This window comes from Apodemus sylvaticus, chromosome 4 (genome assembly GCF_947179515.1).
Source record: "Apodemus sylvaticus chromosome 4, mApoSyl1.1, whole genome shotgun sequence".
Lineage (NCBI taxonomy): Eukaryota > Metazoa > Chordata > Mammalia > Rodentia > Muridae > Apodemus > Apodemus sylvaticus.
Window position 1 is genome coordinate 78,411,704 of NC_067475.1, and position 133,953 is coordinate 78,545,656.

At 51.6% G+C, this 133,953-nt stretch overlaps 11 protein-coding genes across 25 annotated transcripts; 3 read left to right on the top strand and 8 right to left on the bottom strand.

Moving 5' to 3' along the window:
* Positions 1 to 3,579: 3,579 nt before the first annotated feature.
* On the bottom strand, positions 3,580 to 7,059 carry Krtcap2 (keratinocyte associated protein 2). 3 transcript variants are annotated; one of them, XM_052180055.1, is made up of 5 exons: positions 6,942 to 7,059; positions 6,512 to 6,666; positions 6,307 to 6,370; positions 3,985 to 4,051; positions 3,580 to 3,732 (listed from the first exon to the last, which is right to left on the bottom strand). In XM_052180055.1, exons 1-5 carry the CDS (start codon positions 6,946 to 6,948, stop codon positions 3,612 to 3,614), a joined length of 414 nt encoding a protein of 137 aa, XP_052036015.1. In that variant the 5' UTR covers positions 6,949 to 7,059; the 3' UTR covers positions 3,580 to 3,611. The 3 variants fall into 3 exon arrangements, with proteins under 3 accessions (XP_052036015.1, XP_052036016.1, XP_052036017.1); XM_052180056.1 differs by having other exon boundaries at positions 6,512 to 6,663; positions 6,942 to 7,054; XM_052180057.1 differs by lacking the exon at positions 6,942 to 7,059 and adding an exon at positions 6,794 to 6,899.
* Positions 7,060 to 7,673: 614 nt separating this feature from the next.
* Trim46 (tripartite motif containing 46) lies at positions 7,674 to 19,354 on the top strand. 3 transcript variants are annotated; one of them, XM_052180052.1, is made up of 10 exons: positions 8,268 to 8,321; positions 9,018 to 9,279; positions 9,548 to 9,891; positions 10,903 to 11,046; positions 11,157 to 11,252; positions 14,177 to 14,430; positions 14,684 to 14,805; positions 15,789 to 16,091; positions 16,942 to 17,239; positions 18,248 to 19,354. In XM_052180052.1, exons 1-10 carry the CDS (start codon positions 8,298 to 8,300, stop codon positions 18,639 to 18,641), a joined length of 2,241 nt encoding a protein of 746 aa, XP_052036012.1. In that variant the 5' UTR covers positions 8,268 to 8,297; the 3' UTR covers positions 18,642 to 19,354. The 3 variants fall into 3 exon arrangements, with proteins under 3 accessions (XP_052036014.1, XP_052036012.1, XP_052036013.1); XM_052180054.1 differs by lacking the exons at positions 8,268 to 8,321; positions 16,942 to 17,239 and adding an exon at positions 7,674 to 7,743 and having other exon boundaries at positions 18,248 to 18,424; XM_052180053.1 differs by lacking the exon at positions 16,942 to 17,239 and having other exon boundaries at positions 18,248 to 18,424.
* Positions 19,355 to 20,155: 801 nt separating this feature from the next.
* Muc1 (mucin 1, cell surface associated) lies at positions 20,156 to 24,623 on the bottom strand. The gene is made up of 7 exons (XM_052180058.1): positions 24,454 to 24,623; positions 22,276 to 23,810; positions 22,132 to 22,184; positions 21,846 to 21,979; positions 21,610 to 21,731; positions 21,382 to 21,531; positions 20,156 to 20,502 (listed from the first exon to the last, which is right to left on the bottom strand). Exons 1-7 carry the CDS (start codon positions 24,509 to 24,511, stop codon positions 20,428 to 20,430), a joined length of 2,127 nt encoding a protein of 708 aa, XP_052036018.1. The 5' UTR covers positions 24,512 to 24,623; the 3' UTR covers positions 20,156 to 20,427.
* Positions 24,624 to 26,773: 2,150 nt separating this feature from the next.
* On the bottom strand, positions 26,774 to 38,230 carry Thbs3 (thrombospondin 3). The gene is made up of 23 exons (XM_052180060.1): positions 38,123 to 38,230; positions 36,718 to 36,924; positions 35,525 to 35,781; positions 35,340 to 35,442; positions 34,653 to 34,679; positions 34,407 to 34,489; positions 34,259 to 34,310; positions 33,987 to 34,135; positions 33,522 to 33,662; positions 33,304 to 33,381; positions 32,091 to 32,243; positions 31,757 to 31,867; positions 31,565 to 31,672; positions 30,450 to 30,609; positions 30,106 to 30,224; positions 29,946 to 29,998; positions 29,463 to 29,656; positions 29,127 to 29,305; positions 28,956 to 29,004; positions 28,575 to 28,771; positions 28,153 to 28,325; positions 27,145 to 27,284; positions 26,774 to 27,064 (listed from the first exon to the last, which is right to left on the bottom strand). Exons 1-23 carry the CDS (start codon positions 38,199 to 38,201, stop codon positions 27,006 to 27,008), a joined length of 2,871 nt encoding a protein of 956 aa, XP_052036020.1. The 5' UTR covers positions 38,202 to 38,230; the 3' UTR covers positions 26,774 to 27,005.
* Positions 38,231 to 39,101: 871 nt separating this feature from the next.
* Mtx1 (metaxin 1) lies at positions 39,102 to 44,473 on the top strand. The gene is made up of 8 exons (XM_052180062.1): positions 39,102 to 39,629; positions 40,532 to 40,601; positions 40,722 to 40,801; positions 42,790 to 42,882; positions 43,067 to 43,249; positions 43,368 to 43,444; positions 43,912 to 44,066; positions 44,142 to 44,473. Exons 1-8 carry the CDS (start codon positions 39,117 to 39,119, stop codon positions 44,354 to 44,356), a joined length of 1,386 nt encoding a protein of 461 aa, XP_052036022.1. The 5' UTR covers positions 39,102 to 39,116; the 3' UTR covers positions 44,357 to 44,473.
* A 392-nt stretch (positions 44,474 to 44,865) lies between these two features.
* Gba1 (glucosylceramidase beta 1) lies at positions 44,866 to 51,265 on the bottom strand. Its single transcript, XM_052180061.1, has 11 exons — positions 51,086 to 51,265; positions 50,597 to 50,670; positions 50,153 to 50,344; positions 49,909 to 50,055; positions 48,509 to 48,642; positions 48,125 to 48,297; positions 47,678 to 47,912; positions 46,094 to 46,318; positions 45,553 to 45,716; positions 45,119 to 45,235; positions 44,866 to 45,030 (listed from the first exon to the last, which is right to left on the bottom strand). The coding sequence occupies exons 2-11, from the start codon at positions 50,649 to 50,651 to the stop codon at positions 44,925 to 44,927; spliced, it is 1,548 nt and encodes a 515-aa protein (XP_052036021.1). The 5' UTR covers positions 50,652 to 50,670; positions 51,086 to 51,265; the 3' UTR covers positions 44,866 to 44,924.
* Positions 51,266 to 63,747: 12,482 nt separating this feature from the next.
* On the bottom strand, positions 63,748 to 69,802 carry Entrep3 (endosomal transmembrane epsin interactor 3). 4 transcript variants are annotated; one of them, XM_052180064.1, is made up of 12 exons: positions 68,814 to 69,802; positions 68,555 to 68,611; positions 68,250 to 68,360; positions 68,023 to 68,142; positions 67,785 to 67,892; positions 67,174 to 67,346; positions 66,966 to 67,065; positions 66,146 to 66,215; positions 65,399 to 65,944; positions 64,868 to 64,936; positions 64,537 to 64,790; positions 63,748 to 64,452 (listed from the first exon to the last, which is right to left on the bottom strand). In XM_052180064.1, exons 1-12 carry the CDS (start codon positions 69,036 to 69,038, stop codon positions 64,279 to 64,281), a joined length of 2,007 nt encoding a protein of 668 aa, XP_052036024.1. In that variant the 5' UTR covers positions 69,039 to 69,802; the 3' UTR covers positions 63,748 to 64,278. The 4 variants fall into 4 exon arrangements, with proteins under 4 accessions (XP_052036024.1, XP_052036025.1, XP_052036023.1 ...); XM_052180065.1 differs by having other exon boundaries at positions 64,537 to 64,757; positions 68,238 to 68,360; XM_052180063.1 differs by having other exon boundaries at positions 68,238 to 68,360.
* Positions 69,803 to 70,007: 205 nt separating this feature from the next.
* Positions 70,008 to 76,107, bottom strand: Scamp3 (secretory carrier membrane protein 3). Of its 2 annotated transcripts, none has more exons than XM_052180076.1 (9): positions 75,481 to 76,107; positions 75,070 to 75,147; positions 73,867 to 73,995; positions 73,670 to 73,790; positions 72,718 to 72,846; positions 72,254 to 72,413; positions 71,314 to 71,415; positions 70,741 to 70,858; positions 70,008 to 70,474 (listed from the first exon to the last, which is right to left on the bottom strand). In XM_052180076.1, the coding sequence occupies exons 1-9, from the start codon at positions 75,544 to 75,546 to the stop codon at positions 70,328 to 70,330; spliced, it is 1,050 nt and encodes a 349-aa protein (XP_052036036.1). In that variant the 5' UTR covers positions 75,547 to 76,107; the 3' UTR covers positions 70,008 to 70,327. The 2 variants fall into 2 exon arrangements, with proteins under 2 accessions (XP_052036036.1, XP_052036035.1); XM_052180075.1 differs by having other exon boundaries at positions 73,867 to 73,998.
* Positions 76,108 to 76,208: 101 nt separating this feature from the next.
* Clk2 (CDC like kinase 2) lies at positions 76,209 to 88,043 on the bottom strand. Of its 7 annotated transcripts, none has more exons than XM_052180069.1 (14): positions 87,783 to 88,043; positions 86,077 to 86,209; positions 85,691 to 85,860; positions 84,078 to 84,324; positions 83,314 to 83,398; positions 82,900 to 82,966; positions 82,626 to 82,742; positions 79,563 to 79,729; positions 78,781 to 78,875; positions 78,053 to 78,182; positions 77,887 to 77,969; positions 77,654 to 77,733; positions 77,398 to 77,488; positions 76,209 to 76,735 (listed from the first exon to the last, which is right to left on the bottom strand). In XM_052180069.1, the coding sequence occupies exons 2-14, from the start codon at positions 86,083 to 86,085 to the stop codon at positions 76,550 to 76,552; spliced, it is 1,527 nt and encodes a 508-aa protein (XP_052036029.1). In that variant the 5' UTR covers positions 86,086 to 86,209; positions 87,783 to 88,043; the 3' UTR covers positions 76,209 to 76,549. The 7 variants fall into 7 exon arrangements, with proteins under 7 accessions (XP_052036029.1, XP_052036034.1, XP_052036027.1 ...); XM_052180074.1 differs by having other exon boundaries at positions 84,078 to 84,303; positions 87,783 to 88,042; XM_052180067.1 differs by having other exon boundaries at positions 83,314 to 83,401; positions 87,783 to 88,042.
* A 4,675-nt stretch (positions 88,044 to 92,718) lies between these two features.
* Hcn3 (hyperpolarization activated cyclic nucleotide gated potassium channel 3) lies at positions 92,719 to 105,266 on the top strand. Its single transcript, XM_052180077.1, has 8 exons — positions 92,719 to 93,098; positions 98,721 to 99,150; positions 100,302 to 100,463; positions 100,863 to 101,081; positions 101,436 to 101,582; positions 101,934 to 102,174; positions 103,175 to 103,339; positions 103,742 to 105,266. The coding sequence occupies exons 1-8, from the start codon at positions 92,824 to 92,826 to the stop codon at positions 104,440 to 104,442; spliced, it is 2,340 nt and encodes a 779-aa protein (XP_052036037.1). The 5' UTR covers positions 92,719 to 92,823; the 3' UTR covers positions 104,443 to 105,266.
* Positions 105,267 to 105,698: 432 nt separating this feature from the next.
* Positions 105,699 to 115,480, bottom strand: Pklr (pyruvate kinase L/R). The gene is made up of 11 exons (XM_052180079.1): positions 115,301 to 115,480; positions 114,190 to 114,372; positions 110,480 to 110,571; positions 110,231 to 110,362; positions 109,902 to 110,088; positions 109,316 to 109,586; positions 109,013 to 109,163; positions 108,662 to 108,814; positions 108,410 to 108,576; positions 107,187 to 107,368; positions 105,699 to 106,567 (listed from the first exon to the last, which is right to left on the bottom strand). Exons 1-11 carry the CDS (start codon positions 115,398 to 115,400, stop codon positions 106,461 to 106,463), a joined length of 1,725 nt encoding a protein of 574 aa, XP_052036039.1. The 5' UTR covers positions 115,401 to 115,480; the 3' UTR covers positions 105,699 to 106,460.
* Positions 115,481 to 133,953: the final 18,473 nt, after the last annotated feature.

A 133,953-nucleotide genomic window follows, 5' to 3' on the forward strand; every position in this document is an offset into this window, starting at 1 on the left:
CCTTAGTTTATCATCAGAATTTCTATGAATCCTCTAGAGACTGTATGGCTAGCACACTTGTCACCCCAGGCTAACTGTTCCTGTTGGGCTGGGGGAGACAGATCAGGGGAGAAAGGGCTGGATGGACAGGTGCTCATAACCCAGTCAAAATCCAGGTGGACATGGCAACCTCCTGTGGTCCCAGCACCCAGGAGGCAGAGACAGGGGGTGGGCAGGGCACGATGGCTACCTTGACTTACTGGAGCCTGGGAACTTCACAGTCAGTGACCCTATGCCAACAAATAAGGAGGGGCTGGGGAAGACACTAGACTTCAATTTTGGGCTTCCAACTTTGCACTCGTGCGTGTGTATACCTACCCATCCTTGTACATGTGAATACTCATACATGCGTGTATACTGTACACACTCTACATGTGCAAAAAAATACTTTAAGTAGATGCATGTCTGTTTTTTTCTGAGTGGAGCTGGAACCTCTATAGATATAGGGACCTGGATCTCTCTCTCTCCAGCTGGCAAAAGATCTGAGTCCCAGGAGGAGCTGCTGAGACCGCGGGGCCCAGGATTCCCTCCCTGCATGGCCTAGTGCTGGAGAGACTGGCTGGGTGTGGCTGCCCCTTGGGGCCTAAGGAGAAGCTTTGAAGTCTTCCTGCCAGTAGCTGGCCTAAAGCTGTTTGAGAATGCCTAACTCTAGAGCCAATTAGGGGCTTCTCTCTGCTTCTGCAGGAACTCAACTAGGCAGCAGTTATGGTACAGCGTTTATATGTACAGTTGGCTCTCGGCCTAGAAGGAGTGGATTGGGGAGACAGATCCTGGCTCTGGCCCTTGAGCCCCCAAGAACTTCAATTTCCCTAGAAGGGAAGCAAAGAAATGCACCTAAAGGAAACAACTAAGTTCCTGGGCTGTCTGCCTTAGGGCTCTGGCCATTGTGTTTGCTTAGGAGGTAGCACTATTTGTAACCTGTCAAGGACTGTAGACTCCAGCAGTTCCCCCCAAGAAGGCAGGGCTGCCAACTTCCCATCCTGAGAGGGTTCCCACAGAGCCCACCACCCAAAGACTTCACAATGGATCTCAGTGTATCCTTCCCTTTGTGCCTCTGTCTCTGTGTCTCTCAGCATCTCTGTCTCTATGGGTCTCTGGCTCTCTCTTGTTTCCCAACATCCTTCCCGAGGCCCTGGGGAGCAGAGCTGTGGAGGCAGGGGGCAGTGGGAACAGGACAGTGTCCGGTTCTCACCAAGGACAATAAGGGCCGGAAAAGGGTTGGAGCCAAGGCCTGGCGCAGACTGGCCCTCCCGCCTGCCCCGGGCGCCCCCAGGTCCCGCCCTGTCCCATTGGTATGCCCTAAATGCCAGGCGCTCTTCATGCTAGTGCCTGTCCCCGGGAGGGAGGCCAACCCGCCTCAGTCTGTGTCCTGCTGCCTTCTTGAAGGGTGGTATCACCTCTGACTCCGAGGAGCATGTCAGGTCAGGGGCCAGAAGCCTCCTCTGGCCAGACTACACTGACCGACTCCGCCCACATATTATTTACTCCTGTTTCCGGAGTTGGGGGCGGGTGCCTGCGGGTGTCGCGGCCACGTGTGAGTGAACAGGAGGAAACATCTGGCTCCCTCTGTCCTCCAGGGGCATGACACTCTCTCCTGTAGGTCTACTGCCACAGGAGTGGAGCAGAGTCCCAGGAACCCCAAGTTCCTTTGTCTCTTTCACCTCCAAGTCTTGGAAGCCACCATGTCCTCGGGCCCCTTTACCTAATGATGGTGATTAGAGGCTGTGATATCTCTGTCAGGGTTAATTGGCAGGTCAGGTGTGTATAGCCTACAACTAGACACCACAGATAGGCTGAGTATAAAGCTGCTATTGGCGCCGACCTGCCTTGTAAATCCACCCATTCCTGAGGCACATACTGCCCCTGGTCCTACACGGTAGGTGGTAGCAGGTGCCATGATCCCTTAGCCCTTGCTAGGTCACCGGCTGGTCTTCCCCTCACAGACCCAGCCTTAGAAGTGACGTTATCTGCCTAGCCCCACCCAAGCCAGCCTTCTGAAAGCCTCTGCCACTCAGGTGGCCTTATCTAAGGGCTATATGTGCCCAACCCAGTGCTCCCACTGCAGGCAAGGAGAAAATCACGGTTTGACGGTCACATCTAGATCCAATCACCTTCCCACAGCCCCAGGACCAATTTTGGACACCCCCCACCCCTTCTTCACTAGATGAACCTGGACCTACCACGCTTAGAAAGACTGCGATCTCTACTGAAATCCTGCCCAGTATCTTGCCCAAGGATAGGAAGTGATGTTTCTACCCTTCCAGTAAGGTGTCTGGCCCCTTTGGGTCTCTAGATTGCCTTCCAAAGAACTAGAGCACCGCCTAGTCCTTTAGGACCAACGTGCAGGGAAAGGTCGGCCGGAGTGTCCAGGGTAGATGAGCCCACAGCGCCCTCTGTAGGCGCTTTGTGCAAACTGTGCAGTTCTCCCTCCTGGGCCAGAGCTTGGCCTCTTACAACCCTTGGCCAGAGCTCCTTAGACTCTTGGCTTCACCTTTACTGAGCCTTATTCCTTAACCTTTAGGTGCCTCTAAATGTGTAGGGTTTTGTTCTAGAAGGGTTGAAATATACGCTTTTTCTTTTTTGGATTTGGTTTTTTCGAGACAGGGTTTCTCTGTGTAGCCCTGGCTGTCCTGGAATAAACTCTAGACCAGGCTGGCCTCGAACTCAGAAATCCGCCTGCCTCTGCCTCCCAGAGTGCTGGGGTTACAGCCACCAACGCCCAGCAGAAATATACGCTTTTTCATTCAACCAACCTACTTCCCACTATCAAGCACTACTGAGTATTCAAAAGTGACCAAAATGGGTGGTCCCAAAATTTGGAGCATCAACCAGGAGGGGAACCTCTCTAAGGACAAGCACACTGGACAGAGCTGTTTCTCATGACAGCACAAGCAGGACCTGGGGCCACTTGCCTCCCTTCCATCAGGACTGGTTCCTCTTGGCTCTACTCTGATAAGCTTAGGGATTTCCTCTTATCTTGAATACAAGATAAAGGGGGGGGGGGAAACAAAACTGCCAGAGCAAAGAGGCAAGGGCTGGTGATCAACCCAGGATCCTTACACGCACAGGCATTTTGTTCGTGCTGAGGAGGGACAGAGAGATGAGGAGGGTAATGTCGGTAGGGAGTGCGGCCAAAGGCTCCTTGGCTCCGGTAAAGACAAAAGTTCATTCTCAGGAAGCTGTAGTACCAACCCCATGCAGAACTGCACAGACTAGGAGTTAGGGGTCCTCCTCCGCTGCAGGATCTTCTCTAGCTTAGGAGAATGATAAAGGACACCTCCTATAGCACCTGTATGATGGGCACCCCCACTTTTACACACACACACACACACCTTTAAAACATCGACTGTGGTTCTGACAGGCAGGCCTTCCTGTATTACACCGTTCAACCTCTCTCCCACAGGTTGCGCCCCCCCCCCCACCCCATCACTGTTGCATTCTCCTCCCGCAATGACTCTCTTGTAAGTGTCGGGCGCTGCAGGGCCTGCCCAGCCCAGACAGTGGCAGATGAGGTCTACTATGGTAGCCCACAGACACAGCTACAAAGAAGCGACTTTATTACTCATTCAAGGTTAGTTTCTCTTCTTGCCCTTGCCAGTGATTTTGGCCGGTGTGAGGACTGGAGCTGTCGCCTGGTACAGAGTGGAGGAGATCTTGTTGATGTAGTACAGACCGACCATGGAGAAGATGAAGCTAGGGGTGAAATAAGTCATCAGACCAACAGGCATAGGGCTCTCAGCGCAGAGCCCAGCTTCCCGTAAGGAATCCAGAGCTAGGCCTGGGGAATTAAGGACCAAAAAAAAAAAGGAAAGAAAATGGGGGTGGGGGTGGGGGGGTGAGGAGGCACATGGTGGGAAGGGAGGGAGGGGCTGGCAACACCAGAGGAGGATCTGGCACCACAAGGCGTGGTGTTGTGGTGCCACTTGCCGGATCTCAGATACGTACCAAGTGGTGACACAGACTCGGTGGATGAGGCCCGACGCGAAGAGGGCCAACACCAGGCAGAGGAGGGCTGAGGAGGCGAGAACGGGCAGTGTCAGGAGGCGTTCAGAACGGAAACGGAAAATAGGAGCAGTCTAGCGCCCCGTGAGGAACACGCTGGAAAACGTGTGTCCCGCCAGGCATGGGGACGCACGCCTTTAACCCCAGCACCAGAGGCACAGGCAGGCAAATGTCTGTGAGCTGGAGGCCTGCGTCCTCTACAGAGGGAGTTCCAGGACAGCCAGGGCCACAGAGAAACCCTCTCTAGAAAAACAACACAAACAAAATAGGTGTGTCTTGACAAAAGCAAATGCCATAACACTTGCCCAGGCCATGAGGGGAAGACATGAATGCGGTTTTGTTTTACTAGCTTGTCTCCACGCCTCGTTTAACTCCCTGGCCTCCCCACCCCACATATACACAAGTATGCCTATACAGCAAGGTAGTGCGGACCCTAAGGCAGGGAGGATCACTTAAGCCCAAGAATTCAAAGGAAGGCCAGCCTGCGCAACACAGTGAGATCCTGCCTCAAAAGCAAATTAATAAATAAAATGCAATAAAATACAACGTTCTAGAAGGGTGGAGAGCAGGCTTGTTCCTGATATTCAGGAAGGAGGAATATGGCCTGTCTAACAGTGCAGGACAGGGGTGAGAGGGTGGAAGGGCAGAGAGGTTTGTTTGTCCAGCCAGAAAGGAAGGCAAAGAGGGGTTTTTTGTTTTTCCCCCAACTTCAAGACAGGGTTTCACTGTGTAGCTCTGGCTGTCCTAGAACTCACTCTGTAGATCAGACTAGCCTTGAACTCACAGAGACCTGCCTCCCTCTGCCTCTAGTACTGGGATTAAGAGCCTGTGCCGCCGCTGTCTGGCTAAAAGACAAGGCTTTCGTCTCCCAACAATTTCTTTCAGAATATGAGAAACACACGGGACAGAGTGGAAGACACGCAAGTTGTGGGCATGCTGGGCAGAAGCTCTAGAAACCTGCAACAGGCCTGGGAAGATGCAGCCTGGAGGAGGGCAAGGAGACGGAGGGCAATGGGCGGGCTTGGGTGTTACCGGGTGAGTCTTCCACAGGGCGACACTGCTTGAGTTTCCCAGCATGTGGCTTTCCAAGTGGCTGGGTCCGGATGCTGGCTTTGCTTTTTGAATTTAAGTCTCCATCAGATCTCTACATGAGCCATCTAATACAGATCATCACACACAGAACCTATCAGGGCTGGAGATGGGCCTCAGTGGGTAGAGAGCTTGCCTAGCGCGCTCGAAGACCTGGGTTCAATCCCTGGCACCTCATAAACGCCATGAGGTAGTGCTAATCTCAGGACTTGGGAAGTGGAGGCAGGAATTCAAGGGTTTAAAGTCATCCTTGGCTACACAGGAAGTTCAAGGCCAGGGTGGGCTACAGAAGGGAGGAGAGGAGAGGAAAACAAAGGGGGGAGGGAGGGAGGGAAGAAGAGAGAGAGAGGGAGGGAGAGAGAAAGAGAGGGAGAGGGGGAGAGAGAGCGCTCTAACACTTATTCTCTATTCTCCTTCCGTCAGGGGTCCTGCTATGGTAACATCCCAGTAAACATAGACTTCACAATCTCCTCAAGCAGAACGCAATAGCACAGGGTCATTCCACATCAAAATCCTTCAGTGGACTTGGTCTTGCTTTCTTTTCTCACACGGACAAAGAACACCTTCCCCAGGATATTCTCAGACATCAGCCCAGACTTGACTGTTCACTTGAAACCTTTCCTTTTTCTTTCTTTTCCTCCCCCTTTCCTCTCCTTTTTGTGTTTCTCTTCCAGCTCTGATAAAATGCTTAATCTGGAAATGTATTTTCTGTCTTCAAGACAGTTTTTTTTAAAAGATTTATTTATTGTTATATGTAAGTACACTGTAGCTGTCTTCAGACAAACCAGAAGAGGGTGTCAGATCTCATTACGGATGGTTGTGAGTCACCATGTGGTTGCTGGGATTTGAACCCAGGTCCTCTGGAAGAGTAGTCAGTGCCCTTAACCACGGAGCCAACTCTCCAGTCCCTTCAAGATAGTTTTAAGCAAATGTATTTCTCCTTTATCATCTAAGCACTGGGAAATCCAGCATCATGTTTGGGGGAGGTTTAAAAAAGCGTAGAGTTGTGGCCAGGCGGTGGTGCACTTGGGAGGCAGAGGCAGGTGAATTTCTGAGTTCGAGGCCAGCCTGGCCTACAGAGTGAGTTCCAGGGCAGCCAGGGCTACAGAGAAACCCTGTCTCGAACAAACAAACAAACAAACAAACAAAGCATCGAGTCAACTGAGTTTCACTTACTCTCGGGGAAGATTTTTGCTTGGAAGCCTTTACCAAAGACCAGATTCTCCAGATTATTGAAGGCCTGGGTTGAAGGAATTAAGGGAAAAAAACTCATGCTACAAGACAGGGCTGGGAAGTAGAGGAAATGCAAGGCCCTTGCCGCCCACCCCGCCCATCTTCTGTTCACACACCACCACCTCCCCTTCCAGCGCGTGGAAGATACAGTCAGCGAGAAGACGAAAAGGCCGGATCCCAGCAGGCCGCCCTGAATGGTGAGCCACTCGGTGGAGGCCAGCTGGCGGCTGTATATCTGCATGCCAGCGAAGAGCAGCAGGGACAGGAGGGAGGACAGCGCCAAGGAGGTTCCGGTACCGACTACTGGAAACGAGAAAAAGAGTCAGGCTAAGATTCAGGCAGATCCACTCCGGAGCTTGGCTCACCGATCACTTCCAAGTGACCCCCCCCCCCCCACGGCGACCTCCAGGCACCACCCAGCCCTGCACACCCAAGTTCCCGCCTGTCCGGAGGAAATGCTAGTTCCCTGGAAACCAGGACACGTCAGCTTTACCGGAGCTACCGGGGGGTGGGGGGGGAAGGTCACCCCAAAGCCCACCCCCGCTAGAGCAGCCCGGGCATCCCGCCGGTGCAGTTACCCATCATGCCCCGTCCGTGGGTCCAATCCGTGCCTCTGGAGAAAGAGGGGAGCCGAAGCCGGCGCGGTTGTCTGTACGCAGGCGTCGGGGCCAACGTGGACTTGCTTTACTTCTTCCTCTACGCGCCTTGGATGCAGCGCCCTCTTGCGGCAAGGAGGAAACACTGCTTCGAAGAGCATTCTAGGCCACCGCCCTGCTCGGTCTCCAGCCTTCTGTAGCCAGGGCATCTGCTGCCTCTCTGGACAAGCTGCGCTCACGTCTTTCAGTCATGATCTCATGGCCAAGAGTCACCTGTGCCTTCATTGCTATTCCTGTCATCTCCCGTACAACTCCCTCAGACCCTCCCTGACCCGCTCTGCTTCATCAACTCCCGAAGCCATATGCCACCCAAGATGTAGCACTCTCCACCTGAAGTTCTTCCTCTGAAACCAGCTTCTTGCTTTATGTGAGCGGTATGACTAGCAATCGATGCAAGGTTCCAATAGAAGTAATGGTTCCTACCTCAAATACTCTCCCATGTTACCCACCCCCTAGACCGCCTTTGGAGAACCACGTGGGAAGAACTATTTCCCACCCCCTACCTCGACGGACGCAGTTCGAAGCTAGTCCCTGGAGCATGCGCAGTGATGTCTCGCCCTCCCCACCCCTCCCTACACCCCACCCGGCTCCTGCATTAAGCCCCGGGTTCGCAGCAGCTGCCAGGATCGGGCACCCGGGGGCGGGCGGGCACAGTAGGGCCATGGCTGAGGGTGAGGATATGCAGACCTTCACTTCCATCATGGATGCACTAGTCCGCATCAGTGTGAGTTAAGGTGGGGTCAAGGGGAAGGGAGGGGAGGGGAGGGGGTGTAGAGGGTTGGGGCAAGCCAGGTCCTTGAACAGGTGGGGGGTCCAGGAAGACTATGGAATGTAGAGAAGGGATTAGTTAACACAGAAATGACTGGGAGGGCGGAGATGCAGGTGTGCAGGGATCCTGGGGACAGCCGAGTGCTTTAAAGACTTGCGTTTGCTGGGGTGACGGACCCAGCGGGTAGGCTTGGGGTAGCTGCCAGGCGTGCCCCAGGGCTATGAGAAGGGGCATGTGTGAGCTTGGATGTTTTCCAAGAAACTGAGGACAGGTATGGAGGGGTGATGAAAAAGCCACTTCTGGGTGCAGTTCCCAATTTGGACCCCTCCCGACCCCCCCTCTACCGCCCCCACCCCACCCCCCAGCGAGCTGCCGTGCAGCCTGCGGTTGCCATGGTAACCCGTGCCCGTCTCTCCCAGAGGCGGTGCCAACCCTGCTCCCCCCCACCACTTCCTTCCCCCTCCCTCCCTGTCCCTCCCTCCTTTGTGTCAGCTGCGCCCCTGACCGGGATGGCTGCGAAGAGAGGGACCAAGGTGAGGTGTGGGGGTGGGGAATAGCCAGAAGACCCCTCACCAAAAGGGGGAGGGATACTTCCGGTGGGGAGGGGGCAGGTAGGCGGGGCGCTCCCTCCCCCCCCAAGATTGGGCAAAGGGTTGAAGCAGGCCGAATTTCTCCACCAGACTGGGCCTGATAGCTCTAGTATAGGAGGCGAAGAGGATTGGGTTATTTGGGGAGATTGGACGAAATAGAATTGAAGGATGGAGGATGGGTGCTGGGGCGGGTTCAGAGAGCTCGCGCACCCTGGCCGCGGGGAGCAGTCATGCGTCTGAGGGTTGCTAGAGAAAGGGGCGGGGGACAACACCCGGCTGTAGAATGGGTGGTGCCCTTGAAATAAATGCCAGGAGCAGGCGGGTAAGCCGGAGATGGAGATCTGGGGACAGGTGAGGCTGGAGGACCGGCTGCCGGCACTGCTGCAGCGGGAATGATGGGGGTGGGGCGCGATGCTGGGGGAGGCCAGAGCTCCAACCGCACCTTCTTGTTGGACCTTAAACTCCCGAAGAGGGGAGCAGCAGCCGGAGACAGAGACTGGGAAGGAGTGTGAACCAACCAAGGCGGGTACTGGGCCAAAGCAGTAGGTAGCTTGTGCTGCCCTTCCTGGCAGCCAAGGGACCGGGCTGAGGTTTGCCCAAGTGTCCTAGCTCTCACACAACCTCCTGGTCCCTCCACAGACAAGCATGAAGAACATGGAGAAGGAACTGCTGTGCCCAGTGTGCCAAGAGATGTACAAGCAGCCTCTAGTGCTGCCTTGTACCCACAACGTGTGCCAGGCCTGTGCCCGGGAGGTTTTGGGCCAGCAGGGGTACATAGGCCATGGTGGGGATCCGAGTTCGGAGCCCACTTCTCCTGCTTCCACGCCTTCTACCCGCAGCCCCCGCCTCTCTCGGAGAACTCTCCCCAAGCCAGATCGCTTGGACCGGCTCCTTAAGTCAGGTGGGACTGGGGCCTGTGGGATGGGGTGGGAATGCAGAAAGATGGAAGAGGGTCAGGGGCGTGTCTGTCATTCTGGGGCGGAGCTACTTACCGCTTATCTGAATTCTAACGAGAGCGATCTCTGGCGCAATGAAATTCCACTTTTTTTTTTCATTTCCCTGCCCCAAAATTCCACTTTTTAGCTGAACAGATGTCTCACACACACACACACACACACCCCAGCCAGCTGTAATTCTCTCTCACCTCTTCCTCCTGGGTCCATCTACAGGCTTTGGGACGTACCCTGGGCGGAAGCGTGGTGCCTTGCACCCCCAGACGATCGTATTCCCGTGCCCGGCCTGCCAGGGCGATGTGGAGCTGGGGGAGAGGGGTCTTTCCGGGCTTTTCCGCAACCTGACCCTAGAGCGAGTGGTGGAGAGGTACCGACAGAGTGTGAGCGTGGGAGGGGCCATCCTGTGCCAGCTGTGCAAGCCCCCACCACTAGAGGCCACCAAGGGCTGCACAGAGTGCCGAGCTACCTTCTGTAATGAATGCTTCAAGCTCTTCCACCCCTGGGGCACTCAGAAGGCCCAGCACGAGCCCACGCTACCCACCCTCTCATTCCGCCCCAAGGTGAGCCAGTTCTCGCAGGGTCTGAAGTGGGAGGGGTGCTGAGCCAGGGGCTGGGGGTGGCTGACATGTGGGCTTCTAAAGAGGGCTAGGCAGGGTTGTGTGTGTGTGTGTGTGTGTGTGTGTATGTGGTTGCGCACGCGTGCGTGTGAGACAGGGTCTTAGAGCTGGAAAGAGGGAGCTCTTTGACTAAGAGCTCTTCCGGAGAATCGCCTTTGTTTCCCTGTAATTCCAGCTCCAGGGGGTTCATCACCTCTGGCCTCTTCTATCTCCTGCGCTTACATGCACATTTCTACACATAGACACATACACATAACTCAAATAAAATATTATGAAAACAGATGGGACAGCGCCTTGCCATATAGCCCAGGCTAGCCTTGAACTCATGGAAACTTCTCAGTTCCCTGAGCACTAGAATTACGGACACACACCACATCTGGCTGTCTCGCAGCCCGTGTCTCTAACACTCAAATGAGTCAACGTCTCTGGGTCTCTCATCTCGCCAGCTGCGTGGAGATGAGAATCTACTCTGCAGTAACTACACCTGCGGGCTGCTGATGGGCTCACAGGAGATGTTTGTTGCCTACAAAGTGTTACCTGGCTAAGTATGCCCGAGTTCCAACACTCGGAAGGCTGAATAGAGAGACTTGGAAGTTGAAGGCCAGCCTGGGTACACAGGAAAACTCTGCCACAGAAAAGCTGTTGCTATGTAGGACGCTTTTCTAGGAATCGGGCACAGTGGTGACAAAGCTGAACTATATCATGGTTGTTATTACTGTGTACTTATGAAGTGGGTGGAGGGACGGAGGAGAATGCTAGGCCGTGGCATGGTCGGTTCACAGATGCTTTAATTCCTGGTGTTCACCATCGGGTGGCGCTAGGGAGCACCATCAGCTATTTCCACTTCCTTCTCATCTCACTGCTGGAGAGGGGCAAGCAATTGCTGGTAGGTCAGCATCCTTACACACACACACACACACACGCTGACTATTTCATTATCCTTTGTATCCCTAGGGTCTGATGTGTCCAGACCACAAGGAAGAGGTGACCCACTACTGTAAGACATGTCAACGGCTGGTGTGCCAACTCTGTAGAGTACGGCGTACCCACAGTGGGCACAAGATCACACCAGTGCTCAGTGCCTACCAAGCCCTCAAGGTAAAGACCCTACTTCCTCGGCTCTACTGCTAACACACACCACCACACACCTCCTAATTACGTGCTTCTTACAGAGCCAGGATGATGCCCACCTCTTTCTTTGCCCTTAGGATAAGCTAACGAAGAGCCTGGCATACATCTTGGGAAACCAGGACACAGTGCAGAGCCAGATTTGTGAGCTGGAAGAGACCATCAGGCACACTGAGGTGAGGAAGGGCACGGACGTGCGCCTGGGATCCCACTTCCGTGGGCGTGTCTCATCCTGCTTTGGTGGGCGTGTCTCATCGCCTTGCTGCCAGTTCAGAGCCCACAGGAGGAGGATGCCTGTGGGTGGAGCCTCTGGTTATACTTCATTGGCAAGAACACCAGTACCCTGGGTTAGGTTGGAGCTGGGGCTGCAGGCAGCGTAGAAGGGCTATAGTTGGGGCTGAGGAGCTCAAATGTCCTTAGATTCAGCATGAACACGACCATGAAGCAGGAAACGAAACAAGCGCCTTCTGTGGTCTGAATTAAGCTGCAGTGGCAGTGGGTGATAGGGAAGGCACAGCCACCAGTGTGCCGTAGCTAATGGTCCACATGTGGACGTTGGTGCAGCCGCAGTCGTAGCCTTTCTTATTTGGGAGAGATACAAAACGATTAAGACTATGAAAGAGCTACGGTCAAATATGACCAGTTAGTGTACTGGTATTTCATGTCGCAGTCGCTGGAGGAACCGTAGGTTCAGAAAGGGCATTTACTGCATTTTCTGACATGCATCCAGACAGAAGGATATTTTGGAAAAGGCTCTCCTTCGCACACTGAGGTCCCAGAACCAGCTTGTTTGCCCTGGAATTGACAGGGGCCAGTGATGGAGCGTGCATACCTCCATCACGAGGAGCACGTGAGTGCTGGAGAGACAGTCAGTGGTTCGGAGCACTTCCGGCCTTTGCAGAGACCCAGCCTCAGTTCCCTGCAGAAACCTGGCAGCTTGCCATCTCCTGGAATCTGCTCCAGGGCATCTGATTCCTTCCTCTGGTCTTCAGGGGCTTCTGCACCCGTGGTGTGCATAAACACACAATCTCTCTCACACACAGACACACACACACACAAATGAAATATATATATATATATATATATATATATATATATATATATATATATATATATATAGGTTTTTTTTCAAGACAGGGTTTCTCTGTGTAGCCCTGGCTGTCCTGGAACTCACTCTGTAGACCAGGCTGGCCTCGAACTCAGAAATCCGCCTGCCTCTGCCTCCCAAGTGCTGGGATTACAGGCGTGCGCCACCACCGCCTGGCCTGAAATAAATATTTTTTTTTAAGATTTATTTATTATATGTAAGTACACTGTAGCTGTCTTCAGACACACCAGAAGAGGGCATCAGATCTCTTTAAGGATGGTTGTGAGCCACCACGTGGGTGCTGGGATTTGAACTCATAACCTTTGGAAGAACAGTCGGTGCTCTTACCCACTGAGCCATCTCTCCAGCCCCTGAAATAAATATTTTAAAGTAAAAAAAAAAAACTATGTTGAAAGAGTAGGCACACCTTCTGCTGCCTTAGTACATGGTCAGGGTCCAAAGTCCCCATAAAACACAAAAACGGCTCACCAAATTAAATTTTAAAAAAAAGTTAAAAACGTAAGTGCAGTGGTCTGGAGAGATGGCTCAGAGGGTAAGAGCACTGGCTGCTCTTTCAGAGGTCCTGAGTCCAACTCCCAGCAGCCACATGGTGGCTCAAGACCATCCACAAATGGATCTGGCGCCCTCTTCTGGCATGCAGGTGTACGTGCAGACAGAGCACTACTCAATTATACATACATATATAAGTACATAAATACTTAAAATGTAACTGTACTGTTCTTAAATGAACTAATCAGGTGTTGTGCATGTGTGTATCTGAGTGTACCCCATGTGCAGGGGGTGCCCACGGAGTCCAGAGGTGTTGGAACCCCCCTGGAGCTGTCATTAGGTACCTTTGATAGATGCTACGAAATGAACTCAGTCCTTCCTCAGTGGCTACTTGCTCTTATCCCTGAGCTATCTCTCCAGCACCTAAATTATTCTTTTAGAAATTTAATTAGCCAGACAGTGGTGGCGCACGCCTTTAATCCCAGCACTTAGGAGACAGAGGCAGGCGGATTTCTGAGTTTGAGACTAGCCTGGTCTACAGAGTGAGTTCCAGGACAGCCAGGGCTACACAGAGAAACCCTGTCTCCAAAACCAAACAAACAAAACAAAGCAAAACAAAACAAATTCATAAATAGGGGATCAGGGATTAAGAGCGTGGGTTCAATTCCCAGCACCACGGGGCAGCTCATGACTGTCCGTAACTCCGGCTTCAGGGTTTCTGACATCCTCCACAGACATACATGCAGGCATAACACCAGTGCACAAAAAATATTAAAAAATATATATTTAACAAATTATAAAGACTAATTAATTAATTAAACTTTTAAGTGGGTCACTGTATTTCATGCCAGGATTCCAAGGCTGGATAAACTGAAGCAGAGGCATCTCTCTTCAGTACACAGCGAGTACAAGGTCAGCCTGGGCTACACGAAACCCTGTCTCTTATAGAGATCCCCAGATAAAGGCTGGAGAGATAAATTAGTAGGGTAGGAGCACTGGCTGCTCTTCAGAGGACCCAGATTCAAGTCCCAGCACCCACATGGTGGCTCCAGGGTGCCCTCTTCTGGTCTTCCCAGATACCAGGCACACACCTGGGCCCCATACATACATACAGACAAACCCCCTATACAGATAAAAAGACTTTTTAGGAGATCCCAAGTAGGTATAAAATTAATAGGACTTTTGTATTTTTGTCCTGTATTCATTTTTGGTTTCCTAGATTAAGCCAAAAATCTAGGAAATAGAAGGGAAGGGGCTTGCTTCTCTTCAGCCTACAGAGTTACAACGTGAGCATTCAGAAAGTTAGTACAAAGGGTCAGGAGGTGATCATATCTGTGGACCCATATCTGTGGTCTTTGCCAGTCATGATCCTGGCCCCATTGAGACGGATGGGTGAAATGAACTGAATCCCTAGGATAGTATGATAGTCTTGGGGGTGGGTGCAAGTGATTCCTTCATGACAATAGTAAACCTCTTATCCTTTGGGTGTTCCTCCTTGGACAGGTGAGCGGTCAGCAGGCGAAGGAGGAGGTGTCCCAGCTGGTTCGGGGACTAGGGGCTGTGCTGGAAGAGAAGCGGGCCTCACTGCTTCAGGCCATCGAAGAGTGCCAGCAAGAGCGTTTGTCCCGGCTCAGCGCCCAGGTCCACGAGCACCAGAGCCTCCTGGATGGCTCGGGTCTGGTGGGTTATGCCCAGGAAGTCCTTAAGGAAACAGACCAGCCTTGCTTTGTGCAAGCCGCCAAACAGCTGCATAACAGGTACCGAGGGGCGTGGCACAAGGGCGTGGCTCCAGGGAGGTGGGCACCACGGGTGTTGCTAACTCCTAGGACAGTAGTTAGAATAAACGGATGGAGAGCTGGAGCCTCGAGGAGGTTCATTTGGTCAGACTGATATTAGCGTTTCAAGAATGAGGTAGACCTGAAGCAGTGGCTCTCGGGATAGGTAGGGCGGGCTACCGGGAGGGGCTGCTGCCCACCTGGCAATGCCTGACCCTTGCCTACCCCGTTCTAGGATTGCCCGAGCCACTGAGGCCCTCCAGACATTCCGGCCAGCTGCCAGCTCCTCCTTCCGCCATTGCCAGCTGGATGTGGGGCGTGAGATGAAGCTGCTGACAGAGCTAAGCTTCCTGAGAGGTAAGGAGCTAGCCAGGCCCGTGTCCAACCAGAGCCTTCTTCCCTTCCCCCACCCCTGCAGCGGACCCGGGGGGCAGCGCCCACCAGGGACCTCCTGGCCTCCGGCCTGGCCCGGCCAGCCAGCCCCACCCAGCCAACCCCGCCACACCATAGCATCCTACCGCGCTCAGCGCTGCTTCTCCCTCTCTCTTTGTAGGCTGTGGCCACCGCGGACTCTGCTCCGGAGCACCCCAGGCAAGTCAGCAGCCCTGCCCTGGGGGCCCTGCCACCCGCTGGGCCCCTCCCTATTCCTCTCCCCGTGCTCCCACACAGCCTGGCCACCCACGTATTGCTTCCTTCTCTCCTAATGTACCCTGAATTCTTGGTCCTTCCACCTCCCTTCCTTAGGCCGTCGCATAATCCTGGTCCTTCTGACCTTTCATTATCTTGACCCTTGCCCTCTGAACTCTCATTCTCTTCCTCTTGACCTACATGCACCGCTCTGCTAGCAAGCTTGCTCCCCTCTGCTACCTCCCTGCTTTCCATCTTGCTGACCCTGTCACCACCCTCCCCACCTTTATACACCCTTCCTGCTCAGGGCTCTCTTGCCTGGGTTTCAGTGGCCTTTGCCTGCCCCGTCCTGGGGCTCCTCCTTACCTCTAAGAATCTCGGCTGTAAGGGCCCTCAGAACTCACTTGGTCTGATGCTGCCATTTGACTGAAGAGAAAACTGAGGCCCAAAGAGGGAAAGTGGCTCGCTCAAAGCTAGATTAGGGTAGTAGCAGACTAGGGCCAGAGTTCAGGCTCCTGCCCCCGCCCGGCACTCCCCAACTTCTTTCTCCTTTGGGCCCCGCCTTGCCCACCCAGTGCCTAGAAAGTTCCTTTCCCCCAGTTCCCTCACCTCCACTCACCCCCCGGCTCCCGCTGCTTCCTCTCCTGCCTGCCCTTCTCCCCATGCCAGGCCAGTGGCCAGGCCCTGATTGACCCCATTGTCTCTTCCAACAGTGCCCGAGGCGCCCGTCATCGACACCCAGCGTACCTTTGCCTATGATCAAATATTCCTGTGCTGGCGGCTGCCCCCTCACTCACCACCTGCCTGGCATTACACCGTTGAGTTCCGGCGTACAGATGTCCCCGCCCAGCCAGGCCCTACACGCTGGCAGCGACGGGAGGAGGTGAGGGGTACCAGTGCCCTTCTTGAGAACCCCGACACGGGCTCTGTGTATGTGCTGCGTGTCCGTGGCTGCAACAAGGCTGGCTACGGGGAGTACAGTGAGGACGTGCATCTGCACACACCCCCAGCACCTGGTGAGTCCGCAGACCGGAAGGAGGCTTTGTATGCTGAATGCAGATGTTCACGCAGAGGGTACAGGATGGCCTAAGTACTCAGCTCAGTCGCAGCGGACACCGGAAACGCAGTGCAATACAATTTAATTTATATAATTTGTACAATTTAATGTGTGAGTTGTACTCACTTCCTCTAGAGCTAGACTAGAGGGTGCCTGGGTTCAAAACCCACTTTTGCCCCTTGACAACTCTGTGTCCTGAGGCACATTTTTCAACTTCTCTGAACTTCAGAGTCCCCTCCTACAGAAGTCATAATAAGATTTAATAGAGTGGCTTGGTAATGAAACCATTATTAAATGGTACGTGCAAAGACTTATAGCTTCTGACTTATAGCAAGGACTCAGTCAATGTGCTCAGCACTTAGGGAAGGGGCAAACGAGTCAGGACTGGGCTGAGGGGTCAGATACGGGCAGCAGAGTGTGGGACGGAAGGTTCAGGTCAGCGGTGTTCGGAATGGGACGAATGGGACGAGGTGAAACAGGACCATCGTGGAGATGGTCCCCGGGGCACTTCATGGAGAATGGGTTACAGAGACATCGAGTTGGCTAGAGCTGGGACACTTTTCTCTGCCCGCCAGTCCACCGCGGCTATTCCTGGCTTCCCATGTCTGTTTGGGATGCCTCTCTTCCCTATGTCTCTATTTCAGTTTCCCATGCCCTATTCCCCTGGGCCCCTGCCAGCTCCTGGTGACTGAACTTCTTGACAACTTGTTCCCTGTGCCCAAAATTCCCAGTGTGTGTGCTGACACCCCGCAGTCCCCAGTGCCGGTGTCCCTGAAATCCTCCCTTCTGTCTCAACCTCCTGCTTCCAGTCCTGCACTTCTTCCTTGACGGCCGCTGGGGTGCAAGCCGAGAACGGCTAGCCATCAGCAAGGACCAGCGAGCGGTGCGGAGTGTCCCTGGGCTTCCCTTGCTGCTGGCTGCTGACCGGCTGCTCACGGGTTGCCACCTGAGTGTGGACGTGGTCCTGGGTGATGTGGCCGTGACCCAGGGCCGCAGCTACTGGGCCTGTGCCGTAGACCCTGCCTCCTACTTGGTCAAGGTGGGCGTCGGGCTGGAGAGCAAGCTTCAGGAAAGTTTCCAGGGTGCCCCGGATGTGATCAGCCCCAGGTCAGGCCCTTCTGCAGGGGGTGGGGGGGAGTGAAGCCCTGGGGAAGGAGCTGGGGTTGGCGAGGGTGGTGACGGGCGGCCTAGGTGGGACTGGGGCTGGGGAAGAGCAGGGAACACGGAACGCCAGCCTGAGAGGCCTGTGGACGGAAGAGAGGCGGGCTCAGCAGCAGGGACGTGGAGGACTGGTTTTCAGCGTATGGTTGGGAAAAGGTTGATAGAAGGCAGAGCCGTCACCTCTCCCTTCCATCCGTCACTCGGGACCACAACACCACCCATCTAAGGTCCCATGTCCTGGCTCCCCGCATTTATTTCCATGAAAAGTTTCCTCCCTGAGACCTCCTTCACCTGCCTCTTTCTCAGCATCTTCTTAAACAACTCTCCACAGCCATTCTTGCCTCCCACCGTCACAGTAACATCGCCCCCACATTTCCCTCCTGAGCCCTCTCTCCCGAGCCCAGCTCTCTTATCCCTCAGTCAGCATCCCATTTCCTCAAGATGTCTTCTCCCCAACACAAATTTCGTTTGGACTTCTGTCAGCCCCACCCCGGACTTCTGTCGGCCCCACCCCCGTGTCCCTTTCACATCCCGATACCAATGACTCTTCATCTCTGTTCCAGCACCATCTTCCTGGCCCTGCTCCTGCTCTCACCGCATTGCGTCTTAATCGCAGTGATCTCATCCCGCCTGCATCCCCAGTATCCTAACCTCATTTCCCTAGCACCACGAGTCTCGGCACCTTCTAGCCTGACAGGGCCCACATGTCTCTAGTGTGCTGTAGCAACGTCCCCTCTCTTCCTGCCCATGACACCTTTCCCACACACACATACCTGTCCTACACAGACTAAAGCCTTGAGCCTTACAATCTAACGCCCTCCACACGTATTCACCTTGATACGTCAACCTCTTGTCCCCCAGCATCCCGTCCTTCCAACATCTCAGCTCCTTGATTCCACCCATTCCCTTCCTCCTCCTTCCAGCATCTTTTCTCCTGCATCCCCGCCGCTACAGATACGACCCGGACAGCGGGCACGACAGCGGTGCTGAAGATGCTGCAGTGGAGGCGCTGCCGGCTTTTGCTTTCCTGACCATCGGCATGGGCAAGATCCTGCTGGGTTCCGGAGCGAGCTCCAGTGCAGGCCTGACCGGGAGGGACGGCCCAGCAGCCAGCTGCACGGTGCCCCTGCCACCGCGCCTAGGCATCTGTTTGGACTATGAGCGGGGGCGGGTTTCCTTCCTGGATGCCGTATCTTTCCGCGGGCTGCTGGAGTGTCCCCTGGACTGCTCGGGGCCTGTATGCCCTGCCTTCTGCTTCATCGGGGGCGGCGCTGTTCAGCTGCAGGAGCCCGTGGGCACCAAGCCTGAGAGGAAAGTCACCATTGGGGGCTTCGCCAAGCTGGACTGAGCCTTTTGGGCCCCCCTTTCAGACCTAGGCTCGGCTCTCCAAGCCTCTGGGCATCGGGTTTGTTTACCCAGCAGCTTCCTCCCCAAACTTTTCCTAACCACGTGCTCCTGCCCCATCCCTTGCCAGCTGTCTCTTCCCAGGGCTTCCCTGGACTAAGGGATCCTCCGCTTATCTCTGGATGTCCATCATTCTCTGTGTTACCTGTGGCATAGCTAGGCCTCAGGCCCATCAAGTCTCTGCCCCAGGACCTGCCCTTGGCATCTTAACCAAGGCATAGAAAGCCCTATCCCATCCCTGTCCCGTCTTCCCGAGGCTTACTGGGAGGGAGGGCACCTGGAACAGTGGGTATGATCGACAGCTCTGCCCTTGCCTTGCCAAGCCCCCTTGCCCCATCGATGCTGACTACAACCTTGGCAACCAGGCTCTGAGCCTCCCGGGGAGAGGGAGGAGAACCTATCCTGTTCTATTTGGGTCCCTATACCCTCCATCTGCATGTCCCTTCTGTCCTTCTTCTCCTCTTGCATGCTTTATCTATCCAGCACCCATGCCAACGTGCCAAGTCTCCCTTGGGAACTCAGTTAAGGCTGGTGTCCCCATTGGGTTGGGCCAAGCTAGGTCTCTGGTGCCTGCTACTGCCTCCCTGCAGTGGGCATTACTAGGCCTGTGCTGAACAACAGCTGTAATTTTCATGGTTTATAAACAATAAACTGTGACACCAGGCACATTTCTGTTTGCCCGGAGTGAGACCATTCCTGGTAATTTCCGGTCCGATTGACACCTAAGGGTAGGAGGTCCTAACTCCAAAGGCCCAGAGCCCAACCGGCTCTCACCGCCAGGGGGCGCAGCACTGACTGTTAGCCTAGAACTTCACCTTGGGCATCTGGACCACAGCCCTGGACCCTGAGGGGATGTGGCTGAGGGCGTGGCATGCTGTTGGGACCTAAAGGGGTCAGGGAACTAGAACCACTTCCTCATTCCGAGGGTGCCAGAGAGCCCACCCAGAGGCAGTGGCGGGTGGGGTGGCTGAGGGCCGGGCCTGGTGCCAACAGCACCCGGATCTGTCCCAGCCCTGACTTATCACCACTGTGTTGACTCTGCTACTGTTATCTGTGGTCCAAGGATTTGCTTCACACCTGGACAGCTAAGAATAGAGCTGCCTTAAGGGCTCCGTGCCAGTCGGAGAGGGGCATGGGCTGGCCTCAGAAGAGACAGTCATGAGCTCGAGTTGAGGCCAGGCCTGGGGCAGGCTCACTGGAGCCAGCATAGGTTTCGTTTCCTCCTTCCTTCAGGGCCGCCAGGCATAGGAGAGAGGCAATTCCTGGGTTCTTTCTCAGGCCACCTCTGTGTCCCTGTGTCACCTCTTCCCTGTATCCCTGTTTTTGAATGCACCCAGCCCTCCACCCCTCCGTGTCTCCTTGCCTTGGGGAGTCCTCCCCAAAAGCCCCTTCCAGGCCACACAGCCGCGTTCTAACCGCTCTGATCCAAGAGTTTCAGATGAAGAAGCACAGCTGGCATATAACTAATGGGAGGCCATCTTTTATTTAGCCATGTTTGCGTTCCTGTCTCGTCTCCAGGTTTTCTAGGCCAGTCCTTCTGAGAGCCACCACTACCCCAGTGTCTCCCAGGGCAGGGCTGGGCTTCACCAGGCTGACATGGTTGAGGAAGGCCGTGAACAGCCTACCAGAAGTCCTGGCTCACCAGCCCAGGTCAGAGTGCAGGGGTCTGGCAGTGACCACGGAGGGAGCGGACTGGCACAGCTGCCCTGAGTGGGTGGGGTGACTTGTTCCTACAAGTTGGCAGAAGTGGTCGCCAGAGCCGGGTTGGTGTAGGAGAGACCGCTACTGCCATTACCTGCAGAAACCTGAGTGGAGGGGAAATAAACTCAGGGAAAAAGATTCTTCCAGGTAGAACCCGGATGGCACCTGGGCCTAGGGGCCTGGCAAGCGCTCAAAGGGTTAATTCAGAGTGTGCACCTGCTGGCCCCAGAGCCGCCAGGTGACTGTAAACACACAACTCCACGGGCCCCCTCCCCCGCCCTTGGCTCTAAGTCCCTAGCCCTCTCCTAGGCCCCGCCCTCTCCTAAGCCCCGCCCATCTTTCCTTTTATTTTTTTTTTTTGATCCTCTGGCCCAAAGAACTGTGTGTGTGTGTGTGTGTGTGTGTGTGTGTGTGTGTGTGTGTCTGTATCTGGAGGAGGAGGAAAGTGGGGTGATAAGAGGAGGTTCTTGTCTCCTTTCACACACACTGGCCTTTGGTCTCAGGTGGCCACAGTAATTATTTACTAGGTTCTGTAGGGACCGGCCTGAGGGAGGGAAAAGAGAGGGACCTGTGCTTTCCCAGAACTCCCTCAGCACACTCTAGCTAGAAGAAACTTCTTTTTCACCGGAACCCTCCCCACCCCACCCCAGCCTTCTGTATCTACCCTCAGACCAGTGGGAATGCTGTGGGCGGGGCTCCCAGGGGGCACAGTATCTCCTAACCTCACCCCCGGGCATCCTAATGAGTACAAATTGGTACAGGTAGACTGCAAGGAATTGTTTTGGGAAGACTGGTAGTATAGATACTTTTTTTTTCTGTAGTCTTCCAAGGACTGACCCCCCAGAACTCTACCTCCATTCCCAACCTTGCCGGGTGCTCCAGTGCTCACCTCTCTAAAGCTCCTTGGGTTTCCCGAGTACCCCTTCAGAAGCCCCCACCCTGCCCAGGTCTCTGGCCCAACCTGTGGGATGGACACACTTTACCTCCTCGTAGGGACTACGTTTGGTACTGCCAGGGGGCACATAGCGTCCGTGAGTGTGGTAGGTGGGGTATTCACTCATAGGGTGGTAGGTGTCCTGGGTTGGAAAGATGTCCAACTGCCCATAGCTCTTCCGGCGGCACTGGCACACGGCCTGGGGAGACAGGAGATTGTACTGCCTAGTGGGGTTCCATTTACCAGGGCACGCCGCCGCTGGAGGCCTGAGACTTACCAGGGCAATGAAATAGACGATAGTCAAAGCAACCAAAATACAGACCAGCACCAGCAAGGCAATGCCCCAGCCTGGTACTCCAGGCCAAGGCTGGGCCGAGGAAGGGAGCGGCATCTCATTCACTAGAAGGGAAAACAGCGGTCAGGAAAGTCCCCAAAGGAGGTAGATTTCCCGCTCCTACAGGCGGCAGAGTCCAACACTACGGTACCAGGCTACAGCTGGGGCTATCACCTCACCATTGACTTCTGAAATAGTCAGATTATAGTCCTCTGCCTCCTTCTTATGCTGTATAAGCTGTGACTTCACGTCAGAGGCACTGAAAGTGCCCTCCCGGAAAATCACAGTCGATTCTACCACCACCGAGCCTGACCTGGTCACAGGAAATAGGAAACTTAGCCAGACTCTCTGCTTTAGAGCTCAGCATCCCCCACCCCACCCCATCGCACCCCACCCCATTCATCCCCAACATCACAAAGTCATGAGACTGTCCATCCGTCCCACAAGTCAAATCCAGAACTATACCTGAACTTGATAGTAGAGATCCCCAGAAAATCTTGGTTAAAAATCTGGAGAAACTGGGAGAAGAGGAGAAGACTCAGGATTGAGATGAAAGATTCCTGCAGAGCTACGTCAGGGGAGCATGGCAGAGACCAGGCAGATACCCACCAATTCAGAAATGTTCCTCTTCAGTTCTTGGTAGTAGTTGGAACTGGGGTCTTCCAAGGAAGAATTAAACTGGTGGTTCCAAATGTAAAAAGACAAGAAGAAGAAGGAGACCCCAACAGACAACTGGGGTGAACTGTTACTGGAGAAGGTCGGGAGGGGTACTGTGCTATAGTGAGAGCTGCTGGCGGCAACAGAGCTGTCGCTGGAGGTGGCAGGGACGGTGGGAGAGGCAGGGTGCTGACTCGGTGGCACTGAGGGCTGAGGGCCACTGCTGGCTGGAGTTGTAGCCACTGCAGAGGTATTATGGATTGGACCCACAGTTGAGCCCAACACAGGACTGGTAGGTAGCACTGAGGAGCCACTGTGGTCTGGGGTGACTCCTGAGCCTGATGTAGCCTTGGCAGTGGAGAACGGGGTGCCACTGTAAACTGGAGTGGTGGCCAAGTGTGATTCAGAGCTATTAGTCGTAGTTGAGGCACCACTGTGGACTGCACTGGTGGCTGAACCCAGTGCAGAGCTAGTACTTGGAACCAAGATGCCATTGTGGGTTGGAGTGCTAGCTAAGTCTGATATCGCCATGGTGGTTTGGATAGAAGCGCCACTGTGGACTGGAGAGCCGGTGGAGTTCCCTGGAGGGCTGGTGGCTGGGGACACGGTGCCACTGTGGACTGGAGAGCTAGTGGAGTCTCCTGGAGGGCTGGTGGCTGGGGACACGGTGCCACTGTGGACTGGAGAGCTAGTGGAGTCTCCCGGAGGGCTGGTGGCTGGGGACACGGTGCCACTGTGGACTGGAGAGCTAGTGGAGTCTCCTGGAGGGCTGGTGGCTGGGGACACGGTGCCACTGTGGACTGGAGAGCTAGTGGAGTCTCCTGGAGGGCTGGTGGCTGGGGACACGGTGCCACTGTGGACTGGAGAGCTAGTGGAGTCTCCCGGAGGGCTGGTGGCTGAGTCTGAGTCACCACTGTGGACTGTAGTACTGATAGAGTCCTCTGGAGGTCTGGTGGCTGGAGCCGATGAGGTGCTACTGTGGATGTCAGTCTTGGTAGAGTCCCCTGGAGGGCTGATGGCTGGGGATGAGGTGACACCGTGGACTGGAGAGCTGGTAGAGTCCCCTGGAGGGCTGGTGGCTGGGTCTGAGTCACCACTGTGGACTGGAGTGCTGGTTGAGTCCCCTGGAGGTGTGGTGATTGGGGACGAGGTGCTACTGTGGACTGCAGTGCTGGTGAAGTCCCCTGGAGGACTGGTGGCTGGGTCTGAGTCGCTGCTGTGGACTGGAGAGCTGGTAGAGTCCCCTGGAGAGCTGGTGGCTGGGTCTGAGTCGCCGCTGTGGACTGGAGTGCTGGTTGAGTCCCCTGGAGGTGTGGTGACTGGGGACGAGGTGCTACTGTGGACTGCAGTGCTGGTGAAGTCCCCTGGGGGGCTGGGGGCTGGGTCTGAGTTGCCGCTGTGGACTGGAGTGGTGGTCGATGTTAAGGAACTGCTTGAGTCCTGAGATGAGGTGACACTATCTTCCTGACTTGGAAGGGCGAGATAACCTGAAGCAGAGTGGAAGGTGAGGGGTGAACTGCTTCTATACCCATGGCCAACAGCTGGACACTGGGTTACCTTGGAGAACATGTGGGATGTTTTAGTCCAGCTAGAGCAAGAAGTTGTAAAAACCTACTGGGTTGGTGAATAAAATCAGAGCAAGAAGAAAAATATAAACTCTGAAAGCAAAGTAACCCCGGAAGGAAGGGGGATCAGGTTAACATCAGGTAGCTCCTAGTTTGCCTCCATCCTGACAGCCTGCCTCCCTAAAGGCCTCACCTCCGCCTCTGGCTCATTCATTCCTCTACCTGAGACAAGCTTTCACACTGTAGCCTAGCCTGGCCTTGAACTCTCTGTGAACCGGAGCGACCCGAGTGTGGGAAGCATAGACTGGAGCCACTGCACACAGCCCCATTCTTCCACTCCGGAGCTACTTCTCCTGACAGCCTCTCTTCTCTGCTCCCCACAGAGAATATTTGCCGACTCTGGTGCCCACTCTCCTGGGGGTCAGTCTGCTGCTCCCTTAGTCTCTTTCCCGCCGGCAGGCACGTTCTGGGACTCACACAGTGCCATCTCCCAGTAAGCACACTCCACAGAGAGCCAGGAGTCTCACCTGAACAGCCCAGCCCCTCCCCACCTTTCCCCTCTTACCTTTTAGGCTTGCTAGAAGTAGTAGCAGGAAGAAAGGAGCCCGTATGCCCGGGGTCATGGTGGTCAACAGGCGGGAAGGGGTAAAAACACTCAAGGCTGGCGCAGGTGTGTGAGCTGGATCAGTGCTGGTGCCCGCTGCTTTATACCAGTCCCCCTCCCGCCCTAGGCACAGTCAGAGCAGGTGACAGGTAACAAAACTCCGCCCCCTCCCCTATTCTTTCCTCCTCCTCCTCCTCCCCAGTCATGCCTGAGGGGGGTACCTGGGCTCCAATCACCCACCCTGATGGCAACCTGTTTATTCTGCATTTGGCCTCCCTCTTTTACCAACCGCTCCTTGACCAACCCAGGTGTGTATGTGGAGGAAACCTGGGGCCCCCTGGCTCTGGTTTTAGTCCCCAAAGCAATGGCCAAGAAGAGGAAAGGGAACACAGAAAAGTCCCGGACAAGGGACAAGGGAAGCCCATCCCTCCGGCCCCCTTTCCTATTCTCTCTGCGGGTCCTTGAAAACCACTTCTCATTAGTTGAGAGGACATAAGGGGGCTGGATAATAGGGGACAGGTCGCTAGTTTTAGTCTCCCCCCCCCCGCCCCTCCCCCCGGCACTTCCCGGAACAGCCCCACCCTTCTAACTGCTCCTGGTACTCTGAAAACCACAGTCCCCGCCCCTGCTAGACTTTCCAGTAGCCTGGGTCGCTCTGACTTTCTCCCGAGAAAAGCGGTGGGGGAAATTTCCACTTAAAAAGGACGAAACTTGGGCTCCACTGAAGCCTAAGGTCCTTCCTACCCAACCTTGAGTGGCAGGTTGACCGGTTCTTCGACCCGGAAACGCCTGCCCTCTAGTGGTCACCGCGAGCGACGCGCGGCGTACTCGCACCGGCCGAAGGTTTGGCAGCAAAGCCCAGGTTGAGACAGACACCTTAGGCGAAGTTCATTGTGCCTTGGCGAAAGTAATCAATGCCTCGGACAGATAGGAAGGAATGCAGTGTGGGGGAGAAGCAAGAGCCATTACTGCGCTACTTAGACTTCTGGGGATGGTGTTTGGGGGCAGGGTGTAAGTGGTTGGAGCCCCAAGGTATGTTGGCATCAAGTTGTGTGATGACACTGAATTGGGAAGGGAGGATGGGGCAGGTTATGTACAGCTAGATATTTAGGAGGCAGAGAGTAAGCAGGTGGGCCGATCATGGAATCTGGGAACATTGCGCTGTATCTGGGAAAGGAATATTTGGGGCGAACAAGCACATGAAACAAGGCAAGCCCGCGCGCGCGCGCGCGCGCGTGTGTGTGTGTGTGTGTTTAGGGAGAACCGAAAGGTATTCTGAAGGGCAGAAATAGTTGGACAACTACTGGGGAGGGCTTTGGGTTCACAGCAGCACGGACTGAGGATGCCCGGCCAGATCCCGCAAGCATAGTTTGCGGTGTAAACCAGCAGGAGCAGTTACAACTGTAGTAGGCAAACAGTTCTTAGTCCCAACGAATACAAAACGGAAACTAATTTTAAAAACATTTCGGAGGTGCAGGAACGGAGGCGTGTGTCCCACGCTCCCGCCGTGTGTCCCGCCTCTGAGCGGCTTTGTCAGGCCAGCTCCGGGCGGAGTGGGGACGCCCTACGTCAGCTCGCCCACAAGTATTTAGGTGGGCGGCACCAAACCCAACTCCCAGGATTGCCAGGCAACAGCCATTCAATTCGGTTGCTGGGACACCCGTTACCATGGCAATGGCTCCGCGCCTCTCAGTCTGAGTATTTAAAGAGCAAGCGCGCGCACTGCTTTGGCGTTGGAAAGTGGCCTTCCGGGGCGCCAGAAGCTCCCCTTCTCTCCTCACCCTTTCCCTTTCGCCACCTCCTTCACTCTTGGGTGTCCGGGCTCTGGCGCACCTCTAAGGTCAGCAAACTCCCCAGAGCACCCCTGTCCCTGGGCTCCAGCGGCCCCGGTGGTAGGGAGCGGGATTCCAGAGCCCCGGGTGGGCGGGAGGGGCGGGACGCGGTGCAGTGTTGTTCTTTGCCCTGCCAATATTGCACTCGTCCCGGCCTCCGGCCCCCTCGGCCCCCCGGCGCCCCCTCACCCGGAGTGGGGCAGCCCCGGCCACCGGGCTTTCGATCTCTACCGAGCTTAGACTGAAGTGTCGCCGCTACCACTGTGGGTGAGTAAGTGGGGCTGGAAGGACCTTAGCCACCCTCCAACCTCATCCTTCGTTTGGTACTTTTCCCACCCACACCTCAACTCAAACTTTCCCTAGCTCTCTAACCTGCGACTGCCAGCCTTTCTTTCCCCTCAGGTTCCTTTCTGTGCCGGAAGAGGCCTAAAATAAACGATTGCACTGACTTAGAAAATAACTGAAACTTTATGGCAATGTGCTGTTGTCTTTCCTGGGGTTAGAACCTGAGTAATAACACCCCTTGAAAGTCTCCCAACCCCTGCACGATGGGGTCGCTACCCGTCTGGGGCTGAGCTCCCCGATGGGCGCCAGAGAACCATCTGTTAGGTTGAGGGGTTGTAGGTTAGACCCCAGGGTTTCCAGAACAGAGTCCAGGATCGGAATCCCGCGGCCACCTCCTCACACCCTTCCCTGGAGCAGTTGCCTCCGGAAGGGCTCAAAGTCCTCAGGCACTGTGTCTGAAGAGGGAAATAAGTCAGGTCAGAGGACGTGGTTTTCCCAGGGCACAGGTCAAGTTGACCCCAGTCTAGAGTCTCACCATTGCATCGGTACTGGAGATTGGACCAAATGATGTTTTCTTGGGAGAAGCAGAATACACCGAGACGCCCCCCTCGCATGGACGTATCAATAATCACCCCAGAATCCGCCACTAGCTGGGGACCCTCATAGAGCTTCACCCTGTTGGGAATGGAGGTGTCATGGGTGCCAAGGTGCCAGTGAGCACTGTGCCACTGTCCTGGGGTCTTAGGCACCCCTCCCCTCAGGGCTCACTAGTCCTGAGGGGAGGGAGGGAAGGCTGGGAAGGGGAGGGGGAGGTGCTTTTTCTCAGGCCTTGGGCCCCTAGCTCTTTGTCCGGCCCCTTTTGCATCTCAAAGCACCAGCACATTCCTAGCAAGGATTGGGTTGCTATGGCAATGAGCACAAAAGGCTGGGGGTGAAGTCACCCGCTTCCCAGGCTCTAGTCCACCACCCCTCATTTATCCTCTGCCCTGGCGCCCCACTGCTCTAGGTACCTTAAAGAGGAACCAACTCAGGCCCCGGCTTAGAGGCTGCTGGCCACAGAAGACCCGCTTCTAAGCAGACCCTTTCCCTTCCCTTCTTCAGGCATTTTTACCAACTGGGGACACTTGGAGGGAAAAGTCAAACCCAGAGGCCTGTAAACTCTGGGCCTCGATTTGCTCTCTCTTTTGTAAATCATGGCCCCTTTCCAAAGTCGGATGCTGCTGGAGCAGATTCTGGACACTTTAGGGGCTGGAAGGGACAGGCTGTAACACAGACTGCCCTCGTCTAGAGGCTCCCGGGGACCTGAAGGGCATCTAACTCAACACCCTGGATTTACAGGAGAAACCGGATGCAAAGGAATAATGTGCCTGATACCACCTGCTCTGTGTCGAGAAGGGAAACCGGAAGGAACTGGCTGCATGCCCCACCAAAGACAGCTAGGAACTGAGCAGAGGGAAGGCCACTGTCCCCAAGTCCCCGTGCTAGACGGCACGGAGCCTGAATCCTGCCCCACCCCTCACCAGGGCTCAAGCCTCTTCCTTACCGAATGTAGCCAACTTGGGGCCGGTGGAGCAGCCGCCATCTATAGGATGTCTTGTCTCGCCAACCCACATTCCGTGGATCGGTCCACAGCAGGCGTACCTGATCAGGGGTGTGGCCCGTATGCCACAGAGCATTCCGGAGGTGCTCGCCTGGGCCAGACACTGATGTCACTGCCTGGGAGCCATTGACAAAGACAGTGTGTCAATCACAGGACCAGGGTGAAGGGAGACAAAAGATGGGAGGCGCTGGTGAGAGAGAAGCCAAAGGGAACAGGAAGAATCCTCTGGAATCCCATACGCTCGAACTCCAGAGCAGATGTCTGGCTAGGAAAGCTCACCGCTGGCAGTGGGGACTCTGAGGCGGGACAAGAACAGCTTTGGGAAAGTCACTGAGCTAGGGAACGTGGGCACCTGGGGTAGATACCTTGAGCTGCAGTCCTGGTTGGGCCACTGCGCGGAAAGGCGTGGCCTGCCAGTAGGTCTGCTCGGTCTGTTTCCACATGACCACATAGAAGCGGCCACTGTCCTGGTAACTGAAGAGGAAGCCAGCGTAGTCGTCGTCCGTGACTGTGTTCACGTGGAAAGTGCCTTCAAAGTCCACACCATTAAAGGCCGTGTATCCTGGAGTGGGAATGGGCTAGGTGTTGGGGGGGCAGTCTGGCTGGTTGGCAGCCTGTTGTGGGGTGGGTACGGGTGCGGAGATGCCCGTTGCATAGAGGACTAGTGAGCCCCTGTGAGTCCTCCCATCGGCCCTCTGTAGGAGCCATCCCTTTGGGAATGAGCGAACTGGGTGTCCTTCACATACCGACGGCAAGACCTGGGTCACTGTTCATAGTCTGAACAATCTCCATGCCCTGGGGTTGATAAAGGAAGAAAGAGAAAAGGCCCTGATCCAGGTGCACAATGACCCCCCGGGTCCCAACAAGCGGCCAGGTCTGACACTGACAGCGCCTGCCCGGCCCACGGCCCTGCACACCTGGTTGAGCACCACCCAGTTTGGATCGATCTGGGCGTCACCCTCAGGATCCAGAATCACGGTCTGATAGGCCCGGAAGTCTGTAAGGGTAACTTCTGCACTTTCCGGGCACACATCCAGAGGGTCAACCACTGCATCATTGTCAAAGTCGTCCTCACAGACATCACCAACACCGTTGCCTGAAGAGAGCAAGGCTAGGCACTTAGGCCCTGACAGCTCTCTCATCCGGGTTCTTCCTGAGTCCTCCCTAGCCCTACATCCTTCCGTCCCTTCAGTAGGCCTGCCTCCAGAGCACAGCCTGGATCAGTTCCACCACCTCCCGGACTCCAGCCTCACCATCTGAGTCCTTCTGATTAGGATTGGGTATCAGGCGACAGTTATCAGGCCCGGGAGGCACGTAATCTGGGACGCCATCATTGTCATCGTCCCCGTCACACTCATCTCCAAGCCCGTCATTGTCCGAGTCCAGCTGAGAGCTATTCGGCAGCTGAGGACAGTTGTCCTTGGTGTCCTGGTGCCCGTCTCCATCGCTGCTCAGAAGAAAATGAAGAGATTCCCAGCTGAGCCGGTGCACTCCATCTTTTCCTTATCTTCTGTGTGCTCTCTGGGGCCTGCCTACCCTCCAACCCAGTTCCCTTGTCATCAAGGAGATAGAAATCCAGCAGTGGGAATGGAGGGAGGACGGCGAGAATGATTTCCTGCTTAGTAGGGGGGTGAGTTAAGCTTACATCACAGAGGCAACTGAGAAAGAAGATAGGGAAAAAAAATATCCCTGGGAGATTCCCTGGGAGACCCTGGATCTCTCAGCCCAGACCCTACCTGTCCTCATTGGTGTCACAGACATCCCCCACCAGGTCGTTGTCTGCATCTGTCTGAGAGAGAGGGGTCTGATGTCACCGTTTCCTGATAACTGAGAGGGTGAAGGACTGGGCCTCACCCACCAGTCCCCACCCTCCTCACCCTTGACACTCCCCTGTACCTGGGTAGGATTGCTCATTTCAGGGCAGCTGTCACAAGCATCTCCCACTCCGTCCTCATCCCGGTCTGTCTGCAGTGGGTTGGGTACTTTGGGGCAATTGTCCAACCCATTGGGGATGCCTAGGAGACATGAGGGACAGTGTCGTTGCTGCTTGCGGCACACGCTCTGCTCAGTTGGCGAGAGGCCTGAGCTTTGTCAGGAAACCCGCTTGTACCTTGTGTGACTTGCCTACATCTGGTCTGACTGCTTCATGTTCTTGGGCCAGTGACTCTGAGCCTACGTTCCCCCACTGGACTGCCTCTCCCCTGAGGTCTCCCAGCCATCCCCCAGCCCCAGGCTTGCACCATCCCCATCCACATCGTTGTCACAGGCGTCTCCTTCTCCATTGCCATCCGTGTCCTTCTGGTCATTGTTGGGAACATTGGGACAGTTGTCGCAGGCATCACCAAATGAATCTGTGTCTGAATTCTGCTGGTCCTTGTTGGGGAACAGTCTGCAATTGTCCTGGATAAAAGGGTGGGGACAGAAGGGTCAGAAGTCCCTGTCCTTGTATTTGTCCACTGCTTGGTGCTGTCCCACCCACTCCACCAGGTACAGATCTCCACAGTTCATTTCATAGGTGTGTTGCTAGAGAACTGCCAGGGGCCGAGAAGAGGCAAGAGAGAGGGGCTCACAGGAGAGATCGCGGCACAGAGAGAGCACAGGAGCCGAGAGGCGCAGAACATCTTTTCGTTATTTAGAACATCTTTAGAACATCTTTTAGGAGGTCAGAGGACAATTTGCAACAAGATTCTCTCCTCCCACCATATGAGTTCCAGGGATTAAACTCAAGTCACTAGGCTTGGTGGCAAGTGCCTTTACTTGCTCTGAGCCATCTCACTGGCTTTGTTTGGTTTTGAGAGACAGACCTCCACTTTGCAGTGAGTGAGCCTTCTGCCTCTATCCCCTAAGTGCTGGGATTACAAGCATAAGCCAGCATTGCAACTCTACCTCAAAGTTCTTGTTATTATGTACGTGAGTACACTGTTACTTCAGACACACCAGAAAAGAGCATCAGGACCTCTGGAAGAGCAGTCAGCTCTCTTAACTGCTGGGCCCCTTGTTTTGTTTTGTTTTGTTTTTTGGTTTTTCCAGTCAGGGTTTCTCTGTATAGCCCTCATTGTCCTGGAACTCACTCTGTAGATCAGACTGGCCTCGAACTTAGAAATCCGCCTGCCTCTGCCTCCCAAGTACTAGGATTAAAGGCGTCTGCCACCACCGCCTGGCTTGTTTTGTTAAGATTCTTTTTTTTTTTCTGTCTGGGTGTTTGGCCTGTGCCTCGCATGAGTGCAGTGCCCAGAGAGGCCAGAGATGGAACTAGAGTTGCAGATGTCTGTAAGCCACCAGGTTGGTGCTTTGCAAGAGCTGCAAGTGTCTTTACCCGTGGAACCATCTCTCTGTCTCTGTCTCTCACCCCTACCTCAACATTTTTGATGCCATCCCCATCAGCATCGTCATCACATTGGTCCCCAACACCATCATTATCAGCATCTTCTTGCCCAGAGTTGGGTGTCAAAAGGCAATTGTCCTGAGGTTCAGGAGGAAGAGCATGGGTGAGTTCTGGGGAGCCAGCCTGCCCTTCTCCGCCCCCCTCCAGCCCCTGGCCCTGCACCTGCTTGCAGTGCTTGTTGTTATCCATGCAGGGAAGTGCCTGGTCCGGATAGCCATCTATGTCTGTGTCAGGCCCGCACACGTTCCCGTTCCCTGCCCAGCCCACGTTACACTAGGGAAAAACGTGGTAGGTATTAGCTATGGGGCCGTGTACTCCTGTGCCCTGCCCCACTGCTCTCCCTGCTCTGGCCTCTGGCCTCCCCAGTAGGAAGGCCCCAGCCTGTGCTTTCCTCTTTCCCATGAAGGCACTGAGGTCAGTCCCTAAATGTTTTCACCAGCTTTACACATTTCTCCAGAGCCCTCCCTTTTTCCTCCTCCTCTTAGGTCTAGGTTACCTGGCATGACACGGCACCATTGCGTTCAAAGAGACAGTGGGCATGGACGTGGCAGGGGCTGTGGGCAGGGCTGTGGCAGGTCCTTGCTGGAATGCAGCCCTGGCTCTGGTTCCCCAGGAAACCCAGGCGGCAAGGACCACATTTGAAAGATCCCTAAGAGCAGGGAGGTGGAGTTAAGGAAGGATGAACTCAGATGGGCAGTGGTGGCGCACGACTGTAATCCCAGCACTCTGGGAGGCAGAGGTAGGCGGATTTCTGGGTTCGAGGCCAGCCTGGTCTACAAAGTGAGTTACAGGACAGCTAAGCTATACAGAGAAACCCTGTCTCAAAAAAACAAACAAAAAAAAAAAAAAAAAAAGGAAAGAAAAGATAAATTTACCAGGAGCCCTGGACTGACCTCATTCTACCTGTGGGATCTAAGACAGCCACTCAGAACCAGGACCCAAATGATTATCTCAGGACAATTTTTTTTTTAATTTTATGTTTTGCCTGCATGGATGACTGTGTGAGGGTATCAGATATTGGAGATACAGACAGTGATGAGTTGCCATGTGGGTGTTGGGAATTGAATCCAGGTTGTCTGTAAGCTCTTAACCACTGTGCTATCTCTCCAGCCCCAGAACAACTTTTGAACAACTTTTTTTTTTTTTGGTTTTTTTGGTTTTTGGTTTTTGGAGACAGGGTTTCTCTGTTTAGCCCTGGCTGTCCTGGAACTCACTCTGTACACTCTGTAGACCAGGCTGGCCTCAAACTCAGAAATCTGACTGCCTCTGCCTCCCAAGTGCTGGGATTAAAGGCGTGCGATTTTTATGTATATGAGTATACCATTGCTCTCTTCAGACACTCCAGAAGAGGCATGTCTCACTCCTCATTACATGTAGATCCCATTACAGATGGTTGTGAGCCACCATGTGATTGCTGGGAATTGAACTCAGGGCCTCTGGAAGAGCAGTCAGTGTTCCTAACTGCTGAGCCATCTCTCCAGCCCTGACAACTTTCTTTTAAGGTAGCCCCATTTTTCAAATGAGGAAGCTGAGGGTCAAATGATTAAAAAAATAATTTGCTAACTAGTAAAAGGCAGAGTCACTTGGCCAGGTTCATGGGAACGCTGGAGTGGTGCCCAGGAGGAACAGGAAGAAGTAGGAGATTTGAAGAGGGTTATTACAGTCTCCCTTCCCAGTCACAAGCAGAGCAGGGAGGGCGTTCAGCTCACCACCGTGTTGGTGCAGATGGAATTTGGGTCACAGCCTCCATTGTTACCATCATTACATTCGTCAATATCACTGCAGACCTAAAAGGGCAGAGTTGGGGGGGGGGCGGTCTCACCGAGACAGAAGTCATTAATGACAGGGCCTGTGGGTGAGCACTGGCGTGTTTAGACCCAAAGCCAGAGCTGACATCGGGGAGTCTCATCAGACTTTACCATCTGACCTGTTTGCTGGCTCGAGCATAGTCGATGCCCACACCAGACACGCGGGTGCCCTTGTACCCTGGAGGGCAGGCCTCACAGTGGAAGCCAGGCATGGTGTTGATGCAGTTGGAGCCCGGGAAACAGGGGTCAGCGTGAGCACACTGGGGACCAAAGGAGAAGGCAGCAGTTGAGCTTCTTCCCGGGGAAGTGAGGCAGAGGCAGCTGTGTGTGACCCTAAGAGCCCCCCTCACTCCTGTCCCTGGGCTGCACTCTCTCTCTCTCAGCCCAACTTCCTGGTGCTCCTTTTCCCCTGGCGGCCATCTCCAGCTTCCCCCTCTCCCCCAGCCCCTTCCCTGTGCAGCCCTCTAGCTGACCCTCTCTTTCTCTTCCTGTCTTTGCTGTCTCTGACGTCTCCTGAATTCCACTACTTCTGAACGACTTTGGCCCAGTTGTTTCGTACCCTTGAGAGCCCTGCCATCCCTCACCTCATTGATGTCACCACAGTGGGTGCCGTTGCCCTGCAGGCCGGGTGGACAGGGCCCACAGCGGTAGCCCGGGTACTCATACACCTCCATGCAGTCCACGCCTCTGAAGCAGGGGCTGGGGCTGCAGTGTGAACGCTGCTCGTGGAAACCTGGGAGGTGGGCACAGTCAGAGCCACCCTCTAGGGTCACTCTTCAGATGGCTAGGAAGGAGGAGCTGAAGCCACGCAGTGGGATGCACAGCAGTGCTCTCTGGACCCTCCTCCCCCACTCACCGCACACCTGACACTCCATGATGGTGTTCCGGATCAGGGACATTTCCTTCACCTGACGGATGAGGAGAAGTCACCTCTCTGCCACTGCCACCACGCCCCACCCCAGTGCCCCACCCCAGCATCGCATCCTTGGCCTGCCCACGCAAACCTGGTCTCGGATGTCATCCCGAAGCTCCACTAGGATCTGGTTGAAGAGGGTGAGCTGGGTGACCAGCGCCTTGGTCTGCTCCCCTGTCAAGGTCCAGGGTATGGAGAAACTTGGAATCGGGGAGCCACTCTGGGCCCTCTTTGGACTGTAGGTCAGCTCTTGTCCCCAAAGCCCATACCATACCTTAGACCCCTCCCGTGACAGAGGACAAACCTTGCCTCCACCACCTCTTCATAACTGACTCACCTAGAATGGATTGTAGCGCGCTGGTCACTGGAGGAGGAGAAATAGCAGTCAGGAGGAGACAGATGCTAAGGAAGTGGGAAGGAAGGGGGCCTAGAATAGGGAGAGCCCTGGACCCTCAGTAAAGATGACGCGCTGCAGAGTATCAGGACATACTACACACTACAGAGCCTCGCGGTGGTGGACAAGCACTCTTCCCACAGCCCCCTACTCAGTCGCAGCTGCCCCTTCCATTGAGTGAAATGCTCTCTGGGCCTCATAGGAACTCAAAAAAACCTCAAATCTTAGTTCCCAGGCATAGTGGTACCAGGAGGACTCCAAGAGAGAGGCAGCCCAAGCCATTTCAAACCCTTCTCCCAGCTGCCCCTTCAAGAACCCTTTGAAGTCTCTAGGAGAAGCGGGTGTTTCCTTAGGTAAGAGTCTCTAAGCATCCTTGTCATAGAGCAGGATGAGAGACCTTGGCTAGAGGTGCGACAGCTGCCAAGAGGAACTACAAAAACTTGAGACTAAGTCATCACCTCACCTCCTAACACCCCAGACTTGCAGTCCTACTAGATGATTTTATTTTTCTGATCTACATGAAGTCAAGGATAAAAGATTTGGAGTTGGGGAGTCTAAAACCTCAGGAGTGGTCAAGCTAAAGGAGAGGGTGTTAACTGGGCCGGAAGTCAGGAGGACGGGACCTATTACCTGTGTTGTGAATGGACTCGTCTCCTTGGAACGGACACTCACTCAGGGCTCCGACTCGAGCCATGGATCCACCCAGAATAATCTTCATGGATTCCACAAAGCCCTAGGGGTCAGCAAATAGGCAGGCGGATGGAGCAGCTCCTCTCGTGCAAATCACTGTCCCCACACCAGAGGGGCCTTCTCACCTGCATCCTCAGATAAGCCTTCTGTCCAGTTCTGATCTCCAGTCCGCTGACCTCTGCTGGAGGGATGGGGGCCAGTGCTGGAAGGCCAGCGTGTTGGTCACCCAGTTTACAGTCCACATACAGCTGCAGGCCAGGGCTGGGTCGAGAAGGTCCTCGGAGCCGCAGGAGAGCCGTGTGTGTGCGCCCGTCAGCCAGGCCTGCCTGCTGCAGGTTCACTGCGTGGACTTTGCCGTCTTCCCGCTGGTACCGCACCAGCACTGCCCAGGATTGCAGGTCAGTATGTGCACTAGCCCCACCCCACGCGCAAGCTGACTCCCATTACCTCTTCTATATACCAACACGCCACCCCACGGCTGGCTGGCTTCTTGGTGTTTTGGTTTTGTGTAGCTCTGAGCAGACTGGAACTCATTCTGAGGACCAAGCTGGCCTCAAATGCAGGGATCTGCCTGCCACTGCCTCCAACTGCCTGGGATTAAAGTTATGTGGCACAACAGTTCAGAGAGATGCCACAAATTAGGTTAATTCCTAATTTGTATCTCTCAACACCACGTAAATAACAGGTCTACACTACATGTTTTTCAGCCTGGCATTGATGTTACAAGCACTTAGGAGGTGAGGCAGGTGGATCTCTGAGTTGGGAGCCAGGGCTACATGGAGAAATCCTGTCTTGAAAAATAAATATATAAATAATAAAAATAGTAAATGAATGTTTTTCTTTCTTTCTTTTTTTTGGATTTTTGTTTTGTTTTGTTTTGTTTTTTCTGAGACCGGGTTTCTCTGTGTAGCCCTGGCTTTCCTGGAACTTACTCTGTAGACCAGGCTAGCCTCGAATTCAGAAATCTGCCTGCCTCTGCCTCCAGAGTGCTGGGATTACAGGCGTGCGCTACCACCACCCGGCTATCGAATGTTTTTCAAATTGGCCTTAGATAAGGACCTTATTGTCAATGTCTGGGATAACTATCCTCTCCCGAGGTGGCAACTAGATCTGTACCTACTGAAGATCTGAGTGGGGCTACCATTGCTGGGACACAGAGCTTCCCAACATACAACCTGCCATCCATCCCCGTGAACACCAGGCCTTACCCAACTGTCTGAGCATCTCCACACCAGTATCCCTAGTAGAGGTGATGGAGAATAAAGAGGCACCCGGGAGTGGGGATGAGGGAGACTGGACAGGGGTGCCCACCAGTCACCTTTGTTGATTTTGCCCACGACAGAGGCCTCCAGCCATCGTGTGTTGTCTTGGCGAGAGTAGAGGCCAAAGAGCACACCGCCTTGCTTTGGAGGGAGGCGGAAAGTGGACAAGAGGTAGATGTCCCCAGCGGTGAGTAAAGCCGTCCGGATCTTCTCAGCCACAGCTACCATCTGCCGGGACTCGCCCACCGTCAGCAGGTCAATTACTGGCCAGATGGGGATGATCAAAGTTTGAGGAAGCGGCTGGAGTCAGAGGAAGGCCTGCTCTCTCTCCTGAGCCCTCAGAGGGGAGGCAGCCCTGCTTATCATCCACCCATCAGCATAAGCTGCCTCCTCAAAACTCCAGCTCCTTAGGGGTGGTGGTCCATGCCTGTGGTCTCAGGCTGACAGGACTGCCCAGGACCGCCCCAAGCAAGCAGGCTGCCTCTGCTGCATCAGACCAGGCTACAAGACCCCATCTCCAAAACAAACCCCTCGGCCCTTTTGTTGTGGTTGTTGTTGTTTTTGTTGTTGTTAACAAGGCAATTCTTCCCTCTCAGCACCTTCTATTGCTTCCAAAGCCTTGGAAACCTACAGGCTTAGAGCCCACTTACAAATACCAAAGCCACCCCGCAAACTTCCTATGTCCCACCAGGTGGCGCAAGGGAGACACTGCTGACTGGAGTCTGGAGTGGCACCTGGTGCCCACGGCTCAGGAACCAGAGGTAGCTTCTCTCCATGGCTGAGTTTAGCTCACCCCAAACCTGGTGCCAGTCCTCCCGACTCAGGGGCTCATCCCAGTCGTCGGTCAGCGTCCACTAAGGGTTCTGACCCTCCCACCACTGTTAAGCCTTTCCCCACTGGGAACGTAGGACCCAGCGTCTCTGCCTCCTGTGTCCTGGCCAATCTGTGGTTTCCCCTTCAGCCAGTAAAGAATCTTTGCTTGTGTCATCTGCTCCAGCTACCTCTCCTACACCACCCATGGGCCCATCCCACCACCAGACCTCCGGGAGAGCTCAGGCTGCCCAGTCCCCAACCCCGCCCTATCTTTTAGACACCAAGAGCCAGAGTAAAGGGGGGACCAAGCCCAGGGTCCCCCACCGTGCAATCACCATCAATCACGCTGTTTTCTTAGACTATCCTGTTGATGCTCTGACACTAACTCAGTCGTGCAGTCCTGGCATCCAGTTCCTGGGTCCATCCTAGTCTCAATGCCTGACACTGGACCAATTTGCACTCACCCACCACTCTGGTGCCCACCCCTCCTACATTATCACCAAAGGCTTACTCTTCGGATCGTAACTTTTCTCTCCAACCCACTTCAGGACTCTTCCCTCTCTCTCAAACTCACATGTGGTCTGTTATTTGCCTGGGGGCAAAAGAAAGGAGACAAAGAGGTGGCAAAGGGGGTGAATGCAGGCTTACCCTGAAGGTCCTGACTGCCACATGTGTAAGAGCAAAGGAGGAGTAGAGCCAGGGCACCCCAAAGTTCCGGCTTCTCCATGCCGCTTAGCCGGTTCACTACCCCTGGCAGGCAAGGCGACTGGGAGGGAAAAAGACTAGGCGGAGAGCAGGAGTGGGGCGGAGGGACTGAGGAGCGAGCTGGGGGGGGGGGGGAACAGGCGGGTAGGGGGGGCTGAAACAAAGAGCTGCCAATCACCTCGGAGGCATCACCAGCTCCAGAAATCAGGGGCACTGGGAAAGAGTCCTAGAGCTTCCCTAGTCTCTGGCTCCTTCATAGCGGTCCTCAAAGATGCTTCCCTTTGCCCTGGCATCTGGTTCTTGGGAGCTTTGAAGCTACAACAGCGCTACCAAATGCTACTGTTCTCTGCAAGCAGCGGCTGGAAAAGGCAGAATCAATCCCCTGCCCTGGGCAATTTTAGGTTCTAGGCATTATTTCACGGCTGGTGGAAATGGATGGCAGTGGATCATCTTTGACCAAAAACTAGTTTGCTGCAGTGCCTAGAGGATCACGACACGAGGCTTATTGAGGTGGCGTAGAGAATAGATTTTATTACGGTGTGTTGCATCCCTGACATGTGTCCATTCCCCTCCATTTTCCCTTCCTCTTGGGAAAAATGCAAGTCTGAAAGCGCCCGACGAGAACTGGACGAGGAAATCTAAACCATCAGAAAAAGGGAAACCATCACCAGAGGCTGGAGCAGAAAAATAGAGGACAGGATCGAGGGTGGGACTGGTGCTGGTACGGCGGGAAGGCCTGGTCCGGAGCGACCCCGAGGGGAGCCTGGGACCAACCAGGAGTTCCCGTTACGGAGGCAACAGCCCGCGAGCCGCACCTCCCCTCCCCCCGCTCAGGCCCCAGCCGGGCCTCAGCTCCGGCGCCGCCACCGCCCCTGTTTTGTTTCCATGGCGACAGGCAGCGCGGGGCCCGCTCCAAACATAACGCGCTGTGGAAAACATGCGGCTCGGGGGACCCCCCCGCAGCGCCCGCTCGGGGCAGAGACCTGAGAGGGCCCGGGGTTGTCGAGGCCATGTGCAGTTTGGCAAGTGCCCCCAGAGGCCGCTAAGCCGCACCAGATGCCCCTCTCCCAAGCCCTCCGTGTCGCCGGCGGTTCGCGGCTACGCTCGGCAGAGGCGCCGCGAATCTCCCAAGCGCATCTGGACGGCAGCCCTGCTCCCTTACGGGGGCTGCTTCAGGGCGAGCCGTCAGCGCTCCTCGGAAGGCCGATGCCCCACCTCTTACAGCCCCGCCGCGGCTCCGGCCGCGAAGAGCCACGCCCCCCCAGACCCCAAACCCCCAGTGGCCCGAGAGTCAGGCACCGGGGGCGGTTCCTGGCGAGAGAAGGCGGACGCTTATGAGAAGGTGCTTCCGGGTCAGAGAGTGTGCAAGATGGCGGCGCCCATGGAGCTATTCTGCTGGTCAGGGGGCTGGGGATTGCCGTCGGTGGACCTGGATAGTCTGGCCGTGCTGGTGAGGGGTTATGCATGCGTCCTCTGATCTCTGGAGAGCTGGAGTGGGTGCTCCAGCTTTGCCGAGAACCCACACGCGAGCGTATTAAGAGAAACTGAGGCAGTCAGAGGCCTATGTGAGCTCCGTGCTTTACACTAGGATAGATTTGTGTAGCAGTGGAAGTAGGCTTGGTCAGGGCTTCAGAAGAGGGGTTTTAGACCTTGCCTATCCATTTATTGGCTTGTGTGACCTTGGGGTAACCCCTTCTGGACAGACCTCAGTAAACTTAGACTTGGCATTTCTGCTCTCGCAGTCGCCTTCACCCTCTTTTTCCGCTAAGAATTCGAGTTTAGTTTTCGTAGATCAGAGAGCCCCACAGCCAGAATGTAGGAAGAGGTTTAGAATTAGGCAGACTTGCTTCACTTCATTCAACGTCTTCGGGATTATAAAAACCATTATGCTTCTTACAGTAAAAAAACATTGCCTTGCAATACAATTTTACCCCCCATATTGAAATTGTTTACAGAAAGACGAACATGTAAGCAAATAATAAAATGATCAGGTGTATGATGTAAAGTAGGAACAGAATACAGAGACTGCCAAAGTAAGTCAGTACTTCCAGGAAGAAGGATATTAATTAGGAAAAGCTGTTGTGAATAGGTTTTACAATGTAGATGGCAGAAGGGTAGAAATGTTTTCCTAATATGTCGTCTTGGAAATGGACATATAGACGTGTCCATAAACTGTCTGGTCCGGTTTACCCATTTGCAAATGGGAATGGCACCCTCTTCCCACCTCTCCTTTTGGCATACAAGTGCTAAGTATAGATCATAGAACATAATTTACCGAGTCACTGATTGTTTTCTTGGTTTCTTTGTGAAGCCATACCCTGGCCTCTCTGCCTTCTGCTTCCTTCCCTGCAGACCTATACCAGATTTACAGGTGCTCCGCTGACGGTACACAAGATCAGCAATCCCTGGCAGAGCCCTTCAGGTATACAGTACCCCTGTCTGTTGGGGAGGGAGGCAAGGGGAGGAGGAGACAGGAATGGAATGCAAATCAGCATGACCGGGCGAGCTAGGCCTTGTGAGTATACTTCTTCCTCAATATCAGGAACTCTGCCTGCTCTTCGAACCAGTAATGGGAAAGTCATCACAGCACCACACAAGATCATCACCCATCTTCGGAAAGAGGTAGGTGGCTTGAGTGGGGCAAGAAACCCAGTCCGTGCAGTGCAATGTTTATTTATTGGGCACCAGACACATGCCAGGCAGGAGACGCATGGTGGTCCAGAGCAGCGGCAGGATACAGTGTTACTGTGATAAGCAGTTGGCCAGATAGTAAACTTAAGGGGTTGGGGGGATGGGATAAATGGAGAAATCAAATGGACAGGGAGGGAGAGACATACACAGCCTGATGACACATGGAAAATGGAGTAGAGAACTGCAGCTGGCTTTGGGGTGGACTGGAAAGGAATTTCTAATATAAATGGGCATGATGGTACATGCCTATAATCCTAGCACTTGGTGGAAGCGGGATGATCAGAAATTTAGAATCATCTTTGGCTATATAGTGTGTTTGGGGCCAGCCTGTAATACATAAGACCTCTCAAAACAGAGAAACGTCACTGGGCAGGGTGGCACACACCTTTAATCTCAGCATTTGGAAGGCAGAGGCAGGCAGATCTCTGTAGTTGAAAGTCAGCCTGGTCTATAGAGTGAGTTCCTGTCCAGCCTGGGCTACATAGTGAGACCCTATCAAAGAAAGGAATAAAAGTCAGGAGTGGAGGGGGTGGGAGGGGGGAACACAAAGATTTCTAAGGACCATTTATCTTCTCAAGTGCTAAGTTATGCTAGATATAGGACTCAGGATGGACAAAAAGCTTAGTGCTAGGTTGGGATGTGTAAAAGAGAATTACAAGAAAGTAGGGGCTTAGCTCTGCTATTCTGTTATTGACTGTGATGTTAGACAGGTGATTTAACTTCTCAAAGCAATAAACTCTATTTTTGTTTTGTAAACATTTCTCTTGTTTTGGGGGTGTATGTGCACACATGCTGTGGCACACTTGGGGAGGTCATTGGACAACTCGGTAGAATAAATCCTTTCCTTCTGCTATGTGGGCTTTTGGAATGGAACTAATGTCACTGAGCCTGATGGAAGGACATCAGCCTGCTAAGCCTGCTCACCAACTCAGGTTCTTTACGTGTAAACTAGGGCGCTTAGGCAGGATGCTTTAAGAGGTCTGGCATTCACAGTGTTCCGAGAGGGAACAGTCAGTCAGAATAGAATAGAATCCTCGTTCTCATTTCTACTTTCCAGGGAGCTGGGAAAGTAATGGAAGCTTAGAGGTCTGGAGAAACAGGATCCAGATAACAACCAGTGTCCCTGGCGGGACCTGGGTTACTTGCCCGTAAACACAGCCTCTTCCATTTTCAGATGGGTGTTTTTTCCTAAAATATTTCCAAACCCAGCCACATTGAGAGAGAGAAAAAAAATTACTGTCTCGCTCCATAAAGGAGACACTGAGGTTCAGGGAAATTTCAGAGTCATCTTCAAGAGGGTGTGCAGGTACAAAGCCTTCTTAGTCTGTGGAGGGGGGCACTAAGGAACAGACTGGAGCCGCCGGGAAAGACAGGCCACACTAAAAGATGGAAATACCGGTGGGATAAATATACAGTAATGGTGCATAAGAGTTTGGAGTGGAGTATAAGACATAATCAAATGCTTGACCCTGAGAGACAAGCTGGGGGTTGGGGTGGCTGGTGTAAACTGACTGCGTGCAAGAAGGGGAAGGATGGTGCCCCGATGGCTGAGGCCCGGCCTGCAGTTGAGCTCCTTGCGTCTCTGTGGTGTCTGGATCAGGAAATTACTGTTAGAAAGTTGCTGTCAGCGGGCACACCGCCAGCTTTCCGTGGAAACTCTGGGAGCTGCTCCCACTTTGCGGCCAGGCCTTCTTCCCTCCCCCCAGTGGGTGCGGGACCTTGACAGTGGGCTCCAAAGCCCAGGCTTTCTGCCAACAGCAACAGGCTACTGGCTGGGCCGAGGCAAGGAGACCTCAGCAGGAAAGACTCCTTCTGCCTCTACTATGCTTGAGGCTAGTGTGGGGCTACTGTTCCTTCCCTACTGAAGAGAAGTGTCCCTGCAATCCTTCAGTATTCACCTCATGAACATTCTTCCACAGAAGTATAACGCCGACTATGACCTGTCAGCTCGGCAAGGAGCAGATACCCTAGCCTTCATGTCTCTGCTGGAGGAGAAGCTACTCCCTGTGCTGGTGAGTACGCCCAGACCGAGCACCCACAGCCTGCACAAAGGGCGCAGACACACACACACACACACACACACACACACACAGACACAGACACACACCCCTCAGGGCACCGTGAGACCTAGAAGCCCGCCCTGTGACAGGCAGGTGCACTGGCTTGGACCTCCTCCTTTCTGTCTGCCCAATCCAGATCCATACTTTTTGGATAGATGCCAAGAACTATGTGGAAGTGACCCGAAAGTGGTATGCAGAGGCTATGCCCTTTCCCCTCAACTTCTTCCTGCCTGGCCGCATGCAGCGCCAGTACATGGAGCGGCTGCAGCTGCTGTGTGGCGAGCACAAATCAGAGAGCGAGGAGGAACTGGAAAAAGAGGTAGCTTTGGGACCAGAGATGAGCCCCAAGGATGAGGGCTAGGAATGAGCTGAGCGTCTTCAGTGGGAAGTGTCACAGCTCCCACGAGCACACGCCTGCCTCGTGTCCCTCCCTACAGCTGTATCAAGAGGCTCGGGAGTGCCTAACCCTTCTCTCTCAGCGTCTGGGCTCTCAGAAGTTCTTCTTTGGAGATGCGTGAGTCTGACTCCAAGGGGGAATAAATGGATGTTGGAAGAAGACACGGGTTCAGGTGTCAAAGCCTGGGCTGAGGTGTGAACAAGGGGTTCTTAGGACAGACACTGGCTCTGGAGACGGGGCGCTGTGTGTGTGGCTAGAACCTCCTTGGTGGTCAGGAGGGTGGGACGGGAGAGAAGCCAGGCCCAGGAGGAGACTGCTGGGCTGGGCGCCACTCAATGTGTCCATTATGCAGCCCTGGGATAGAGCGCCGTTCAGGCCCGGGCTGGCGCCACCCGGGGGACTCCTCTTGCCAAATGCAAGCTAGGTGTCCTGCTCTTCCCTGCATGACCCTTGCTGCCCAGAGCCTGCCCTCGGGAGCAGCCTTTCCCTCTTGCTCCATGTTGACCTCTCTGCAGTTGCCCACTCCTGTCCCACCCTTCTCTCTCTCTCTCTCTCTCTCTCTCTCTCTCTCTCTCTCTCTGCAGCCCTGCCTCCCTGGACGCTTTCGTTTTCAGCCATCTGGTCCTGCTGCTGCAGGCAAAGTTGCCCAGCGGGAAGCTGCAGGCCCACCTGCGGGGGCTACACAACCTCTGTGTCTACTGCACCCACATCCTCAACCTCTACTTTCCCCGGGATGGAGGTAAGGAGCAGACGGGGAGAATGGCCAGGCTCCCAGGACTGGCATCCTTGCTCACTGCCCTTCCTTGCCTCCTAGCTGAGGTGCCACCTCCACGCCAGACACCAGCAGGCCCTGAGACCGAGGAGGAGCCATACCGGCGCCGGACCCAGATTCTGTCTGTGCTGGCAGGGCTGGCAGCCATGGTGGGCTATGCCCTGCTCAGTGGCATTGTGTCTATCCAGCGGACAAGCCCTGCTCGGGCCCCGGGCCCCCGGGCCTTGGGCCTGGCTGAGGAGGAGGAGGAGGACTGAGGCGCTCCTGTCCTAGGACTGATTTTCTACTCGTGCATTCCAGGTGTCCCTCGTCTCCCCACGCTTGGAGCAGCCAAAAGTGGGGCGCTGTCCTCAGAATAAAATTGTTTACACTAACTGGGATCAAAGATGTTCTTCTTTATGTACTGCTGCCGCTCTTAGACGCTACCATGAGAATGCGAGATGCAGGGCTAGCCTCTGGCACTCGGGTCCCGAAGCTGCTTCAGCCTTAGACTGACTTACCTTGCTCCTCTGCAGGTCCAGCTCCCTAGGCATCCCCATCATGTGCTTCAGAGGTGGAGAACTCACCCTGGCCCTAGGCTCGGCTTCCACAGGCAACCAGTGCATGGTGCACACTTTACAGCCATGGGGAGTTGGAGGGACTCTAGGACCCATACATATCACATACTAGAAAGGAGAGTGAGGCACCCAAACCCCTGCCCTGCCGAGTCACTGTAAGGTCCCCCGGGCCCTGCCGTGTCTTCTTAAAACACAGATAGCACAGGAGCTAACTCTTTCCCTTTAATGTCCACGCTCAGCCCAGGTGCCTGCTCAGGTATCCGCTCCATCACTGGCGACGCCACAGGTAAGTGTGGATGGAGTAGCCGGGTGAGATGGTCTCCAGGAAGCCCAGATCAGGATCACTGATGGTAAGAGGGACATCCTTGGAAGATCTGGAGAGACGAAAAGCCAAGAATCAACCTGCTGAGGCCAACCACCTCACACTGCTCAGGCCCAGACCTGCCCTTGTACCCAGCTTACCGGTTTAACACGACCACAACTGCGGAGCCATCAGGGCGTAGCAGTGCTACTGTTTCCAGGTCGCTCTTCTCACTGGCCACCAACCCCACTCTCTGGGACCCCTCGGGAATGAATTTGCTGAATGTGAAGAGAGACCTCATCAGGGACCCCAGGCTTCCCTGGGCAACATAGTCAGACTCTGAACTCAGCTTCAGCTGTGCTGCTGGGCCTTGGTCCTGTCCTGCAGCAGGACTCTAGCCTCAGTCATCTGGGGATTATCTGTGGCTCAGATGCCACCCAGTCACTTCCCGCCCACATGGTGCAACAGGAGGAGCGTGCCCCTTCCAGGGTTGCCTCCCTAGAAGCCTTCCTGCTCCCTCACGGCCCAGGATGATGTAAGCCTGACACAGACAGGTGACAGGCCTCCTATGGAACGGGATGCCCACTCTCCTCACCTGAAGTGGCCAAGATGGTAGAACATGGGCTGTTTGTAAAATGTGTCTTTGGGGATGTCGACAATAATGGGGCTATCAACGAAGTTGCGGACCCAGTTGGGCCCTCCTTCAGGATTCAGGGCAAGGTTCCAGTCGGTCCATCCGGTTACGTGGTAAAGGAGGTTCTAGAGTAGAAGCAGGAGTCAAAAAGGTAAAGATGGGCATCCCTAGACAAAAAACAGCCAAGGATCACAGGAGTGGTTTGTTCCTCTGAAGGGACGCCCTGTCTCAGTGTCTGAGGAGAAGGGGCCTGTGAAGATGGAGGCATCTCAGGAGCTGAGAAATCTGAGGCAGATATGGTTGCCAGGACCCCAAACAGGAAGAAAAAGACTGCTGGGCATACACGTCGTCTGTGAAGGAAAAGATGATCACAGCATCCCACAGCTGCCTCAAGGAGAGAGCTGGCAAACCAGCTGAGGAGGAAGGCCTGTTTGCCTTTATGAGATTAGAAAAGGGATCTCAGATCACAGTGTGCTTTGGGAATGGGAGACAGGCGGCTCACCGTAATGATGCTGTGACTGTACTGCATCCCTCGATCCCAGGAGCCCAGCCGAACGCTCTGTTCCCAGAACTTGGAGCCCACGCAGGCCTCTGAAGCAAAGAGCATTGTGTTGGGGAACAAGCGGTGTGTCTCTCCTAAAGTAGCTTTGGCTGGAGCCAGGAAGTCCATATACCAGTGTACAGCAATGCCATGAACGTACTTAGCTGCCTCTGGGTCAGAGAGCACCTGCACCGAGAGAGGGGAGGAGCAATAGGGGAAGGGAGCCACTGACCACAGCCCTGCAGAGAGCTGTGACAAAGGAACTACGCGTCCTGAGAAATGGGTGGTAGGACCCAGCAACCGGAAGGCCTTACACTGGCAAGTGTGATTCATAGGCCCTGGAAGGCCAGAGCAGGCAGCGCCCTCGGCAACCAGCTCCAGCCTAGGGTGTTCCAGGAGTCACAAGCTGGAGCTGGGAAAATTCTTGCCATGCAGCTGAGTACCTCAGTCCTCCAGCACCCATGCAGGGCCTCGCACTGTCACAGCACCGGACAGGTAGAGTCGGTAATCCCCTGGGGCTCAGTGACTAGCAAACCTAGCCTAATCAGAGGGAGACTCTGTGTCAAAACCCAAAACAAACTGGAGAGATGGCTCAGCAGTTGAGAGCACTGACTGCTCTTCCAGAGGTCCTGAGTTCAAATCCCAGCAACCACATGATGGCTCACAACCATCTGTAATGGGATCTGATGCCCTCTTCTGGTGTGTCTGAAGACAGCTACAGTGTATGTACTCATATAAATAAAATAAATCTTTTTTTTTTTTTTTTGGTTTTTTTGAGACAGGGTTTCTCTGTGTAGCTCTGGCTGTCCTGGAACTCAATCTGTAGACCAGGCTGGCCTCGAACTCAGAAATCCGCCTGCCTCTGCCTCCCAAGTGCTGGGATTACAGGGGTGCACCACCACGCCCGGCTTTAAAATAAATCTTAAAAAAAAACAAAACCGCTGGGGGTGGTGGCACACGCCTGTGATCCCAGCACTTGGGAGGCAGAGGCAGGCGGATTTCTGAGTTGGAGGCCAGCCTGGTCTACAGACTGAGTTCCAGGACAGGCAGGGCTACACAGAGAAACCCTGTCTCAAAACAAACAAACAAAAAAACAAAACAAAGCAAAAAAAAAAGTACACAAAGTTCAGCTGTTCCTGATGAATTGTCAGATAAGGCCCACACACACCTACATGTACATAAAAGAGAAGTTGAGAGGCCAGGTGCGTAGGTGATGTTAGTCTCAGCACCTGAGAGACAAGAGGCAAGCAGATGTCCAGGAGTGCAATGCCAGCTTGGTCCATATCATTTCAGACCAACCAAATCTATCTAGTGAGATCCCGTCTCAAAAATAAATAAGTAGAAGTCAGGTGTGGTGTATGCCTATAATCCCAGCCTTTATAAGTCAGGAGCATGCCCACGACTTCAAGGCCAGCCTAGTTTATATAGTAAGACCCTATTTCAACCTTGGCACCAGGGAAAGGACCCTAAAATTGTAGCCAGTCATTTTGGATGGTAGCTTTGGCGTCCCCTGGGACTCCCCGGGCGGTTCTAGAGCTTACGTACCACCTGTGCCCAGCGGGGTAGCAACAAGCGCTGGTCATCGAGCATGAGTAACTTCACGTCGTGAGAACTGTTGGTAAGCGCTGGCCCTAGGTCATGGGAAATGAAGTCTCTCTGGTGCTCGGGAGTGAAGCCCAGGCACTGGAAGGGGTACCCGGTGAAGAGCCCTGCAGAAGGTTCATTCTCCACTGTCACAGCCCAGAATTTTATGTTGTACATAGCATAAGCATCCAGGAACCTGGCAAGAGAGAAAGGGCACGAGCGATCAGGGCCAGGAGAATGGACCGATATATGGGCAACAGGTAAAACTGACAACCTGAAAGGCACGGAATGTTGAAAGATGAGGCAGAGGTAAATCTAGAAGTGGGGCAGGTCAAGGGGTATGGTGTAGATGAAGGTGTCCACGGGAGGTTGGTCCAGACCCCACGGCCCCGATGGATGATCCCTTACTTGACAAAGTAATTGGCCCAGGTCTGGTGATAGATATCCCCTGGTTGGCCCTTGAGTGACCCCTTCCCATTCACTGCCCCGTTGGTCTTGAGCCAAGTAGGTGATGTCCAGGGACTGGCAAAGAGTGAAATGGGGCGTGGGGACATCTTCAGGGCTCGGTGAATCAGGGGTATCTGGAGACAAACAGTGAAGAGAGAGACACCCAGAGCTGGATCTCATACTAGTTCAACCAGTGCATCAGGTCCAGCCATCAGCCCCCACCCTCTTACCCCAAGTCAAATAGGCTACAGAATGTTCCACATTGCTCTAGAGACAGCTCTAACCTGGACCTTCCCGGCCCCAAGACAGCAATACCGATAGGGCAGAAGCCACTAGAATGCCCACCTTGAGCTTGGTATCTTCCTCCGGGAGGCTGAAGTTGGCTAACTGGAAGTCATTAGGGGTGTCAGCATAGGTGTAGACACGGATGGAGAAGTCACAACTGGCCATGGGCACCCGGATGATGTTATATTCAATTCCTGCAGGAAACGATGGCCAAGATAGGGAAATCTGAATCAACGGAAGAGTGGGGAGCCAGGTGTCTTAACATCACGCCTATAATCCCATTCCTCCTGAGGCGGAGGCAGCCAGACCGATGGGAGCAGGCCAGCCTGGGCTACAGGGTAAGACCCTGTCTCAAAATAGGATAAAATAAAATAATATAATAAGCTAAGTATGAAAATTGGCTTTAATCAGTTGTTAGGTCTCAATGGAGTCTCATTCAGAGCCAGGGTCTAGGTGTGGAATTGTGGAGCCCAGAACCTGAGGGAAACAGAAGCCCCTTCTGAGCACGTGTCTCCTGAGCACTTAGAATGTTGGACAGGTGATCTTATTTCTGTGATCTCGGTGTTGCACCGAGTCAGGAAGCAACGGCCTGGTACACTTGGTGGCACATGCTTGTAATCCCAGCACTTAGAAAATGAAGTCAGAGCAGGGGCGGTAGTGGCACACTCCTTTAATCCCAGCACTCTGGGAGGCCGAGGCAGGTGGATTTCTGAGTTTGAGGCCAGCCTGGTCTACAGAGTGAGTTCCAGGACAGCCAGGGCTACACAGAGAAATCCTGTCTCAAAATAATAACAACAACAAAAAGAAAGAAAGAAAGAAAGAAAGAAAGAAAGAAAGAAAGAAAGAAAGAAAGAAAGAAAGAAAGAAAGAAAGAAAGAAAGAAAGAAAAAGAAAATGAAGTCAGAAAAACTAAGGGTTCGAGGCTAGTCATGGCTACAGTGATGGAGGGAACCTGAGCTACAGAAAGTAAGGGAGGGAGGGGACAAAGGGAAAGAGCAAAAACTGAGAGGCAGGCTGGGGATGCAGCTCAGGCAGCAGACCGCTTGCCACGGGCGCACGAAGCTCCAGCACGGTGTAAACTGGGTTGGCCAACACACACCTGTAACTCCAGCACTCAGGAGATGAGGGTCAGGAGGATCAGAAGTCAGTCATCACTGACTACATAGCAGACTTGAGTCTTTCGAAGCCCACTCAAAGAGGGATAGAGAAGAGAGGGGAGAAGAACTGGAAGGGAGGCAAGTGTCAGGGGAAATATGGAAGCAAGAGCAACCAGGCTGGCAGGACAGCTCAGTGGGTAGGGTCCCTGCAGACCTGACTGGAGCCCATGATCCCTATGGTGGACAAGGGATACCCAAAATCAAGAGATAATAATAAAATGTAATAAAAATAAAATAAAATAAAGTCAGTGTGTAAAAAAGGGCAGAAATTATAGTATCCCATCTTGCTCTGCCCTTCCTCACCCTCAGCAGAGAAGTAGGATCTGAGCAGCAGTTTCTGAGTTGGTGGGGACAAGGCCAGGATGTTGAGCGCAGTGGCGTCTGTCATGGCCCCTCCAAATCCCTTCACCTTCTGGAACTTCTCTTCTGGCTGCAACGTGAGTAGTAACCCTGGGGAAAGAGGGGAAACTCAGAGTCCAGAAGAGGACATGCCAGTCACCGGTGTGACTTTGGGTCCAGGCTTAGGAGGACAGATAAAAGTGGCTACCTGTGCCGGTGCGGTTGGCCTGGATGGAGCCAACACTCAGTTCCATCCGACGTCCACTTCGCGTACTCTCAAAACGGCTGAAGGTCCCCAGGGCCGGCAAGGTCAGTGGGTCAAGAGAGTCACAGTAGGTCGCATTGCAGACACAGACCACTGAGCTGTAGCCAAAGCTTTTGGGGATGCAGGGTTGGGCACCTAGAAGGCAGGGCACAAGCAGAGGCAAGCATCGGAGTGGGTTTATGGGGGAGTGGGCATGGTGGGTACAGAGACTGAATGACCATTTAAAAAAGGAAAAATCCCTCCACTGAACTCCCAGCCCAACGATGTCTCGGGCGCTCTAAAGGAGTCACAGAGTCCCTACTGAAAGTCCACCACCACCATGGAAGACTCCCAGAGGACTGCGGGGCAGGGGACACCTTCCTGCAGCCATCCCTGTCCTTGACTCACCGTATGCCCAAGACACTGCCTGAAATAGGAAGAATCCTATGAGCCTGACAGCCATGACAGACGCCCGCACGCTTCTGAGAAGAAAATGGGGAAGAAAGACTTATTCTAATGTAAGTCTCCCTCTACCCTGCAACCACTCTCCTGGCCAGAGTCCAGCTGCCTGTAGATGCCCAAGCAGAGGCTCCCGCCTTTATTAGTGATCAGACAATGCCCCTATATAGACACCAGAGCTGTCTTGCATTCATTCTGCTAGGGAGTTTGCTTCCCACGCCAAAGAGGACTTCTTCACTCTTTTCCCCCATCGATTTCAACCTTCAGCCCTCCCTCCATCTATGCCTTACTCAAAGAGCCATGATGCCCTGAATTAAACAAACAAACAAACAAACAAACAAAACAAAACAAAACCTGAACTCACTGAATTCCATAATCTGGATGGGCAGAATTCCACAAGCAAGATTGACAAGGCAAATTGTAACCCTGCCTGCTTACCTTTCCAGAGGATCTTGGAAACTTGAGCTACTCAGGATCAGTGAAAGAGAAGATTGTGGGAGTTTCAGAGCCTTGGAGGGATACAAGATCTACTAAATAAAACAAGGATATAAGCAGATATCATATCTATTGGAACCGGACTAGCACAGCAAGTTCATTCCGGCTTAAAGGGGGAGGACAAAATCACATGATGACTAAGCCGGTCACGTGATGCAGGAAGTGAAGCAATCGAAGCCATATTTGTAATGGGCAGTTGGGCTCTTCCAGGCTGTTCATTCATTGCCTGTGAAATTTTGGGAGGCCTAAAGGATGACAGCTTTAGGAAGATAATTCTAACAAGGATTGTATGGACAGCTGAGTAGATGCTCCTCAATCCAAGACAGAGAGGACTTCTAGCCTGTAAGGGCCACTGTATTCACATGCACATACCGACACACATTTATACATAATTTAAAAATAAGAACAAACTTTTAAAAAACCCACATACAGCCTGAAGGTGGGGGCGCAAGCCTTTACATCAGGCAGATCCCTGTGAGTTCAAGGTCAGCCTAGTCTACAGAGCAATTTCCAGGATAACCAGGGCTGTTACACAGAGAAACCGTGTCTAGAAAAACAACAACAACCCCCCACATACACACAATCTCTGCCCTAAAGAGACCAGTGAGACGGATGAGTCAGACACACATGAGTTACAGATGAAGACAGATAGAAATGTTGACAAGTACACTTACAAGATTTCTTGAGAGTTTCCTCTCAGGGGACCCTTCATAGAGGAGCAGGAGAGGAGGTGCGGTGAAGTGCAGGGAACTGCTGTTGGCTCTGGAGAGCAGGACTGAGGGAGGGAGTTGTCCCCACTGGCCCTTTCTGGGTTCCCTTGTTTCATCATCAGATGCAGGCTGGAAAGCTATTCATCCTCCTTACAAGGAACTGGAAAATGCTGTCTATCTTTGGTGGACACAAGGAGAGTGCTCTCCTCCAGGGTCCTTTGTGATCCGCATCAAATAGGATTTATTGGCAGTGACACATACAACATGATCTGACTAATTCCAGGTCTCTAAGCCTGTTTCCACACTTGCCCAACACAGACACTAGCACAATCGCACAGGAGCATTACTAGAGTTAGCAAGATAAGCCAAGGGAAGCATGTAATTAGACACTAGGAGCTTTATGCTCGCTGAAAGAGGCTTTTGTGTTCTTATTAGGAACACAATGGCATCTTTACCACATACACATTTTAAAAAAATTGATTAGTTATCTTCTTCTTCAGTTCTGGCTTCTTCTGCATTGATTTGAATCCTTGCGACTCAATCATGTACTGTTTGGTTGTCTTGTCAAGAATCAGTAAGCCAGTTCCTCTAAGCCTGCTTCTCGTCCATAAAAGAGGAGGAACCAACCAAGCCGCCTCCTATGGCTGTTATGAGATGGAAGAGTAGCTAGGTACGGTTATGATTGTGCTGCACACCAACTATTGCAACCAGGCAGGCCTGTGTTTATGAGGGAAGCCTTCAGGGAAACATTTGACTTTTGTAGCCAGCCTCAAAGCCTTCCTGTACCTATTATAGCGCTGGGATAAGCGCCAAGTTGTCACAGTAAACTGAACTACTGGATGACTGCGGCTGTCTGTATCCACCCTCCTTAGACTTCCTGATTTCCAGGAAGTGTTGCCCAAGACATGTCTATTTCATTCATCCACAATTCCACGGCTGTGGCCTTAATATGTAATATACAACAAGTACCCTATCATGTCTGGCCAGAACTTTCTTTTCTTTCCCTTCTTTCTCTCTTCCTTCCTTCCTTCCTTCCTTCCTTCCTTCCTTCCTTCCTTCCTTCCTTCCTTCCTTCCTTCCTTCCTTTCTTTCTTTCTTTCTTTCTTTCTTTCTTTCTTTCTTTCTTTCTTTCTTTCTTTCTTCTTTTCTTCTTTGTTTCTTAAGACAGGGTTTCTCTGTGTAGCCTTCGATGTCCTGGAACTTGCTCTGTAGACCAGGCTGACCCTGAACTGAGATCTGCCCGCCTCAGCCTCCTGAGTGCTGGATTTAGAGGTATGGACTACCACCACTTGGCCAGAGCTGATTTCTTTTTTTGTTTTTGTTTTTGTTTTTGGTTTTTTTTGGATTTAGTTTTTTCTGAGACAGGGATTCTCTGTATAGCCCTGGCTGTCCTGGAACTCACTCTGTAGACCAGGCTGGCCTCAAATTCAGAAATCCACCTGCCTCTGCCTCCCAAGTGCTGGAATTAAAGGCGTGCGCCACCATTGCCAGCTATATTTCTTCTCATTTTTTTTCTCTTTTCTGCTTGTTTGCTTGCTTGCTTCCTTCCTTTCCTTCTTTCTTTCTTCCTTTGTTGTTGTTTGGAGGCTGGATCTCACTGTTAGCTCTGGCTGTCCTGGAACTTACTATATAGACCACAGTAGCCCTAAGCTCACAGAGCCTGCCTTTAGCTACCTCCCAAGGGCTGGAATTACAAGCCTGCACCGCCACGCCAGGCACACTGGGTCTTTCAATTCCAGTCTCTAAGGCTAGGGATGCGCTTAGTAGTTTGTGGTCTGTTTTCTTTTTTCAGTTTGTTTCACATTTGGTTGTTTTGTTTTTCTTCTTTCTTGAATTAGGGTTCCACTGTAGCCTGGGCTAGCCTGGAACTTTGTGCCTTTGTCTCCACTTGCTGAGATTGCAGAAGTGTGACATGACATCCACGGTTTCAGATGTCACTCCCTCTAGTGACACGCATACACACACACACACACACACAAAAAAAAAACCCCACAAAATTAACTAACTGTCCTGCGACACAAACTCATAATCTCATACAGCTCTTCTGTCTGACTTACAGCTACTGCCATCTGTTGTGTGACAATCTACATCTATCTGTGAGTTACTGCTAATCTTAGGCAGAAGCTTAATTTTGTTTCAGTAGGCACTCGATTGTTGGCCTGGCCAGTAATGGCACACACCTTTAATCCCAGTGCTCAGGAGGCTGAGGCAGGTGGACCTTTGAGTTTGAGGTCAGCCTGTTATACAGAGTGAGGTGAGTTCCAGAATAGCCAGGGTGACACAGAGAAACCCTGTCTTGAGAGAGAGAGAGAGAGAGAGAGAGAGAGAGAGAGAGAGAGAGAGAGAATTCACTATGTAGCCTGGACTAGAACAAGCTAAGTAGGCCAGGCTGGCCTCGAACTCAGAGCTCTGCATGACTCTGCCTCTCAAGGGCTGAGATTAAAGGCTTGAATAACCATGGCCAGATCACCTCTTTTTAAAATGTTTATTGTGGTTTTGGTGGGGCAGGAGGATGATGGCACAAGTGTGGCAGTCAGAAGACAACTTTGTACAGTTTGTTTTTTCCTTCTGTGTTTACAACATGTTCCTGCGCCAGGCAGTGGTGGTGCACACCTTTAATCCCAGCGCTTGGGAGGCAGAGGCAGGCGGGATTTCTGATTTCGAGGCCAGTCTGGCCTACAGAGTGAGTTCCAGGACAGCCAGGGCTACACAGAGAAACCCTGTCTCGAAAACAAACAAACAAACAAACAAACAAACAAACAAAAAACCGTGTTCCTGCAATGGTTGAGCCGTCTGACCCACTTTCTTCCTCTTCTAAAAAATTAAACTTATGTTCAATTGTATTTACTCAGTTATTGTATGTGAGTGCATTTCCCCAGGTGCACATATCAGAGAGCAACAGGAGTGAGTGGGTTCCCTCGTTCCACCGTAAGCATTTCAGGGACCAGACTTGTCTGGCTACTACACTATACCTTTACTTTACTTGTAAAACACAAGTATTTTAGCAACTGTTTTAGTTTGCTTCTGTAATACACACCATAACTAAAAACTACCTGGGGAGGAAATGGGTTCATTTCATTTTGAGACTCCTAGACACATTCCATCACCACGGGGGTAGGAGGGGGGGGAGCTGGGAGGGCGGGGAGTCAGGTTAGGAGCAAAAGCAGAAACTGGAACGATGACTGTGCCCCCTTGGTTCGCTCTGCCTGCTTTCTTAAACCCAGGACCACCTACCTGTCCAGGGGTAGAGTGGTACCACCCAGTGTGCTAGATCTTCTCATACCAATCAAATATCAAAAAAGACGCACCACTGGCTAATCAGATGGAGATGATTCCTCAGATGAGAGTCTCTCGTCTCAGATGTCTAGGTTTCTGTCAAGGTGACAAAAACTAATTAGCACAGCAACTAATAATGATAACAGGATGGTTCCATGCAAATGCTGGGAAGGAAAAAGTTAAGACACCAAACCCAGTATCAATTCCATCTGACGTCTAATCAGAGAAACAGCAGCCCCAACCGGAGGCTAAAGGAAATCACAGCAGCCAAAGGCGAGTGGGCGGGACACCATACCGGAGCGGGGCAGGGCGAGGTATAGTGGGGTGGGGCTGTGGGAGGGGCCTGAGGCGAGGGGGCGGGAAAAAGATCACGGTTGCACAATCAGGAGAACCGAGAAGGGGCGAGGCATGAAGCTAGAAATAGCCAGAAGCTGGGCGTGAGATTCGGGTCCACTGAGCGTGAGGTGGGCTGGACCCGAGGCGTGTTTCCCTCAGAGCCTGCGCGGTTAGAGCTGCAGTACCAAAATGCGCAGGCGCGAAACTGGAGGCTAACTTTTCGGTTTAGCGAGGAAGTTGAGACTCCTTAGAAAGGGGGATCCCCAGCCAGGCGGTGGTGGTGCATGCCTTTAATCCCAGCACTTGTGAGGCAGAGGCAGGTGGATTTCTGAGTTCGAGGTCAGCCTGGTCTAAGAGTGAGTTCCAGGACAGCCAGGACTACACAGAGAAACCCTGTCTCGAAAAACCTAAAAAGAAAAGAAAAAGAAAAAAAAAAGAAAGAAAGGGGGGCGGAAAATCCCAGGCCTTCTCTTATTTTTCATTGGTTCTCCTGGGACCAGCGTAGCCCACGTGAAACCTAAGCTTGTTCTTAGTCTACAAAGTAGACTACAGACAGGGCTTGAGGCTAGGGTGGCTGATGTGCCGCCCTCAGATCAAGATCCCCTAGTTAAGGAACCTCAGCAGAGAGAAGAAGATCCAGACTCCAGAAACTGCCCCTGTGGGGTAATGTTCATTTACCTCCTACTTGTTTTGTTGTTCTGGCGGCATACCAACACTTCCTGAGGCTAAGCTCTCCTTGTGAATTAATTATTCAAGAGGCCTTGCAGCCTGACTACATCTCTGGGCAGTGACTCTTCCATTTCCCATTGCTGGAGGGCATCTTACCGCTCCCTCGTACTAAGATAAAACTCTTTAGATTGTTCTTTTGCAGCCCTTCTAACCCCTCTTGCATGGCCTTGAACTTTTGTTAATCCTGTTGCCTCAAGCCTCTCAAGTGCTCAGTGAGATTACAGGTGAGAACCACAATACTAGCGTTAGTTAAAGATAAATAAACTGTCGGCAATCCCTGGGGTTTTTAAAGGCGGGGGTGGGGGAGAGTGCTGGAGAGAGGGCTAGCAGTTAAGTGTACTTCCTGCTCTTCCAGAGGACCAGGTAGTTTGTAATATCCACATCCAGATCTCACAGTTGCTGATAACTCCACATCCAGGGGATACCAGCTCTCAAGTGAATATACATATAATAAAATTACATCTTAAAACGGAGCATGAAAGCCAGGCGTGGTGGCGCACGCCTGTGATTCCAGCACTCTGGGAGGCAGAGGCAGGCGGATTTCTGAGTTTGAGGCCAGCCTGGTCTACAGAGTGAGTTCCAGGACAGCCAGGGCTACACAGAGAAACCCTGTCTCGAAAAAACCAAAAAAAAAAAAAAAAAAAAAAAAAAAAGGACTGTGCACCACACCTGGCCCAACAGCCCTGCCCCCTGGTTCTATTTTATTTTTTTAATGTGTATGTAAGATTGCTTTGCATGCATCTGTCTGTGCACAGTGTACATGCTGTGCTCTCAGAGGCCAGAGGAGGGCATCAGATTCCCCTGGAACTGGAGTTAAATGCCAATTGTCAAAATACTGATGATTGTAAATTGCCCTGTGGGCGCTAGAATGAATCCAGATAAGTCCTCTGGAAGAGCAACCAGTGCGCTTGCTTAACCACTGAACCAGTTCTCCAACTCCAGAGCTTTTAAACCTGACACTCCTGAGTCACATTCCCAGAAGTGGCTCAGTGGGTGAAGACTCCCAACCTTGCTGACCTGAGTTTAATCCCTGAGACCCTCATGCTGGAAGAAGAGAACAGACTACTACATATTGTCTTCTGACCCCCATACTTACATACACATATGCACTGTGGTGTACATGTGTAAACATAGTCACACACACACATGCATGAGAGGAGGGGTTGGTAATAAAATATTATTTCAAACAAACCAACCAACAACCAACAAACACTAGGGGGCTAGAGAGATACCAGAAGTAGGACCTCTGGCTGCTCTTCTAGAAGACCTAGGTTCTATTCCAGCAGCCATGATGTAGTTCACAATCCTCTGTAACTCCAGTTCCAAAGGGTCTGATGGCCTCTTCTGGCCTCCAAGCATACTATGCATACCAGAGCTGGACAGGCATTCATGGTAACAAAGTATCCATATATATATATGTGTGTGTGTGTGTGTATGTTTTTAAAAGTATATATATATGTGTATATATAATTATAATATAAACATGCAATTATAATATATATTTTAAAATGATAGTTGTCTTTTTTGTTTGTTTGTTTGTTTGTTTGTTTGAGACAGGGTTTCTCTGTGTAGCCCTTGGCTGTCCTGGAACTCACTCTGTAGACAAGGCTGGCCTCGAACTCAGAAATCTGCCTGCCTCTGTCTCCCAAGTGCTGGGATTACAGGCGTGCGCCACCATCACCCGGCTAAACTATAGTTGTCTTGATGGCATATGCCTTTAATTGGGAAGCAGACGCAGACAGGATCCCTGTGAATTAAAGATGAGACTGGTCTACATAGTAAGTTCTAGAACAGCCAGCAGTACATAGTAAAAATTAGTCTTAAAAAACAAAAAAACAAAAAGAAAAGAACAGAAAAAGAAAGAGTAGAAGGAAAAACAGAAAATATTTCTTCCCCTTCCTTCCTTCCTTCCTTCCTTCCTTCCTTCCTTCCTTCCTTCCTTCCTTCCTGTCTTTCTTTCTTTCTTTCTTTCTTTCTTTCTTTCTTTCTTTCTTTCTTTGTTTCTTTCTTTCTGTATTGGCTGGTTTTGTGTGTCAACTTGACACAGGCTGGAATTATCACAGAGAAAGGAGCTTCAGTAGGGAAGTGCCTCCATGAGATCCAGATGTGGGGCATTTTCTCAATTAGTGATCAAGGGGGCAGAGCCCCTTGTGGGTGGTGACATCTCTGGGCTGGTGGTCTTGGGTTCTATAAGAAAGCAAGCTGGGCAGTGGTGACTCATGCCTGTAATCCCAGCACTCTGGGAGGCAGAGGCAGGCAGATTTCTGAGTTCGAGGCCAGCCTGGTCTACAGAGTGAGTTCCAGGACAGCCAGGGCTATACAGAGAAACCCTGCCTTTAAAAAAAAACAAATAAAAATAAAATAAAATAAAATAAAATAAAATAAAATAAAGCAAGCTGAGCAAACCAGGGGAAGCAAACCAGTAAGTAACATCCCTCCATGGCCTCTGCATCAGCTCCTGCTTCCCGTCCTGCTTGAGTTCCAGTCCTGACTTCCTTTGGTGATGAACAGCAGCATGGAAGTGTAAGCTGAATAAACCCTTTCCTCCCCAACTTGCTTCTTGGTTATGATTTTTGTGCAGGAATAGAAACCCTGACTAAGGACTCTTTCTTTCTTTCTTTCTTTCTTTCTTTCTTTCTTTCTTTCTTTCTCTCTCTCTCTCTCTCTCTCTCTCTCTCTTTCTTTTTTGACAGGGTTTCTCTGTGTAGCCCCTGGCTGTCCTGGAAGTTCTGTAGACCAGGTTGTTCTTGAACACAGAGAGAACTGCCTGCCTCTGCCCTGCCCACCCCTAGGGCTGAGGTGTGCATTAACACTGTCCTCCAAAAATATTCCTTAATGAGATGGTAAGGGTTGAATTAAGACCAGAATCTAGTGATGGCATCATATAGTTCTTGGTGCTTAGAGACATTCTGCCTGGGGTAAAGTGGACCAGGAGATTGAAGACTACCTCAATTTATTTATTTAGAGATAAGATCTTACTGTATAGTCTAGGCTAACATCAAGCTATGTAAACCTGGCTTCTAACTCTGAAAGTTTTTTTTAAAAATCAGCTTTTAAAATCAGTTTAAAAAACTTGAAAAAGTTTTCTAAAAATAAACTTTTTATTAGAGTTTCAAGTTTATGAGAAAAACCATTAGTAATGTAAGCTGCAAATCATGACTTTCAGGAGATGGGAGCTGAAGAGGAGGAAAGGAAAAAACCATGCAGTGCCCAGCAGTGCCCAGCGGTGCCCAGCGGTGCCCAGCGGCGCCCAGCGGTGCCCAGCAGTGCCCAGCGGTGCCTAGCAGTACCCAGCGGTGCCCAGCGGTGCCCAGCAGTACCCAGCGGTGCCCAGCGGTGCCCAGCAGTGCCCAGCAGTGCCCAGCAGTACCCAGCGGTGCCTAGCGGTGCCCAGCAGTGCCCAGCGGTGCCCAGCCCTGCAGATGTAGCAAACACTCTTACGGCAGAGAAGTTGCTTCCCAGAAGGAGAAGACGCTTCAGCAGAAGCCTAAAGTTTCTGGGAAAATAGACCGAGATTATTTTATTGTTGTTGTTTATTTGCTTGCTTGCTTGCTTGTTTGGGGGGACTAAAAGATGACTTATTCCAGAGCCACAGTTAATGACCATGGCCCAGGAACACAGAGTGAGGTACCCCCAACTTCCATGTTCCAGTATGGAAGCAGGTCCATGGCTTCACAGAACAAAGAAAGTCATACTTCAAGGCAAGTTTAAAATTCATCGATGGGGGCCGGGTGTAGTGGCGCACGCCTTTAATTTTGGCACTTGGGAGGCAGAGGCAGGTGGATCTCTCAGTTTGAAGCCAGTCTGGTCTACAGAGTGAGTTCCAGGACAGCCAGGGCTACACAGAGAAACCCTGTCTCAAAAACAAACAAACAAACAAACAAACAAACAAAAACCCGAAAACCAAAACCAAAACCAAAACAGAACAAAGCTGGTGAATATATCGGCCAGCAAGGTACTTACACGGAGACGGGATGCCTTCTGTCAGCTTCAGATGCAGTCTGATGGCATGTTTACCTTTTGGGTTCATGGGAGCCAGTGATGTGCTAAATGAATAGATTCCAACAGGTTAGTCACAGGATGCTAGTCAAGTAGGGAACGCCTACTGAGGTGGCTAAAGGTGGCTCAATATTCCAGTCTTTGCTGACCGCTGTGGTCCTAAACAGTCGGTCTATACAGACACAGCACACAGCTTCTTCTTCTTCTTCTTTTTTTAAAAATATTTATTTATTTACATGTAAGTACACTGTAGCTGTCTTCAGACACATCAGAAGAGGGCATCTGATCTCATTAGGGATGGTTGTGAGCCACCATGTGGATGCTGGGATTTGAACTCAGGACCTCTGGAAGGGCAGTCACTGCTCTTAACCGCTGAGCCATCTCTCCAGCCCCAGCAGACACAGCTTCTTTCCCATTCTTTTTCACAGTTCCCCTTGTGAGATCAACATCTCATTTTGTACATCCAAAGAACCACATATTATTTATTAAATATTACAAGGCCCCATAGGAAGGCTTATTCCCAGGATACTTGCTAGGCTTGCTTTCTTTTCTTTTCTTTCTTTCTTTTTTTCTTTTTGGTTTTTTTTCAAGACAGGGTTTCTCTATGTAGCCCAGGCTGTCCTGGAACTCACTCTGTAGACCAGGCTGGCCTCAAACTCAGAAATCTACCTGCCTCTGCCTCCCAAGTGCTGGGATTAAAGGCGTGCGCCACCACTGCCCAGCCCCTTGCTAAGGTTTAAACTAGCGTCCTAAAGAAGAAAAAAATAGAAGGAAAAGTTGTAATCTGCTAGGTATGGCAACCCATGCCATTGACCCCCCCTCTCTGGGCTGCAGAGGCAGACAGACCTCTGTGAATTTAATGCAAGCATGGTTGAGTTCCAGTTAATCAAAATGACATAGTGAAACCTTATCTTTTAAAAAGTTACATTTTGAGCTGGGTAGGTGGTGGTGGCTCAAGCCTGTAATCCCAGCACTCTGTCTGGGAGGCAGAGGCAGGCAGATTTCTGAGTTTGAGGCCAGCCTGGTCTACAGAGTGAGTTTCAGAACAGCCAGAGCTATACAGAGAAACATTGTTTCGATAAAACCAAATCCCAAAAAAACCAAAACCAAACAAACAAAAAGTTACATTTTATTGGGAATTGTAAAAAGAGTTACATTTTTTTTTTTGTCTCGAAAAACCAAAAAAAAAAAAAAAAGTTACATTTTTCTAAATTAGGACTCAGACAAGCATACAGGTTTAACAGAGATACATAGTATAAGTCACTGCCTTTGATATTATTTTAAATGCTCAATTAGTCAATAGGGTTGGATAGAAGGGAGCTATTTGTTTAATAATAAAAAAGAGCTATTTGTTTTGAGGTAGGGTGTCATTCTGAAGCCCGTGGCCTTGAATTCAGGAGTTTTTGTACCTCCGTTTCATACGTGCTGGGGTTACAGTCTTGAACCACATCATCTGGAGAGGAGGTGGCAGGCTAGGCTAAGCTGCTAGGAAGATGGTGAGACAGATGTCACCATAGGATTGTTATATTGGATGAGGGAAACCAAAATGAAGATCAAGCTTTTGGGATGTGTGAATGGGGCCTGGCAGAGTTATTACTGAGATGAGAGCAGGGGAAAACCAGCGGTGAGGGCAGGTGGTAGGGCAGAGGTGCACACCGCCTCTGGGCATCGGGCATGAGTGCAGTGTACTTACTATGCACAAGCCAGCAAAACACTCATAACTCAAGGGAGACTATCAGTTTGGGGGGGGGGCATGGGCGGAGCTGGAGGAAAAAAGGAAAGGGGAGTGAATGTAATTGCATCCCAGCACTCAGGAGGCAAAGGCAGGCAGACAGCTCTGTGAGTTCAAGGCCAGCCTGGTGTATATAGTGAGTTCCAGGACAGCCATGGCTATTTAGAGAGACCCTATCTCAAAAAAAAAAAAAAAAAAAAAAAAAAAAAAGAAGAAAAAGAAAAAGAAAAAAGAAAAAAAAGAAAAAATAGAAAAGCCCATATTTATGTTACCCATAAGGGTGTAAAGGAGACCCAGAGAGTAAAGAAAGAAGAAAAACAGGAAACTGTGGCATCTTCAAAGATGAGAAAACTCACAAGAAAGGTGCTGGCGATGTATCTTAGTTGATTGCGCAGTGAGTAACACGTTTGTAAAACCGGCATGCTAACGCTGGACTGGAACCTTGGCACTTGGCAAGTGGCAATAGAAGAATTGACTGTTCAAGTTGAAGCTGAAGAAATGGCTCAGTGGTTAAAGATCATCCATGGGTCAGAGTTAAATTCTAGGCACCAACATGGTAGCTCACAACTATCTGTTAACTCCAGCCCTGGCGCATCTGAAATCCTCTTCTGGACTCTGCGGGCACTAGGGAAGCACTTGGTACACGAAAAGTGTATATATTTACACGCAAAACAGTCATACACATTAATAAGTACTTTTTTATATTGTTTAAGGTTGAGGATTAGGGAAATAGCTCAGTGTGTACAGTCATGCCTTCAGCATGGGGGCCGAGCTCCAAGGCCTTAAACCCATATCAAGTCAGGCAGAATAATCCCAGTTACTGTTATGGTGGAATGAGGACTTAGGAGCCGGGAGGATCCCCGGCCTGGCAGATGCAGCAGAGAAAACCACAGAGACCCTGTTTCAAACAAGGCGGAGGCACGGTCTGACATCAGCCTCTGACTTCCACGGGTGCTGTGGAACATGTACCACGTTGTGTGCAGTCTCACACTTACCAGAACACACACACACACACACACACACACACACACACAGAGTCACTTTCACGTTGTTCTGTGCTATGCAAACCTGGTCACCCTTGTTTGATCCCCAGAACCCACCCACAGAGAAGCAAAGAGCTGACTTCACAGACTTGTCCTCTGACTTCCACACACATGCTGGGGAGTGCAAGCTCATTCATCACTCATACACACAACTCTCCAAGAAACACCTCCAAAACAGAGTTTCTTTAAAAAACTGGCAGTGATGACACAGGCCTTGGGAGGCAGCTCTTGGGAGGCAGAAGCAGGAAGATTTCTGTGAGTTCTAGGATAGCCTGGTCTACAGAGTAAGTTCCAAGACATCCAAGGTTCTCTAGAGAAAACCTGTCTCAGGGAGAAAAGAAAATGAGAAAGGAGGGAGGGGGAGAAGGCAAACCGAAGTATGTGCCATATATATTTACTATTTTTCTTTTTTTAAAGATTTATTATATGTAAGTACACTGTAGCTGTCTTTAGACACACCAGAAGAGGGTGTCAGATTCCATTACAGATGGTTGTGGTTGCTGGGAATTGAACTCAGGACCTCTGAAAGAGCAGCCAGTGCTTTTTTGTTGTTGTTTTGTTTTGGGTTTTTTTTCGTTTTTTTGAGACAGGGTTTCCCTGTGTATGCCTGGCTGTCCTGGAACTCGCTCTATAGATCACGCTGTCCTGGAACTCAGAAATCTGCCTGCTTCTGCCTCCCAAGTGCTGGGATTAAAGGCATGCGCCACCACTGCCCGGCCATTTCAAATATCTTTAATAAACCCCAACACTACTTTAACAACAACATAACACTCCAAGAGAGAAGGGAGAAATGGAAATTTATTGAAGGCGTAGTGTTACAAACATTCCTGTTCACAACGTATAGGTCAAGCAGTTAAGGGTAATTAACTGCCTGAGGTCATGCAGCTGGAGGTGGCAAAGCTGACAAGCCACCTAAATTCCTGTCTCTGTTCGCCTGCCCTACCACCACTTGGCAAGGAAACACTCCGCTTTTGCCCCCGTGCAGTGCCCTTGAGTATCAGAAAGAGGCACTCTCATGCGGGGAGGAGGAGGGGACTAATTTTCCTCCGTCGATGCTGTAAGCAGGGGACATTTCCTCCCACAACTCGAACACCCATGCAGCACAGGACAGAAGCTCTGCCGTTCAGAGGGACAGAGGCAAGCAACAGGCGCCCTCACAGGCAGGCAGGAAAGGGACACCTTGGGAGAGTATACAGCGGATTTCGTTTTGAGCCAGCCAGCGGTGCACAGGGCTGCTGAGGGCTGCCGGTCCTAACCCTGGCACTTAAGGCTCCAGCATGCCTCTGATCTGTTCAACGGAACACGCCGGAATCAGAGCCCAGTCTCCCGGCTGCCTCCATTGAGGCTGAGGCTGTGTGGGCGGATGCCATGCTCCAGCCTGCGTCCAGACAAGAGTCGCCTTAGGGAGGAGCCAGAGCTCAAATCACCACAGCTGCGAAGGTGGAGGCTCTCTCGACCTGGCCGGCCCCATGGGCTCCTGCGCACCTGGAAGAGGACAGAGAGGGATAAGCCGACCGAAAGCGCCAGGCTTTTCTAGGATGCTTCTTGGTTCCAGGGACTCTTACTTACTTGCTTATATCCATGGGCTCCAGTGCCTGCAGGGTCCGGGGACTTCCTAGACAGCTGGAGGAAACGGGTGACCAGGCCCCGGCCTGGCCAGCTTCCTTTCAGGTCCCCTAGAGAGTGGGCAGGTGCAGGACCTGAAGGCAGGGGAACCTTCTGGAAGGTGGGCACTGGGCGGCGTTTCTCGGCTGAGCGAGCACGTAGCAACTTGGGGGAAGGGCAGCGGGCTAGGCGGAAAAGGCAGGCTTCAGAGCAGAGCCCTACAGAGAAAGAGCAAGAAGTGTGGGTGGGCCAGCCAGTGCCCCTCACCCTCCAGCTGCCCATCCACACGCCTGACCTGTGTCTGCAGAGGAGATAGAGGCAGCTTCTTCCTCAAGCACTTTGGTATAAAAGTCCCTGAAGTCAGCTGGGGAGGAGAAACAAGAGCAGCGTGAGATTGCTCTACGGACAAACCTCTCCTCCATCAGCATCCAAGGAGCCATCACCTCTCCTGCAACTAGATGTTATACCGTAGGGAGATGGGCTCTTCAGCGCTGTCCCTCACTGCTGTCGCCTCCCCAACTCTGCTTAGGGTCCCCAGATGGGAGCTCGGGCAATTCCTGTGTGGCTATGAACTATTTCGCCTTATCTCTTAGTAACTCAGAGAATTCTGGTTGATCTGTTGCTATAACTGAGTAGTTACGAGGCCCAGGCGTAGGCGCTGTGGAAATGGTTTCAAAAACCAAGTCCTCGCACCTGGTTAGCTGTGAAGCCTCTGTCTCTGGGGTTGAGCACTCAGGAAGGACACTAACTGAGGGAGTAACTTCCCCTCTTCCTTTAGGAGGGGGACCCAATCCTAGTGGATTATCCTTCCCCAAACTAGGCTCACCGATGTCGCTGGAGGTGGTAATGCCTGGGTCGCTGTGAGACCTTGGCAGCAGCAGTGGTGGAGGGGGTGTCCGGTGAGGAGGCCGGTGTCCGGGTGGGGTGAGGGAACCTGAGCTATCACTGAAGCGCCGAGCTGGTGCTCGGGCAGGAGGGGGTGCAGCTGAGCGGCTGCCTCCTCGGGGGACCCGCCGCCTCAGCTCGGGAAAGCAAGGTCCCACCCAGGGCGGCCAGCCCTCCAACCGGTGGCAACTGCGAGCAGCCGTGGGGGCACCCAGTGGAGGCGGGGCTTCAGGGGCTGAGCAGGAATAGGAGCGGGCAGCCCGTGGGGGTCGCCGTGGCAAGGGACTGTCTTCAAAGGGACCCCGGAGGCCGCAGTCCAGGCTAAGGCAGTAGCCTGCGCGGCTGCGCTGGATGGAGCGGAAGAGCACGTAATCGACGGAGCGCACAGAGCCCTGGAGTTCCAGCAGGCACGAGTCTTCTGACGGGCTAGAGCCCCCAGGGAGGTCGCCAATGGCTGACAACACCAGGGACCCACTGTCCATGGACACTATGGGTGGCAAGGGAACGCTAGGTAGGATTTCATGAGGGCAACTGCTCTGGCTCGGTCGGACTCCCGGCTTTATCCTCAAGGAGACCGATAGGGTTCTAAAGTAGCTTAACTCCAAACCTTCAGCTGAAATTGTTAGCCTGGTTTTCCCCTCCTTCTGGCCCCACCCTGCCCTTATCCACTCTGGCCCAGTCTGCTCACCATCTACAATGGAGGCCACCCGCTCGCAGACACAGGAGCCATCGTGAAGCTGAGGATCAAACAGCGTGGCCTGCAGAAGACACAGGATCAAGAGTCCAGCCCTTCACATTGGCATGACCACTCCCATGCACTGGGAAAAACTACTGAGACCAGAGATTCCAGAGCAGTTTTGTCACTCTGCATGTTTGGTTGTTTTTTTTTTTTTTTTTTTTTTAATTTTTTGTTTGTTTGTTTGTTTTTGTTTTTTCGAGACAGGGTTTCTCTGTGTAGCTCTGGCTGTCCTGGAACTCACTCTGTAGACCAGGCCTGCCTCTGCCTCCCAAGTGCTGGGATTAAAGGCGTGTGCCGCCACCCTGGCTGTTAGGTTGGTTTTTGAGACAGGGTTTACTGCATAGCCTAGGCTAGACTTTCAACTCCTAGCCTCACTGTCTCCACTTCCCCAGGGCTGTGATTATAGGCAGATACCACTACAGTTGGCTTTGTATAATTGCTTAAGGGGGCATCAGTTTCTATATCTTTATTTTTATGTAGTTTTTGAGAAGGTCACTGAAGCCCAGGCTGGTCTATGCAGACCAGATTCCCCACAAACTTGTGAAACTTGCTGCTTCTGCCTCTCCAGTGCTGGGATTACAGGAGCGAACCATCATGCCCAGCTGCACATCTTTAAAAGAGAACTACTAGTTCATCTCACCTCAGCAGCTCTAGGGCAGATCAGAGATGGCTGCGGGGTATGCTAATAGAGCCCACAAGAACCGCCATCCTTATCAAGGGCGGGCTAGGCTCTGTCCACTACCCCGGCCGCAGGCAGCCCTTTCCTCACCTGGCTGTCTCTTCGCAGCCCCATGACGGCCTCGTAAGAAGGGGGGCAATCAGTAGGATACAAGGGCACTGGGCTATCCATGGAGCCATTATACGTGATGCTGGCAGGATGAGGGAGAGGATCAGGGTCTGGAAAATAACTTCGACTCCACAGCTATGCCTTCCCGGCAGTCCAGCCTCCCACCCAATGCCCCCACGCCCAGTCTTACCTTTGTGCGTCTGTCTCTGAACTGCAGGTGTACTCTGGAGGGTAGTAGGGTGGTGGGGGCACAGGCGGGACAAATTCCTCCAAATCTAGCATAGTGTGGAGGAGAGGCGCCGGAGGCGAGGACGGACAGGCCAGGGGCCCCAGGGGGCCTGAGGCGGAGCGGTCAGGGGCGATCTGCCGCAGAGCAAGCCTGGTTTCAAATTTCTTTCCTTTCTGCTATTTTTATGGCCCTACCTCCACCAAGAAGATCCAGTTCCAACCTTCCTCAGCCACACCCAGCCTCTCCTCCGGCCTCTCCATGTTCCTCCAGCTGTAGCCTTGTCCACCCATTAATCTCTCCTTTCTCGTTTCATATCTATCCGTAATTGTCACCTGTTCCCTGTCACACTTGACGACTACCTATCCTTTATCCCCTCGTCCAGCTTCCTGATTTCACCCCATCCAGGCTCCCCCACTCTCCCTTCGGCACTAAGCGTCCCTGCAATAAATATCCTCAGGTGACCTAGCGCCCATGCTCAAAATCTAGACCTGTGGCTGTGGTTGGCAGGCCCAAGCCAGCACACACCCCCAGCTCCCACCACACCTGTGCTTGGGCCTCGGTTCCCTTCGTACCATATGCACCAGATCCAGGGAGAAGATCTGGACACAGCAGACAATAGCAGAGAGGGTACAGATTATCGCAGCACAGATGGTTAGACCACAGACACTGAAGAGCAGGTTCTGGAGAAGGAAAGTTAAAGGAGAGGAGTAAGGGGTCCTAACAGGAAAACCTTTGAGAACTCCAGGAGGGGAGGGAGGGGGAGATGCAGGATAACGGTGTAGGAGGGAGGGACGGGGAGGGCTTGTTCACCTTGAGGGCCCCTCTGGCTTCATCACAGGTGGAGTTAAGGGCAACTTTCAGCTCCTGGCCCCACTCTGGACAAGGTCTGTGTAGGCGGACAGGGGGGCAGCATATGCAGACCTTCCCTTCCTGTGTGGGAGTGGAAAGGGCAAGGCAGCCCGGATGAGAGCAAACTCTGGGGTCCCTCACGTCTCTCCCAACCCCCTCCTTTCCAGGTCTCCCACCTCAAATCTCACCATGGAACATTGTTGGAAGTCCCGGGCCAGCTGGGCATTCTTACAGGAGAGGACAGAACCGGCCATGCTGAGCATGACACAGAGCACCGAAAGCAAGGAGAAGAAAGAGATCTGAGGGAAAGAGGGCGTCCTCTCAGGGCTGGAGCCTTCGCAGCACTCCTCGGCCACAGAATGAGCCACCCTCTTCTCCTAACAGACAGTCTCTGTCAGCCTTGCACCAAATGGAAAGCTCCTGAGGGCATAAAGGGTATCCCCTCTGGTGTTGGGCACCTGCTTCCCAGTGGGCATCGGGCCTTGGCACCTACCACTAGAGTGAATGGCCGCTTCCAGGACACAATGCCAACCAACCCGGAGAACGCCAGCTAGGGACAGAGTGGGCACAGGCTCAGCCTGGCAGGGGAAGCACCTAAGTGAGCCCCTTGCCACAGGATGCACCCAGCCCTGCAAGGAGGGAGAGGACCGGGAGGACGAGGAAAGACAACCATCTGGGCTTGCAGGTGAGGAGGGCGGGGCCTGGGAAGCTTCTCCCACCCCAGGAATCTGTACTCTTTGTACCCAACTCACCGAGAACCCAGCCCAAGATGGGCAGGACCTCTTGATGCTCTCGGTGGTTGTGACAGAGGAGGCCACCATGCTGAAGGTTACCACCAGGATGCCCAAGAGCACCTGGGCCAGCCCCAACGTGAGCAGGGCCTGGAGCCAGGGTCGGTGGAGGCGGAGGTGGGTAAGGCCCCGGGTACTGGGCCGGCTGGTCAGCGAGCGACTGGAGTCACTAGGCGAGGGCATCATGCCTGCCGCCCAGTAGCCCGCACCTCGCTCGGTCCCCCTTGATACTTGGAAGCATCTCAGAAGCACCCAAGCCCTGGTTCTTTATCCTTTCCACAGCCCTCGCTGTAAAGCCCACCTCCTGGCTAGGTCCTCTGGGGCATCGCCCGGGGACGCCAGCTGGAAGGAGGCCCAAAGAAGGGGCGTCACGAAGGGACAGTGAGGGGCTCCCTCCCCACCACCAAACGGGTACCGTGCCCGGGGAGGCGATGAGGACGCGAGGGCACCGGCTCATTGCATTTCCTTAATGACGAGTGGTGCCGAGAAGGGCAGATCCCGGACTGAAGAGTAGCGTTCCGGAACCCAGGGAAGGGTGGGGAGGGCAAAAGCGAGGGGGGTGCAAACAAGTCTACAGAAGAGGGGAAAGGTCTGCATGCAGGGACCAGACGTGCGCTTGGCGATTCAGGGCCGCCTGGTGGGGAGAGGCCGCGGAAACTGTCTCCAGAGCCTGGGACCCGCTCCCCTCCCCACCATGCTCGGCTGGCTTCCTTAGCTCCTCCAGCTGCAGCAGGTCAGGCTGTGGAGGTGGGGGATGGTGGATAGTGCGTGGTGCGGAGGGGTGTGGTGGGTGGTGCAATGCATCTTGGGAGCTGTAGTCTGAGAGCAACCCTGGGGAAGGGAGGAGATAGGGAGAGGCCCTCCTCCATCCCTAGCCTCGCCTGAAGCCTGAGCAGTTCAGGATCATTTGTGTCCATTTTCTGCCCTACCCAACGCCCTAGGTTCCCGGGATGCAAAGTTCTCACCAAAGAAAATAGACTGCCCATCCTTAACAGAAAGGCGTGGCAAACCAGCCTGGGGCTCCCTGATGTCTCCTGCCTATCAGCCTGCCCACCGTGCCAAATGCAGCCTCTCCTGCAGAGAGAGTGCTTCCACTCCAGTCCCCCACTCCACACAATGGCCTCATCTCCAGGAAAGATACAGGAAATAGGTGAGTTCCAGTCACACTTTTTTTTTTTTAATTTAAATAACGGAAGAAGACATCCTTGGCACAGCAGAAGGAAATTGGGTTTGGGGTTCTGTGAGAGGTGGCTGCAGCAGTGTGGCCAGATGGGAGAGAAAGGCAAGTAATGACTGCGTCACAGCGGGCTCTCCACACCGCAAGTCAGGTTTAGAGTCATGGCTGTGGGAAGAGCCCTAGAGAAGCCACCAAGTGGAGATGGCTCCCTGAGTCCCAGAGGCTTCAGGGATAGGGGCTATCTTGCTCCCCACGGGTGGCCGGGCCAGGGCACCCCACTGAGTGCGGGCAGTAGGGGTCAAGGGGCCCTGAAGGCATTTTCCGCAGCCCCCGCAGCTGCATTGGCCGCAGCAGTTCGGACCGCAGGGTTGGAGAAGACACCAGCAGCAAATTCTTGCTGGGCCTTCTGAAAGCTGGCACCCGTTTGGCGGTACAAGGAATGGATCTGCAAGACGGAGGAGAATATAAGCTAGGGCCCCTCCCTCTCCACCCCAAGAGGACACCACCACTCACCTGCTGCTTTTACCTCCCCTTCTGGGTTGGCACTCCTTCCAAACACACACACTCACCCACCCACCCACCCAAGAAAGCCCATTAGTTGATAACCCGCCCGCCTGACTGCCCTACCCCAGTTCCTTAATGTTCCACTCAGCAGCCCCGAGGGACCCATGACCTCACTCCCAGCCCCACCTTCCCCCACGACGCCCTCACCCGCTTCAGCATCACGATTCCCAGCACAGCGATGCCAGTGAAGAGCAGGGCGACCAGCAGCATGAGCACCGCCACGGCTGGTTTGGAGCCCACCACCACGAGGGCAGTCACCCAGCCACTGCGGGAAGAAGCGTCGGTGAGGACGGCCTGCCCCGCTGGGGCCCGGCTCCCAGAGTTCCCTAGGTCTACTAAGAACACGCTCTGTGCCCTTAGCCAATATGGCGGCATCCCAGGAGCCAGTCCTGCGACATCTATTCTCTTCACGCTTTTAAGTCATCTCTGAAGCTTCAGCTCCTAGCTCTCCTGGCAGCCTCCCGAAAAACAAAGCCTTCTCACTTCAGGGTGCTCCCTTGATCTTTCCTCCATTGCGACATTCCCCCGCCCCCCGAAAATTAATTTTCAGCCTCGGCCTGTCCACAGCTGCCTTGGTTCTCTGGCCAGGCATGTCCTGACCTCAGTCACCTTAGCCTCTCCCAAGGAAAAGAAAGGCCCCATGCCCTTCCGCAGGACAACCCCATTAACTGAGCTGCCCAGCAGAGGGGGAGGGGTGCGGATTGAGGACAGCTCACACACCTGAAGCCCCACCCTGGGATGCCAATGGCCTGGAGGACAAAGAACACATCCTGGACGAAGAAAATGAAGAAAAAAACGAAGAAATTGAATGAGCTATCACTCCTGCAAAGAGAAAAAGAGCAAGTGTGGGAGAATTAGAAAATGAGGGTCAGAGCAGCTGTGGGGCCTGTAGCCCTCCCCTCCATCACCTCCCTCTGCATCCCACTGCAGCCCTTCCCTCCATCACCTCCCCTGCATCCCACTGCAGCCCTTCCCTTCCCTCCATCACCTCCCTCTGCATCCCACTGCAGCCCTTCCCTCCATCACCTCCCTCTGCATCCTGCTGCAGCCCTTCCCTTCCCTCCATCACCTCCCTCTGCATCCCACTGCAGCCCTTCCCTCCCCTCCATCACCTCCCTCTGCATCCCACTGCAGCCCTTCCCTCCATCACCTCCCCTGCATCCCACTGCAGCCCTTCCCTCCCCTCCATCACCTCCCTCTGCATCCCACTGCAGCCCTTCCCTCCATCACCTCCCTCTGCATCCTGCTGCAGCCCTTCCCTTCCCTCCATCACCTCCCCTGCATCCCACTGCAGCCCTTCCCTTCCCTCCATCACCTCCCTCTGCATCCCACTGCAGCCCTTCCCTCCATCACCTCCCTCTGCATCCTGCTGCAGCCCTTCCCTTCCCTCCATCACCTCCCCTGCATCCCACTGCAGCCCTTCCCTTCCCTCCATCACTTCCCTCTGCATCCCACTGCAGCCCTTCCCTCCCCTCCATCACCTCCCTCTGCATCCCGCTGCAGCCCTTCCCTTCCCTCCATCACCTCCCTCTGCATCTCTCTGCAGCCCTTCCCTTCCCTCCATCGCCTCCCTCTGCATCTCTCTGCAGCCCTTCCCTTCCCTCCATCGCCTCCCTCTGCATCCCGCTGCAGCCCTTCCCTCCATCAACCCCTCACTTACCGGAAAGCCTTGTACATTGGGCGGTACCAGCAGACAAAGGAGCAGGGAGTGAAGAGGAGCAGCCAGAGCATAGACAGCCCAAAGCCTGAGCCACTGCTAGTGTCCACACAGAACCTGGCCAGGCAGGCGAAGAAGTTCAGGAGGAGAGCCAGAGTGCTGCCTGAGGACAGAGGGCCAGGGTGAGGGACCTTCCGGCCTGCAGCGGAGCCTATCACACACACCTGCCGATGGCCCTCAACAAGTGCGGCAGCAGAGGGAGAGGAGGGCCCATGCCCTGGAGAGGCAACCCCACAGATGAGGCATGGTCTCCTTGCAAAAAACGTTGAAGAATTCAGAATACACTTATGCACGGTGCCAGAGGGAAGGGGCCGACTAACATCATACATACAATTAGAAAGAATAAGCCTAAGACTCTTGAGTAGATGCTAGCTATAATGTCTCCCAAACAGTTTCCTCACACTTACACATCCAGAGGTAGTACATGGTAGACACTGTCTTCTGAAATTCTTGGGGGATCTCCATGGAGATGTCCTGGAAAAAGCACGGCTGCACAGGGCAGAAGGACGGTAGGGGAGGCCAGTTGTTCTGTCGAACTGTGAGGCACGGAACCAGGAAGACATCAGATACCAGTGCAAACCAACCAGAGACGCACTCACCTCTCCCACTCCCGTCTTCTCAATCATGGGTAAAAAAGAGGCAAAAAGGGGATCTCGGGAGGCATGGGAATGCATGGCTGCCACCCCACACTGAGGAGGCTGAGGCCGAAGGACAGGAAGTTCCAGCCCAGCCTGGGCCACAAAACTCTTTCAAGACAAAACAAAGAACAACAAAGAAATAACAGTAAGCAAATCATTACTTGAAATACCTGAGGACCCTGCCAAGAACCTTGCATAGGTGATTTTGTTGGGCCCTCATAATTCCTTACTTTGTAAATTGAGAAGAACATTTTAGAAAATAGGAAGTGAAAATGCTCAATCTAAAGTAACAGATGGTTGGGGTGAGTATCAGCAGGTTGGGGCTGATACACTCCAAGGGTGTATACCACCCAAAGGGCTACAGAGAAGGCTCAGTGATTACAACACTTGCTGCTCTTGCAGGGGCCCAGAGTCGGTTCCCAGCACCCACATGTGGGCTTACAACACCCTGTAACTGCAGCTCCAGGGGATCTGTTGCCCTCTTCTAGGCTCCACGGACACGGCATACATATGATGCACTTACATATGTGCAGGCAAAACACTCTATGCAAAAATAAAAATACTATAAATAAATTTTTAAAAAATAACCCATTCTGTTATGAGCCATGGTTAAGAAGCAGTATCAACTATAATTAAGCTCAGATTTAACAATGTGACAGGTGATCCCATGCTCTTCCAATCTGTCAAGAACTCGTCCTCACCCTAACCAGGACCCACTCACTGCCTGCGCCACCCAGGGCGACATGCTGCAGCTCCCGCTCGCGGCGGTCCAGCTCCTCTGCCTTCCGGTTGAGTTCCTCCTGCTTCTTCAGCAGCTCAGCGGTGGCGGCGGCTGCAGAGGCCTACCCAGCATGAGAGGCAGGTGTGACCTCGAGCCCAGCGCGGCCTCTTCCCCTCCACCCCACACATGCTTGTTACCTGGGTGCTGTAGGACCCGTAGTTCTTGGGCTCTGAGGGGCTGAGCTTCCGGGAGGACTGTGCGGAGGGGGCGGAGGGTGGCGGCAGAGGTGCTGGAGCTGCGGCCGGAGGCTCGTAGGCAGGTGGGGGCTGCTGGAGACAAGGTTAGACATCATCTAGTCCCTGCAATCAGTCATCTATCTGCGTGGACATACCGCCCAAGTCAGCAGCATATCCTACAGGTTAGGAACCTCATTGGGTCTTTTGGTTTTGGTTTTGAGAAGACAGGCATGTGGGCTGGTCTCCACCTTGCAATCCTCCGGCCTCAGGCTAAGCATTGGGATCAAGGCTCTGTGCCTTGTGCTAAGCTACTTGTGTGAATGTGAGGTGGGCAACCCCTTCAGAGCTGCAGCTGTCTGCAAAGCCTCGGCCATCCAGTGCCTCAGCGATTATCTACATGTGATCTCCTTAACTTTTCTAAGTTTTAAAATTACACTTACTTATCGTGTGTGTGTGTGTGTGTGTGTGTGTGTGTACACGCGCGTACGCTCTTCAATCATGGAATGCACATGGAGGTCTGATGACAACTTGTAGGAGTTCTTGCCTTCTTCACGTTGTTCTTGGGGGTCTGGCTAAAGTCAGGTTTTAATCTAGGCAGCAAACTGAATCTTCACCAACTGATCCATCTATTTTTTGAGACAGGGCCTCACATGCCATCCTCGTCTCCAATTTGCTACTAGCTAAGGGTGATTTCTTCGACACCTGCCTCTGCCTCTCAAATGCTAGGATTATAGACCCGGGACACCATACTGGGTTCATGTAGTGCTGAGGGCTGAGATAAATCTAGGGTAGTGCACTTGGTAGGCAAGCACTCTCCCCACTGAGCCCCAGTCCCCCCCCCCCAGTCTCCCCCCCCCCCCCGACCTTCCTTTACTGGCCTCCTCCTCGTTTGCCGTCTGATCACACACCTAACAGGCTTCTCAACTATGACTAGCCACAACCTTGATTCTCTTCCAACAGGTCTTCCCTGGACTGACTTCTATAACTCAAAATTAGATGGCTCTTTTGCCCAGGATTAGGTTTGGCCTGGCTGTCTACCGTCTCTCGGGAAGCTAAAAACACAACACTTCATCTTTTTGTTGCACTAAAGTCCCCAGTATACTCAGACCGGGCTGGTGGAACACTGCGCCTTCCCGCTAGTCTGTGCTCCCACCAATGGCTCACCTCTCGGTTCTCAAAGGGGTTGTAGACATCAAGCGTGGCATACTGCTGGCTGGGTCGGTGCTGGATCACAGCTGGGTCCTGAGAGCAGAGACTGGGCTCAGCGGGCAATCGGTGTCAAAGGAATTCCTAGGAACTTCCCGAAACTGCTCATGGCTCCAAGTACTGAGCCTTTGGTGCTACGCCGTGGTCCCCAACATTTGCCTTTAAGTCTATCACTTTACAGTGCTAGAACCCGCTCATTAAATGGGCAGAGCCCGCATCCCTTTAGCTCCCCAAGTTCACTGGGGGGGCTACAGTCACCTTCACGTAGCGACACTACTACCCTGGGTCAAAGTCACTAATGGGAATAGCATTCCGACCCCACAGAACTGGGAATAGCAGACTGGCCAAAGGAGGCCGGCGCAAAATCACCTGAAAAGGATTGTCAAGCTCGCCGGAGTCGGGGAATGGATTCCCGCCGTCTCTGCTCTGAGCCATGTTTGCAAGTGAACCCGGCCGCCCCTGCCCTCCACGCCCCTGCCGCGGCGGCGGTGGCCCAAAGAACTCCCTCCGGTGTGCTTGGGCCACTCGCTTCCCTGTGCTCCAATTGGTTGAAGCAACCGGAAGAGTCGCGAAGATTCCCGCAGCAGGAGTGGACTGCGCCTGCGCCTCAGTCGGAGATGGGGAGAAAAGAAAAAACCCAAAAGCGGGAAGTACCTCACGTGATTTCCCTAAGCCAGTCTCCGCCGCCTAGAGTCGCACTTCCTTCACGTGACTTCCTAGCAGGCATGAACTACGAATCCCAGGTACCCTCATGTAAGCAGCGCAGAAGGGCTAGCCGTGCACTGGCCAGTGGCGGGAGGCTGTTTTCTTCATGGGTTTCTGGATCTACTGGAGGGCATAACCTCAAGGCTACAGTCATTAGCCATTTATTTACGGGGCCAAAGCTATTTGCCGACTCTATATCACACAAATTCTACCTGATTGCATCTATTTTAATTTTTACTACCTTAGAATACAAAGTGCATATAAGTGGCTCTAAGTCGGCAGGACAAAAAGGCCTTTATACCCAAATTCCCGTGGCTACCAATCAATCATTTCACCCCTTTACCCCAGTACCCTCGAACCTCAAATTCCAGGGATGGGGGGTGGGTGGGTCGGACGGATGAAGCATGTCATTTTATTTCACAAAGACTGTACAAAATCCCTTATAAAACATGGGGTAGACACCACCTGGTTACGTCATCCTGCCCCCCATCTGACTCCATGAGGGGCAGATGAGGTGGGAGGAGTGTAAACAGTAGTATATACATGGCAGGGGTTGACTCGATAGGTACAAGTTCTCTCATATTTACACTATTTCACATATTCACAGGTATAAAGGAGCCAGGGGCTGGAGAGGGGGCGAGTTCTGGCTCTGTTCTTTTGTATAAAAAAGCACCAGTGTCCTGGACTGGACACCCACTGCTACACAAGGAGCAGGGGGCCCAAAGCCTGATTGTCACCGACTGATATCCCGACTGGAGTCCCACAACTTGGTGTTGGGTGGCTCAGTCCGAAGGCAGGCGAAGAAAGGATGCTGAAGGGCTTCACCTAAGGTCAGCCGCTTAGCAGGTTCATACTCTAGCATATTCTCAATCAGATCGAAGAGCTGGTGGTGGTCCTCTGCCTCTGAGGTCAGATACCGCTGGTGGAGGGCAGGAAGAAGGTGAGGCAGGATGCCTTACAAACTTTTATTATCTTTCTTTCCTTCTCAAGACAGGGTCTCCCTGTGTAGCCCAGGCTGTTCTGGAACTATGCACTGCGGCTGACCTCTCAAGTGCTGGCAGTCCAGGCCTGGGCCGCCATGCGAGTGAGTCCTTGCTGCCTTTCAAGCCCTACTTTTGCTCTTTAGAAAGAGAACCAAAGCTCGGTTTCCATGCAATTTGAAAGCTACCTTACCACGACATTATGACATTTCTGATATTACAGCCCAACCTACCTTCCCAGTAGTACAATTGTAATCCTTCATATTATAAGTTTTACTTGTATATACTTGTCAACCTCATGAATCTTCCTTGGCGCCACATTAAGATGTAAGCTTTTCAAAGGTAGTTTATTCTTTTCTCTCTGACTTTAAGAATCCAGGCCCTTGCTTTCATGTGGTTGTCTATAGATGAGGCTATCTAACCTCCTCATCTCTGTGAACCCTCTCTCTCCTCTGTCCACTGTTGACCAAATTGTCTTCTTTCAATGTTCTTCCCCCTCCTGCCCTAACCTCTGCTTATAAAATGCATTCCAGGGGCAAACCACCCTAAGAAAAAAGCAACTTTCAGACTGTGTACAGTATTTCTCCCTGGCCAGGCTCACCCGCAGTGGTTTGCAGTTCTCACGAACGTAGCGCCCAGCTGAGGTGTTCTCATCCCAATCCAGACGACCCCGATAAAAATATTTCTGTTTTCTAGAGGGGAAGGAAGGGGAGGTTGGTGCATGAGAAGGTTCCACATCTATAAAAACCCTTTCCCTTGTTACCCAAGTCAAAGTAAGTAGGGACTAGGAGGCATCAATAAAAACCGAAAATGATGTGTAACAAACGGATTCTGTGAGAAGAACCGCTCAAGTTCACCTTGTCTTTCTGATCATCCGAGAAGGGACAGGACCCAGGATCCTTTCCATCATGGCTAGATGCTCTCTGTTGTCGTGGGTCTGGGGAACAAAGACCTAGCTGAGCACAGGCCTCAGCGAGGAACGCTGGGTAGTTGCCATATGGACAGTATGGAGGAAGGAGCAGATGCATCCTCCGCAGACCAAGAAACCCAGCAACCCCATGAGGACACGCACGTGCGCCCCACTGCTTACCTGGAAGAGGGTGAAGCCGACGTAGTACTCAAAGACGATGCAGCCTATGCTCCACACATCGCACGGCTGCGACCAGCCCAGCTCTGTGTGGACAAGAGGAAGAGTTCTAAGATGCCGGGGATACGCTCCCCTCACATCATCGCACACTGGGTGTCCCGCTCCTTACCCAGGATGACCTCTGGGGCGCGGTAATGGCGCGTGGAGACAATGGTGCTATGGTGCTCATGGTCAAAGGTGGCACTGCCAAAGTCCACCACCCGCACGGCCGTGCTCTTCACACTGCGCTCATCTCGCTTCTAGGAGCAAAGCAGAAGGGAATGAATGACTCTCCATCACACTGAGACTCAGAGACTAAGATGCTCCAGTCTGAAAAATGTAGCCTGCTCCCATATAGCTAGAAAAGTTAGGTTCCTAGTATTTTGTTGTTTAAAACAGGACTTCCTTATGTATCCCAGGCAGGCTTTGAGCCTGCAGCAATCCTACCTCAGAGCCTCCCAAGTGCTGGGATACAGGCATGTGCCACCACACCTGGCTCTCACAGGAGTGCTGTGAGAGCAGGAAAGGAAGAAGACTAAGAAATGATATGGAGTAATGTGAAGTCTCTAAGTACCAGACCACTAGAGCCAGTGTCTGGTGTGCTATTCTGAAAATCTGTCCTGTGTAGCAGAGGGTGAAGAGGACCTTTAGTGCTGAGACCTCCAGCCGTCAATCAATCGGGAGTTTTCTGGCCACACAGAAAGGCACATCTCAGAAAGGGAGTGTGGACACTTCCCTTCTGACTGACCACTGTTCTACACTGATCTTACCCAGCTGGAGCCAGACAGGAAGAAATTAGTAAAAGGGAGAACACAAAGAACCAACTGAAAGCCAAAGGGCAGCCCCTGTCCAGCTTACCTTCTCTAGGTTGTAGGTGAGTTCGTAGTCTGAATTCACAAACAGAATATTTTCAGGTTTGAGGTCCGTATGTGTCAACTTGTTGTCATGGAGGACTGCAGGGGAGAAGGCTAGATGAGGCTTGATCCAGGTGGCTAGAATGACCTGCCAGCAGCTGACCCTCACAGAGTCCTAAGGACAAAGCTAGGGAGGAGGCAGCCCAGACTCTACTGGGGCTCCTCTGCTCTCCAACCAAAGCAAAGGCTGGCCTAAGCTCTACCCTTAGGAATATAAAAAGCACATATACTTCATCTGATAGAAAAGCAGCAGTGTGCCTAAGTGGGAGATTTTGTTTGGTCACGCTTGATCTGTGTGACTGCCTAACATTCTGCAAATTCAAATGGTTAAAACTGCACCACTGTGACAATGCAGAGGAACAACTCCTCTCTGTTCTGAAGCTGGCGCCTCAGCTGGATGTTCCAGTGCTCTCACATCTGCTTTGTGAAGAGCATCTCGTTAGCAAATCTAAGACTCTAGCAAGAGTACTTCACTGCTTGTTGTACAGCACTTCTCTAAAAATGGAGGGACGAGGGAAAGACTAAGAGCTGTGGGTGTGCAGTAAGAACAACCTGTGATGGTAAAGGTGTCAGTCAGGGGTAAGTCGGAAGAGGAGCCGCCATGACAGAGACAGGTGAGTGGCGAGCGGACTGATTGCGTAGGGACGTGCCTGGCACACAAGCATACAGAAGAGGCCTGCGGAGGGAAGGACTACCCCCGGGGTCACCTCAGCCCACCCCACTCACACTTGACGGCCTGGCAGAGCTGGAAGGCCATGTGGCGCACTTGGTGGATGGGGTAGGGCAGGTAGTTGTTGTCTTTGAGGAAATCGAAGGTGCTAAGGCCCAGAAGCTCAAAGGAGATACACATGTGGCCATGGTAGTCAAACCAGTCAAACATCTGGACACAGAGGCTGGGGAGAGATAAGGGAAGTTGGATGTCTAATAAGTTCCCAAAGCCCAACACCCCACCAAAAGGAAAGATTGCATGGTTGTTGATTCCACAGTTGTGTAAGAACAGCTAGCTAATAGCACTGTGAGGGCTAGGAACGCAGTGGGTTGGTAGAGTGACTGCCTAGCATGCAGAAGGCCCAAGTTCACTCCGCAGCATTCCACAGAACAGCTATGATGGCAGGAGCCTGCACTTGCAGCATTTGGAAGGTGGGGGCAGGAGAATCATGAATTCAAGATTATCCTCAACTTCATAGTAAATCTGAAGAAGTTAGCCTGGGCTACATGATACCCTGTCACTTAAAACAAACAAACAAAAAATTAAAATCATTAACAAAATTCAGGGCATCTAGAGAATGGCCAAAAGGAAAGACCAAAAAGTACTACCTCCCAAATTCTCCCAAACATGTTTTTGTACCATCCTGAATAGTTCAAAATCTGTTCACTGTAATAGGGGGTTGTAACTGAGGAATACAGCGCTTTCCTGGCATACAAGAGACCATGTCCAAACTTAGCCTTCTAAACAAGGAAAACAAAATCTATTTATCAAGCAGGAGATAGGGTGGTATACTCCTGCAATCAGAGCACGCAGGAATCTAGAGCCAGGAGGATCACCATGAATTTGAGACCAGCTTAGGTTATGTAGTATGATCCTGTCTCAAATAAACAAATTTAAAAAACAAACAAAAGCCAGGCAGTGGTGGTGCATGCCCTTAATCCCAGCACTTGGGAGGCAGAGGCAGGAGGATTTCTGAGTTTGAGTCCAGCCTGGTCTACAGAGTGAGTTTCAGGACAGCCAGGGCTACACAGAGAAACCCTGTCTCCAAAAACCTAAAAAATAAAATAAAATAAAATAAATAACCAAAATAACTATTTGCTTAAGGGTCATTATCATGAAATTTCAAACAATATGGATTCTCAGTTACCAAACTCACCTTTAATTGTTGTCTGGGTCTGACCTGGAACTTTCTATGCTATTCATATCCTGGTTTCAAATTCACGAGCCACTGTATCCCAGCCCCATCTCCTGAACTTTAGTACCAGCCACGTGTTGGTAAAGTTTATACTGTTTTGTTAAATCTTATTTGGACTGTGGATATGGCTCAGTTGATAAAGTATCTGCCTAACAGGTACAAAAGTTTAATACCTGGTACCACATAAAACTAGGTACACTTCTATAATGGCAGGCAGAGACAAAAGGATCAAGAATTCAATGTTATCCTTGCCTTTGGCTGTGAGAATGAGTGAGTAGAAGCTAGCCTGGGCTAAATGAGGTACTACCTCAAAACCAACCAACCAACCAACCAACCTTTGCTGTAACAATCTTACTCAATTTTAGCCAATGAATAGCATGTGAACAAAATTGTTACTGTATAAATACCCACAGTTTAACACAGTTCTAGAGCCTGTTACTCTAAATCCTGTTGCATTCCAGGATAGTGTTCTACTACCACCAGTCCCAATGTTTTCTTTTAAAGATCTTATTTTTAATGAGTTAGTTATTGCACTTGACTGCAGATTTCTGAAGAGGCTAAGAGTGCTGGATCCCCAGAGCAAAAACCCTGTCTTTGTTTCATTTCAAGACAGGGTTTCTCTGCATAGCCCTGGCTGTCCTGGAACTTACTCTGCAGACCAGGTTGGCCCTAAACTCAGAGATCTGCCTATCCCTGCCTCTGAGTGCTGAGATTAAAGGCATGAACAACTAGTGCCTAGCTCCCATAGAGCTATTTTAAACTTGTGTGGGTGCTGGGAACTGAACTGACATCTTATCCTATCACTCTTAAGTGCTGAGAGATCTCTCCCCTCGTCTCAAATTTCTGCTTCAAGTTCCTGAACAACCGCGTGTTTCTGTGTATTTTACTGAGGTTTAAATTTAGGACCCTGTGAGATAGTTGGCCAGTACCCCATCCCTGGGTTACAATCTCTAGCACTATTTCCATTTATGAGAAAAGATCTTACTAAAATTGCCCCGGCTGTCTTAAGCTTCCAATCTGTCTTTCTTCTCCCAAGTGGCTGGAATTACCGGCCTGCACCACCTACAGTGATGCCCACCAATTCCTGGCCATTCCCAGACTGCAGATGTTGTAACGCAAGCAGACTGGATTGGAGGCTGTTGCAGGCTTATACTAACACTCTGCTACTCTCATGTGATCAAGTTTAACAGGCTGGGTGTGGGACATGCCTTTACCAGGAGGCTGAGACAGGAGCATCTCTGTGAGCTTGAGGCCCGCCTGCTCTACAAGCAGGTTGTAGGCCAGCAGCAGCTACACAGAGAAAAGCATGCCCCCCCCCCCAAAAAAAAAGGAAAGAAAGAAAGAAAAGAAAAGAAAAGAAAAGAAAAGAAAAGAAAAGAAAAGAAAGGAAAAGAAAAGGGCTGGAGAGATAGCTCAGCAGTTGAGAGCAATGGCTGCTCTTCTGAAGGTCCTGAGTTCAAATCCCAGCAACCAAATGGTGGCTCACAACCATCTGTAATGGGATCCAATGTCCTCTTCTGGTGTGTCTGAAGACAGCTACAGTGTACTTACGTATAATAATAAATAATTTTTTTTTTTTTTTTTGGTTTTTTTGGATTTGGTTTTCTCGATACAGGGTTTCTCTGTATAGCCCTGGCTGTCCTGGAACTCATTCTGTAGACCAGGCTGGCCTCGAACTCAGAAATCCACCTGCTTCTGCCTCCCAGAGTGCTGGGATTACAGGCGTGTGCCACCACTGCCAGGCTAAATAAATCTTAAAAAAAAAAAAAAAAAAGCAAAGCAAAGACGGGACCTGGACGTATTCCCCTGCCTACCTAGCCCCCAGCCTGGAGCTGTACTTCTGGAGAGCCCCTCAGACAGCTCGCATGCTCCTTTGTTTACTTACTTCTTGTTGTCAGGATCTTTCTCATTGATTTTCTCCAGCACGTTGATTTCTAGTCGAGCTGCTTCCTTGTACTTCTCCACATTCTTAATAATCTTCAGGGCAACTCGTGCTCCACCCCTGTAGAGTAACACAGGAGGCTTTTGTTGTGTTCAAGACCATCTCAGATTGAATGGATCAGTGACTAAGAACTTCTGACTGTCTAATCTGTAAACAGATCCGATGCCCTCACAATCGTCTGTGCCTAACAGATGTGGAGAGGCAGGACATTAGTTACCTGCGATGGTCCACACACTGCACGACTCGCCCGAAGGTCCCTTCTCCCAAGGTGCTTACAATTTCATCTGAAACGAAAGAAAGCAGGGTCGGGGAGAGGGAGGGAGAAAAGGGGGGGATGAGACGAAGTGGAAGAAGATAGGGCACAGCAACCTGGGGTGAGGAGATGAAGGAGGGGGAACAGATACAGATGGCTGCAGGGGAAGAAGCCCCTGTGTGACTCCCACCACCTTTAACCCAGGGGCCACGAGAGCTGGGAGTGGACAACAGGTCAGTTCTCAACAGCAGCTCAAACCACCCAGGCGAGCAACACCACTGAGAAAGGCACAAGAGGCTGTGACCTGGGTTGGCATGGGACAGTAGGATGGCTATGGGACCATTACAGGCTATAGGATTGTTACGATTTGGCTTGTACATCGCTCTTGCAGCCAGTCCCCGACGTGGTAGATGAGGTGGCCCTCAGCGTCGTCCTCTACACTCTTGGCTCTCCGGCTGCTGTGCTGCTGTCGGGGGGTGGGGGGGGTCGGAGCAAGCCAGGTGTCGGATCGGGGGCCGGAGGGAGACGGGGTGGGTGGTGTAGGGGTCACCGGTCACAGGCGCCCAGCCAGGGGGGACAGACGATGATGGGGGACAGTGGAAGGGAACACGTCAGATGTGCTAAGGCGGATCGGTGTGAGAAGAGAGAGCGGCGCATAATCCCAAGTCCCCAAACCCAAATCAGGACAGGGAGAGGCACGGGCAGAGCAGGAAAGTGATGATGTTGCCAGTGTTACCCACAACCCCATGCTCTATGAAGCACACTTCTAGGCAGACGCAATTTTCCCTTGCCCCCCAACCCAAAATTGCCCACTAAGGGGCCACAGAGTCCAGGGCTTGGGAGACAGGTCTTTCAAAACCAAGATCCTCATAAAAAATCAGAGGCCCCGGGGCAGAGCAGCTGCTCCTCCCAACAGATCCAACACATCACTGAGGGCGTACAGGATGTGTGCCCTTCTAGCTGCGAAGAAGATTTGGGGCCCTCAAAAGTCAGAGGGCTTCCAAGAGGTAGGCATACTTAGTGCCCACGTCAACATTCATGCTCCAAAGCATGACTGAGAACAAGGGGCGTTTTATTCATCAGGGTCCCTGAGGGACTGAAGAAGACTGAAGGGAGAGCAAAAGGCCTGGGCTGGCACTCACTGAAGATGAACGGCTGAATGTTCGGCTGCGTCTTCTCCGCCTTCTGTGTTTCCGGCGGCTACTGCGCTGGCTTCGGTAACTGCTGTTCTCTCGATGGTATTCATAGGAATGCCGGAAGTCTGTGTCATAGTAGGCCTCTCCTCTGTCCCGGCTGTAGTCATTGCGCCTGTAGCTGCCACAGTATCGACGATCGTACAGCCGCCGGTCAGATGAATGATCGTCATAGCTGCTGTTGGGTAACAAATACCTACTAGGAATGTAAGGCCAAGCAGGCCACCTTCCCCGCCACAGCAGGCAGTGAGGTCCTCTCTTAGGAAGAACCACAGTGGTGCTTCCACACACCTACTGTCACTAAGACCTCCCCAAAGGCACCTGCAGAAGTCCTCTGGGGGCGCGCCTTCTCCTCCTCCTCCTCTCAGATGATACAAGGGAACAAAGAACCAGGCTGCTCTCTACTGTTTCCAAATGAAATTCAGCCCTGCTCTAATCCAGACCATTCCTCTCTATACCACTGAATTATTGAAACACTGTAGACCTAGCTTTCATGTTGGCGCATGAGCTCTCTCTAGCTGTTAGTCCATGGCATGCACTTCCTGCCACCCAAAGACATTTCTGCCTGATTTCCACTAGTCCCCTAAACTAGGCAAGTTTAGGTATCCCTTCCTTAGGTATCAAGTTCTCCCTGAATCAGACATGGTAGTGCACACCATTAATCCCAGGAATCTAGAAGAGGTGGCGGGTGTTGTCTCTGATTTCAAGATCATACTAGTCTAAACAGAAAGTTCTTTTTTTTCCCCCTGAGACAGGGTTTCTCTGTATAGCCCTGGCTGTCCTGGAACTCACTCTGTAGACCAGGCTGGCCTTGAACTCAGAAATCCGCCTGCCTCTGCCTCCCAGAGTGCTGGGATTACAGGTGTGTGCCACCTGGCTTAAACAGAAAGTTCTAACACAGCCAGGGCTACACAGTAACACCTTGTCTAAAGAAGGAAAGGAAAGGAAAGGGGCTAGAGATAGCTCACAGGCTAAGAACACTGACAGCTCTTTCAGAGAACTTGAGTCTGATTTCTATGACCCGCATGGTAGCTCATAGCTGCCTGTAACTCCAGTTTCAGGAATCCCATACTCTCTTCTAACTGCCAAGGGCACGCCTGGTGCATATAATGCAAATACATACATGTGGGTAAAACACCTATACACACACATTTTTTTTAAAAGTTGTTTTCCCTGAACTACATATATCTAGAACCATTCCAACAATGTCTGGTGGGTATAACTTTAATCCCTAAGTACTTCCACTAGAAAGCACCTTTCAAAAAAATTTTTTTCCCTCTTTGAGAGGCTCATTATGTAGACCAGGCTGACCTCAAACTCAGTATGAAGCCCAAAGTAGCCTTGAGCTCATAATCCTCCTTACCTCACCATCCCAGGTGTATACCACCAACACAACACCCCCTCCCTATTTTGCAATGGCAGGAAGTGAACCCAAAACTAAATTCATGTCAAGCACAGACGCCCATAGCTAGGCCCTTGGCCTCAGCATGTAGCCAATGACCATTTCCTAAACAGATGCATAACCAGCGGCCTGCCATCAGTCTCTCTTGCTGAGGCCTCACCTTCGGGACCGAACATGGTAGCTGTCCTCCCTCCTCCGCCGCCTTGTCCGGTCACTGCTACTTGACCAGGAGCGACTTCTTCTACGCTTATGCTTCCGGCTCCGATAGTGTTCGTGATAGCTCCCCCGGCTCCCTCTCTCTGAGGAATGGTACCTTCGGGGATGAGGCATCTGGAAAGGAAGGAAGAGCAGAATGGTAGGAACACAGTTTTCATAACTGTTCTCTTGGACTGGCTGCTTCTAAAGATACAAGGCTGCTTTCTGCTCCTATGCCCTTTAGTACATGAACACCTCGGTTTTCAAGTTTATAATTTCCCCTTTATGGACGATACAGCTACCTACAAATTTTGGCTGAAAACTCAAGAAAGTCAAATTTAGTGGCTCTACCTCAAACATGGCTCCATGAAGACCGTCTGGTCTGAGCCACAGTTCACGACAGGTGACAAGTGTGTGACTGATAAATATTGCCACAGCTCATCTCTGCTGCCATCTAACATGCGCAGCTGTGCCATCCTGAGTTCTTCACAAGCAGACAAAATAAAGCTTTAGTTTACATGGTTGTTTTGGTTTTAACAGCTCAGCTCAGCTCCCCCACTAGACTACGAGTGCCAGGGCAGAAACGCAGGTTCCCTGGATTTCACAGACCTGGGGCAACAAGCACTGACAAGTTCCAGAGATCAGGATGTGGGCCCACAAATGTCTCTAGAATGCCTGGTCAAAATTTTCACAAAGTTGTAAAACAGTACAACAAGGTGTCCATCTGTTATGTTCCCCTCCACCACTGGATTTATTAAGCAGAAAATAAGTGAGCTTTTACTTTTCTTTTTGGTTTGAGACAGGGTTTCTCTATGTCGCCCTGGCTGTTTTGGAATTCATTTTTTAGACTAGGCTGGCCTCGAACTCACAGAGATCCATCTGCCTCCCTCTGCCTCCCAAAACTGAGGTTAAAAGTGTTCCACTGCCCCAGCTCTTTCCTTTATTGAGACAAGGTTTCATTATGTAACCCTGGCTGGGCTAAACTTTAGCATACCTGAACTCAGAGATCTTGTTAGCTTCTGCCTCCCGAGTGCTGGGATGACGGACTTTCAAGACCACACCTGACATCATATCCTAAGCTGGCCTCGACTTTGATATGCAGCCTAGGATGGCCCTGAATATCTTTTGATCCTCCTGATTCAGTTCCAAGTGCAGAAATTACAGATGGCTGGGGTGACACAGGCTAGAGATTAACCCAGGGCTTCATGCAAACTAACTGACCACCACCATATCAACTGAACTATATCCCTAGCCTTCTCAGTACTTTTTAGTTAATGTCAGTAATACTTGACAGGCAGCTGGGCCTCCATTAAATGAAACTGGACTGATTAGGGTTCATAAGTCCTGTTTTGATCAACGGGGAAAAAAATCTGAGGGAAATCACTGTCACAATCCAGGAAAAGCACAGGATGGTCTGAATAACCTGAGCCTCAGGGACAGTCTTGGCCCAGGACTGAGAACATGAGGTCTGGAGGTTTGACTCCAACATCTGGTCGCCATTCTCACAACCTTCTTAAATTAAGGAAAGTGACCTATGGTACACTAACCTAAAGTGGCAGGAAACCAAGAAGACGCAAGCACAAGACTTTCCCAGGTAACCCAATCTTGATTAACTTAATAAACACAAATGCCATCTCACTTTGCACACCTACCAACAAAGTCACTGCAGTCTGTCCTAGAAAATCACACCCAGTCTAACTTTCTCAACTTCTAAACCTTGTTTCTCCCTTTCTTACTCAGAAAAGCTAGAATAATTCCCCAGAATCAAACTCTTCCTCTATACTGCCATCTTAACACTTCTCGGTTCCTATTAAACCCTTGGTCCAACTTTTGCACGTCTGGGACCGCTCCTGTCTCTACCTCATCACTTCTACGGCTCCCCGAAGTTTACTATTGGTCTTGCTGCTACACCGAAGCAGGGCGACCTCCCTCCTTCTCATCTCCCTAATCTGCTGCTTCCAGAGCCCAACACTCCTAATTTCTCCATATCCCGTTGCCGCCCGTCTGGCGGTAGCCATCTTTCCGCGGCCCCAAAGTCCTCCAGCCCGCGCGCTCACCGTTCTGGCGGCGAGGCCCGTGCGCTTGTCCCACAGGAAGTCCGTGATGGCGGCGGCACTGCGGCCGGAGTCCCGGCACCCCCGCGGCGACGAAGTGCGGTTCCACCCCCCAACCCGGGGCCCTGGGACCTCCCGCCCCGTTCCCGGGCTCTGCTCCAGTCCCGCCCGCCCGGGCTCCGTCCCCGCCCCCAGGATCCGCTCGGCGCCTCTCGCACCGCCCCCGCCCGGGGCCCGATCCCAGCTCGGTCTCCGGCTCTGGCCTCTCCGCTCCGCCGCCGCCGCCACCGTGAGCGAGCACGCACGCACACACGCACGCACGTCCTGCGTCACTTCCCAGCCTCTCATGGGCTCCGCCCCCGACACCGGGCGCTGCCGGGGCGGTGTGCCGCTATGCCTGCACCTTCCCGAGTCGGGGAAGATCTGGGTGCGCCTCTTGGTTCGTGTGGAGGCACTAAGAGCTCATCACGTGTTTGTTGAGTCTCTATGCCTTTTATCCTTTCCCAAGACACCTTCCTCTTGCTCTGTACCAGAAGACATTTGTAGCTTATTTAATATTGGCTGTTTAAAGGATTGCTATTTACATTGTATCACTTGGGCAAACAACTCCAGGGAGGCTTTGTGAAGTCTGATTATTCAAACAAAACTTGAAAAATAGACCCTCCTGCTACCGAACGCCAGCTAAGAAAGGCTCCCTCTTTGTCCTGCATAAAAGTCTTTCATGTTTGGGGCAGGTGAATCGGCAGGGAGGAAGAAGAATTAGACGCCGTTTTGTTTTAGCTAATTTGAATTAAGTATAAACTTACCCATTTAGATTTACCTTAAATTATTTATGTTTCTGTAGCAGGGTATGTGCATTTCAGTGCAGGTATTCATGAGGTCAGAAGAAGGGGTCGGATCCTCTGGAGCTGAAGTTACAGGCAATTATGGGCTGACCATTGTGGGTGCTGAATCCTCCACTGAACCATCTATCTCTCCGGCTCCAGTTTACTAAATATTACAAAAGGAGAAGGAGAAGAAGGAAAAAAATAGGAAAAGGAAGAGGCGGCAGCTAAGATGGTTCGTGCCCATAATCTCAGCTCTCAGAAGACTGAGGCAGGATTCTTTGGAGGAGCTCAAGGCCAGCATGGGCTGCAGTGTGAGACTGTCTCAAAACCAAACCAGCTCAGGGTGTGGCTTAGGTGGTGGGGTAGTGCCTTTCATCCAGACTGCCCTGGCAAGAGAGCCACACATAAAATTTATACATGTAATCAATCCCAGGATGTAGGAGGCTGAGGCAGGAGGATCAAGGTTATTTTTGCTATGTAATGACTTTAAAGTCAGTCTGGGTATACTGACACTCTGTCTCAAAACAAAGGGTTTTTTTATTATTATTATTTTGTTGTTGCTGTTTTTGAGGGGCCAGAGAAATAAGTCAGCAGTTATGAGCACTGGCTGCTCCTCCAAAGGACCTGAATCAATTCCCAACACTCACATGGTGACTCATATGTGCCCTGTAACTCCAGTTTCAAGCCATTCAACATTCTTCTAGTGTCCTCAGGCATTACATGCATGTAGTGTACAGACATACATGCAAGCCAAAATACTAAAAAAAAAATTTAAAAATACATTTTATCAAAATCATAAAATTTATCAAAAGCATAAAAAAATTAAAAAAATAAAAATTAAAACAAAAAAACAAGGAGAGCCAGGCAGTGGTGGTGCACGCCTTTAATCCCAGCACTTGGGAGGCAGAGGCAGGATTTCTGAGTCAAGGAGAAAACACTATCTAAAGGTACTGGGAAATTTTAAGAAAGAAGAATTGCAAGGGAAACAAAATAACCCTCAATAAATATATTAAAGTTAAGGAAAATAAGAGTGGAACTAGGTAAATAGTCAAATGGAGACTATACTGGTTAGAAAGAAATCATTTAGAAATTCCCTGTGTTAAGCTGGGCAATGTAAACGCATGCCTGTAATCCCAGCACTCGGGAGGCAGAGACAGGCAGATTTCTGAGTTCAAGGCAAGCCTGATCTACAGAGTGAGTTCCAGGACAGCCAGGGCTGTACAGAGCTGTCTCAAAATTTAAAAAAAAAAAAAAAAAAAAAAAAAAAAAAAAAAAAAAAAGCCAGGCGGTGGTGGCCCATGCCTTTAATCCCAGCACTTGGGAGGCAGAGGCAGGCGGATTTCTGAGTTTGAGGCCAGCCTGGTCTACAGAGTGAGTTCCAGGACAGCCAGAGCTATACAGAGAAACCCTGTCTCAGGAAAAAAAACAAAAACAAACAAAAACAAAAAAAAACAACTCAAACAAACAAACAAACAAAAAAGGAATTCCTTGTGTTAAAAAGAGAGCCAGGCCTAATCTCTCTCTCTCTCTCTCTCTCTCTCTCTCTCTCAGGGGAGGGGGGGGGACATTGAGACAGGGTTTCTCAGTGTAGCCCTGGCTGTCCTAGAATTCACTCTGTAGACTAGGCTGGCCTCAAACTCAGAAAACAGTCTGCCTCTGCCTCTCAAGTGCTGGGATTACAGGTGTGCGCCACCACTGCCTAGCATTCATGCTTTAATCTCAGCACCCCAGAAGTAGAGGCTGGTAGATCAGCATAAGTTCAAGGCTGCATAGTGAGTTCCAAGACAGCCAGGGCTACATAGAGAGACCTGTTTGAAAAGAGATGTGTGTGTGTGTGAAGAGAGAGAGAGGGGGGGTGGGGGAGAGAGAGAGAGAGGGAAGGAGGGAGAAGGAATTGGGCAAGTATGCAGTTTTCTTCTTCCTCTTCAGGGAGACTTTCCCAGGTCCTTTCCAAGCCTTTACTGACTGTTCACCTGTGAGCTCAACATTGCACCCAGCAATGTTTTTCTTCAGTATGAGGACTGATTGAGAAAGGACACAGACCTGTAAACAAATAATCCTGCTCAGGCATCATGGCAGAAGCAGGAGAATCCCTGTGAATTTCGGTCACCCTGGTCTACATATTGTATATGTATACTGTATAACAACAACAACAACAAAAGTAAACCTGTGACAGGAGCTGCTATGAACAGTGCTGCCCAACTTGCTTTTAGAAAGCCCTAGACTAGACTGAGAGGAAAAAGTAGACTGAGTGTGGTTTTAAGTTTCCCAGAGGAGGTATGATCTGAAGCAGTTGTTGGAAAGAGAATTGGAGGAAATGAACAAACAGGGAGGGCTGGAGAGATGGCTCAGTGGTTAAGAGCACCATCTGTTCTTCCTAAAGGTCCTGAGTTCAAATCCCAGCAACCACATGGCGGTTCACAACCATCTGTAATGGGATCCGGTGCACTCTTCTGGGGTGTCTGAAGACTGCTACAGTAAATAAATCTTTAAAAAGTCAAAACCAAAATAGGGAAACTACCTCTAAAGACGCAGAGACAGCAGAACAACGCAGCCCATCACCTGCAGCTTGGGCAATTTCTCAGGGCTGGAGAGATAGCTCAGGGGTCAAGAGCACTGGCTGCTCTCCCAGAGTGAGCCAAGTTCACGTCCCAGCACCCACATGGTGGCTCACAACTCTCTCCAACTCCAGTCCCAGGGGCTCTAGTGCCCCCTTCTCACCTCTGCAAGCATCAGCACACATGGCTCATAGAACATGCATAGAAACCAACCCCTCAGACACATAAAGTAAACAAGTAAAATTTATAAATAAATAAAAGTTGTTGAGACTAAGTCCAAATTTTTAGTGATTGGTAAGTTTTGCTAAGGAGCTTAAGTGTATTTCTAAAATGGAAAAACTTTGAAGTACTTTAAACAAGTTGAACAGTTTCATGTGGATTGTAGAAAGTTCGCTTGGCGACTGAAAACATGAGTTGGTCTAGGAGATTTTGCTGAAGACTTTTTTCTTTCTTTCTTTCTTTCTTTCTTTCTTTCTTTCTTTCTTTCTTCTTTTTTTTTTTTTTTTTTATTTTCGAGACAGGGTTTCTCTGTATAGTCCTGGCTGTCCTGGAACTCACTCTGTAGACCAGGCTGGCCTCGAACTCAGGAATCCACCTGCCTCTGCCTCCCAAGTGCTGGGATTAAAGCCATGTGCCACCACTGCCCAGCGGGTTTTTTTTTTTTTCTTTTGAGACAGAATCTCTCTATGTAGCCCTGGTTGTCCTGGCACTCACTCTATAGCCCAAGCTGGTGTCAAATTCACAGAGCTCCACTTGCTTCTGCCTTCCAAGTACTGGGATTAAAGGACTGCAACGCCATGCCCAACAGATTTTGAAAATTATTAAAAACGTCTGAGTCCAGGTACAGTGGTACACATTTGTAATCCCAGCACTTGAAATGCAGAGGAAGGAAGATCAGAAGCTCAAGACCAGCCTGAGCTACAATGACAAAAACAAAAGGTAAACTTTCTGAAATAATTTAGCTGGAGATTATGAGGATTTATCTAAGGCAGTGACTGTAGGAAGAGGAAAGAAGAAGAGGCTAAGATGTTCTACACTTAAAGCACAGAAAGGCTTGTAGTATGGTATTGCCTTGGGTGTTGATCTGTTTGTTGAGATGAACCATTGACTTAGCTAAGATTTTTGAACACAGTTTTGTATCCTTAGTATGTACTACTCAGTGAACGGTTTTGATACAGGTTGTCTTAACGAATTAGGAAAAACATACTACAGAAAGCAGTTTAGAGGATCTCTGTCATTAGCAAGAGACCTAGGAGAGTGCTGAGAAAGGTCTGAAATGATCAGAACAGAAGTCCCTGTGCTTCCTATTCTGTCCCTGACCCCCGACGGGTCCCCCGACTGCAGATACCCTAATGAGTTTCCCGCCTCCAGAAGCAAGCCATGTGCGCGCGCGCGCGCGCGCGCGCGCGCGGGGACACACACACACACACACACAGCCCCCCCAAGCCACGCCCTCTCGGGAAGTGTGGGCTGCAGTTGGGCCAGCGGCCCGCCCCGCCCGGTCTCACGCAGCCCTCGCCAGGGGGCGCAGCTGCACACGCCCCCTGCGCCCGGGGCGCACGCGGGTCGGAGCTCCCCTGCCTGGGCTGCGCTCCCAGGCACCTGCGCGCCCGCCATGGCCATGGACCGGTTGGGGAGGCCCTACGAGTGAGGGTGGTCATGGAGGAGGAGGCGCGGCCGGCGGCGGGGGCTGGCGAAGCGGCGACCCCTGCACGCGAGACGCCTCCTGCGGCTCCCGCCCAGGCCCGCGCGGCCTCAGGTGGGGCGCCGGAGTCTGTGCCCGAGCCGAAGAGGCGCCAGCTCGGGACGCTGCTGCAGCCGACGGTCAACAAGTTCTCTCTCCGAGTCTTCGGCAGCCACAAAGCCGTGGAAATCGAGCAGGAGAGGGTGAAGTCCGCCGGGGCCTGGATCATCCACCCCTACAGCGACTTCCGGTACGGGGGGCTCAACGGGGAGAGCGAGGGACACCAGTGCTACCGGCCGGGCCGGGTGGAGCTGCAGAGTCACCTCCTCCAACCCAGCCTGGGAATTTCTAGGCGGGTTTCCCCGAGGTCCTCTATGTTTTGTCAGCTTAGGGAAACATAAAGGGACAGCAAATTCCAGGTGATCTCCGAGGACTCGGTGCACCCAATGCAGGAAGGACCCTCATGGACCATAGAGAGTATCGGAGTTTGGAAACCTTGCCTGTTTTCAGTACTGTTTTCTGGGGGTGTGGGAAATTATATTATCCCTCAAAGCTGGGAGACCTGAGGAAGAAGCCTAGTTCCACTCTCTATCACGCTTTACCCACACACCAAGCGCTTGCCCAATTCAGCAGAACAGATCAGGGACGCTGAAGTACTAGAGACACTAGGAACGCTGGAGAAGGACCGGGGTCAGTCGGGTCCGCAGTTCTGTTTGCTGTCCGTGGTGCTGAAGGCGGAATGCGGCGGGGCGGGTACTCAGAAAGATCCGGGAGGAAAGCAGGGGCTCGGCCACCGCCCAGGTGTTTCCCGTAGAAAAGGGACAGAGAGTGGGGATGTAGCCATTTCACAGTCCCCTTCAGCCTGTACGTCCACATCAAGGTCGCTAGGGGAGAAAATCAGCCCTGCCCTTGGGGACGGTGAAGGACAGCTTTCAGTTGAAGAAATGAGGTGTCTCTGGAGCCTGGGAGCACAGTCGGAGGCCCAGACAGTATCTCCCATTCTCAAACACTCACTCCCTGTAAATATTCCTCTACTCCCCGTTGTTCTTTCCAGTCCTCTTTATTATTTAACTCTCATATCCCCTCCCCTGCCCCAGTTCACCCTTAGACATAGCCCCAGAAGCTATATCCCCCTCAGAGTTCTGTTGCTTCGTAGTCCTCTACCACATCACCCGCTGGGCTTGTGACTGCCTGTGAGTCAGGCTGTGAAGATGCTCTGATGGCGCGGCGCGGCCAACCTTTCCTCCTCTCTCCCAGCATCTCACAGTGCAAGATTTCTCCTCTGCAGCTGTGGAAGGAGAGGAAGAAACATCAGGAGTTTGTTGCTGAGCTAAAGCATTCAAGTCTGAGGGGCGCTCAGGGGTGGGTCTGGGCTTGGGAACTAATGATCTCCCCCCCACCCCCGGAGATTGAGAGGATTGATTTTTGCAATCAGGATCAGAAGGGACGGTGTCAGGGACTTATGCTGGGATTAGCCCTGAAACCATCATGTGGGCTCCAGTGGCTTGTTTTTTTTTTTGTTTTGGTTTTTTTTTTTTTTTCTCTGAATGTTGTCCTCTGCTTCCCTTCTGACCTCATATCTACACAGCTTCTTCTGAGGCGGTGAGGCTTGCCCTTGCACATCTCCACAGGCACAGGCAGCCTGGAGGAGGGAAGTCCTCTATGTTCTCAGCCATCTGAGTGCTGTGGAGGGGGGTGGGTATCCCTGAAGGGCCCAGGTTAGATGAGTGCAGGATAGCCTCTTCCCACCCTACCCCCACAGGGGATCAGCATCCCTGTTCTAGCCATGTTGGAGAACAGGAATGGAGTGGGGTGACAGAGAAGGGAAGGGCAGCCTAGACTAGAAAGAGAGACCTGGGGATAGGAAGAGGATGGGGCGCACTATAGCAACAGCTGCGGTTTAGACAGCACCGTTGTGCCCGGCAACCCAGTGAGGTCTGCAGAGGCTCTGTAGTTTTAGAAAACTACAAAGCAATCTTGATGCCAGTGTGTGTGTGTGTGTGTGTGTGTGTGTGTGTGTGTGTTGTATTTGTTTGTTTTGTGGGTGTGTTTGTGGGTGTGTATGCAGCTGTGTTCGTGCTTACTTTTAGAAACAATTAGATTTATTTTATGGGTATGAATGTTTTTTTACCTGCATATAAGTCTGTGTATTATATGCATGCAGTGACTGAGGAGATCAGAGGCGTGGGGCAGATGCCCTGGCATTGGAGCTACAGATGGTTGTGAACTGGCGTGTGGGTGCTGGGCACTGAACCTGGGACTTCTGCCAGAAGTCCTTAACCACTAAATCAGCTCTCCAGCCAGTGTGCATGTGTGTTTTTTGCTTTTGTTTGTTTGACTTTTGGGTTTTTTTTTTTTTGGTGTGTTTATTGTTGTTGTGTTTTGTTTTGTTTTGCTTTGTTTGAGATAGGGTTTCTCTGTGTAGCCCTGGCTGTTCTGGAACTCACTCTGTAAACCAGGCTGGCCTCGAACTCAGAAATCACCTGCCTCTGCCTCCCAAGCAATGGAAACAAAAGTGTGCACCACCACCACCTGGCTTAATCTCACAATCTTCTCTCAGATGCACTATTCTCACTTTTCACAGGTGGGTGAAATGTGCTAGGAATTGAAACTAGATCCTCAAACATGCCGGGCACATGCTTTACCACTGAACCATGCCTTTATTCCTACACGCTAGATTCTGTGGTACGGAACCTGTCAACACACACACACACACACACACAGAGGCATGCTAATATATCACTATGTCTTTGATTTCCTCATTCTCTGTGGGGGAGGCAGAAGAATCTCTGTGCTATTTTTTAACTTTGATTTTCTTCTTCTTCTTCTTCTGCTCTCTTTCCTTTTCCCTTCCTCTCTTCATTTAGGGGTTTTAGTTATTTGCCTCTTTGATCCTTTGGGCCATTGTTTTTTGTTTCTTCATTCTAACTTGTAAATAAAAAAATAGTATTAAGCCGGGCGGTGGTGGCACACGCCTGTAATCCCAGCACTCTGGGAGGCAGAGGCAGGTGGATTTCTGAGTTCGAGGCCAGCCTGGTCTACAGAGTGAGTTCCAGGACAGCCAGGGCTACACAGAGAAACCCTGTCTCGAAAAAACTAAAAAAAAGGGGGGGGCTGGGGTGGTAAGATAGCAAACATGGCAGCTAAAGGTTTTTGCTTCATAAACCCAGTCATCTCAATTCAGCCACTGGAGGAGAGAAAGGAGCACACAGGTAACACTCTGACCTCCACATGCATCACATATGATGGACACACACAATAATAATGATGATGATGATAATAATAGTTAAATATAGAAAGGCTTAAAAAAGTTTCACCACTTTTCTGTGTCCATTTTGGAACTTTGTGTACATGGACTCGTCTGATTTGTGCCATTGAGTCTTTTTTTAAAAGATTTATTTATTTATTTTATGTATGTGAGTGCACTGCCTGTCTTCAGACACACTAGAAGAGGGCATCGGATCCCATTACAGGTGGTTGTGAGCCACCATGTGGTTGCTGGGAATTGAACTCAACAGCCAGTGCTCTTACCCCACCCCACCCCCAACCCCTGAGTCATCTCTGCAGCCCACCATTGTGCCTCTTGCTTCTTTTGCTCAATGCTAAAAATGTGAGACTCAGGGACTGGAGAGACAGCTCAGTGGTTAACGGCAGTCTTTACCCCCTCCTGCTGACTAGTGTTCATGGTACTGAAAGGTCTTGCATGCCACCAGAAGAGAAAGGTAACGGCCAGCCCGGCTACAAACCCTGTGATCTACAGTGATGGCCTGCCTGCCTGCCTGTGTGATACACTGGGGCAATAGCAGCACAAAGGTTGTGGATGTAACCAACAACTCGGTGATTCGTTAGCCCTAAGGCTTACTCCATGAGGTGCAGCCCATGCCTGACACTGCTTAGAAGCCAAGAACCTGAGACTAGATAGGCCATGGAACTATGAGGAAAACAAATACTGTTGCTCTGCTAAAGAAATGTAGGAATAAAATAACGCCATGTACATCCAGCTAAACTCTCTGTCTTAGTCACTGTTCTATTGCTGTGAAGAGATACCATGCATGGCCAAGGCAGCTTATCGAGGAAAGCACTTCATTGGGGGCTGACTGACAGTTTTGGAGACTTAGTCCATTATCATCCCAGCAGGGAGCATGGCACTGAAGCAGTCTCCCAGAGCTGCACCCTGTTTCACTGGTTGACACACAGAAAGAGAAGCTGGGCCTGGTGTGGACTTTTGAAACTTTAAAGCCCACACTGAGGAGCCCACTTCCTTCAACAAAGACAGTCCTTCTTTTGTTTTTTTTTTTTAAAAGAAGAAAACTTTTATTTTATGTATATGTGTACACTGTAGCAGTCTTCAGACAGCCCAGAAGAGGGTATCAGATCCCACTACAGACAGTTGTGAGCCACCATGTGGGTGCTGGGGATTGAACTCAGGACCTCTGGAAGAGCAGCCAGTGCTCTTAACTGCTGAGCCATCTTTCCGGCTCTACCTGTTTGTTTTCTAATGAAAAAGAGAAAGAAAATGTGGGTTTCAGTGGGTGGGAGGAGAAAAGGATCTGGAAGGAGTTGATGAAGGGAAACCCATGATCAGAACATGCTGTATGAAAAAATATCTATTTTCAATAGAAATTAAAATTATTTAAAAAAAAAAAAAGTACTAGCCACCCTTGTGGAGGATCTGTGTTTGGTCTCCAGCTACATACGGGGACTCACAACCTTCTGGAACCCAGTTCTAGGGATCTGATAATGTCTTCTGGCCTTTGTGAGCACATGGTACCTACATATGTTAGGGAAACATACCCACGTATATAAAATAAAGACAGATCTCTTCTTTATTCAAATGTGAGATTCATGTATGCTGCTGCACAGTGTTCCAAGCTATGGATATATTTACCTCTATGTATTATGCCTTACGTATCACTTTTTTTCTGTGTGTGTGTTTTGTCTACATGTATGTGTATGTACCCTCTGTTTGCCTGGTGCCCCTGGGGCCAAAAGTGAGCATCAGATCTGAAGGAACCAGAGTTACAGACGGTTCCGAACTGCTATGGAGGTGCTGGGAATTGAACTCAGGTCCTCACCAAGAGCAGCCAATGCTCTTAGCCGATGAACTCTGTCTCCAGCTGTCTCTATTTTCTACTGGTGGACATTTGAGTTGTTTCCAAGTTTAATCCTGCTCTCAACATTACTGGTTATATTTCCTGGAGTGCATGTTCCCATTATATAATGGGTCAGTGTGATGCTGCTTGTATCCTATAGCTAAAACTGCTTCTCCAAGGTGTGGTTGCCCCCAGGAGCCAATGCCCATGTACTCAAGTGATGCCGCGTGAACCTTCTCCCCAATGTAACTGGTCAATGAAAGGCCGGAGCCTGGGATTGGGCAGTGGAGGGAGTAAGGTGGGACTGGAGGTTCAAGAGGGGGTTGCAGAAGAGGAAGAGAGAAGGATGATGGACAGGGGAGGAAGCCGCCATGGACCAGAACTGCAGGGCCAGGAGAAACAGCAAGTAACAGGGGGCTTCAAAGCTGGGGATAAGCTAGAAGAGCCCTACATCTGCCCAATCCAGGCGTCTGCCTTACAAATAAAATATCTGGATCATGTGTCTTTTATAAGGGTTTATTAAACCGTTAATTCCAACAACACCATTGGGTGTTTCTACACAAGGGAACAGAGTTGCCCAGAGTGTAAATATTTACCTCTGTCAAATAATGCTGTTATTGAACCACAAATGGTGGTTCCAGTTTTCGCTCTCAGTGGATTTAAATGATGTTTTTGTGGGTTTGTGATCTTGACCACTCTGGGCTGTCTCAGACTACCGTCTGTGAATCGAGCTGCAGGAGTGTGACCCAGTCTTGCTCTCTATCCCGTGCCCGCTTTAGGTTTTACTGGGATCTGATCATGCTGCTGCTGATGGTGGGGAACCTCATAGTACTGCCTGTGGGTATCACTTTCTTCAAGGAGGAGAACTCCCCACCCTGGATTGTCTTCAATGTCCTCTCTGACACTTTCTTCCTGCTGGATCTGGTGCTCAACTTCCGAACTGGCATCGTGGTGGAGGAAGGTGCCGAGATCCTGCTGGCCCCAAGGGCCATCCGAACACGGTACCTGCGCACCTGGTTCCTGGTTGACCTGATCTCCTCCATCCCTGTGGATTATATCTTCCTAGTGGTAGAGCTGGAACCACGACTAGATGCTGAGGTCTACAAAACGGCCCGGGCCCTGCGCATCGTCCGATTCACTAAGATCCTTAGCCTGCTGCGGCTGCTCCGCCTCTCCCGCCTCATCCGCTACATACACCAGTGGGAGGAGGTGGGGTGGGGAGGTGGGCAGGGGGCTTGTCAGACTCCTCAGAAAGGTGCTATGGGTGGAAGCCTGGGGGTTCTATGGGGGTGGGGAAGATGCCTGAGGCTTCCAAGTGTGAATTCTTTGCAAAGTTGGTGGGAGAGAAGCAGGCCCAAAAGGAGGGTTCCGGGACCGAGGCCTGGAGGGGGGGGGGGCGGGGGCGCGGGATACAGAGCTGTGGGCAAACACTTGAGGGTTAGCTGATTCTTGACTGGAGGATTGGGTATGAATAGAACAACAGGGTTTAGTGGCTCGGTGTATATTCAGACAGTGTTATCCAGCTCTTTTTTTTTTTTTTTTTGGTTTTTCCACACAGGGTTTTTCTGTGTAGCCCTGGCTATCCTGGAACTCACTCTGTAGACCAGGCTAGCCTCGAACTCAGAAATCTGCCTGCCTCTGCCTCCCAGTGCTGGGATTAAAGGCATGTGCCACCACCACCCGGCTATCCAGCCCTTTTTATTTTGAGATAGGACCTTACTAAATCGTTCATGCTGGGGCCTGGAGAAATGGCTCAGCAGTTAGGAGCACTGGCTGCTCTTCCAGGGGACCCAAATTCAGATTCCAGCACTTACGTGCTCACAACTGTCTGTAACTCTAGTTCAAAGGGATCAGACACCCTGTAGCCTCCAACAACACCTGGCATGCATGTGACACACATATATGCAGGCAAAACACCCATATTCATAAAATTTGTTCTTTGAGACAGGGTATCTCTATCTAGTCCTGACTGTCCTGGAGCTTGCTATGTAGACCAGGCCTTGAACAGAGATCCACCTGCCTCTCTGCCTCCTAAGTGCTGGAATTAAAGGCGTGCACCGCCATACCTGGCTCTTTTTTTTTTTTTTTTTTTTTAATTTGAAAGGAAAAAAAAGTTGCCTAGGCTGACCTTAAACTTCTGATCCTGATCCTCCTGCCTCAGCTTCCCTGGTAGCTAGGATTACAGGCACTTGACACTAGGGCCAGGTTAATGGCTACTTTTTTTTTTTTTTTTTTTTTTAGTTTTTTTAATTCAGAGATTCTGGGAAAAGGAGAGAGAGGGTCAAGGGAAATTTGCAAGGCTGGAGGGGACCAGCAGAGAGGGGTTCCTGTCCATAGCAGTGCCTCCTCGGACTCCTCAGATCTTTCACATGACCTACGACCTGGCCAGTGCAGTGGTTCGCATCTTCAACCTCATCGGAATGATGCTGCTGCTGTGTCACTGGGATGGCTGTCTGCAGTTCCTGGTCCCTATGCTGCAGGACTTCCCTTCCGACTGCTGGGTCTCCATGAACCGCATGGTGGTGAGAAGCCCCCACCCCCACCCCAGCTCTGGTACTCCTGGGCCTTTTAAGGGCTCCTCTGCCTGAGCAACTGGGGTAGTTGTAGGGAGGAGCAGGTAGGAGATGATCCAGAAGGAGGAAGGTAGAGGAGATGGGACTGCGGGAGGAGAAAAACCCTGATGGAGACAGTGCTTATGTGGTAGAGGGATCAGGCAAAGCGGGAAACCTAGGCAAAAACAAGGCTCCCCACCAATGGAGCAAACTCCCTTTGCTTCACACACCAAGCAAATGACTGCCGAGAGGAAGAAGGCCTGAGGTAGAAGGGGGACACAGAGAACTGAAAGGGAGAAAAGGGGGGCAGGTGGAGAAGGCGTCTCGGAGGGGCCCAAGCCCCGTTCTGCAACATACTCTGCCCCCCAGAACCACTCGTGGGGCCGCCAGTATTCCCACGCCCTGTTCAAGGCCATGAGTCACATGCTGTGCATTGGCTACGGGCAGCAGGCACCGGTGGGCATGCCTGACGTCTGGCTCACCATGCTCAGCATGATTGTGGGCGCCACGTGCTATGCCATGTTCATCGGTCACGCCACTGCCCTCATCCAGTCCCTGGACTCTTCCCGGCGACAGTACCAGGAGAAGGTCAGCAGGGACGGGAGAAGGGAGGGGTGGGCTTGGAGAAGGGCTGGCGATCTGTTCTGATGGCCCCTGTGTCCTTTCCTGTCTCGCTCCATTTGTCCCATCCACCTGTGTGAAACACATCTGTGACTGTCCCTATGCCTCTGTCCTTGGACCCTCCCCTCCTCAGCCGCATTCGGGGTTTTCCGTAACTGCAGTCTTCCCTGTCTCCACCATGATCCATATATCCCGTGTGGTTCTGTGTATACCACGTTTATCGCCTCTGGGTCCGACTTGTTCTGCATACCCCCGTCCCCATTGTTTTGGCCCCATGTCTCCACATCCTTTTCCTCCCGGCGACTGGTGCTGCCTCTCCAGTACAAGCAGGTGGAGCAGTACATGTCCTTCCACAAGCTGCCAGCCGACACGCGGCAGCGCATCCACGAGTACTACGAGCATCGATACCAGGGCAAGATGTTTGATGAAGAAAGCATCCTGGGGGAGCTGAGCGAGCCACTTCGGGAGGTGGGGCCGGGCTGGACCTTGTGGGAGGGGCTCTCTAGGATCTGGGCTTCTGGGTTACAGGGAGTGATTATCAGAGGCCTCCGTGGGAGGGAGGACAAGCGTTTGAGGGGAGGCGGCTGGCTTTCTGTGCAAGGTCTTCTGGGAGCAAAGGCTATCCGAAAGGGACTGTAGGATGCCATGGTGGAAAGTCTGGAAAGCAGGTTCTCAGGGAGGTCCCCACACAGGTTGTAGCATCCCCATCCATGGAGTGATCTTGATAGGTGGATGGGTTTTCTGGAGACAGTTGAGCTTGGTGGGGGCCATTTTCTAGCAGGGGGCGGAGCCTGTCTGATAGGCCCCTCCTATGTCCAGGAGATTATTAACTTCACCTGCCGAGGCCTGGTGGCCCACATGCCGCTGTTTGCTCACGCTGACCCCAGCTTCGTCACCGCAGTGCTCACCAAGCTCCGTTTTGAGGTCTTCCAACCAGGGGACCTGGTGGTGCGTGAGGGCTCCGTGGGCAGGAAGATGTACTTCATCCAACACGGGCTGCTCAGTGTGCTGGCACGGGGCGCCCGGGACACTCGCCTCACTGATGGATCCTACTTTGGGGGTCAGCAGGCCTCTGGGAAGGTGGGGGGGGGTCATGTACATTGTACAGACTGCAGTTGTTTCCTAGGGTCAGGGCCCCACCTGCAGGTGTCACAAAAATCGCAGAACAGCCCTTACCCAAACCTCATGGAGTCTGATCCAGGCCTGAAGCTCTGTATTTTATTTTATTTTATTTTATTTTATTTTATTTTATTTTATTTTATTTTATTTTATTTTATTTTATTTTATTTTATATTTTGAGACCAGGTCTATTATGTGGCTCTGGCTGTCCTGGAACTCACTATTTAGACCAGGCAGACATCCCCCTGCCTCTGCTTTCCAAGGGCTAGGATTAAAGGCTTGCACCACCACACTGGGTGGCTTGTTTATTTATTTTTTTTCTTTCATTTTTTTAAAAAATTCTCAGGAGAGTCTAGTGCATGGCCAGACTGCAAAGCTACTGGGCCAGCAACCCTGTAGGATTATTAGTGACAAAATGCAAGGTTCCTGTGAGTTGAGGGGACCCAAGGAAGAAGCAGGGCTGTTCCACAGATATAGGCTTTGTGGGGCTGTCTTGGAAGAAGTGTGGTCAGCCACTGCCCAGAGTGACTTAAGGTTCACACAGCCATCCAACAGCCTCAGCACCCCCTACCTCCAAGCACTCCCCTAGTCCCGCTTTGTCTGTTTAGCCTGCTTTTCTCCTCCCAAGTCAGGAGTAGGGTACACCCTGGGACAGAGAGTTAGGACTGGGCTTGGAGTTAATGTGTAGAGTAACTGAGAACATCTGGGGCTGGCAAACTTGTTTGTCTGGAGAGCATAAAAAGGGGAGCAGCCTTCCAGATGTGCAGGTATGGAGACAGACAGCGCTTAGAGCAGTTAGGGACCTTACACCAGGCAACGTTCATTCCTCCCAGGTCTAAGGACGGATCAGAGGCTGCTGGGTCTGGGTTAGCCGCTGCAGGCCTAACTGGGGGCGGAAGCTCTGGGAATGGGGACTCCGAGCCTCTTCCCCACTTTTGCAGAGATCTGCCTGCTGACTCGAGGTCGGAGGACAGCCAGCGTGAGGGCTGACACCTACTGTCGCCTCTACTCACTCAGCGTGGACCACTTCAACGCGGTGCTTGAGGAGTTCCCAATGATGCGCAGGGCTTTCGAGACGGTGGCCATGGACCGGCTACGGCGCATTGGTGAGGCCTGTCTACTCTTGTCTGCTCTGGGTCCTGGCTGGGCCTCATCTCATTTTCACAACAAGGAGCCAAGCCCTAGTGCTTTGGCGCCACACCCCACCCCACACAGACCCAGGCCATGCCTCCAGCAGGCTCTTAGCACTGTTGCGCAGTCGTCTTAAACCTAGCAAGAAATAGCCGTGGAGCTGTCTCCCCAGACCCTCATTCCCCGTGTCCTCCGGGGTACCAGTTCTCAACCTCACCATTTTTCATTGATACCACCTTCCTGCTTCTATTGCCAAGCATTCCTCCATGTCTGAGTTCCCATCCCCTACCCCTCAGACTCCCTCACACTGTGGTTATCCAGCCTCCATCTTAGGTTCCTTCCCTTTCCTAACTTCTTGGTCCTGGAACAACTTGTAGGCAAAAAGAATTCGATATTGCAGCGGAAACGCTCTGAGCCGAGTCCGGGCAGCAGCGGCGGCGTCATGGAGCAGCATTTGGTACAACACGACAGAGACATGGCTCGTGGTATTCGGGGCCTGGCTCCTGGCACAGGAGCTCGACTCAGTGGAAAGCCAGTGCTGTGGGAACCACTGGTGCACGCGCCTCTGCAGGCAGCCGCTGTGACCTCCAACGTGGCCATAGCCCTGACTCCCCAGCGAGGCGCTCTGCCCCTCTCCCCTGATTCTCCAGCCGTCCTCCTGGCTCGATCTGCTAGACGTTCAGCAGGCTCCCCAGCCTCCCCACTGGTGCCTGTCCGAGCAGGTCCTCTGCTGGCCCGGGGACCCTGGGCGTCCACGTCTCGCCTGCCTGCTCCACCCGCCCGAACCCTTCATGCCAGTCTGTCCCGGACAGGGCGTTCCCAGGTATCTCTGTTGGGCCCTCCCCCAGGAGGAGGTGCTCGGAGGCTGGGACCTCGGGGACGCCCCCTCTCTGCCTCTCAACCCTCTCTGCCTCAGCGAGCAACAGGGGATGGCTCTCCTAGGCGCAAAGGCTCTGGAAGTGAGCGCCTGCCCCCCTCGGGGCTCCTGGCCAAGCCTCCAGGGACAGTCCAGCCATCCAGGTCATCAGTGCCTGAGCCAGTTACCCCTAGAGGTCCCCAAATTTCTGCCAACATGTGAAATCCTAGGTTACACTGGCCTTAGCAATTGGCACACAATAATGCGTGCCTGAGGGTAGACGCCCCTTGGGGAAGGCTGTGGGGGATCTAACATACTGCCCTTTACCACCACAAAGCTGTTCTCTGTGTCCTCAGCTCAAAGCAGCTGCAACCTGCTAATCCTAATCACATACCCATTTGTCATAGGTACCCAGTGCCTATGCTAGGCATTGTGCTAGGTACTGCATATCCACTGCCAAGTAGAAGTGACTCAAAGCCCTTAAACAAGGGTGCCCCCCAGGCCACGGTCCTACCAGGCGCAGGCCGGGGCCCACAGCCCTGCCTTTATTAAGCACAAGTACTTGCTGCTTCCATCACTGCCAAGTAACTAGATGGCTGTCTCCCTGTCAGTGACCCTGCGGGCTGTGCCCAGTGTGTCCTGTCTTCCCATGCCCTTGTTGTAGCTGGGTACTGTCAATTATCTAGTACAGCCAACAGATGTCTAGAGCCCTGGGTGTGAACACCGACCTTCTCACCGCCACGTGAGGGCCTTCCTTGTCTACACCAAGTGAGAACCAGTATCTGCCCACTGTAGTCCGCCCTCCCTCTGCAGCTCCTGTGTGGAAGCCCTACCTTTGTAAACTAGAAGCTGCTCTTCACTGTGCCCCCTGCCTCAGTGGTGTTGCCCCTAAAGCTGATGGATACTGGGCACCTCCTTACTGTGCCAGTCTAGCTGCTCCCAGGTAGGGGGCAAGGGACTGGATCCTCATGTGACCTTTTATCTTTCCTTCTTTGTCTTATTTATTCAGTCATTTATTAATTTTATGAATTCATTTGCTAATTTGACTTATTCACGTTGTTACTCCTTTATCTGTCCTCCCCACCTTCTGGTAGGCGGGCTGGGGACAGCAGACTGGGGACATCTTTGTGGTCCTTACACACTGCCAGCAGCAGCAGTATCAGCCTCTCCGGGTTGAGGGAGTGGAAAGAAGGCAGCAGGAGCACTGAGCACTGTTTTTCCTCATCTCGGTTTTGCTGTTGGTGCAGAAGAGGGGGGCCTCACCAGAGGGGGGCCTGGACATCCAAATCTAGGAGGGGTGGGCCAGCAGCCTGTCCACTCTCTCAAGGACAAGAATAATCCCCTGCCCACCCTCCCTGTCCCCCTTCAGAAGTACACTGTAGTATTGATGGGTGGGGCCAGGATCACACATCTCCTTGGGTGGGAGGTTCTGGGATTCTTGGCCTATTGGAGTTGTTTTTATAATTGCACCTAAACAGTTGGGTTTAAAAGAAAAGATTCATTTTTGCTTTTGATCTGTATGTGGGAACAAGGTGGTTGTGGAAGAATTTCTGGATCACCTGACCCAGCAGCTCAGTGGGCAGGAGACCAGCCAGATTAATGGCTTGTAAGCTCAGCTCCATGGTTTGTGGAGTCGGTAAGAAAATAAGACTACCTAAAGTCCAGCTGGTCGCTCATGCCTGTGGTCCTACCCTTAGGAGGCTCAGGCAGGAGGATTTCTAGGAGTTTGAGGCCAGCCAGAGCTATACAGAGAGACCTTGTATTTAAAAAAAAAAAAAAAAGCCAGCCTGGCTTAGTTCTCTCCAGCACCCATCTACCCCAGCCATCCCTAAAGCGTGGAGCTGGGCCTTGAAGGAGTACTGTGCCCTGACTTGAGGCCATCAGGATACGCCACTTTGCTAGGGAACTGGTCCTGAGAGTTCTATCAGAGGACAGAGTGTTTTAAAATAATGGCAATTGGAAAAGATCACCATGTTTTCACTCCCCCCGTTCTAATGATCGGGACCCGGGAGGAATCGAATTAACCAGCTGGGCTGGGATTAAAGGCTCAGGGCATCTTAGAGTCCAGCTGAGCGGATCGAGACAGGGATATACAATTGATGCTGCTGGGTGGCCAGTGTATAATTGGACACAGACATTCGGGGCCTGTGTGAAGCACCAGGATGGCAGATGTCGGACTGTGGGAGGGGTGCGGGTTGAAAGAAATGGGGCGCAACTAGGTCAGAAAGGGGAGAGGCGTTTCAGGAGATGCTCAGCACCCGCATAATGTTGGTAAAGCCGGAGCCAGGTCTCCAGCCTGTCACCACAATCACCAGATCACCAACACGGAGGAAGCCACGGAGCTTTCCTGGTGGGGAAAAAGGTGACAGTCATTGAAGAAGCTAGGTCAGCCATCTCCACCCACCACCTCAAGGCCACCTATCCTATAGGGGAAAAGGAAATTGAGGCCGTGGGTTGAGGGATGTGTGTGTGGAAGAATGCTGTGTACTGATTTTAAACAGTAAGCCTTTGCACCTATGTGGGATGAGGACAAGTGTGGCCATGACAACTATAAATTTAGTTCCAGTTGGGCAGTGGTGGCGCACGCCTTTAATCCCAGCACTTGGGAGGCAGAGGCAGACGGATTTCTGAGTTCAAGGCCAGCCTCGTCTACAGAGTGAGTTCCAGGACAGCCAGGACTACAGAGAAACCCTATCTCCAAAAACTAAAAGAAAAAAAGTTTAGTCTCAGCTCTCCTGGCTTTGTGCCCCACCCCCCTTGCTCCTCTGTCCTACTAGGTTGTGGACAGCAGCAGAGACTTCTCAGGGTTCCGGTTCTCCCTCCTTTCCTCTCAGCTTACCCTCTCTGCTTAGAGTCCAAGACACTTCCATCTTAGTGATTCCTAGAAAACTCTTGGACCAGTGAGGACAGGCGGAACTTTGGAGTCAGGGTAAGGAGACAGGCAGGGAGCAGAGGGCACGGCTCACCGCTTTCAATGCCAAACTGGACTCTTCGATCCACATCATCCGCCCAGACGGCCTCTGGAGGCTCACGGTAGAGCAAGGGGAAGACTCCTCGGGACAGGTGCACCTGTCGGGCAGCCTGGGCAGAGCGAGTCACAGCGATGACAGCGGCCCGAGGTCGGTAGCGAGACAGAAGCTGAGCTGAGCTGTATGAGGAAGAGCAGGCTAGCTCAGAGCGTTGACCCAAGAAACAAGAGTTTGAATTATGGTAAGCTATTCTTCTCTGATCTTTGTCTTTCTCACTAAGAATTAAGGACACCCACCATGCTGCAGAGATGGCTTAGCTATTAAGAACACATGCTGGGTTAAGTTTTCAGCACCAATACAGCAGCTAACAATGGTTTTTAAGTCCAGTCTCAGGGGCCCTAACGCCCTCTCCTGGCCTCCACTGGCACCAGAGGTACAAATGGTGCTCAGACATACAAGCAGACAAAATGTCAATCCATATTAAAAAATAATACTAATGAGGTAAATGTAAAACCTGGGCTAGAGAGATGGCTCAGTCCTAAGAGCTCTCCTTGCTCTTTGAGAGACCCGCGCTGGCTCCAACCACCCACATCAAAGCCCTAACAACTGCCTGGAGCTCCACCTCCAGAGGGGCCAACATCCTCTTCTGGCCCCGGGGCCGGACGTGCACACATAAAAATAATAACAAGCCGGGCGTGGTGGCGCACGCCTGTGATCCCAGCACTCGGGAGGCAGAGGCAGGTGGATTTCTGAGTTTGAGGCCAGCCTGGTCTACAGAGTGAGTTCCAGGACAGCCAGGGCTACACAGAGAAACCCTGTCTCGAAAAAGCAAAAGCAAAAGAAAAGAAAAGAAAACTCACACAGACCCACGGAGCCAGGAGTGGCTTGTGAGGCCCCAGCAAGTTACTTAGGGTCTCACTGCTAAGTTTGAGAGAAAAATCCTCAGCTCTCAGGCTTATTGGGCTCTTCAGCAACACCTCAGCCCGGTGAAGACTTGTCAGTACCAGTTCTTCAAGCCCTAAGGCACGGTGCTTAGGTCATCACCTGCTGGGTCCCAGGAGCTCACTGACTGGCTGCAGCCCTGGAGCTCCCAAGCTCTAGAGCGCCCAAGAGCCGCCTCTCCTGGCCATCTCTTTTCTTGCCCTAAAGCAATACTTTTTTTAATCACCCAGAGTGTCAGCCGCCCCTGCCCAAAGCCCTGTTTCCAGTACATTTCTCACCGGCCAGTCTTGGTCAGTACAATGATGGCTGCCGCACAGCACTTGAAGGAAGCCTCCACGGCTCCAATTGCAGTGACTTCAGTTGGGTCACGGCTCAGCGGCGCTGCCCGGCGTAGCTCCTCAAACAACTGGCGGTGGTACACAGCAGCCTCCGCCTCCCGAGCAATCTGCAGATCCGGTTGAGTGGAGTCATTGGGGTTCCAGAGGGGTCTGTGTCCCTGGCCCACCAGCTTTCCATGACAGAGGTCCTACCGCATGCTGCATCTTTACGGCCTCCACAGGGAAACTGCCCTTGGCGGTCTCCCCAGACAGCATGATACAGTCAGCCCCATCCAACACGGCATTGGCCACATCGCTCGTCTCCGCCCGAGTTGGTCGAGCCTTAGTGATCATGCTCTCCAACATCTGAATGACACATAGGGATGTCAAGACTGTAGAAGTCAGATTCTGACTGGGGACCCTGCCCACTCTTATTTCTCTGGCACCTGCATGGAGACCCCAAAAGTTCATGTCATTGTCATTTGTGACCAGACAGCAGACAGCAGCATATCTAAGGTCACTCAGCACCCTCAAAGCCCAGCCCAAGGTTCATTCACTCCAGACCTGTGTGGCACACACGACGGGCTTGCCGGCCAGGTTGCAGCGTCCAATCATCATCTTCTGAGCCAAGAAAACCTTCTCTGCCGGGATCTCGATGCCCAGGTCACCCCGTGCCACCATGATGCCATCACTTACTTCTAGAATTTCATCAAACCTGGGTAGTTGGAGGAATCCAGGCTAGGGCAGAGCCGGGAGATGCCGGGAACTAGCATGCAGACGAGGGGCAAAGGGATACAGGGGCTGCCAGGACCAAAGACCAAGGGCAAAGGGATACAGGGGCTGCTGGGACCAAAGACCAAGCCTCACTTCTTCACGCCTTCATGGTTCTCGATTTTGCTGATAATTTTGATGCCCTGTCCTTCTGGCCCCAGGGCATCCCGGACTGCCACCACGTCACTGGCTTTCCGTACAAAGGAGGCAAAGACGATGTCCACACTGTGTTCCACCCCGAAGCGCAGATCCAAAAGATCTTGCTCAGACAGCCCAGGCAGGTCCACCTCTGCGTTTGGCAGGTTCACACCCTTCCTGCTGCCCAAGATGCCACCGTGCTCCACTTCGGTCACCAGTCCCTCGGGGCCTGCGGGTGTAGACAGAGCCAGTGTCTGTCAAGGCTGAGCCGGGGATATAGGCGTGGCAGAAGGGACTCTTAAGCTCGGATCCTCAAGAAATCTGGGACTTCTGAGCCCTTTACCGCACCCCACACATATCAACAAAAGGCATCAAATGTCCAGCCCCCAACCCATGGTGACAGCAGGGACCACTAGGACAGGTGGGGAAGCAGACACCCCTAGGGGAAGGTGTGGGTGATCTAGAGCAGACAGAACATAGAAACCAAACGAAGAGAAGGTGCCCTGTTGAGAGTGCTTCATAAGGTCAGGGAGCATTTCTTTACCGATTTTCCGCACCACTAAGGAGATGAGCCCGTCGTCAATGTAGATGCGGCCCCCCACTGCAACGACCCGGGTGATATTGTGGTAGTCCACCCACACCGTCTTTGCATCGCACCTTGTCTGGAACTTTGGATCCACAGTCACCAGCACCTGTGAACCCTTCACGATTTCCACCTCTGACTCTGGACCCTGGACGGGGGTGGGGCAGGTAGATAGGCCTGAGTTTCGCATCTGGGCCCTGACCAGCGTTGATCAGCGCTGACCCTCTCTCCCATGCCAGGGCTCGCGCACTCCTCCTGGCCTCAGACGGCGCAGACCCGAGGCTTCTCACCCCCTGCAGGACTCCGGTGCGTATCTCGGGTCCCTTGGTGTCCAGGGCGATGGCCACAGGCCTGTAGCTGAGTGGGGAGGTTGCAAAGCTCTCAGCCGCCTCCCGGATGTTGGCGATGGACTGTGCATGGTACTAGTAGTGAGAGAGAGAGAGGGGAGAGAGGAGAGAGAGAACAAAACTGGGATTATAAGGCAAAGTGGCCAGGCCCTGGGGAATTCTCCAGCTCCACCCTCCTGACTTCCCCCGCACCTCATGGGAGCCGTGGGAGAAGTTGAGTCGTGCAATATTCATCCCTGCCTTGATCATCTCCTTGAGGCGCTCCACAGAGCGTGAGGCTGGGCCTGGAACCAGAGAGCCCACTAAGACGGTCTTCCCAAACCTGACGGGAGAGACACCCCCACCCAGGAGTCCTTCGAAGTTCCTCCACTCACAAACTCTTTTCGCCCACTCCAACCAGTATACACCCCCTTGGGAAGGCAGTTCACGGGATGTCTAATCTCAGCCAGGATTTAGGTACTTTTGTTAGCAAGTGCCCTGACATTAAGTGCCACACTGTGGAGGTTACTGCAGTCTCCATCCTCTTAGGCCTGCTGCTGGCTCTCCCCTCTGTCCTCTTAGGCCTGCAGCGGCCAGCAGCGGCCTTTGAAGGGCGCTCCTCCTTCCCCTCCTCTCCCCCGCCCCCTCTTGGGCTGCTCTGGAGATGGGGCCCAGTAAGCACTCTAGCGCCTAGCCACAGTCCATTCTCCACCCTTCTTCCTGTCAGTCCTTCCTTCTGAGACAGGGTCTCCTGTAACTCAGGCTAGCCTTGGTTTTGCTCTGTTTCTGAGGATAACCTTGGCTTGGTTCTCCTGTCCTCCCCTCCTCTGTGTGCTGGCGTTAAGGGTGCTCTGCTATGCCCAATTTATGCAGCACTAGGGACCAAGCACAGAGAACAGGGCTTCATGCAAACTAGGCAGCACTCTGTCAGCTCACCTACGTACCCACCCTCCTTCTCCTTGAAACGGTCTCACACAGCCTAGGCTGGACTGAATCCCTTTTATTTTATTTTATTTTTTAGTGGTCAGAATCCACCATGCGGGTTTCAGGGATTAAACTCAGGTCATCAGTTTCCATGACAAGGTTTTATCTGCTGAGCCATGAGTGTGGGGACTGGTATATGTGTGTGATGTGTGTGCGTGTATGTATGTGTGTGCATGTACAGTGTGTGTGCTGTGTATGTGTGCATGTGTAGTATGTGTGTAATGTGAGTGGTGTGTGTATGGTGTATGCATGTGTGATGTATGAGGGGTATGTGCGTATGTGTGTGGTATTGTGTGTGTATGGTGTATATGTGTGAAATGTGTATGTGTGGTATATGTGTGTATGTGTGAGTGGTATGTATATTGTATATGTATGTTGTGTGTGTGTGTGGTATATATGTAGTGTATGTGCAGGATGTGTGTATGTGTAGTACAAGTGTGTGATCTATGAGTGGTGTGTGTACATGTGTGTGTATGCGTGTGTGTGTGTGTGTGTGTGTGTGTGTGTGTATGTGTGTGTGTGTGTGTGTATGTGTGTATGTGTGTGTGTGATGCATGCATATTAGGTGTGTTGTGGTGTGTGTCTGTGTGGTCCTCAGCTCTTTTTATTTCTACCTTTACCCCTCTGTGATCCCAACTGTCCTCATACTCAGAAGGCCATCTGTGTGTAGATGACACCTTTCCTTTTTCTTATTTATTTTTGAGATAGGGTCTCTGTTTAGCCCATGTTGGCCTCGAATTTACAACAGTCATTAGCTCTCAGGTCACAGTGGCTGGGTGGTAAGAAGTGGAACATTCTACAGGCATTGTTTGAAGGTGGAGCCATGGGAATTTCCTGGTAGACCCCATGAGTCACACGCTCCACATCCAAGGACAAGAGTTAGGAGAGTGGTGGAGATGTAAAATGGGAATCAGTAGCTGGGCGGTGGCGGTGGTGGCAGCACACACCTTTAATCCTAGCACTCTGGAGGCTGAGGCATGCAAATCTCTGAGTTCAAGACCAGCCTGGTCTACAGAATAGTTCCAGGACAGCCAGGGCTACATGGGAGAAACTCTGTTTTGAATGAATGAATGAATGAATGAATAGGAATCAGTGAGTGTGGCTCATGTCTGTAATTTCCACACTATAGAAGCTGAGCCCTGCCCTCGCCTCATTCAGCACCTCATGTTCATCTGTCACCTCAGCAATGGAGAACTGAGGCAGGAGAGTGAAGAGTTACAGTAGTCTAGCCTGGGGTACAGGGCATGAGAGGCAGAATAGTGAAGAGTTACAGTAGTCTAGCCTGGGGTACAGGGCATGAGAAGCAGAATAGTGAAGAGTTACAGTAGTCTAGTCTGGGGAGGGCAAGAGACCCTCCATCAACAAGCTGAAAAGCCCAAAAGAAAAGAAAAACCAGAGCACCCAGGTGCAGTGGGACAAGGCTGCAACCCCCTCGCGGAGGCTGAGGCAGGTAAGGCCACAGGTAGAGAGGCAGCCAGGGCCAGGCTTCCTTCGGATCTGGGCACTGGCACGGAGCTCTTCCTCCTGCTTCCTCGCTGTCTTCTTCTTTGTTTTTTCCTCTTCCTCCTCCCTCTGTTCCTCCTCCTCCTTCATTTATTTATTTTTTATTTTCAGACTGACCTCAAACTTGATTCCCTAAACCTCTGGCCCTCTTGCCTGCACTGCCCAGTGCTGGTATTACAGACATGTTCCAGACCACAGCTTTATGTGATTTCTGGAGCTTCATTCCGGGAAGGGAAACCCTCTACCAACTAGCTACATCCCCAGTTGCACTTTTGTGATTTTGTTGTCATAGTTGTTTTTTGTTTGTTTGTTTGTTCTCAGCTAGCCTCAACTGAGAAATCCGCCTGCCTCTGTCTCCCAAGTGCTGGGATTACAGACGTGCACCACCACCGCCCGGCCCCATAGTTGTTTTTTTGAGACAGGATTTCATGTTGTAGCCCCAGCTGGCCTCAACCTCTTAGCAATCCTCCGTCCTAGGCATTCAGAGTGTGGGGTGACCTGGGAGCCCAGCACCTTGTCCCAAGCTCCCCGTTCAGGAACACCGCCTTCCTCCTGCTCACTCTGACCATTCATGCTCCTGACGACCCCTCTCCTTAGACTTTCTAACATGCTGGGGTAGCTGGGGTTTTTTGTTTTTGTTTTTTGTTTTTTGTTTTGTTTTGTTTGTCTTTTTGAAACAAGGTTTTATGTAGCTCTGGCTATCTTAGAACTCACTATGTAGACCAGGCTAGCCTCAAACTCATAGAGATCCTGATCCAGATCCACTTGCCTCTGCTTCCAAACTGCTGGGATTAAAAGCTTGGGCCGCCACACCTGACTCTGAATTAGAACATTTTAATAAATTATTGCTTAGTATTTATTGTCCCATAGACTGACTGCCCTTACTTGTTTATTTCCTGGTCTACCCCCAATTCCAAACCTTGTCTTCCAGGTACTTAACAAGCACTTGTTAAGCTAGGTGTGGTATCACATACCTATGACCTCACCAGGCTAAGATGGTATAATATGGGCTATAAAATAAGCTTGAAAGTGCCCAAGGCTAGCTACCTGAGACCCTGTCTCAAAGACCCAGCCTCAAATGGAACAAGGTGGTGCAAGCCTTTAATCCCAGCCCAGCACGCAGGAGGCAAAGGTTGGTGGATTTCTGAATTTGAGGCCTGCCTGTCCAACAGCCAGAGCTACAACATAGAAAGACCCTGTCTCAAAAAAAAGCATGTATGTATATATATATATATATATATATATATATATATATATATATATATGCAAATAAAAAACAATACAAAACAAAACCCAACCCCACAGCCATCTGCAAATCTCACAAGTATTTGTTGAATGAATGACCAAGGCAAAGATAGAAAAGTGAGGAGACACCTGAGCCATGCAGATGGGTGCCCCGGTGGCTTCCCCCGGGTGGCAGGCTTGGGTGGTCTTACCGATGGTGGCGATGATGCTGGTGCTTCGGGCGGCTACCGGCTCTGAGTCAATGTCCAGAAGGCAGAGGTGTTCCAGAAAGGTGTCTGCCATAGCTGCGGGCAGTTGTTGTTGCTGGAAGAAGGCAGTGCCCAGCTCCTGGGTCAACTGAGCCACACTGGCACGCCGCAGGTATCCTGCTGGCCCTGTGGTAGATGGGGAATCAGGATCTTGCACAGACACCAGCCTGGCCCCCATGGGCTTCCTGCCAGTGAGCCCTGTGAACACTCAGGCCTCCAGTTCGTGTGAGGCCTTCCTTCAAGCTGAGTATCACACACATTACTTTCTTTAGTCTCCAGGGTCCTGTGGAGCAGGCTGTTACCAGTGCTCTATCCCAACTTTACAAGTAAGGAAAGAAAATATGTGGTCCGAGAAAAATGCATCCTCCAAGGAAGATGATTCAAATCTAGGTCTAGCTCCAAGCTTAGTCCAGATCCTGGCTACAGAGACCCTCCCCCAGCCCGCCCCCTGCAGACCATTCAGCCCCAGCGCTCCCAGAGGCCTCTTTCAAGCCCGCATCTCATTATCTAGGCCTGGAATCACTAAGTTACTTTTCCTAATTTTCTTGTTTACTTCCATAAAGCTCCAGGCAACTCTCTGGCTTGCCCTCTCCCCTCCGCTCCCCTGCCCTCCCCCGGGCGGAGGGTGTGTGTGTGTGGGGGATCCTGTAGCTTGACCCAGCCCAGCTCAGTAGAGCACCCTGTTTAGAAGCACCTTCCATTCTGCTACGTACCTGCTGTCTGTGTCTGAGGGTCTGCTTTATACACTGCCTTTGTCAGTGGGATGGGACCTGGCTCAGAAGAGCTCAGTCCTGGTTAAAGTGTAACCAGCTAGCATCTCTCTTGCCAATGTACACTCGGGGCCAGAGTCCAGGAACCACGGGAGTGCCCCGTGGTATCCATGCTGCTGGACTCCCTTTGGCCTGTCTGCAGAGCCTGGATCAAAGGCTCCATCAGGTCTGTATTTGACAGAGGTGAGGCTGGAAAGGACGTCCTTCCCCCAAGGCCTCCACCCCCAATGCCAATTCTACCCTAATTCTCCTCTCGGTTCAGTGGCGTCCCTTCCTCTTCTTACCTCCTGGAGCCCCACTTAAGGCAGACTTTGCTAAGTCTTTTTGGGACTTAAAGATCCATGGCCAGAGCTGCTGGGGTAGAGCGTTCTCTTGGACAGACATGCTTCCAAAGCGTGGGGCTGGGGCTGCGAGAACCAGAGACTGGGAGGAGAGAGCGGGCCCTAACTGCTGGTCTTATCTGCGGGAGCCAGAGAATAGAAAAGAGACGCACCCAGTAGGCAGCCCCACCCCACACAGTCCCTTCCCCAGGACTGCCCCCACCACTTCCCTCCCCTAGGTCGTCCGTTTCTTTTTCCTGATCAATTGTTGGTCCGTTCACACTGTTGGTGTACCGGCTTCAGTAGAGAGGCTGGCTGATCGGCAGTGATACAGTCCCTTCCTCTTTGTATTTTATTGACGAGAATCTTAGGTATATTCTCAGAGCCAGAGCTTGAAGGTGGGGCCTAGATTGTGGGAAAGAGGGAGGAACCCTGTGAGAGTTAAAAGCTAGAGGGTATCTCAGTTTCTCACACATATTCCTCTGCAAATCCAAACACAAAACAATGAACAATTCTAGGCACTAATTAATAAACTTGGTTAGGTTGTCGTTGACCAACCACATTGATAAACACACGGAAGCCTGAGCACAGGGGAGTTCTTCAGCCATCATGGGGACATCGTCCCCAGTTCACTCTTGACCAAGGCACCAGGGAGAGTGATCTTGCCTTGCTGACCACCATGAGGGTACACTGCAGTCCTGCTGGCAAAATTCCCTATAACCACCCCCAAGGGTCCACCTGGCGCTTACTGCTTTCTTTCGAATCCCACAAGGCCCTCTGCTGGGGATTCTCGTGACCCCGCTCTTAGGTGACTTTGCAAGCTCAGCAAAGTTGACAGAGCAGTGGGGTTTTCTGGGAAGGCTTCTGTGGCGTTCTCACTGTGACACTGGCCAGTGACAGACCTGGAGGACACAGTGGGAGTCAAGCAGATGGGACCTCTCCCATCTGTGGATGTTAGTATAGCAGGGATGGGGGGGGAGGGGAGACAGACTACTAGCCAATAAATAAATGCTTTAAACTGCATAAGGGCTGTCGGGGATGGCTCATAGCACTGGGGCAGAGTGGCCGGGTGGAGCAGTGATGTATCTTAGATACCTCTCAAATAAGGTGAGGCTTTCTTTGATGTGATTCTACTTAAGCTATTAAGAATGAGAAGGTACTTGGGAGGCAGAGGCAGGCTGATTTCTGAGTATGAGGCCAGCCTGGTCTACACAGAGAAACCCTGTCTCAAAAAACAAAACAAAGCCAGGCAGTGGTGGTGCATGCCTGTAATCCCAGCACTCTGGGAGGCAGAGGCAGGCAGATTTCTGAGTTCAAGGCCAGCCTGGTCTACAGAGTGAGTTCCAGGACAGTCAGGGTTATGCAGAGAAACCCTGTCTCGGAAAAAAAAAACAAAAAACAAAAAACAAATCCCAAAAAACCAAACCAAACAAACAAACAAAAAAACCCCACAAAGAATGAGAAGGAACAAGTAAGGGTAGAGGGAACAGTTTTCTGTAGGTCAAATATATCCCATAACTCTGAGGAAGAAAAAGCTTTTTGTGTAAGAGAAGCTGGGTGGGGGTGTGGCCTTGGTAAGGCTGAGCAGCTACTGCAATGGCTGCCTGGGACTTAACACAACTTAGGTTTGAGGCAGTTGGAGCTGATGGATGGGCTAGGTTATGGATTCGGAAGACACAGGTGAGCCTTGGGAGTTGATCAGGGTGGGAGGTGACAGGTTAGCCTGAGTGGCACTGTGGGGAGGGAGAAGTCTGTGAGATGTGTTTGAAGAAAGGCAGACAGAGCAGAACGACTGGGGAGCTGTGCTGTAAAGGCTTTCAGCGCTTGGAGGGCAGCATGGACATGTCTGGCTTTGCTCTGGACTCAAAGGCCCCGTCTACCCGCCCTCACAGAACCAGCACTGAGGTACCACAGGCAGGAGGAAGTCATCTTTCTCTGAGGCTAACCTTTGAAGATGTGACAGTTAATTCTGTAACACCCTGTATTCCTGGGATAGGGGAGCAAAGGGCTTTTCTGGGGAGGTGAGACGTAAGGTTTCGGGCTGGGTGGGGTCTCCAGTGGACTCTGACCTCCTTCAGAGGTCACAAAGGCCAACCAGGTCTAGGTGGGCCTTCTTTTGAGCCAAAGGATTAGGGAGGAGCTGAAGGCAGAGGGGGCACAGAGGGCTTCTCAAGGGGCCCCTGATATGACCCCAGCGGGTGGGAGGAGAGGAGAGCCTGTCGCCCACTGAGAGAAGTGTAGAAATAGGTTTAGGGTGGCGAACTCAAGGCTTTGGCCAGGCTGTGTCTGAGGTGGCAGTTAATCATTACAATCCAAAGCTGACAGCTACACAAGCTCTTGCTTTTCTGTCATGACAGGAGCACCTAGGGACCCGAGGAGGGTGTTCCGTGCATCCGGGGCTGCTCCGGACCCTGACCCTGGCCCCTTCTTCTTTGATTTGGGCCAAGGAGCCAAAGGTTTGTCCTTGGCTTCTACAGAGTTTGGCCAGTGGAGAACAGATAGCGCCCATGGGAGCCGAGGAGAGGAGGACGCTGTGCACGTGCTCCTACCAAGGACACCCTCTGTCCAGATTTTCGGAACTACCCAATGCCCAGCCTTTTGGGGTAATGACTTCACAGCGGCTATCCTTGGCTGGTGCCCTGGAATTTACTAATCCTGCTGTCCATGTCTCTGCCGATAATCTTGTTTTCAAAATTATCCCTTTAGTTTGAGGGAATACTCCATTTCCCAGAGGAGCTGAGTCCCAAGCTGAAAGTTATCTGCAGAGACAGTGAGGTTCTTGAGCCTGACCTGACACCAGCAGATTGCATTCCTAGCCTCTGGGGACTTCTGTGGAGGGAAAGGAGAAGTTGCAGACTGGTTGTAAACCAGAGTCAGAGAGGAGGAAGGTGGTGTTCTTAGTGGGAATTGAGCATGGGGTTTCTGGGGTGTCTGCAATTAGAGTATAGAACAACTCATCAGTAGAGAGGATACGGCAGCTTCCAAGGACTGGGGACCCGAGCCTCACGCCTGCCGTCAGGCACTGTCACTGGACTGTCAGTTTGGTCAATATTGTTTTCCATATTTAAGTTTTACTCTGATTCTGAATTCCTATCTCTCCTGTCAGGCAGAGAATTCCATCGCTTTTCTCGGGCCTCTCCTCACCCAGATGCAAGCTCTCAGGCTCTCCAGTCTCTCTAGAGGCCACCACATCTGCGAATCATTGATACCTTTAGGTCATAGGTTTGGGGCCCCAGTTCTGAGAACCAGAACGCTTTCCTCTCTCTCTCCCCCACCCTCCCCTCTCTGCACACACCACACACGCAGGCACATCGCAATCACACACTTATGTGCACACACACCCCACACCCACAGCAGCCAAGTGCAGCTGTGTCCTGCAGCTTTACTACCACAGTTGTGCTACTGCATGCCAGCCCAAGGGCCTCGGCGGCCTGTGAGGAGCGCTAGAGAACCGCAGGGGTCGGCGGTCGAGCGAGGCAGGGGATTAGGCGTCAGGTGGGTCTCCTGTGAACGGAGATAGTCAACCCCGGGAAGGGTGCGGGGTGATAAGTTGGGGTTTGCACGGGGTGCTATGATCTGAACTCTCCTCAGCGCAGCCGCTCCTCCCTCCGCGGGGGCTGGGTGTTTTCGACATGCGTTTCTGCGTATTTGGGTGGATGTTTGTACAACACACAACTGCACGTTCCTCTCGGCTGCCAGATGGGGTCCCTGAATTGCCTTTATATCTCTTCAGAAATAGGCCATGTCAACACGAAGGACAAGACCAACAGCAAGACAGCAGGATAGCCACCAAATGCCCCCCCCACTCCCCCATCGCCCCTACCCTTGCTCCACTCCCACCCAACCCCCCACTACCTCCCCCCACTCCTGCCCTAGCCAGCAACCCACCAAGGACTCCTTTGCAGTGAGGCTCAGTGTTTGTCTGGGACTCCGTAAAATCCACCCACAGTACCCCTCAATTTCCAAGTCAGGAATCTGCTGAAATGGTGTTAGAGATTTATTTCCACCGTCTGTACCACCACCCCCATTTTCTTTAAATTTCATTTATGTGTGTGGGTGTTTTGTCTGCATGTGTCTGTGCGCCATGGGGATGCCTGGTGCCAGCCAAAAGAGGGCATCGGATCTTCTGGAGCTGGAGTTACAGATGGCTGTTAGCTTTGCTGGCACCCTTAAATAGACTTCATTTTCTTCTTTCATTCAGTAAATTTAGAACACACAGTAAGTCATATCTTTTAGCGCGGGACTGTCATCTCAGCTCTTTAGAAGGCTAGGGTAGGAAAATCACATGTCCAAGTCCCATCAAGGCTGCAGAGAGAGTTCGAGGTCAACCTGTGAAACTTAACGAGCCTCTCTCAAAATGGAAAATGGCGCTGGTGAGACGGTTCAGTGCATGAAGGTGCAGTGCTCAGAAGATCAAGTCTGAGCCTGATGCCCAAACCCACGGAGCAAAAGGAGAGAACTGATTCCTACAAACTGCCCTCTGGTTTCCACACCCTGCTGTGCACAGCCTGCCTTACCCCGTAAAGACACAAACACATTTTAAAAATGTAATTTAAAAAAATTCTAGCCGGGCATGCCAGTTAGTGCCTTTAATCCCAGCACTCCAGAGGCAGAGGGAGTTGGATCTCTGTGAGTTTGAGGCTAGCCTGGTCCACAGAGTGAATTCCAGGATAGTCAGGGTGAGCCTGTCTTGGGGTGGGGGAGCGAGGAAGACTCAACAAACTAAGTGTGGTGTGTAGTGCGTGGTGCCATGCAACACAGCATGTGGATTTTATTTGACTTCCGCTGCTGCTGCTGCTGCTGCTGCTGCTGCTGCTGTTGCTGCTGCTGATAACAAGGATAATGATGGTGATGATGATTCCTTTGCTGACAGTGGCACCAGCTCTCCAAGCTTTCATTGTGGAACAGGGACTGTTGGCTCTCCCAGAATTTCCCCATCTCCCAGCACCAGATTGGGACAGATTCAGGCACTCTGCCTGTGCCACTGCACAGTGAGAGACCCCGGCTGTGAAGCCCCCAATACCTACCAAGATCCAGTGTCTCAGGTGTGATTTGCCTGTCATTATTGATTTTTTAAAAGTATTTATTTATTATGTATAAGTACACTGTAGCTGTCTTCAGACACTCCAGAAGAGGGCATCAGATCTCATTATGGATGGTTGTGAGCCACCATGGGGTTGCTGGGATTTGAACTCAGGACCTTCGGAAGAGCAGGCAGTGCTCTTAATCACTGAGCCATCACTTCAGTCCATGTCCTTACTGGTTTAAAGTTCACTTAATAAATTGTTATGTGAGGTACAACCAGTGGGAAACCGAATCACTAAAGGGGATCCAGCCTCTCTGCATCTTCAGTGTGCTCTTTGAAGTTGTCTGTCTAGTGCTTCCCGAGTAGGAGCTGCAGGAAGTTCAGGGCACAGCTGGGAACAGGCTAGACCATGTCACAGCTGAAATTGAAGCTTCGGGACCTTGAAGAACAGTTGGAGCAACGGAAGGGATCCTTGCTTGGCTGCAGGGGAAACTCTGGTGGAGGAGGGACCGTGATGACAGCTGGGGCCACTAGGACAGGTGGGGAAGCAGACACCGCCAGGCCACGGGAAGGTATGGGTGATCTAGAGCGGACGGACGGAACAGAGAAACCAAAAGGAAGAGAAAGTGCCCCGTTTGGGAGTGCCTCATAAGATCAGGTAGCATTTTCTTTACCGATCCACTAAAGAGATGAGCCCCGCCCACATCAATGTAGATGCCCCCACACACACACTGCAACGACCCGGGTGATATTGTGGTAGTCCACCCACACCGTCTTTGCATCGCACCTTGTCTGGAACTTTGGATCCACAGTCACCAGCTCCTGTGAACCCTTCATGATGATTTCCACCTCTTGACTCTGGACCCTGGAGGTGGGTGGGGCGGGTAGATAGGCCTGAGTTTTGCATCTGGGCCCTGACCAGCGCTGACCAGCGCTGACCCTCTCTCCCACGCCAGGGCTCGCGCACGCCTCCTGGCCCTTCCTGCTGAATTGTGTTAAGACTGAGGCCTGGTTGTCCCTGCTAGGTAGTGCCCCTCTGCTGATTCCTGTTTACTATCCTGATCCTACTGAAGTGGACTGCTGGTGTATCCGTGAAGTGTGTGTGAGTGGATCGAGCTGCCGCTGCTGACCTGTGAACTGAACTGCCGGTTTCCAGACAACACAGATGGAGTTTTTCCAAAGGACCATTTCTAAACAGGTCCGCTTCCCCCGTAGCCTTTCTCTTCTACTCCTTCTGGTGGGCGGTGGCCTAGAAGGGAGCTTAAAGCATTCAAGAGTCATCATTAAAAACAGGTTTTGAAAAACCTGTTATAAAACTGTTTTCAAGACATGAATTCAGTTTGTAAAGTAAGAAATTACAGAATATAATTGGGGCTCAGGGTCTGGCTTAGCCCTTGCCTGCATGCCCCAGACCCCAGTTCAACCTCCAGCTCTGAAAACAGGAAAACGAACACAAGGTGTCTTAAAGGTTCCACAGTCTGTGGAAAGACACCATGACCAAGGCGACTTTTATAAAAGATAGCATTTGATTTGGGGCATGCTTACGGTTTCAGAGGGTGAGTCCATGGTCATCATGGTGGGGACCCGGCGGCACAGTGGCAGGCATGGTGTTAGCACAGGAGCTGTGAACTAGATCCTAACCACAGACAGCAAGCAGAAAGACACTCAACCTGGCTCAGGCTTTCGAACCTCGAGGTCTGCTCCCAGTGATGTGTTCATCATTCAACAAGGCCACGCCCCCTAATCCTTCCCAAACACTTCATCAACTGAGTCCATGGGGGCCATTCTCATTCAAACCACCACAAGAGGGTTTAAGGCAGGTTGAACCAATGGCTTCCCATTGCTGGAGCAGTGTTTTCAGACATGTGAGGAAGGCTGCCCATCAGAACACATGAGAAACACACCCTATGTATTTTGGGTTTTGTTGTTGTTGCTTTGTTTTGGTTTTTGTTTTTGTTTTCTGAGACAGGGTTTCTCTGTGTAGCCCTGGCTGTCCTGGAACTCACTCTGTAGACCAGGCTGGCCTCAAACTCAGAAATCCACCTGCCTCTGCCTCCCAAGTGCTGGGATTAAAGGTGTGCGCCACCACCGCCGGGCTCATCTTTTAAATTAATTTGTTTTTATTGCATTTATTGAGTGCATGTGCACTTGTGTGTGTGGAGTGTGTGCACACATGCACACGTATGCACACCATTCAAGTGTCAGGGCGTGCATGTGTCGTTCAGAGAACAATTTGCAGGAACTGGTTCTCTCTTTCTACCATATGTGTTCCAGGGATCAAATCTAGATCATCAGGCTGGGCAAGTGCCTTGCCGACTGAGCCACCCTGTTGACCCTTCATCTTGTTTCATGGAGCCTAGGTTGGCCTTGAACTTGCTGTATAGCCCAGGTTGGCCCAAAATCCACAGAAATGTTCCTGCATCAATTTCAGTTTCCCAAGTGCTAGGATTGTGGGCATGAGCCACTGTACCCAGTCTGCCTCCCTGTCAGATCCCTCCCATATGGGATCACACGAAGGGATTTAGTGACCTTTGAGCAAAAACTCAAGGTCATACTTGGCTTCCTCGAGAGCTGGAGATCCGCCAAGCCCAGCTATTATCTCAAGCCAAGCACAACAAAACAAACAAACAAAAAAATCTACAACTACCCCCTCCCCCCCCCCCCCCCCCCCCCCCCCCCCCCCGCACTTTGTTATCTTTGATGCTTGGCCTTTTGGGGATGGGTGTTGCAAAAATTCCTTCCTCAGGGGAGACCCATGAAAGGCCCACCCCTTCTCCTCAGGGCTGAAGGACAAGCTGAGGCATGATTGTGGCAACATGTACTCTGGGGGAACCCTTGAGTTTATTGGTCCTCCTCCCAGAGCATAGATGGGGCGTTGGTTACTGAGAACCCTTGAGGCAGAACTGAAAGTCTTTATCCAGCAGGGATGAGGGCTTCCCTGTAGCTGCACAGACACTGCTTCTCTGAGGACTCATGCAATTAAGGCAGAGTTCTGTTAAGTCAGATGGGAGGAAGCAGTTGTATAGCCAGAAGACCTCCTGCCCCTCTATGTCTCTCTTAACTTCCAATTTCCCATTAGAATCCTCTAATAAATGTCCTTCTCAATATAACCACAAGCCCAGATGAGCCAGTGCTTTTGCACGAGGCCAACAGCTGAACTCCCCAAAATGGCGCTGGTTTAGCTTGGAGGACAGTTGTGCACAACATGGACCTAAGGGTTTACTTGGCCTTAAACTCTGGATTCTCCTATTATAGTCTCTCCTTTGACTTTTTTCTTTTTTGTATTAAATAAATAAGTTTATTCAATACAGGACAATCTCCTCCAGCTGGCTCACTGTGCTGCCTTGCCCTTGTCCTTGACAGTGTCTTGATCATAAAAAACAGAATCCCTATAAGATTATAGTTGACCTTGTTCAACCATTTACAGTCAGCCACAATACAGAGGAAGGACTGTTTGCTGAGGCAGTCCATAGCCCAAGACAATCTGTCCTGCTTGAGTGACAGTTCCAAGAAGAAGAAAAGACCTTTGTGATGCTCACACTCTCTGCAGTAGCCCCTCACCCATTCCTATAAAAGGTACCAGCCAGCACCCCAACCTCCAGTCTGGTGTGAGCTAGTGAGCAGTCTTGTCTGTTGAGGTCAGACTCTACTCTCTTTCCTGCCATTTTTCTCTTCAATCTGCACTCAGAACTTGTTCTTCTCCCTGCCCTGGAACTCTGAACCTGCCTTAGCCTTGGCTTTCTTTGTTTGTTTGTTGTTTTTTTAAGACAGGTTTCTCTGTGCAGCTCCGGCTGTCCTGGAACTCACTCTAGACCAGGCTGTCCTCCAACTCAGAAACCAGCCTGCCTTTGCGTCCCAGGTGCTGGGACTAAAGGCGTGTGCCACCACTGCCTGGCTACATTTCTCCATTTAATAAGTACTCTGATCACTCTTGTAAAAAGGAATCTCTATTCTTTGAGAACTTTATATGCCTCCCAGATCCTCTTTTTCTCCCCAACTTCATATCACCCCCTTTAAAATGCAACAGGGGCGTGTCCCAGATGAACTGGCACGAAGTCAGTCTGTCTGCTTCGAGGAGATGCCTGGTGTGATCCTGGACTCCTTCCCTGGCTTCAGAGCAGATGGGTAGTGCTTGCCTCGAATGGGCATCACCCCAAACATTAGTTACAGTATATGGGAGGCACATGATTGGCCAGGCCAGGAGAATTGTCCTCTGGATTTTCCTGGATCAATAACTTTTTCCATTTGCCTTTAAGGGAATGGGCTGGATTTTGGAGGAGCAGATATCCCTCTGTATTGGACAGGTTATAGTTAAAGCCTTAGCAGGGCCTCCCAGTTGCAACCTAGGAGTATCTCCTGAGAATGATATTGTTGCCTGAAGCTTGTTCAAGACATCCTGTCCCAGTAAAGGGTAGGGCATTCAGAAATAATGATAGAAGAGGAAGTCACATTCCCTGTTCTAGGTGAACAGTATGATCAGTGGTACATTTATTTTGGTAAATCCCTTTGGTTTCCCCTGTTGCTCTGTGTTTCCATCATTTGGTTCTTCCTAGGTGTCCTATGGGCTCCTGTAATACTGAATGGGTAGCTTCCATGTCCACCAGAAAATTTACAGATTGGACCTGATGGTGAAGGCTACCATAGGCTCCTGGGAGCCTACCTAGTCAGGAGCCTCAACCGCCAGAGCCGATCTCCATAACCAAGACTGACTTGGGTTTGTGGAGGCTGACAAGGCTGCCTGCTTTCCTCCTGGACAGCTGTGTTCTCATGCTAAAGGCTGCCTGCCCCCAGCTGGTTCTGATTGGGAAATAAAGTTGCCAAGGGCCAATAGCCAGGCAGGGAGACAGAGGAGGGACTTATAAATTTATTTCCCAGACAAGGAAAGAAGGAAGAAGGAACAAATTTGCCATGACAGGGAAGCAGAGCAATCAGACTTAAGAGCCCACTATCAGCTGGGCGGTGGTGGCACACACCTTTAATCCCAGCACTTGGGAGGCAGAGGCAGGCGGATTTCTGAGTTCGAGGCCAGCCTGGCCTAAAGAGTGAGTTCCAGGACAGCCAATGCTACACAGAGAAACCCTGTCTTGGGATGGGGGAAGAGCCCACCATCATGTAAGAGTAAGGGAAGCAGCTCCAGGGGCCATTCTCCCAACTGGGTCTGGGATAGCAGAGGTGAAATATAGATTTAGCAAGTATTAATTCAGGAATATTGGAGGGGAATGTGGTAGCCACCTGGAGGTTCAGGAATGGCCCAGCCATTGAGCAGTTAAGGCATATTAAATATAAAGGCTGTGTGTATGTCTGTGTGTGTGTGTGTGTGTGTTTACATTTGAGAATCCAGAGAACTCTGGTGGATGGCAAGAAGTGTGATCACCTGCTGAGAGCTCAGAGAGAATTACAGACCGCCATTCTTCCAATGACTGGTTTGTGTGTGTGTGTGTGTGTGTGTGTGTGTGTGTGTGTGTAGAGTCCAGGTTGTCCTAGAACTCACTGTGTGGACCAGGCTATCCTCAAACTCAGAAATCTGCCTACCTCTGCCTCCCAAGTGCTGGGATTAAAGGTTGTGCCACCTGTGCATAACTACATTATCTCTTTTATCATGGGGTACATGGGCAGAGTTGAAAGTGGCCTAGAGGGCCAGAGAGATGGCTCACTGACTGCTCTTCCAAAGGTCCTGAGTTCAAATTCCAGCAACCACATGGCAGCTCACAACCATCTGTAAAGAGATTTGATGCCCTCTTCTGGTGCGTCTGAAGACAGCTACAGTGTACTTAGATATAATATTATAGTGAGAGGGGTTGACAGGAGCGAGTTGGGCGGGCTGACCAGAGTAAGCAGAAGTCCTGAATTCAAATTCCCAGCAACAATGACTCACTACCATTATTACAGCTACAGTGTACTCACATGCGTAAAGCAAACAAACAAACAAATAAATCAAAAAAGAGACAAAGTGGGATAGAGTGAAGCCGCCGTGCCACACCCCATCCTTGTCAGAAGATCTTCTTTGCTGTCTCTGCTGTCAAACACCTAGCCTATTTCTAACAGTTTTGACCCATTCTTTCTTGCAAACACATCCATTTTTTGTATCTTTCTACAAATGTCAAGTGTTGACTGAGACACAAAGGCCAGGTTAACCAAGAACTCTAGGTGTACAGGGGTATACAACCGACAGGTGTCCAAGGGGCGTTCCAGAAAAGTTGAAGGTGATTCATCTGGGCTGTTTCACATTTGCTACCTCAGTGGGCTTTTGGTCTGCCTGGTTCATCCTTCTACCAGAACCTGTTGGTACTCACTGAGTGACTGCCTATCTCCCTCTGAACTACGGTCTCCTCAGGATCTATCCAACATGGCAGAGGATGGTCAGAGCCTCTACAGTCTGCTCACTAGTCCTTGAAGCTACTCCGCAGAGTGCCTAAGCTGATTTTGTGGCCGGCCATCCCCTATCTTTGGTGGTGAGGAGGGTATGGAGAATTTGCTGACAGTCATCCCACATGGGGAGGTGATTGAAAAATATAGAATTGATTAGAGAAATTTAGGAATTTGTGTTGTGCTTAAAGGGAGGAGAGTGATCTGATTCTTCCTCTTGTAGAGATCTGTAGTGGAAAAGGGATAACAGGTAGCAATTGTCAGGAATGAGTCACAGGGGAGGGAGGACAGGAGCAGGCATGATTGTTGAGCCAGCAGTTGGAGGAGGAAGGAGGAGGATTCAGGAGAGCCATGTGGCACCCCTGGCGGGTGTGTGTGGGGAGAATCACAGGGCAGTAGAGACCGAGAGAGAAGGAGGGCAGGGGAGGGAGGGAAGAGCTAGGTGGCAGGGTAGGGGTTGAAGCAGATAGGAGGGAGTCTGGGGAGCAGGGTGAGGCTGGAGATGGGGACCAGGGTTGTGAAGGAGGAGGCTGAGGTGAGGAGGGAAAGAGAGTAAAGATGGCTATATGGAGGGTGGAGACATTGTTTCTCCTGTGAGTCCTGCAGAATGGTTTGCAGTGGGGGTTCCTGGATCTCTGCTACAGGTCCCCAAAGGGTCCATCTGCCGACAGTCAGGACTTGGTCACCTTGCTCATTTCTAATCGTGCAGACCTTTATCCAGGGGCGAGGGTTGGAAGTTGCTTCTGCCAAAGGTAAGATGTTCCCATTCTGATCTGGGTGGCTGGGTTTACTGAGGGTGAGGTTTACTACTGCGCAGACTATGTGAGAACCAAAGGTGCCCTGGAGAAGGGATGGGGGCAGTCATTTCCAAATGTGGGCCATTCAGTTTCACAGAATGTTTGGAGGTGACTCTTGGTGATAGGATATTCACAACCCTCCCCGACAACAGATACAGATAAACCAAGTAACACAGAACACAGGAAGTACAAGAGATGGAATGGAGAAGTAAAAGTCAAAAGCAAGACATACAAAGACATATCAAGACAAAAAAAAAAAAAAAGATGGGCATGTGAGCTCTAACATTTTGCCCTGGAGGGTAGAGTATCTGGGTTTCATCATGGGTTCCTTCCATGTTCCAGATTGGGATCCCAGCAGACCAGATTATGTATCCCAGGAGAGGCCTCCATAAATGCTGCTTTTCTCAGCACAACAGCTCACCCTGATAGCCCATGAAACCAAATGCTTGCTTCAGAACATTGGAATGTCTCGAGGTGTACACCTCCTGAGGCAACCTTCAGTCCCAGACTGAAGGTGCAGCTTTAGAATTTGAGTGGGTGGTCTATCTTGCTGGGGCCTCCAGAAAATGTGAATCCCACTGAGTGAAAATAAGACCACTACCACAAGCCAGTCAGTGGTGGTACATACCTTTAATCCCGGTGTTTGGCTGGCAGAGTTAGATGAATCTCTGAGTTCCAGGACAGCCAAGCCTACACAGAGAAAACCGTATCTTGAAAAATTAAAACACATTTTTTTGAGCAATATTTGAAGCAAGCACCCGAGAGCTGGCTGGTGACTGACTCCCTTGGGTTAAAGAGAGCAGCCCTGAATTTGTTCCTTGGGGCCCTTTTAAATAAAATCATGAGTAGATGCAAAGGAGATTTACAGAAGACAATAGAGCAATAAAGAAGTATGAAAGACATCAAAATAAAACAAAACAAGGCAGCTGCCACCATTTAATCTCAGGTGAGGCTTGTGTTCCTTCTCACGCCCACTGTCTTTCCACAGATGGGGTGGGAGTCTTAGAAGAGGAGTCAGGAAGCCCAGAAGGTTCATTGGGAGTGTAAAAACATATTTACCTGGGCTCTGGCTGGCATCTAAAAGAAAAAGAACTAAAAAAAAAAAAAAAAAAAAAAAAGAAAGTTCCACTTTTCTGAGACAGGTCCCAAAGGTGGGCATCACAGCTGAACCTCTTTTAGACTGTACTGGGGGCAGGAATTCTGGGAAGGAAAAGCACTTTATCTAATTTACTCGCCTAGGGTGGCTCCCAGTCAGCCCTGCCCTGCCCCAGTGGATTAACACTTAGGAGGAGATAACGGCATGTCTCCACCTAGAGGTAACTCTGCTTTTTACAGTGTGTGTTCATGCAGAATGTGTCTACTACGGCACAGGTGTCCGTGGATAACCTGCCATTTTGTTTCATGGTCTCTTGTTTACTGTTTATATGACAGGCTAGCTGCTGGGAATTTACCTCTGCTGCCCACTTCATCACAAGAGCATGGGTTTACAGGTGAGTACTACTACCTATCTGAATCCACCTGGCTTGTGAGGATCTGAACTCAGATCCTCAAGCTTGTATAGCAAGTGTTTTACCCACTGAGCCATTGGCCCAGCTCCCCCTTCAGAGTCTCACATATGCTTTAGGAATTAGTTATATATAGTTATGTTTATCTTTTACATAAAACCCAGAGGTAAAGCTTGGAGTTGGCCTGGAGAGCCGGCTCTGATTCCTCTGACCTGGGGCACCTGCAGTCATGCGCACCCATACACAGATACACATGTGCACCCATACACAGATACACATGTGCACCCATACACAGATACACATGTGCACCCATACACAGATACAAATGTGCACCCATACACAGATACACATGTGCATATGTGTGCACACACACAGACTGCTCTTCCAGGGGCCTGAGTTCAAATCCCAGCAACCACATGGTGGCTCACAACCATCCTTAATGAGATCTGATGCCCTCTTCTGGGGTGTCTGAATACAGTACTTACATATAATAAATAAATAAAGCTTTTAAAAAACAACAACAACGCTGGGCGGTAGTGGCGCATGCCTGTGATCCCAGCACTCTGGGAGGCAGAGGCAGGCAGATTTTTGAGTTCGAAGCCAGCCTGGTCTACAGAGTGAGTTCCAGGACAGCCAATGATATACAGAGAAACCCTGTCTCAAACAAAAACAAAAACAAAAACAAAAACAAAACAAAACAAAAAAAACAAATCCAACCTCCCCCCCCCAAAAAAAAAAACCCAACAACAGCAAGAGGACATTTTTAGGAGGCTTAGACCCAGAACTTTTACTTTATCTGGTTCAGGACAGAAACAACTACAATGAGAAACCCTGTCTCCAAAAACCAAAATCAAAACCAAAACAAAGAAAAAGGAAAAAAAAAAAAAAAAAAAAGAGTGACTATGGGTTGGAGAGACAGCTCAGTGGTTAAGAGCATTGACTACTCTTACAGAGGTCCTGAGTTCAAATCCCAGTGCCCACATGGTGGCTCACAACCATCTGTAATGGGATCTGATGCCCTCTTCTGGTGTGTCTGAAGACAGCTACAATGTACTTACATATAATTATAAATAAATTTTTGGGCCAGAGTGAACAGGACTGGAGAGAGAAAAAAAAAGTGTCTGAAGACAGCTACAGTGTACTTATATATAAATAAATCTTTTTTTTTTAAAAAACTGACCACATCCCAGAAACAACATATATTGAACAACATATATTAGAACGTATAATGTTCTAATGATGTAGAAGCAGACTTGTGAAGTGTGTATAGTAACAAAGAAGGTTATAAAACAAAGCATTTGGCCAGGCAGTGGTAGTGCATGCTTTAATCCTAGCACTTGGGAGGCAGAGGCAGGCAGATTTCTGAGTTGGAGGCCAGCCTGGTCTACAGAGTGAGTTCCAGGACAGCCAGTGCTACACAGAGAAACCCTGTCTCGAAAAAACCAAATCCAAAAAAAAAAAAAAAGAAACAAAGGTGTGTATTGGGTTCAGACTGCCAAGGTTCTCTCTCCATGGGGAAGGGGAAACAGAGAGAAGTAAAACAGGAGACCGCAAGCAGCTTCCGGACGGTGGAGCCCAGTTGGGACCTGACACATTGGAAACACGGAATCAATTACTGCAGGCAGGGTATCCGGACTGCAGGCATCGGGTGTTATCTGAACACTTGTTAGCCACTCCACTAGTGCAATCAAGGTTTTGTTAATACATTCCAAAGGCTTTTCCCCAGCTATCAGGATGTTAGGTCTGAAACAGGGTGTGTAAGGAATTGCTTCTGGGGGACCTAAACACAGCCCCAAAGAAGTTGTATTTAGGGTCTGCACCTGCAGTAAGCCCAACTCTTCACTGCCATTTTTGTTTTGTGTTTTTCAAGACACAGTTTCTCTGTATAGCCCTAGATTGTTCAGGAATTAACTCTGTAGACCAGGCTGGCCTCAAACAGAGATCCTCCTGCCTCTGCCTCTTGAGTACTGGGATCAAAGGTGGTGCCATCTTGCCCAGCTGCCATTATTTTTTTAAGCTTTATTTATTTATTATATGTGCGTACACTGCAGCTGTCTTCAGACACACCAGAAGCGGGCATCTCATTATAGATGGTTGTGAGCCACCATGTGGTTGCTGGGATTTGAACTCAGGACCTCTGGAAGAGCAGTTAGTGCTCTTAACCGTTGAGCCATCTCTCCAGCCCACCACTGACATTTAAAAAAAAAAAAAGATTTTTTGTGTTATATCTAAAGGTTTTCGCCTGCATGTGTGTCTCTGTGCCCTGTAGGCCTGCTTCCTGAACATAGTCAGAAGAGGGCGCTGGAACCCCTGGTGTGTGCCACCATGTGGGTGCAGGGTCCTCTGCAAGAACGCCCAGGGCCTTCAAACACTGAGGCAGCTCTGCACCAGTCGTGGATGTTTGGTGCTTTTCAGGAATGCTTATAACACTCCCCTCACCCTCCAAGACAGGGTTTCCTTTTCTAGCTCTGACTGTCCTGAACCGCCCTACGTAGACCAGGCTGACTGCAAACTCAGGGCCATCCTCTGCTGAGAGTACGGGCCGTGTGCCACCACGCCACCACACCTGGCTCTGATTGGCCTCTAATCAGACAACTCTTGGTGGCTCCTAATAGCAGCTGGTCATAAGATCATAGTATGACTGGACACTTGAAACTTCCAGTTAATAATTTATCATGCATCCATGATGAAACGGTTAGGAGGAACCCTGATCGTACTTCCAGTCTGTCCTACAAGTAGGAAGGTGGCCCGCCCAGCTCCATGGGGACGGAACTATTCTGTGCTCAGGACTTTTTTACCTTTTAAACCTTGTTCTAGGTATCTCTTTATCTGGGTGTTCCTGAATATACCTTTTAAGAAAAGAAAGAAAGGAGGAGCAACAATATGAACCACCCAATACCCCCAGAGCTCCCAGGGACTTAACCACCAACCAAGGAGTGCACATGGATGGACCCATGGCTCCAGATGCATATGCAGCAGAGGGTGGCCTTGTTGGACATCAAGGGAGGAGAGGCCCTTGGTCCTGAGAAGGCTCGATGACCCAATGTAGGGGATGCCAGGACAGGGGAGCAGGAGTGGGTGGGTTGGTGAGCAGGGGGAGGGGGATGGGTTAGGGGGTTTCAGAAGGGAAACCAGGAAAGAGAATAACATTTGAAATGTAAATAAAGAAAGAAAATATATAATAAAAAAAAGAAAAGAAAGAAGGAAAACTAAGAAGAAATAGAGACCATTTGCTTATTTAGTTTTTTCAAGACAAGGTTTCTCATTGAAGCCCTGGCTGTCCCAGATCTCAATCTGTAGATGAGGCTGGCCTCAAACTTGGAGATCTGCCTGTCTCTGCCTCCTGAGTTAGAGACAGTTTATTTAAAACAGAGGAAGTCTGGCCATGGTGGCATAACCCTTTAATTCCAGAACTCAAGAGGCAAAAATGGGTTTACTTCTGAGTTCAAGGCCTGCCTGGCCTACATAGTGAATTCTAGGCCAGCCTTTCTCAAAGAATCAAAAAAAAAATTTTTTTTAATAAAAAAAAAGAAAGGAAGGTAGGAAGGAAAGAAGGAAAAAATGACCCTCCCTGGGGTGGCAGTGGGTCAGTGACCTGGAAAGTGAACCTTAGGAAGGCACACAGCTGTGAGTTCTGAGCGTTTGTGGGATATTTACACAGGCAGGACTTCTCTTAAGTCTGCATGTCCTTGGCTTTTTCTGCACATGCTCCATTTGTAGCCCTGGATTCCACCTTTCTCTACTAATTGGCCCTTACAGATGGAAATCTTGAAGCCTCTCTGGTCTCTACTCTTCTATGAGAGCCCCCTTTGAGAGCTGTGGTCCCAGAAATTTTGGAGAGGAGGTAAAGGTGAGGATCGCTCTTCTAAATCTTCTTCCATGGTGTTGGGGTGCAGTATAGGCCCCAGAGAGACCGCGAGGCTTGCTACTCTTTTATCTATTGGTTGGAGAGGAGACTGGCGGTTCCCCACAGTATGAGCTGGTTGGGAACCCTGTGTCACAGAGAATTTGGTTTGAGTGGGCATGGTGGCTTATGATTTAATCCTAGAATTCAGCATATTAAAGGCAGAGGCAGGCAGATCTCTCTGAGTGTGAGGCCAGCCTGGTCTATATAGTGAATTCCCAGGATGATCAGGACAACAACCAGGCCTACGTACTGAGATTCCGCCTCTGCTTCAATACAGCCCCACCCACTAAAAAATTCAGTGTTTGAAACTGTCATCTAGCTTAGATATCAAAACCTTTACACGGTTAACACACGAGGTTTAATTAAGAGTAACATTGTTGGGGTCTGGGAGTCCCCACACAAACCATGCATACATCAGTCTCAGTTAAGGAAGAATGGTTTATTAAATGCACACTATAATACTGGATGTCTAGGAGCACAAGGAGGAAAAGTTGAATTGTGGCACCAGTCTGTCCTCAGGGCAGACCTTTTCATAGGAAAAACCAGGTTCAAAAGTTTAAAGGGCAAGGAAGGGAGCAGGTGGCTCACTAGGCAAATATTGTCAGCTAGCCTTCAAGCTGATTGGTCCTGAGTCAGGCAAGGGGGGTGAGTGGGTAAGCAGTGAACAGGGGAACTTCAGAACGTTAAGATAACAGAGCCTGCGTATTATAATCATAACCTTTTGGCTTATCAGTAGCATTCTTCAGTGTCAGCCACAAGAACAAGAATGAATTTATGAGTTCACCTGTAAGTGCAGGAGGGGCTTCCCAGTGGTCAGCTCTGTCTGACTCAAGATATTTTAGAAATAACAGTTCAAGCCAGGCAGTGGTGGTACATGCCTGTAATTCCAGCACTCTGGGAGGCAGAGGCAGGCGGATTTCTGAGTTCGAGGCCGGCCTGGTCTACAGAGTGAGTTCCAGGACAGCCAAGACCACACAGAGAAACCCTGTCTTGAAAAAACCAAATTAAAAAAAAAA

Bases quoted from the DNA above. Each gene is read 5' to 3' on its own strand.
- Krtcap2 (XM_052180055.1), bottom strand. The intron at 4,052-6,306 runs GTAAGTGAAACT...TCGCCTCCTCAG, and splicing joins AGCAAAAATCTTCCCCGAGA to CCCTCCTCTGCCTGGTGTTG. The intron at 3,733-3,984 runs GTACGTATCTGA...TTTCACCCCTAG, and splicing joins CGAGTCTGTGTCACCACTTG to CTTCATCTTCTCCATGGTCG.
- Trim46 (XM_052180052.1), top strand. From the start codon at position 8,298: ATGGCTGCGAAGAGAGGGACCAAG. The intron at 9,892-10,902 runs GTGAGCCAGTTC...TTGTATCCCTAG, and splicing joins CCCTCTCATTCCGCCCCAAG to GGTCTGATGTGTCCAGACCA. The intron at 17,240-18,247 runs GTCAGGCCCTTC...CCGCCGCTACAG, and splicing joins CCGGATGTGATCAGCCCCAG to ATACGACCCGGACAGCGGGC.
- Muc1 (XM_052180058.1), bottom strand. From the start codon at position 24,511: ATGACCCCGGGCATACGGGCTCCTTTCTTCCTGCTACTACTTCTAGCA. The intron at 22,185-22,275 runs GTGGGTATCTGC...CTCTTCTCCCAG, and splicing joins AGAGGAACATTTCTGAATTG to TTTCTCCAGATTTTTAACCA. The intron at 21,980-22,131 runs GTATAGTTCTGG...TCCTGTGACCAG, and splicing joins ATCTCTACTATCAAGTTCAG to GTCAGGCTCGGTGGTGGTAG.
- Thbs3 (XM_052180060.1), bottom strand. From the start codon at position 38,201: ATGGAGAAGCCGGAACTTTGGGGTGCCCTGGCTCTACTCCTCCTTTGC. The intron at 29,999-30,105 runs GTACAGGGGAGT...CCTCTCTCTCAG, and splicing joins AAATGAGCAATCCTACCCAG to ACAGATGCAGACAACGACCT. The intron at 27,065-27,144 runs GTGAGACTCTAG...TTCCCTCTTCAG, and splicing joins TCTCCAGTACCGATGCAATG to ACACAGTGCCTGAGGACTTT.
- Mtx1 (XM_052180062.1), top strand. From the start codon at position 39,117: ATGCGGCTCGGGGGACCCCCCCGCAGCGCCCGCTCGGGGCAGAGACCT. The intron at 39,630-40,531 runs GTGAGGGGTTAT...CCTTCCCTGCAG, and splicing joins TGGATAGTCTGGCCGTGCTG to ACCTATACCAGATTTACAGG. The intron at 44,067-44,141 runs GTAAGGAGCAGA...CTTGCCTCCTAG, and splicing joins CTACTTTCCCCGGGATGGAG to CTGAGGTGCCACCTCCACGC.
- Gba1 (XM_052180061.1), bottom strand. From the start codon at position 50,651: ATGGCTGTCAGGCTCATAGGATTCTTCCTATTTCAGGCAGTGTCTTGG. The intron at 50,345-50,596 runs GTGAGTCAAGGA...CCTGCCTTCTAG, and splicing joins GGCAGTGTCTTGGGCATACG to GTGCCCAACCCTGCATCCCC. The intron at 45,031-45,118 runs GTAAGCTGGGTA...TCGTCTCTCCAG, and splicing joins GTTGTGGTCGTGTTAAACCG to ATCTTCCAAGGATGTCCCTC.
- Entrep3 (XM_052180063.1), bottom strand. From the start codon at position 69,038: ATGATGCCCTCGCCTAGTGACTCCAGTCGCTCGCTGACCAGCCGGCCC. The intron at 67,347-67,784 runs GTACGAAGGGAA...GCTCTGCGGCAG, and splicing joins CCCTGGATCTGGTGCATATG to ATCGCCCCTGACCGCTCCGC. The intron at 65,945-66,145 runs GTGAGCAGACTG...TGCCACCCATAG, and splicing joins GGTGGCCTCCATTGTAGATG to TGTCCATGGACAGTGGGTCC.
- Scamp3 (XM_052180075.1), bottom strand. From the start codon at position 75,546: ATGGCTCAGAGCAGAGACGGCGGGAATCCATTCCCCGACTCCGGCGAG. The intron at 73,999-75,069 runs GTGAGCCATTGG...CCTTGTCTCCAG, and splicing joins ACCCCTTTGAGAACCGAGAG to CAGCCCCCACCTGCCTACGA. The intron at 70,859-71,313 runs GTGTGTGAGCTG...TTCTTCCCGCAG, and splicing joins ATCCCAGGGTGGGGCTTCAG to TGGCTGGGTGACTGCCCTCG.
- Clk2 (XM_052180067.1), bottom strand. The intron at 78,876-79,562 runs GTGAGTGGGGTG...TCTCCCCTGCAG, and splicing joins GCTCTGCCAGGCCGTCAAGT to TCCTCCATGACAACAAGTTG. The intron at 76,736-77,397 runs GTGAGCCTGGCC...GCCCTCCACCAG, and splicing joins AGAACTGCAAACCACTGCGG to CGGTATCTGACCTCAGAGGC.
- Hcn3 (XM_052180077.1), top strand. From the start codon at position 92,824: ATGGAGGAGGAGGCGCGGCCGGCGGCGGGGGCTGGCGAAGCGGCGACC. The intron at 99,151-100,301 runs GTGGGGTGGGGA...CGGACTCCTCAG, and splicing joins ACATACACCAGTGGGAGGAG to ATCTTTCACATGACCTACGA. The intron at 100,464-100,862 runs GTGAGAAGCCCC...TCTGCCCCCCAG, and splicing joins TCTCCATGAACCGCATGGTG to AACCACTCGTGGGGCCGCCA.
- Pklr (XM_052180079.1), bottom strand. From the start codon at position 115,400: ATGTCTGTCCAAGAGAACGCTCTACCCCAGCAGCTCTGGCCATGGATC. The intron at 108,815-109,012 runs GTCTGGAGTGAA...TGTGTCATTCAG, and splicing joins CCGTCGTGTGTGCCACACAG to ATGTTGGAGAGCATGATCAC. The intron at 106,568-107,186 runs GTGAGCCGTGCC...TTTCCCCACCAG, and splicing joins CCAGTTTGGCATTGAAAGCG to GAAAGCTCCGTGGCTTCCTC.